The sequence below is a fragment of the Halichoeres trimaculatus genome, unplaced genomic scaffold (genome assembly GCF_033239565.1).
Source record: "Halichoeres trimaculatus isolate MK-OKI-2021-1 unplaced genomic scaffold, fHalTri1.1 fHalTri1_scaffold_2, whole genome shotgun sequence".
NCBI classification, from domain to species: domain Eukaryota; kingdom Metazoa; phylum Chordata; class Actinopteri; order Labriformes; family Labridae; genus Halichoeres; species Halichoeres trimaculatus.
This window is the reverse complement of record NW_027437180.1, coordinates 31,217,561-31,361,739: the sequence shown is the minus strand read 5'-3', so window position 1 is coordinate 31,361,739 and position 144,179 is coordinate 31,217,561. Positions and strand designations below refer to the sequence as shown.

Genomic DNA, 144,179 nt, shown 5'->3' with positions numbered 1-144,179 from the left:
ACCTAAATAACCCCAGTATGGACTGCATTGACAAGACCACCACTACATTTGCGTAGGCGGGAAAATGAGTCTCATTTCTAGGCTGGGTAACAATGGCACTCAGATGGGTTCACACACTGAGGCAGTGATATAGCTCTTCATTATCTATATATACTGTATATATAGTAGTACAGCAGGGGATGCACAGAAAATCCATTTAGAGAGGCACTTTAATATAGATGGCCATAGTCAAGTGCCTTTTTGGGTGGGCAATGCATCAGCTGAGAGATAGCACAGCTTTCTGTGTCCTAAAGAAAAGCTGACAGCGGCCGGCTTGATAGAAGTCACAGCCTCATGCGAGGGATGGATGACAATAACATCACTGTGTGTGTAGGTGGGAGGTGTGTGTGTAGGAGGGCTAACAACAGTGCCATTTGTCATGGCTGTGTGGTAATGGGTTAGTCACAGTGGCATCACAGATTTCACTCTAGCACCACCTATGACTTTCGTCAGATAAGGTGGATGACAAGTCAAAAAAAGATCAGCCTTCAAACATTAAAATGCATCCTGATGATCTGTCTTTTTGCTCTGGTTGGTGTTACACAGAGGGGAGGTTGGGATGAAGCTTAAATGGAGAATGTGGTATTTTAAGTGCTAGCCATGATTTGTATGGCAAAACATTTTCAAGCACTTCACCCAGCAACAAATTGAAATTAATGTTTAATATCTGAGTGGGCTTTCCTTTTCTGTGATTTTGAGTCAGATGACTAAAAACTGGTGTGTTCTATTCGTCTTGTCAAATTTGCTGCTGCTATAAATGAATAGTTTCATCTGGTGGTTTGATCTCTCTAGTTTTAGGAAGCAGCAGGATTGAGATGGGTTCTCCAGAGCACTTTTGACTGTTCAATTACGTGTCATGGAATCAACCAATCAGGGCCTAGAATGGCTAAGCTACGGTAAACCACAGATGTCATTAAAAATTTATTAGTCACCACCATAGACTGTGTATAGAGTGGACAGCGTGGTTACGCCATTCACCAATGTACAGTTTTGAGGCCAAAATACCCCCGTCACAGGCGCAGCCAATGGTAGCAGTTGTGCAGCCTGATTCTGCGCAGTAGATACTGTGAGGGATTCTGGGAGAATCTGAGTGGAGCCAGGTGACAAAAATAATAATACTTTTTTTCTTTCGAGAGTCCAATCACTTCTCACAATCCGACGTGAGAAACATTTCTACAAGGTGTATTAATTTTTTAAAGTTTCACCACAGCCCATCTGGAATGACTGGAGATTCTGATTTTTTGACCTATACTGCAGCCAGCCACCAGGTGGTGCAGTTTTCGTGGCCACCTCACTTCAAGCTGAGCAAGATGACATCCATTTTTTTTTTAACAGTCTAAAGTTAACTTATTACGAGTTTTTTATTTTCTTTTTTTAAATGTATACTGTCACTATATTTGCACATTTATTATGAGCATCCAGAGTTTCTCTACAGCCATGTTTCTGAACTTAACTTGCATACATAATTCAAATTCAGAGTTTTGTAGATGCTAAATGAGACTCTCGGCTTTGATGTCACACATGCATTTGGGCTATTTAAAACTAAATTTCCACAAACAAAAGAAAGTCCTTTCTTTTCTTTCTTTGGCATTAAACTAATGACTGCACTTAAGTATTGTTTGAGAAACAGCTTACCAGATATGCTTTCTTCCTTCTTCATTTCCTGGCCATATTTCCAGATTCAAGACTATTAGTGGCATTATAAAACAGGGCTTTGCTCTGTTACAAAAAAAAATACTCAAACACACATTTTAGAAAAAAGTTGGCTTTCCATCTGTTGTCAGTGGAGAGGCTCCAAGATGCCTCTCAACATTGGCATTCCAAACTGTCGCCAGGGCTCAGTTGATTCCACTGTTGAGGGATGCTTGGATTTGTAAATATTGGTTGAACTGTTCAATGTCAAAGGAGGAGCATTTGTTAATGGTTTTTATCATGCTGAAGTCTGTGTATCCAGCATCCAAAACCTCAAGAATGAGCCATGAAAATACCTGTCCTCCCACCGCTACTACCATAGGTGTGACATCCTAATGGTTTGGGATTTTGATGCTTAAGCTGAAGGTAATTTAAACAGACTACAAGACATGCAGGAACACACAAACACTGTCACTCCTCAGTTTGGCTGTGATGCATAAAAAACCTCATCAAATAATGGGAAGGGGGGGAAATGTCTTGGTGGTTAAATGAGCTTTCACAAGCGGTGAACGCCTAGTTTTACACACACTAATGCACACGCACGCAAGGGTGTGATAATATACTCTAACTAATCCCCTAACACAAATGCACACTCCGTAATACACACACAGTGACACTGCAGAGCAATCAGTGATGGTTCAGTCATAGCTCAGTCATGCACTCGTGCTTCCTCAGCCAGAGATGACTTTCAATTACTCTAACTCTTTGCTCCATTCTTTCTTCCCCCCCCTCCTCCCGTTTAAAATACCCATTCACTCTGTCCTTCCCTCTTTACTTCCTGACCTCTTGTATCCTCCTCAACCTCCTACCAAATCCCACCTCTTCATCGCCTCATCTCCTTTTCCCTATCTTTCAACTCCCTCTTCTCTAAATCCCCCTTTCCCTCTCCGTCACCTCAACCTGTCTCTGCCCTTCCCTGCTCTGCCAATCCTCGATTCCCTGTCCATCTCGCAGTGCTGCAAATTTGCATTTAAACACTGTGCCTATTCACTGTGTTACAACAACATCCCGCTCCCCCTGATCTAGTCTGAGCACAACAGCAAACATCCGCACCAAAAAGACCGCACGCGCACAGAAAATGTGCACGTACACACACACACGTGGAAACACAAAGTCGAGGGCAACACACAGATCAGCCTCGATTAAACGTGTAAACAGAGAGTGAAACATGGAGAAGTGTGTAATGATGACAGACTCGAAGCAATGAGGACACACACAAAGGCAAAATGACACATTTGCATTGAAACATGTGGCGTTTTGCTTCGAGTAGTCGGTAAACAGTGATGTGCATCTGAAAGAGATAGAGTGTCAGTGAGGTGTCAGCACGGCCCGGCCAACGCGTCACTCAAAGTAAACAACGGCCCTGAGCGCTTTAAGTGTGTGTGGAGTGTGTGAGAAAGCGTAGGGGCATGTGTATGTGTGTGTGTGTATGTCCCTGAGCTGTCCCCTCGGGATGGGACGCCAGTCAGCATCTAAGCAGAGGAGGAGAGCAAATGAAATATTGATCTGTGATAAGACATGAAGTACTGTGTCGGCGGCTCCTCTCTGTTTGTGTTTATGATCTGCTTCGAACACACAAATCCGGATAACTAATGTTCATGAGTCATAAACGAGCCGCTGACAAACAAATGCAACAGTGTGGAGAAGGTCTCATTTCTTGGTTTTTGTTGTATTTGTGAAAAGACTGAGGCAAAGTGGCTCATTAGACTATTGTTTGACAGGGAGAAGATGCGCATTTGCAAGTTAATACGACTCGCTTGTTAAGTAATATCAGTTGCCTCTTTTTTTGCATTAGACTCTGATGAAGCCTAAGTGGGATTTTCATATTTGAAGCCTGGAAATAGTGTTGAGGTAGTTGGGTTTCATTTTTGAATAAATGAAAAACAAACAAAAATGGAAACATCACTTTAAAATTGGTGGTTAGATGAAATGATTAGGTAGGTACACTGATGTTCCAGAGCCAGTAAATTCTATCAAAGAAAGTGTTGAGGCTTACTTTGAATTTAATGTTAACAGGTCTGTATAATATTACTTGGAATTCCAAAAATAGAGACAATAAATTTGACAAGCAGGATAGTTATTTTCTATATTACTACACTAACTTTGGGTTACAAGCACTAAACAAAAAAAAACATGCAAGGGGTGATGGAAAAACCATTGATAAAACATGGATGGAAAAAAAACTTCATGATGATATTGGATTAAACATCACAAACTCAACAAAGGTGTCAATTGGGGTGGTTTTAGTTTTAAGTTTTAGATTTCAATAAAAATATTCATTAGCTTCATGGAAAAATAGAATAGTGTAAAAGAAGTATAAAGTCCCATTTATGCTCAACGGTACATACGGATACAGATACAAACAGAGCCTTCTGTCTAGGGCTGGGGGATATATCGAATATACTCGATATATCGCTGGTTTTTGCATGTGAGATGTATCAAATGACAATCTCACAATAATCAAGTATAAACAGTGACCTAAATGTTTTCAGACGTCGGAACGTAAATCTCCTCTGTGATTCGCTTTTACTCCCTGCTGCTCTGCCTCTCACTGCGAGCACTGCACTCCCTCCGCCAATCCAGAAAATTCTCCTGCGCATGTGTGTTTTGGTATGAGGAGAGGAGAAAAGAAAGTCACTTATGCGCCTTATCAGTCGCGGGTTTTGGACGGACGGATACATTTTTGTATGTAAAGGGAGTTTAAATTGGCCTTAAAAAAGATTGATGACATCACAGAGTCTGTGTCCATGTATTATACAGTCTAAGGCAGAGCAGTCAAAACAGGCTTGAAAGAAAAAAATGAAACAGAAGAGGAGCTTCAGTAGAAAATCCTATCATTCATGCACTGACAAAGCTTTTATGTATTTCTTATGTACACATTTTATACATTTACAAGGCAGAGAAATTATTTCACAGTCTTCAGTAGTTCCCATTTAGTTGGTATGGAGTTGTGTGTCAGTCTAGGTCATCAGGATGATACACAGGTGTGGACAGGAATGTAAATTTCATATCATCTCCAGAAAGGAGTTGTAGTGTTCCTCAAGTAAAATACTGCATTGTTTATTTCCAGAAACCTGCAACTAAGTGTTTTGTGCCTTCAAAGACACAATTTGATCTGTAAGAAAAGCAGTAATGCATACTTGTAAATGATAAACTGTGCAGAATTCTGTAAAAGTTCACTTTCTGTTTACAGTTTTTTGTAAAAGAATAATAACCTTAAAACAATATTCTTTTCCATAAAAAAATAATCTTTCTCCCCACACCCAACTTGTCTGAACTCCACGACAAAGCCATCACAGGCAGAGCACGCACCATAACACTCAACCTCAGGCACCCCCATATTCATTCTACACACCGCTCCCATCTGGACTCAGACACAGGTCCACAGCCTAGAAGCGAGCATGTTTTAGCCAGAGCTTTGTCCCCTCTGCCATTGCTCTCCTGAACAAAGCATCAAAGTAACTGTTCTTTGTTGTGTACATGTGTATGACTACGACTATGTGTTTTGGTTGGTATGTGCATATGGTGGTAACTTGTTTGACATGTTTGTGTATTTTTCCTCTGTACAGACATCTATCTATGCTTTTGTCTTTGTTTTTAGTTTAAAAAAATGTTCATACAGAAAATCTCCACGTTTGGTAAACTCTCTTTGATTTACTGGTCCAGCCCACTTGAGATCAAATTGGCCTGTATTTGGCACCTGAACTAAAACGAGTTTGACATCCTTGGTCGATGGTTTATTTTATCTTTGAAGATACTACTGATGTCTTTGCGCAAATTAACTTCTAAGCCAATCAAAGGTTGTTGATGCATTTCAAGTTTTGGCTTCAAAGCTTCAAACTATTTGGGTAACAGAAACATTGCCACCCAGTTGCATTACTGCTAGAGCAGCTGGGATCATACGAACGACCAGTCTAAGACTTACCTGATACTGACCCGTTAATCTTCCTCAGTTACACAATTAAAATGAAACAGTTTGTATAAGAATTGTTCAAGACTACTACAAAGAAGTTAGAGCTTCAGACTTCAAGCTCTTAGCCTTGAAACGTACTGTCACCTGCCTCATGTTGACATTGAATTGAAATGTACATTGAAGCAAAAATGAAAAAAATATATATGTATATAAGTGAGAGTATTAAGTAGTGACTGATTTAAATGTCAGAACAGGAAAAAAGATTCAAAGCTGCATGGAGTCAGTTTGTTACAGGAAGAAGACAGAGAAAAAGTTGGGTAATAGCAGTACAGCACTTATCCATGGGAAGCACACGTGCATAAATGAAGGTATGTACACAGGATGATGGAGGATGAAATGGATGAATTAAAGAAACAGTTTATAAATAAGTTCACAGAAGCAGTAGAAAGTGAGATGGAGCTTTCAGCACTCTGTCTTTTCATCATCACTTCCTTAGGTTAAAGCTGTGCATCTTTGTGCGTGTGTGTGTGTGTGTGTGTGTGTGTGTGTGTGTGTGTATGTGTGTGTGTGTGTGTGTGTGTGTGTGTGTGTGTGTGTGTGTGTGTGTGTGTATCTGTGCAAGAGAGTGTGCATGTGTGTCTATATCCTTCTCCCTCAGCTAGCTCATCATCACTTTCAGAGGTTGAAGAGACATTTTGTGTGTGTGTGTGTGTGTGTGTGTGTGTGTGTGTGTGTGTGTGTGTGTGTGTGTGTGTGTGTGTGTGTGTGTGTGTGTGTGTGTGTGTGTGTGTGTGTGTGTGGTGACGCAGCTCTGCTCTATATTCATGTCTCGTGCTGATTGTGCTCTGAATGAATCTCTCGCTCCAGCCTGCTGGGTAGAGGAAGAGAAAGTGCAAGTGAGGGAAGGAGGAAAGGAGGGAAGGAGGGAGAAAAAAAAGAGAAAGAGAGATAGGGAGGAAGAAAACAGAGGACAGAAGAAGAGTTAAAGGGAAGGATGAAAGCAGAGTAGGAAGGGAGGATTAAAAGGGGTGCAGGAGGATTGGAAAAGTGCGTGTGCTGGGGATTTTTCTCCCCCCTCGATCAGGTGCAATGCGGAGGAGGTGTTAAGATCTGCTGAATTTGCTTACCCATAAGCCTTAGCAGGTCGCTGCGAATAGGTCACTGCCAGGAGCAGGAAGTGTAGATACTGAGAGTGAGAAATAAAACTTGCATTAGTTTTCTTAAAACCACTTCATCAGATTAAAGCCTATTGGGTGTCTGGAGCAATAGCAATTAGCAGCTTTAAAGCTCATAATTATGAGGACAGTCCAAACATCTCCCTCAAAGATTTAATAGCTGCAGGTCAGTGGATATGCATCCTATTTAATTCTCTGGAAACTTTTGATGCCTGTCATCAAACTTAATGCTATAGTTTCTTGAAGTGCACAAAACAACCCTACATATATATATAGAAAAAACATTAGTCACTGATGATGGGACAAAAAAAAAAGTTTATATCTTAATGGAAAAACTTTACGAAAAATGAAAAGTTGATTTGGTAAGGACTTGTACAGAAATGTACTCAAATTATAATAAACCATCATTGAGTACTTTCCTGATCACTTCTACAGGCGTGCCCAACAGGAGGTCGCCATAAGTGTTAGACCTAGATGAATTCACCATTCATGATAATTAGTTAATGAGTTTCTTGGACTCCGTCTTCTTGACCACTTTAATCAGGAGTAACTGGCCCCTACCAGGATCAAAGACCACTATTATTAAATGTTGGCCTTGAAAAACACCTCAGACCCCCATAACGCAAAAGGAGTGAAAATTCAAGTAGCAAATGTAGGTATATGAACAGAATTGACCCACGGTGTGAGGAGTTATCAAAGGTTGTCCAGTGGCGAACACTTTCTTTTGGTCTTTATCCCATAAAGAAAACCAAACATATGTTCAGTAGTTATTGGTGATGTATTTTGGCTCATCAGTGTCTCTTTGTCATGAAAAATGAGCAATCAAAAAACAAACTTCTTTGTTGTATTTCTGTTAACGACCTAACAATGTGCAGAGGTAATCATAAAGTAATGATTCAGTACTCTGTATCCACCCACTATGATGCATCACTTTAAATTCAGAGTCACAAAAAGAGTAAGTAATTGTAAGATAATGATAAATTAATGAGGGAGTAGCACTCAAAATGATGCAACACTTTTCTTAATGAGAGACAAAAGGGTGGCTAATGGAGAGGTAATGACGAAATAATGAGGGGCAACTCAGTAACTACTGGTTCTCAGTATTTAGTATCTCTGCACATAAGGCAAACACAAAGTAAGTCCAGTAGTGTCCCAAACTGAAATCTTTGTAATTAACTATGAGGGACACTTAGTAAGTGGCCTTTTTAAAGTTTCAGGAAACAGAACTGAAGGAAAACTTTTGCTGTTGATATTAAGAGGTGAAGTTTGTGCTGCATCACTTTAACAATCTAAGTAAGTTTCCAATTTATGGGTACTTGTGTTTACTTAAAGCAAGAGCGTGGAATAAAAGATTGGTTTGGTTTAGATCAGTTTAATGCTACCTTCACAGTGAAGAGCTCAGACCTCAGCATTGGAAAACAGTATGAACTTCTCATATCAACACGTCAGGGTGTAAAGTACAAAATAATCAACAGAAGTAAATAGGGCTGGGATGATATGCTTTCACATTTGAAATGATAAGATACCGATGCCCAGTACCTGGCAATCGATACCGGTACTAAATGGTACCAATTTTTGGCACTTTTTTGTGTTTTTGTGGTAAAAATAACAATTTGTTTAATCATAAAAAAATGATCTTTTTTCAATCAAACATATTTATTCTTCAATACATAAACTTGCAATGCTGTGTTCATGTCTTGTTTGGAAAATCGCCTACTCTTCCACCTGCTCAAAGTCACAAGGATGCAGTTAAGTATCAAAACATGGTAGGCCTACCTTTTGATTTTTCGTGAATCGGTTCCCGGTACTTTTGACAGAATTCAGCCGGTACCTATAAAAGTACCCAATTCAGTACCCATTCCCAATTCTTTTATGATTTTTGGGGTGCCGACTGGATTTAAACTGTAATTCTTCGATATTTACAATTTTCGTGATATATACTTTGCTTTCTGAACACCAGACAATGTGGAAAGTTAAATGATGATGAACGTTTACAGACTATATAAGGAGCTATATTTTCCCATAAAATGCACATCACATGAGTTAGAGAGAAACATTTCCCTCCTGCTGGAGAACAGTGGCAACTTTTTTTCCAATCAAGTTTAAAGACTGAAATGAAGAATTTAAATTAGAGAAAAATGATTTTTTGACAAAGAATCCCTATTTTGATATTGTCAAACAAAAAATCCTGATATTTCAATTTTTGTTTTTTACTCCCACCCCTAAAAGTGAAGTGATTTCCTTTTTGTGACATTGTAAAAAAGTGAAATAGGCATGTCTGTTAAAAAAGTATTTTGGATTTAAATTTTTTGGACTGCCTTTCTAAAAGAAAATGTCCACATTGACTTTGAAGTGAATCAGAGGCGGATCCTAAACCTGTATACAGGTGGAGAAGGTTGCAGCTCTACAGCACACCTGCAATCTTCTCACCCTGCCTTGTATATCACATTGTAAAGTGGTAAATTGAAAAAGAGTTTCACACAGCAACAGTTTTTTATACCTTAAGACCTGCCAGTTAATCCATCTCACACCTATATGAGCAAGCTTGAGTGCAGAAACAGAAAGTCTCACTCTGAAATAAGAAGTCTCTCAGACAATGAAGAAACCCAGAGCTTGTCCTAGTCTCACTGGGTGAAACGCAACCTTTGTGTACCACACATTGTGCTGTCTAGTTTGAATACTCTCTTCTCTAACAAGAAGCAGCCATGCACTACATCAGTCAGCTAAACAGCCAGATTCACACAGAGGATGGATTCGAATCCATTTCTACAGCAGCTGTATCTCATTGGTTCATTCATCAAAGCCTGCTTCCTGTCCTCCATCTCCCACCGGAACCAATTTGTTCATAACCCCTTGAATTCTAGCATCCTCGCACCCAATGTGAAGACAAGGACCGTTTCTTCCATAATTAGTCTGTACCAGACATTACTGCCACAGTGACAAAAACACAACCTTATCCAGGATGGTCTGTAATTTTGTTTCGCACCAAGGGAGGCACTGAAAGAAATGGAAGGCACCTGAAGGGAGGTGAGGGGAGATGATAAGGTACAAAAAAGTCAGAGAAAAGATTAAAATTTTGTTATAATTAGGTTGTGCAGTTAAGGGACCAAGGAGAATGACTGATGTGAAGAAAAAAGGAGAGAAAGATCAGGATGGGCTTGAATTCAAAAAGGAGAGGACTTTTTGTTCTCTCATGTTTTTCACAAGAAATCATATGCTGTCATGAGGAACAGGGAACAGACCTGTGTGTGAAAGGTTCATGTTCAAAACTGGAAAAAAAAGACAACAAAGAAATGCTTTTATGAAATAAAAGCATGTATGGATATCAACTTCAAAGCAAATAAGATTACTTTCCTGAAATGTTTTGACAGAACACATTTGGGAAGCGTATCCCTCTCATAGAGGAGGAAACTGTGAATGAAAAAATATTTTAAATCAGTAAATGAGGTAACAGTAAGAAAGACAAATTTTGGTGGATTATGTGGGCTCTTAAATTGTTCGAAGGATGAATGTGCTGTTTCAAGCCCCCTTAAATCTGACAATTAGACTTAACTCCTCACTCAAGATGTCATCTTTGAGTAAGTACATAATTATACCTTTGCATTTCAACGCATTGGGTGTAGAAAATATCCCACTCATCCTGTCAACTGTTATTAAATATCTTCTCTCTGCACTAAAAGCTTGTTGAGATTTCTAGCAGTGCATAAATATTAAAGTTCCCCTGTGTTACCCAAAAAACACCCTGAAGTTACCCTAAACTTACCCCAAGTGTTTTGACCATTCATATTTGTGTTATGTTTGATGGGTAGAAGTAAGAAAATAACTGTTCAAATTCTGTGCAAGCTTGTCTTTGTGTTATCCTTTACATGTGTTGTGCAATCAAAATGTGTGCCCTGATCAATGTGCTTCAGTTTGCTGAGGGCCTGGCTTTGGGGGCATGCGTAGACCGCAAAAACTTGACTAAATAGAGATCATCTGATCTACAGAGGGTTCACTGTTAACATCATCTGCCTGAACGCTGACATTAGATAGTGCCAACCCAGTTGTGCTGTCTTTCCTGGGGCCTGTACCCTCTATGCTGACTGCTGTGTTGCGCTTCAGTATCCAGCCAAAGTATCAGTCTTGCACATATGCTGTGGAGGACTATGGCTAGCTGGATCTGAAACGGAGCCTGAAAACAACAGATTAAGTTCACACCTTAAGTATAACTGAAACTTATTTGCCCCAGTGCCTTGGTGGAGCAGAGTCAGACCTATATCAGACTATAGTAAGAGGGGGTCCAAAGGAAAAAGTTTGCATTTCTATGTAGCAACTTTTCTTCACTGAAGGCTAATAAAAAAAATTTAAACAAAAAATAAAACATTACTAACACTAGCTACTTAGGTCAAAGTGTTTTGTCTTTTATTATTATTATTATTATTATTATTATTATTATTATTATTATTATTATTATTGTTGTTATTAATAATATTATTGTTATTATTATTATTATTATTAGTAGTAGTAGTAGTAGTAGTATTATTATTATTATTATTATTATTATTATTATTATTATTATTATAGTTATTGTTATTATTATTATAGTTATTATTCATTTATTTATTTTCAAGGCAAGGCAAGACAAGTTTATTTATATAGCACATTTCAGTGAGGCAATTAAAAGTGCTTTACAGACAGAACAAGTTGAAAGAAAACAATTAAAATTCAATTAAAAAGCAGATTAAAATTTAAAAGATACAATAAAACAATAAGATTAAACGAAAAAAAAATTAAAAAGATTTTGAAACAGATTTTAAGATAAGAGTGGCAGTGCAGAGTCAAAGAGAAGATACTAAAATGAATTGTTAAAATGCTATAATAAAAGGCAGGTGTAAAAAGGTGGGTCTTCAACCTGGATTTATATGATCTCAGAGTTGAGATGCTGCCTCCCCATGTTTGGTTCTGACTAACAGCAGACCTGATCCAGAAGACCTAAGTGGTCTTGATGGTTCATATGGGATCAAAAGATCATTGATATATTTTGGCCCTAATCCATTCAGAGCTTTGTAAACCAACAGGAATGTTTTAAACTCTATCCTCTGACAAACAGGAAGCCAGTGTAAAGACCTCAGAACTTGACTGATGTGATCCACTTTCTTGGTCTTTGTGAGGACTCGAGCAGCAGCGTTCTGAAAATATGCAGAGGGCCATTATGCCAATAAAAAAAACACCACGAAACAAAAATATTCCAGCAATGATTGTCTCAGCTCAGTGCTGCAATACAACTCTGCTTCTGCAAAAAAAACAAAAACTTTAATGCCAGTAGAAGCTGCTTTTAACCACCACTTCTCGTCTTTTACACAACTCTTTGATCCCAGGAACAGGAAAAACAACATGTTCAAATCACTTGTGGATTGACAAGTTGATGGAGGGAATGCTAACTGTCTTATATATGTTGACAGCAACTCAAAGAAACAACAGGAGAGCACACAGGCAGGTAGATCATCATGTACATGACAGGAAAAGAGAAAGTGAGACTTTCAGAAAGTACTGACATGTGCTATGCAGAGCGTTTGAGGACAGCGTCTGGTGAACAAACAAGCAGTGTGCTTTACAGGAGTGGAATGGAGCACTGAGGTAAGATCTCGCCCCTTCTGTGATTGCCACCTGCACTCAAAGAAGTACCACTTCCATGCACAATGACAGTAATGATAGGATAGTTGCGAGAAACATCTACCCTGTTATTAAAACTGGTACATTCTCTTTGTCATCAGCTTAAAGTGACGCAGGAAGAGGTCCACATGCACACAGCACAAGAACACATATGAGGACAGTAACATTCTGTAAGTGCAAGCAAAATGCATGCTGCAGCCTCATTACGCTTCTCTAAACATCAGTGAATAAAAGTCTAATAAGGAAAAAGGGTAGAAAAGGTTAATTACCACCCTTATTAATTTTGGATTAAATAGGCTGTAATGAAATCACAGAGCTGTGTTCAATAAACTGTTCAGTGTTGCACTCCAGACGAAGTATCCACCATCGCCTTCTGCTCTCACCCTGTCGCTGCTGTTGTATCTCTTTCAACAGAGCTTCTATTTTGTAATTTATTCCAAGGGAAATTGAAGGGTTATTGAAAGAGCGAAAGTTATGTGACCTGAAAGCTGCTAAGCCATTGGTTGACAAAGTTGTCTCATTCTTGCTTTGGGGATTTGAGCAACTTGTTAGCTTAGTGAGTCACAACGTGTGGGAGACGAAACAGAAAACGAAAAGTTTTGTGGAACGTTTTTTAAATGAGGCGCTCGGAGACAAGATGTGTTTGTTTGTGTCCTTGTATTTTGTGCGCCTCTTGTTTTTGTGTGTCAATTGGGATGACTGAGTTTGATTACAAGAAGTCTATTATCATGAATCCCATTTGGTGGAAAATGCCACCGAGACAGTGTGAAGATCAGTATTCAATGAGTATTTGCACAACATCATTAACATCCCATTTTGTCCAACAATGACAAAATGAGTGGGACCAAAATGTTAACGAGTTATGATTGGACCTTTTACCTTGACTTGTACATGAAGAGAGAATGGGAGAAGGACACGAGGAAATGAAATGTCCTTGTTGTTACAACAATGACTCAGCTATTTATAGCCAGTTGGTTTTCATAGAAAGAAAAATACAGAAGGGCTTTGTGCTACCATAAAATCCGGTCTGGGGGTATTAAACATTTCAATATACAATCAATTCAAATGAGGGGTAAATGGCTCACAGGGCTGCAGACTAATGAAGGTTAAGGAGGGAGGACATTCGATGCAGGGAATACAGACTATGATATTGGATGAGTCAATGAGTCAGCATCAGAATGAGATAGTATAGAGAGGGGTCATTAAACCTTTTCTACTCTTTTAACAAAATGTCTCATTCATCCATTTCTCAGTTTATGTTCTTGCACAAATTTTTGTTTTCTGCCTTTAAGAATTACTATGAATCTCGGTTAAAGGGATATGAGTGAGTAGGTTGGATTATCTGGTACATAGTGTAACCCCTTGGCTGTACAACAATGGGTCTCAAGACTAAAGCTGCATTTCCACCAAGCAGTCTGGGTCGGTTCAGTAAGGTTTGGCACGATTTGGTACAGTTAAGCATGATCCCGTTTGCGTTTCCACAGCAAACTGTACCCTCTCGTGGTAGGTGGTGCGTAAGCTGGATGCCGAAAGCCGCAGCTGTTAAACAATAGCGTGACGCCGTAGCAGCACCACACAGTTTACACCGCTAATAAATCCTAAGACGAAGAAAAACGCAACACAGTAAACAAAGAGCATAGATGGAAGACATGCAGCATTTCATCCTCTCTGTGATTGGCATGTAGCTCTTTGTTACAAAGGACAATCAAACTTTGTTTCAGAGAAGTCTGTGTGCCGCCAGGAGAAATGCAGCCGCTGTCAGGGTCAGTGACCATTCTTTTGGCCAATCAATGGTCTGCAGTGTGTTGCTCAAACCTTCTGAGAGCAGATCGGTTCAGTCTGGCACCCATACAAAAGCGTCCCAAAAAGTGGGACGGCTCGTCTTGGTTAGTGAAAACGGCACAAAATGCACGCTGTACCAAGACGAACTAAGCCAGTCTGCTTGGTGGAAACGCAGCTTAAGTCAGCATTGCTTGTTTATTATGAGGAGTAAAGCTGGACCTTGTTTAAAAACACCAGAGTGGCGTCCAAAAGGAAATCTCACGCTTTTGCCAGAATTGCATGTCGTATTTGTTCGAATTATGCAGGCAAAAAAATGTAAGGCATTTTAATATGTGTTTTATAGGGAACTCATTAAAATACTCTGACTTTCAAAATCTTGACTCTAGAGTGTTATTTGAAGACATAGCATGACTTTATTACCAACCACTGTGGAATTTTTCAAGGTTTTAATTGTTTTTTTTTAAGTGTCTGCAAAAGTGACCAGAAATATTTCCTTGCCCCATTAAGTAGACTTAGTTTTTTGCAGCTGGTGTGAGTTCAACTTGACACTACCTTGAATACTTTGGACTAGCTCTTTTTCAAAATCTTAAAATCCCGTTTGGCAATGACTGAGCTAAAAATCTTATTTTGTAACAACTTACAAAACTTTAATTACCAGAAAATGTAAAGCGCTTTATTCTTATTTCTTCTTCTTAGTTTTTGCCTTTTTCCCTTTCTGGGGTTGCAGTTACAAATCACTTGCTTACAATTCTGGTTCATGTTGATTCAGCACACTTTTACATCAGATGCCCTTTCTGACACAGCCCTGCCACATTAGGTAAAAATGCCCCTGTGCAAAAATGCAATACATTTTCACTTCATCATGTAACAACGTTGCATTTCGTAATAATCTGCCGCATTTTGTAATGAAATGGTCTTGCCCCGCCTTACCTCTCTGAGCTTCTTCACCCCTACTCACCCTCTCGGTCCCTCAGGTCGGCCTAGCTGCTCCTGCAGGTACCGAGGTCCAGGAAGAGGGGACAGGGCCTTCTCTAATGTTGCTCCCCAATTGTGGCACTGTCTTCTCCTGCACATTAGAGAGGCCCACTGTCCACTTTTAAATACCATCTTAAAACCCTTTTTTTTTTCTTTGGCTTTTAACCTTGGCAAGGCTTAGTTTCTTTGCCCGGTCTTGTTCCCTTTCATTTTCTTTTATTCCTTTTTGTCTGTTTTTATTTGCTTTTAGTTGTTTTTGCTATGTTTTCTTTTATGTGTTTGTTTTCCCTTATCTGTTTTTATCATTTTTATTCAATCTACCTGTACAGCACTTTGTTTACAGCAGTAGTTGCTTTTAAAAGTGCTGTATAAATACAGTTGGTATGGTATGGTATGGTAAAATTCTTGAACACAATATGTAATAAACTTTACCGTATTATAAGTTACAAGTTCTTACAATATTGCATCACTCATTACTAAATGAGGGTTCCGGAATGTAATGACTGTGTAATGTAAGTTTATTACATATTTGGTTCAACAATTTTATTGCAAAATGCGGCAGATTATTACGAAATGCGGCACTATTACATAATGTCGTGAAAATGTATAACATTATTACATATTGGGGCGTTTCTGCATAATGAAGTGTTACAGGCCCTCACAATTACACAGGCTTTGGACCAGCTTGTGACTGGTTACCACTTTATCCTTGCTTAATTATTAACAATGGCACTTCAGCTGTCAATGCAATCTAGGTCTGCAAATAAGCAAATGATGTTTATCTCAAGGTTCTTATAACTTGACTTTCCACGCGGCCAATTAAGTGTAGTTATAAGTAGAACCATATGTAAATACTATATGTCAATGTAAACTAGACAAACAGACGGGAGATTGTTTTAAAAAATGAGCATTACTATGAAAAGCTGACACCGTTAGGGTTAAAGATTAATTGATATAATTCAATGTTTATCTGTTAAGACAGTGTAGAGAAATATGAGGCACACTGTGCTGATTCATACTGTGTGTAATCCACACATTTATGGTACATTGTGAGGACATTTGTTAATTATTTTAATCCTCTGCTGCGTCACCAGAATCTGACAGTAATTGACCTTCTGTGCTTTATTTTACATCTGCAAGATATTCAGACAGAATCCAGGATTACAGAGTGAAAGATTTAGAGAATAATCATTTGAATGAGGATTTGTCCTTGGCTCCAGTAAAAGCATCATTGGTGTCAGCAGGAGTGTTTTCTTTTTGTGTACTTTTAGTTTGTGAATCTCATAAACAGTCACTCTGTTGCCTTTTGTCACAAATGCCACAGCGGCATATTGTTTACACATGTAAATTCAGCCAGTGAGAGGAACTGACTGTCAAGGCAACACTGCAGTAAAGCAAGTACAAAAGGATGCTTTCATACAAGTTTTTCCCAATTCCCAATTCCCAACATCCCAATTTATTTACCGGTATGTTTGCTATTTGACAGAGCAGCTTAAAAACGGTACATTTCCAGTATCATTCATGCATCACTGTATACTGGAAAAAAAAATAAAAAAACATCATATAACTTGGTTACCACAGTTACTCAACATTTTCACTTTTCCTTCTCCAGACTCCTGACTTGGAAAGAGACCTGCAGTGATTAATAGTGCCATGCTTAGCTGAGTACCCTAATTACAGTGACATGTACACCGAGCCAGAGATGACCCTTTTTTTTTTTTAAATGCCAATTAAACAATGTTGTGAGATTTGTTGTGTGATTTAATGGGATTCAAATGTGTTTCCAAGGGAAAGATCTGGAAGAAAGGCTTTTTGGTTTATGAATTGTATGAAAGAGTTTTTCAGACACTAATAAAGTTCACTTCAATTCAACATGTACTTTTAAAGTGACATGTTCAGGCTACTACAGGGTGTTGTGGGTCTAATGTGTAGCAGGTGGAGATTATCCAGCCTGATTTTTAATCAGTGTTTGTTTTTAAATTAAGTCTTAACCTAAAAATAAGCAGCGCCGCTTCATGTTTAATTTTTCACAGTTACATGAATATCATATGTTACATTTAGAATAACACTAGGTTTGCCTTATAGTTGTATTAAAGCTGAACACCTAGTAAACAAAGTGATTAAAACAGAGCAAAAGGTCACAGCAACAAATACAGCTGAGACCAAGACTGCTGGAAGGAACTTGTCTCGATGTAAACTGAATTTAGTCATTCAAGCTTGATTGTATTTGTACATGTTTTGTGAGATTGGAGATGCATTCAACAAGTTTGTTACACCTTAACAATACCCAGGTGGAGTCTTTGAGTTTCACCAAATGCAAATATAACTTCAGATTTAGTACAAAAAACTCCAGAGGGCTCCTTCAAAAGCAAAATCCACAAACACAATACTTGTCAGGAACTCATATTTACCTGAGTGTTCCTGCGAGAAAGAATCTTGTGTTCACTTTAGTTTTTTTTTTTTTTTTCCCTCGCTTGAGAAGGACGGAGCTTTTAAATTCTGCTTGATTACACTATGAACACTTTTATCTGATTTTCCCCTCTTAAGATGTTTCCCATTATGAATAAGAAGGTGATAACAGGGGCAATTTATTTATGACTTAATTACACTGACTCGATCTCAGCGACAGATTAAATTTGATTTTATTCATGGGTGTTTGTCCTTCATTTGATATTAAGAACATAGGGGAAAGGATATGAGAGATGTGAAGCATGGATATGGTTATGTCTAAAGAAGCACCACACAAATATGGAGCCAACGTTGTTGCTTCATCATTCTGAAATGTATAAACGGGTTTACAAATGCAACCCTAGATATGTTAAAAGGTCTATTTGTGCATATGCATACTTTAAATACACTCACTGGCCACTTTATTAGGCACACCTGTCCAACCGCTCATTAACTCTAATTTCTCACCAGCCAATCACATGGCAGCAACTAAATGCAGTTAGGCATGTAGACATGGTCAAGATGATCTGCTGCAGTTCGAACCAAGCATCAGAATGGGGAAGAAAGGTGATTTAAGTGACTTTGAACGTGGCATGGTTGTTGGTGCCAGACGGGCTGGTCTGAGTATTTCAGAAACTGCTGATCTACTGGGATTTTAACCCACAACCATCTCTAGGGTTTACAGAGAATGGTCCCAAAAAGAGAAAATATCCAGTGAGCAGCAGTTCTGTGGGCCAAAATGCCTTGTTGATGCCAGAGGTCAGAGGAGAATGGACAGACTGGTTCCAGCTGATAGAAAGACAACAGTAACTCAAATAACCACTGGTTACAACTGAGGTCTGCAGAAGAGCATCTCTGAACACACAACACGTCCAACCTTGAGGCAGATGGGCTACAACAGCAGAAGACCACACCGGGTGACCCTCCTCTCAACTGAGGCTACAATTCACACAGCAACACCAAAACTGGACAATAGAAGATTGGAAAAACGTTGCCTGGTCTGATGAGTCTGGATTTCTGCTCCACATTCAGATGGGTCAAATTTTGGCATCAACAACATGAAAGCATGGATCCATCGGTTAATGGATTGACGGTTAATGCTAGTGGTGGTAGTGTTATTGTGTGTGGGATATTTTCTTGGCTCACTTTGGGCCCCTTAGTACCAACTGAGCATGGTTTAAAGTCCACAGCCTACCTGAGTATTGTTGCTGACCATGTCCATCCCTTTAGGAGCACAGTGTACCCATCTTTTGATGGCTACTTCCAGCAGGATAATGCTCCATGTCATAAAGCTGGAATCATCTCAGACTGGTTTCTTAAACATGACACTGAGTTCACTGTACTCAAATGGCCTCCACAGTCCCCAGATCTCAATCCAATAGAGCTCCAATAGAGGAGATTCTCATCATGGATGTCCAGCCGACAAATCTGCAACAACTGCGTGATGCTATCATGTCAATATGGACCGAACTCTCTGAGGAATGTTTCTAGTACCTTGTTGAATCTACGCCACGAAGGATTAAGGCAGCTCTGAAGGCAAAAGGGGGGCCAACCAGATACTAGCAAGGTGTACCTAATAAAGTAGCCATTTAGTGTATGTTGTTCCACTTTTAACAGCTTTTCTTCGCCATGTCAAATTCATGCACTGTAGGAAGACTGTGAAGACCCTGATCCCTTGAAATCACATAACATGAAAATACCAAGTTAGTCCTCTCCTCTCCCCAGTCTCGTTGAAGTTGGTTGAAGACCAACCATAGCTCAATTTATGTAAACCCTGCAAGGAAATCAAAAAAATGAGGAGACGGTGAAACCGCTTAACTGGAGACAGGAGTTGGAAACAAGAAAGAGCTGTTACAACATATGATTATAACAAGCAGACGTTGTCATATGTAATTTGCATTATCTCAAATAAACCATATAAATAAACAAATAGTCCTAAAATTTGAGCAGAGAGGGAACATGAAGGCATTTGATTCACTGAGAAATAACACGAACACTTCACATATTCCTGATATGAGTCAAGTGATTCACCTGCTTTGTTAAGTGTAATTATTTCAATAGTTAAATGTGGTAGCGATACTAAAGCAGCCTTTCAAAAGTACTTATCTTTACTGAATTAGTCTTTTGGCTTTTGTTTAATAATGCTGGCAGAGATCCATGTTATTTTAATGCATCATTATTCATAGTACCTTGAAATGCACATCTAGCTTTGACTTATGAGGAGTTAAAACATATGTCTCCTTTTTTCCCCTATCCAATAAATGATCCCAGCCGCAATCCTCTGTGTCTGGTGGGATTTGTGATTCATTGCATATCTTATATTTGCTGATCTAAGTTCATATTTGCGCATTTGAGTTTAGCATCTGTGAATATAGCTATACATTTTCACCATATAAAAGGGGGCTGAACTTCCCTAAGTAGTCACTGACCTTTCTTGTTTCACCCTCCTGCTTAGATACCTGACGAGTGGGAGCCAATCAGATTCAGGCTGCTAATGATTAACTATATGACCAGTCTTCACATGTAAAACCTGCGCTATAGCTTCACATTTGGTCATAAATCTTGCTATTTCTCAAGTTAACTTTATAAGGAAATTTCCCCCTCAATTCTTATTCTGGTGTTAAAATCCCACATTGACTTGTGCATTCACAGTTTCCAAGGATAAAAAAGGCGTTAATGGAAGATCTTTTTTGGGGGATTGTGTTTTCTTATAGCATTTTGTCGCAGAGCTTTCAGGGCTTGTGGAGCCCCTCAGAGACTATTTACTCTCAAACCCTTCACCTAATCTTAAAAGAGTTTTTCGTAAGCATCTGCCAATTATTTTGTTTGCTTTTTTCTGCTTATTTCTGTCAATGTGTGCACGGAGGAAACATAGTTAAGATATCAGGACTGGAAAAAATTAATGACATTATTTTCATGCTGTTTGAAAAAACAACTTCCACCGACTTGAAAATTGCCTGTGCCTGCTAATCCATCACAATAAACAGCAAGACTTAATTTGATTTTGTTACAGTTGGTGTGTTATTGTTGCCTTATTGGGATTTTTCTTTCTCATTCATATTAATTCACACCTACGCTTTGCTCATTGTCAATCACCTGAACACCACAGGAAAGAACTGAAGTCTGCAGCAGAAAACAGTCCCTTAGAAATGTTATCGCTGCCTTTTTTACTTGAAGCATGAGGGTGAGGCGGGTGCTAAAGATTGTTTTGACCCCTTAAAATATACCTTTTTTAATACCATTAGGTGTTTATTAAAAAGGATGAACATAAGATTTGAGGTCATATGTTTTTCAAGAAGAAGAATGATTATGCATTTCTACAAGAGACCATAACAAAAACTCAACTGACCTAAACTTAGTGTTTTGTCAGCTTTAACATTTCCCTACTTTGCAGTTACCAAAAACTGTCAGTCAGTGTGTTTTGTGTGCTATATTCACATATTTTGCTCCAGTTGTTGCATAGAAGAGCTGAAAATGTTAATGTTTTTGATCTTCAGGGAGTATGGCCTTCATTAGAATAAAAATAAAAACAAAACACTGAGAGGCAAAATAAGTTTATGCTATATATGTGGGCAGGAGGTATTCCAAACAGAAAACATTGGCATACAGCATTTGAGTAAATTGCTGTATCAGACACTCACACTTACACTTGACAGATTTTCTACCTCCCACTAAAACATCCTTCCCTAAACATACCAAATTTCCATCCTTGACAACATTTTTCCAATACAAAAGGTTGATGACACCGCGGCTGACTCAGCCAGACGGTGGAAATCTTCATTGTGCTAATTAGAGCCTTTTCTGTCTGTTAAAGACTTTTATCTCTCACACATCTCCATGCCCATCTAATCTGGCCTTATCTGCAGGCTCCATCTCAAGGTGATTGCTGAGATAGTCTCTGCCGCTGACTTAAAAGGAACATTATTGTCTATGTGAGCAGAAACGGTATCTCATCCCCCCCTCCGTCAAACTTGTCCAAAGTCAGGCTTCACATAATTATTTGTGTGTGTAAGTGTGTCTCTGCGTATGGGTCTTTTGTATATAAGTGTGACTGTTTGTTTTGTTGTCACCACCCTGGGGGAAAATTGTCTGAATCGGTTCAAAATGTCATTTTGTCACTACAGGCAGGAGGAAAAAAACTGTCACACACATGGAGGCAGACACAATAAAGTTAAATAAAAACACAGCTGGCTCGTTCAAACCCCAGACAATTGGTTTTGTTGCAGGATAAACATTTTTTATTCAACGTCGGTACCAGCTGTGTTCAGGTCGATTTCATAGTGTTTATATACTTTCTGTTCACATTTGGTTTGTAACATTTGGAGCACCTCAGGGACTCAAACTCCTGCTCTCTGCTCAAGCAAACATTTCTCTGAAAAAGGCTCCAGATGACTTGGATGAGGTGGTTTGACTGTGTGTTGACTCTGCAGTGAGCATCCATTTTAGGCAGCTGAGCACATGAGACAAGCTCAAAAACAGGGGCCATGGGTTGGCTGTTTGCAGTTCTACAGTTAAAGGAACATACAACACAAGCAAGAATTTCGGCAGAAGGGGAAACCTTTGTTAGCTCGACAACGTGTTACAAAAATGTAGAGAAAATTAGATCCATCAAAAATTTGTGACATAAAACATGAACTCAGTTTGAACTTCCTCTCTCCTGCTCAACCAATACCGTAAATACTAGAAGAGCTGTGCCGATGAAAACGGAAGTGTCGCATTAAATTTAAAATCTTTTGTATTTCACTGATAAACGGTCCCCGACAGCTGTCTGCTAGTTGTTGAACCTTGCTTTAGGTCTATAGTTTGGGCGAAGCAGGGATCCTATTGGTCATATACTATCAGAACACTATACACTGTAGCACTTGATATATACAGTATGTATATACCTGCTTGAGTTCAAGACATTGAAGAAATGTTTCAGCTACTTTTATGCAGGGTGTTTTGGGCATTGGATGATACTATGAATTAGGGGTGTGCCATATCATACCATCTACGATAATACCGGTTTAATTTTTTTTTTATGATATAAATTTGTCATTTCACGATATTTACAGTGCACAGGTGCAATGACACTCCCTGCTGTGTACAAAATAATAATGGCAGAGTGAAAGTAGCACGGCAGCATCAAGTCCTCACATGAGGATTTAGTACCTAAAAGAGGAGCTACCTTAGTGATGTGGGGGTGGTTTGGCTTAACAAAGATCAGACATGCAGCAAAACACATTAAATGCAAATTGTGGAGGAGAACTGTTATTGCAAATTGTGGAGGAGAACTGTTATTGCAAGGGGTAGCAACACAACAAAGATGTTCCACCACCTAAAGGTGAAACACACGGCCAAATACAACCAGGTTATGAAGACACGTGAGGAGGACGTGAAGGCTACGTTATCATCAGTAGAGTTTTTTGCCTCTTTTTTTGACATGTGGTCCAGCCGAACATCTGAACCCGATATTAGCATAACCTCTAATTCAAACATAAAGCGTGAGTGCTGTGCAGTTCCCCCCATTTTAGGCGCTTACAAATTCATAATGGATGCGTCTCTAGAGCGCCACACAGCAGATAGCAGGGCAGCGCCATAGCAGCTGGATACCTGAGATCACAAGATCGCAGGAGAACCACATGTTTCTGCAGAAATCCCACCCATGACAATGCACTTTCATGGTAACTAGTTAACATGATAAGCTCATCTGGCCCTCCCCAAACTTCAGCATTCTTCATAGAAGAATGTGTTGTGTTGTATAGAATTATGAAGTTTTTCACCTGCAAGATTAACTTTTCCTCCTTAGGCTTTTCCTAACCCTAACCCAAAGCGTTAGATTTCCTCTGGATCTGACCGACTTAATATGTTTAAATTTCAAGCTTGTGTAGTAGAAGTAAATGATTGAAAAAGTGGCTGCCACACTGTGTTTGCAACAAAAATGTGGTTAATCAGAAGCAGCAACCACTAATAATAGGTTGTTCGTATACCGCCCACATCATCCTAAATATTGTTATCACAAATTTTCCTCAAAATATTGTGATATAATTTAGAGGCTATATTGCCCACCCCTACAATGAATAAAGTCAGTATGGAAATGACACGTTGGGAGTCATCCTAAGTTTGATAATGAATTAATGGAATACATATCTCATGTTAATTGTAAAGCAGTCATGTCTCTTGAGGTTTAATATTGCTTCAAGGGTTTTTTAAAGGGGAGACCTCTTGTGACCCCTCTTTCTGTGTCTTCGATCCCAGCCCCTACTTTAGGAATCACTTGCCCAATGTTCGATAGGCTTTGTTGTTGGTTACATAAGGGTCATATTCAGACCTCTTTCCTCTGTTTGACCAACCCTCTGAAGGTAGAGCAATGTGCAGATCTTACACTGCAAATATCTGAAATCCAATCAAGTGTTTTTGTTTTATTTTCAGTAGAAAATGTCTTTTTAGACTTAATATGAGCCAAGAGAGAAGTTACTTGTATTAAGACATTAATCTAGTTTTATGCAAATTTTTGAGCACATTTTTCTTATTCCATTGGCAGTTCTTTTTACTTGTTGCAAGCAATTCAGACCTCATTTTTGTCTTGAAATCACTTCAAACTAGACGCTTTTTCTCAGGTGATCGGTTAAAAGTGTCTCATATCAAATATAGCAAGACAATTTTTATCTAAAATGAGACAAAAACACACAATAAGATTTTAGTTTTTCGCAGTGTAGTATTAAGGCCTCCAACATGTCACAAACATATGAGGAGGTCCTTTGGTGATGACCTCATCATTTCAGCAAGTTTTGTGAGGATTTCATAATATTCTTGTAGGATGAGCAGTTTTGAGCAGTTTACAAACACATTCAGAGATTTCTACAATGTGAGCATGCAGTGGATCAAAAACCTACAAGTTTTAAATAGACATATGGCATTGAAAATATTAAAGAAAAAAAAAAGCTCAATACTCCCTCTTTAAGTTTAATTTAACACTTTAACAATACTGTTTTATTTGAAAATTTTACAAGTCATATCTTGTTTTATCCATCTTTATTTTAAATAAAATCATTTTCATTTCAGATCTTTAAAAAGAACCAAAGATGTTTGCCTGGAAGATACAGAGTTGATAAAAGTTGTAGACTAGAGAAAGTTTCCTGCCGAGATGCATCTGTTACATTTTTATGCTGTTGCTGCTTCGGTTTACAGTGTTGTTGATTTTGCATCTGTGGGCAAAGACACACAGACCGATCAGCCAAAGTTCTCACATTTGGCTTCGAGGTTGCCATTCCCCACACTCTGTTGGTGTGTGTTTATGATGCCTGAGCCCCATGTGCACTGAATACAGGGCATTGCATCAACACGGTACCATCTGTCTGTGTATGGACACATAAACACAGCATCTTGAGAGTGATCACTGGTAGACAGCTTCACCACTGGCTGCATCAATTGGTCGCATTAGTTTCTGAAGCAGGTGTTTGCATAAATTTGCATGTTCGTAAGATAAATGAACTTTTAAAGCTAATATGTGTCCACAACGTTCAATCAACAGTTTTCCTCTTCAGATAAGGGTGTCACTATACCAGGGTTGAAAAGATCTTTGTATAAGAAAGGAGTAAATAACTTCTGGAAAGCATCAAAGTAAATGATTTAAATCCAGGGTTTTGTTGAAGCAGACCTGATAGTGCACTGTGCACCTGTAAGCCTTGAATAGAAATGTGCATCAGCCGGGTTCCTGAATTTAAAGTATAATTATTTAGGCCTTGTAATAATTAAAAACTACTTGATTAAATGCCAGAATAATCAAAAGAACGCTAAATACCCCTTTACTTTCAGCTCTATATCACATCACGGTGCAATTTGCACAACTTTTGACCTTGTCAACAGAAATGACTTTTTTCCAAACAGTACACCTTGGTACTTTTTAACAGCAGTGCTGCAGATTTATTAAACCCTAGTAGGTAGACTAGACAAAGATGGCCTGCTCTGTTGGAATTGAATACTTTAATTTTAAAACTCCCTGAAGAAATGTCTCTTTGGCGGTATCTTGTGATATTACATGAAATGCTTCCCTGTGTAAGTGGTACATATTTTTTGTTTCTGACAATGAGGCAGTTCACGGCCGTACAGGCATATCTACATAAAGAAAATAGCTTTTCTCTCCAAAACACCACCTCGTTTATCCCTCTGAAAGCCTTTTAATGGTAACAGCGCCATAAAAAGTGTATACATGCCACCTTGATGCAAAAAAAACATTACAATCTCGTCATAGATGAATTTCTTTTGAGTGGAAAGAGACAAAAGGGGAGAGGTGTGCTTTCAAAAACCTGTCAAAAACCAGTTTTATGCAGTTCCACCAGAAGCTTTGGGGAGGGTATGATAGTGAAGTCAATAGTTAATACTAACAGGTAATGTATGTATTCTCCTGTGTATGGATGACTCAAAAGTACAGGTAGAATCTTTTTGTTCCGTTAAGAGGGAACACAAAGGTATTTTAACACCTTGTTATTACAGTCTGGTTTTGAGCACCCACTGGAAAAAGGTTGACCTGAAGTAAGTTATCACTCACAGTTAAACATTTATATCAAAAGCACAACTGAGCCTTTTAGTTACACACAACCCCACAGAAACAGATGTGAGAATCATTTCTCATAAGTCTTAGCTTGAAATGTGCAGAGTTAAATATTAATGAAGCATTTTCCTTTTCTCTCACCCTTTGATGTGACAGTTTCTTTTTTAAAATGTGCTTGCACAGTGAGCAGATGATGAACACATTTAAGGATGTGCTGGAGCAAGTACATACTGAAGGTAGGACTGTGTGCTTTGCAATTATTTCTGATGTTTTTCACACTTTCCAATTTTATAAAAAGGTAAGAAGTTAACTTAATTGCCTTTCTACAAAGTTTGGAACATTACAAAAGCTTATTAAAGGGGCAACTATTGGTGTTGTTGCTGCAGTAAATGCCACTGAAGTTTTTGTCATGACTTGTCATGTCAAGGTTAAGACATTGCCAAAGTATAAAAAGGCGAGGAAAGTCAGGTGGTTAAAAGTCAGTATAGTTTAGAAGTTTTCATGGTTGGATTTTTAAAGGTTAAAGAGGGGGTACTTTACTTTCATATATTTTTACATGGGTATAAAGTAACAATGCTAGATGTTCATACTAAAGCTGTGCAGATTTTCAAACTGCATACACATTTATATGATGCAGAAATTCCTGAATCTTTCCATAAACTGTTCAAAACAGTCCTTTCTAAAAACCAGTATGATATTTTCACAACACTTGCTGAAATGATGAGGTCATTACAAAAGGATCTCTCAACTGGAATGACACCTTGGAGGGGCGGACCTCAAACACCAAAGTCTTCTTGTAGCTCCACCCGCCAACAGGCCTCCAGAAGGCGGGCCAATCAGAGCGATGGGGGTTTGTGGAGTGAGGAGCCTTATGCCACGGCCACACCAAACGCGAACTTGCGAATTTATATGCGCGAATTGCCTGTAACGCGTCGCGTGAACACCCGAGTCTGGACGCTGGACTGTTTTGACAAGCTGGGGGGCGAACACGCGTTAGCGTGGCACTGCACATGCGGTGTAGAGAGCCTGTTCATTTAAAGACCGAAAGCTCAAAAGAGCATCTGAAGAACAATGAGCTGTGGTTTCAAAAGCATGACAGGAGAGTGTGTGAAAGCTTTGGAGAGCACAATCAATGCCTGCCGCGTCTCCCTGGTAATCAACCGGCCCTGCCTGGCTGTTCCCTGCGATCTCATCCTTGACCCCCCGAACTTCCGACCACCCGAACCCCCGACCACCCAAACCCCCAACCCATGTTCCCGGAGGTCTCCCTGGGAATAATGAAGGGGTTGAGGAAAGAGAGGACCGCAGAGAACTTCCATCTTTTCCCTGGCTCTGCCCCTGCCCCGCTCCTCCCTCCTCTCTATCAGGCTCAAAACTCCACTGAGGAAAACACAGTCGGACTCAGTGATGACCCGTGCAGGCAAATCCAGCTGAAAACGAATATTTACAGAACTTACCTTCAAGTTACAACTTACCTGTAGAGTACACACGTCGTATCGTATAACTCTGGATAATGACACACTGCAAAGATTATTTTCTCCTCCATCTCCAGGCGGGGTTTGAGTTGGGGCAGGTCACAGTCCCCCCCCCCAGGCGTCATCAAATCAATGACGTTGTGGGGGAATGTCATTGCTGGTTGGCTGCTGCGGCACAGCCTTCCCGTGAATTCGCATCGAAAGTTCAATATTTTCAACTCGAGCGAATTTGCGTCTGCCGCCCAAACGCGTGAATGCTCCAAATGCGCCAAACACCTCAAAAGCGCTGTCCGGGGCGAATTGACATCTAAACGCGTCTTTGCATTGACTTTGTATGTGATCTCACCGCAAATTCGCGTTTGGTGTGGCCGTACCATTAAAGGGACAGCAGCTAAAGAGAGGTGTTTTAGACAGAGAAAAAAACAACCAAAACACCACTGTGAGAAAATGAAGGGGTTTTTGAGCTGTAAAGCTACATCATTACCCCCTCTTTGAAGCTGCTTCTTAGTAAAAATTTAGCACAACTACTCTGGGTGAATTAAGAATTGTATCGTTTACAGCATTATTGTTGAAGCAGTTAGTTTAATCGTTTTCTTGTTATGGTCCGAAAAAATGGTAGACTAATATTTTGCTCATTACATAGCTGTCTCTGAGCCTTTATGTGCAATTGAATAAAGACATAATGAAATCTGGATATTAGTTTCATTGCATTCCCTAAACCAAGAAGAAAATTAAGCTACTGCAACCACCAAAGCTGGTCTAACAGAGTTTATTGATATCATATTCTGGTACAAAATTGCTCCTCTCTCTGGAAAATATGCGAAATTTGAATTTCAGAAGGCAGTCATTGCTGACCTCACTGCCTGTTGGATGATAGCGTTATGAATACACACACAGCAGGTTTAGGTTCCCCACTCTTCACTAACAGCCTTACTATCTGTGCTCTCATTCTTTAGAGATGCTGGCAGATCTGATGGCATATTTATTTTCTTTGAGGTTTATGCTTCATACTCCACAGCCTGTCGTCCTGCTTTACTGCTGCTGCAAACAACTGATGGTGTTCATGAAGGGGGCTTTTATGGTGGCTTTTCCATTTTCATGGTTTCTTGTGATGCTGTTGTTTTATGTGCTACTGAACAAAGGTATGGAAACTTCAGCTTTGTACAGATTCTTTTAGCAGAATATGACTGCAGTATGACTACAATGTCAGATCAGTTATCAGTACTCAAACCTATCAGCTGATTACTTGTTTTTTTTTTTTTTTACCTTTATAAAATGGACCCATTTCATAGTACTTTTTCAGCTCTCAAGAACAGTGACCTTCACTGCAAAGCCCTACACTGCTACCTGTAAGGATTCATGGCTGCCACCAGTCACTACTGCTGTGTAGCAGAAAAAAAATCTTTTCTCCTGTTGAGGATTTCAAACAATAGTGCAGTTCTATAAGACAATATAATGTTAGCAGAAGTTTCACTCTATTTTGCACATTAAAAGTCAGTGCCTCTCTGCTGCTTGGCTTGCAGCCCCAAAGGGCTCCTAGCCAAAGAAGGCTGTGAGCCAAGCTGCAACTGACATTAATGCAACTCTGGCTCAATTTGTCAGAAGGTGCTCTGTCTTTTTTAAGGATCGAATGTCTGTATTCATCCTCTTTTCTGAGACATTTCAAGCAACCTGAATAAAGGCGTTACCTTCAAAGCACGTGCCAGGTAACTAAAAATGGCAAAATCATAGAAGCTTCATAATCAAATGTTATATATGAAGAACATTTTCATCCTGGAAATATTACATGTTTTAAATCGGGATGGCCAATCTGCAGTTTGCAAGCCGCATGTGGCTCTTTGTTTTTCGGTGTGCGGCTCCTCGATCTATTTATTAAAATGTTTCTATATATACGTATATATTGTGTTGAGTAGTGGTGTGCCGATCGATCTAAAATACTGATATTTTGATGCCAGCGTTGGCATCAGTATTGATTAGTGCTTGGGTGTTGAGATTGATACTTAAGTTTCATTTTCTTTACGCGTTCTACACGCGTTCCTCTCAATAGCTCGTGTGTTTATAGCTATCAATCTATCTATCAATCTATCTATCTAATTATCTTGATTGATAGATAGATAGATAGATAGATAGATAGATAGATAGATAGATAGATAGATAGATAGATAGATAGATAGATAGATAGATAGATAGAACTTTGTCTCTTCTGCAGTAAAAACGGAAATTTGTCTTTGACACCTCTCCAAGGACAAACTTAAACACACAAGCAATACAAATCTTGCTTTGAAAATTAAAAATGTATTGATCTTCATTGTATTTCATTTCAATACCACGTGTGTGATGTGGCTCTTAATAGCACCACGGTAATTTTTGTGGCTTTTGGTCTCTGACTGGTTGGCCACCCCTGATTTAAATAGTAAATTAGCATTTACAGAGCAATTCTGTTCCATCTTCTTTCACAATGCTTTAACACCACTTGTCATTTACACTACATTCAGACTTGGCCCAGTCTCTGGGAAAAAGAGATCTCTGAACTTTGCGGGACCAACCTGAAAAAATAAAGGTTGAATAAATAAATAAATAAAATACTCACAGTAATGAGAGATGCTAGTGGGAGAAAATCTGACTTAACTATTTCCATTTAATGCATTCTTACACCACAGAGTGGCATGTTACAAAAAGAGTTGGGATTGAGCAACCAACTTCCTGATTTTAAACTTGTTTTACAGCACTACATGCTTCAGCCCCCTTCCAGCCTTCTGAAGTTGCTTTCTTACATCACAAGACGACATCTCAGATCATCTACAAAGAACAAAGTAAGGGTGACCCTCTTTTGATGTCCTAGCCCCCAGACAATGGAATTAACTCTGCCATGCTACTTAATCTGTTGACTGTTTGAAAAGAGTTCACCTCTCTTTTAAAGTTAGCTTTTACTAAATCATGCACTTTTTATCTCTTTTTATTTGACTGACTTGTAACCTTGGGCTTGAAAAGCGCCATAAAAATTAAGTCTATCCATTTTTGTATTTCTATTTCAAAAGCAAATTTTACCCCAAACTTCATCATCTTATTGATCAGAGGACTATTCAACCTCTCTGGAAGACTAGCTTTCATCTTCAAATGTATCACATTAAAATGCTGAGCTTTGGTTTTACACACTGAAACACCCATTACCATTAAACTCACATTCATGTACTAATGGTCATTATCGTTGTTTCACGGTACGTATCATTTGATAAGAGGAGACTGCAAATATGGGATTTTAATATGTATGTCAGTGAATAATTATCTGCTGTGTTGAGCTTAATGTATTCTTGCAGCGAGTAATGATGTCAGAGGCAGGATGGAAAAATATCAACTCTTTGCATATTTTCAAATCACAGAATAATGTATTCAACGTGACTTGGCCGACTGAAATTGACTCTTCGTTCTTTGGCTTTGATTTTCTCTGAAATTTTCCTCCTGCTTCATTTTTCCCTCCCCGCTCTCCTGTGACTCAGACAAACACACACAGGCACACACACATTGTCACACAGACAGAAGCACAGCAGGGGGGGCGAGACATTAAGTAACAACAATTCAGATGTGGCTCAGCATCTTCTTGAATAACTTGTCATTCCAACAAAACCGTCCAGAGAGGGGTGGAATTTGTGTCTCTAAATCTCCCCATCCCCAACGCCCAACTTCAGAAAAAAACATGCTTTGCAAGAACACAATGAATTATTTCAATTGGAAAATAATCACAATGCTAACTTGCATTGGCTACATCAAACCTATATTCATGAATTAAAGCTGTAATTATGAATTCAAACATGACAGCTAGTTTTGAACAGTCATAACATAATGAATAAAAATCATACAGAATTCTCTTTGAGTCCACATGAATCACCAGCTCGCCTACAGGCTTCTTGACTGACAGTTTAATGCAAATATAGCTAACATTTGCAAATTGAGAGAAAATCTAGTTTATTCCTAGATACTGTCTTTATACTTTTTTCAGTAATACCCTTTGACACAACCATTACTCACCACTGAACCATGATTCATTGCATGTGTCTGCCACAGCAGCCCACCACTTATCAGTCAAACTGCTCCTCCTTAAGTCTCATTGAACATTGAAATGTGCTGTGCAGCAGGCCTGCACCATATGAGAAAAAATATGATGTTATTTTGCCCAATATTTGGTTCCCCTTGCAAAATTCAAAAAATGATGTGAAAGAGAGCATATAAGCTATAACTCTAACCTACAGAATATAACCTATACACCTTATTCAATAAATAAAATAACCCCCAAAAATAATTACCACCAAATTTAATCTAAAAATCTTATATTGGATAGAGAATGCATAAACAGTAGGACACCATAATAGCTCCCCTAAAGTGAAGCCAAAACATTTGGCACTCTTTTCATTGACTGGCTGCAGCATGAGACATACAGCTCACCTTCTCCATGTTAACTGATGGAACACAGATTTAATTATACAACCCTTCAACTTATTGTTAGTTTTTGATGCATTAATTAAAACCTGGGTGTTATCTGAGATGTGTATCTTAAAGTAGACATTCAACGCAATAAAAGGGGGTATATTTCAGGGGTATAACAGTTAAATAGATTCTTACAGCATTTATTAACATGTTTACTGCCTGGTTCAAAAATGGCTAAGACCTGAGACTGACTTATGTATTTATCACACACTGTAAAGAGGTGAAATTTCAGATAATAAATATTCATTCATTCATTTTCTGAGCCACTTGTCCTGTTCAGGGTCGCAGGTGGCTGGATCCTATCCCAGCTGTCATTGGGCGGGAGGCAGGGTACACCCTGGACTGGTCACCAGTCAATCACAGGGTTGACACAGAGACAGACAACAATTCATGCACACACTCACACCTTGGGACAATTTAGAGTGCTCAATTAACCCGGTGAGCATGTTTTTGGATTGTGGGAGGAAGTCGGAGTATCCGGAGAGAACCCACGCATGCACGGGGAGAACATGCAAAACAAACAAAGAAAGGCCCACCAGCCAAGCTGGGAATCAAACTGGTGACCTTTGTACTGTGAGGCTGCTGAGCTGACCGTTGCGCCACCATGCAGCCCTAGATAATAAATAATATACATTTATATTTTTTAGTTATAAAACTTACATGTTTTGCCATGGCTGACTTGACTGGTGTAGTAGGTATCTGATAAGAGGCCTCTGCCACACCCTAACGGCTAAAATACACCAGATGCATCTGCAGTGCTTCTGCTTTTCCATTGTGGCAAACAGATCAAATAAGTTTAATTGAAATCAATCTGTCACTTACACGGGATTCGTTCTGTTGCGGTATGTCCACATGCTTTGTCCGTTGTGTTGCAGGTAACACGCAGCCATCCTATTTTTGACGGACACGGAGCTGTGATGCATAAATTCAGGGAAGATCAATCAAGACAGGAGGTCATGATGGGAAACTATCTAAAAACACCCACCGACTTTCAAAATAAAACAAACCGTGTCAAAATAAGCTCGTATTTAGCTTGACTATGATGACAAACGGAAATAATGGGCAAAGCCAGACCAGGAGTCAACAGGTTTGAGGCTCAGGAACTCCTCAGTCTGACTCCAGCTGTCTGTCCGTCATGCAGCTTGTTGAAATTGACAAACGCAGTCAAGACGCAGAGCAAGTCGCACTGCAGACAAATCCGGCATATTTGAGGCGTAACTCGAACAAGGCTAGGTTGAGTCCAGCATTTCTGTCCACGCTGGGCCTAAAAACTGTGCCAGGAACTGTTTAGTGACATCATGGAGACTATGCCCATATACAGCCTTTGGTTTTCCCCAAGATGCCAAGTAATTGTTAAAATTTAGTGAAAAGGCGCTGTAGAGCTGCTGAAAAGTCACATGTTTAAAGCATATTTGGTCTAAAAGCTATGTGCTGCACACTCTTAAACTTGAGTATTAGACTAATCTGGTTTAATTTGCATTTATACAAGATACTTAATTGTGCTTAGAGGGGCTGGATTATCGAAATGCCACAGAAAACAACATAAGAATACCACTTATATGAGGCTATGTGAAATTCTTAGAAGTTTTGAGCCTTCCCCACATGAAATGGATTTAATAACCAAAAACGTGCGTAGTGAAAGAAAAGTTATTTTTTCATTTTTGCAAGTGAATTTTAATAATACTTTTAGATTTTCATTTTTCAATAATGTGAGTGTCAGAAGGGGGATATAACTCACCCTGGACTGTAATGAATGTGCAATAGCAGTTCTAACAGATTAATGTTACAAACCATATACACGAATCTGAAAAAAAAAAAAAAAAAAAAAAAAAACAGCATGGCTACTTTCCTGATTCCACAAGAATCAATATGAAAATCTTTCATGGTAATAGAGACCAACTCTTAGTGGGGAAAGAAGTACAATTATTGAACAGACCTAAATGCACTTAACAACAAAAATGCAGAACTGTTGCAAAAAAATTAGGATAAACAACATCTGAACGTTGTTTTGTAGGGTCTGTCGTAGTATGTGAGACAAGCTATAATTAATACAAGACACCATTATTTAAACTGGATCTATTATCGGCTGAGAAGCTTAAATTCTGCTCATACTAATAACCAAAAAGAGCCGTAATTCATATAATTTATAACCACAGAGGATGAGGCAATAAAGTTGCAGCCATTAAATAGGGTTTTCAGAGATGAAATTAGTTTTCATGCAATTATGAGGCTTTACTAATTCTTGACACACAGGCACTGTGTGTGAAGAGGGAGGGGGAGTCACTGTGCATCAACACAAGGACACACACACACACACCTACAAATCTTTCACAGACACCTTATCACACACATTCATATCAGCACGCACATGTGCAAACACACTTCCTCTGGCATGACTGAGTGCTGCTGGTTGTTAGTACCTTGTCGTCACAGGAAAATGTTGTTAATTAAAAGTGGATGCGATGTTTATTAAGATTGCTAGCAAGACATCCTCCCACACTTCCACCACACCTTTTTCAAAACTTTATTAGCTCAATGCAATACTCACACTGCAGCAGACACACAATGTGCCTGCTTTCTTACCAGCTGGATGTCAGCACACTTCAACGCGACCTGGCAGAGGCGGGGTTCTGGGATGTATGAAATTGATCCTCTCATTACCACACTTGAAAAATGTGTGCTGTACGGTGGAAATGTACAGGAGTGTGTCTCTAAGCTGTACACAGACACAAGGGCTTGTGTGCTGAATATGTAAGTGTGAAGGCCCTTTGATTGAGGGTGTCAAAGGTGGCTGCCCACGCAGCAATTAGAGGTGCTGGGAGAGTGTGTAAGTGTGTACATATGTAATGTGATTGTGGTTTTCTCTGAAGGAGTTTTTAATAGAGGTGCTGAGACAGATGGCACACATTCATTACAGCATGATGGGTTAACACATCTCAAGCCTTGTGTCTGTCTGTCTCCTGTCTTTCATCTATCACACTGTGCTGTAGTGCTGGCTGACAAAAAGCTCAACGATCAACATATTCAGTTGAGATGTTAAATCGGAAAATGGTCGTACGGGATAGTATCATTTTCCCTGCTATAATCAAATTCTCTCCACAGATTCCAGAAAAAAAATCAAACCTTAGCTGTAGGTTTTATATCTGAACATATTGACTGCCATGGAGACGGATATCACTTGCACAAGAAAAGCTGTGTAGAATCTCAAAAGCAGTCCACAACCGTAATACCTCAATCCAGGGAGCTGAAATATTAAAACTACCATTCTTCCCATGAGAAAAAATAGGAAGAAAACTTATAAAAACTCCTGAAATATATGAGATTTTGTCCGTTTTCTACCAGCCAGCCCGCCCCTGTGCTCCAATTTCCTTTCAGAAGAGATTGAAAAGTCTCTTAGAGTCCTCCGTCTCATTTCTACGCCTGTCAAAGATCTCTGCTGTGGAAAAGAAGAAGAAGGGTGCTAAGTAGGGTGCGTATAGATCAAACACTTTATAATGTAGTCCAATGAAGCTAGGAACTCCAAACGCCATTACCCGCAATGACACGCTGCCAAATCACCATCAGAACCACCCTGTCAGCTTTTAAGGGAAATAGACTTCATTTTCACAGAAAAGAGGAGAGCTTTTGACAGTGAAGGGGGTGTTGTAAGAGAAAAGGAGAGCGGTGACGAATAAGTGATGAAGAAAAGCAGAGAGAGAAGAAGAGGTAGAGAAAAGGAGGAGGAGGAGGAGGAGGCGGCTCTAGATAAGATGAGAAGATGAGAAGTAATTACCTCTATTATAGGAAAGAGGAGGAGAGACGGGGAGGGGAATAGACAAGGTGCGGAGATATCCAAGACACACCATGCAGATATGAAAGGTCACCTGGGATGGCAAAGCAGCTGTGCTTGTCATGAAGACACACAGACACACACATTGAACACACACAATTACAGTGGACCCTCGATTACATCCTGGTATGGCCAAAAGTGGCACCACCCTTGAAACCTGATTGACAAACCCAGGAGGGTGGCGCATATCTTTTTTTTTGAACAAGTGTCTGCATCTGCCCACACTAGACAGCTGATTAAAGTATATTTCAACGCTCTATGTTGCTTTATTCTTGTGTCTACCTGTTTGGCATTGAAAGTAGTGAGATCTTTGGTTGGAATTAGTTGTGTTTTTTCAGGACGAAGACTCAGTTTCCCATGAGCACCATCACCCACTGTCGTAAAGATGTGACTCTTGCAATTTTTTTTTGGAAGCAAATTAATGGACAGTGGATTGCCTTTTTAACTGGTTCAAGGAAACTTTCCCCATGTTGCAAAGCGAGAAGGTAATGAATTTATTTGAAGTGACATAGCGCTATCTTTTTGAAACGTGACAACAATCAAACTGAAGGTAAGCACATGATCTGTGACGTGTTATGCTGGTGAATCCTAGTTATGTCCTTCCAGTGCTTATCTACCAACTCCAGCCTCACCAAGAAGAGCAAATGTAACCTAACTCTTCATTTTATTGATAGACTTTCAAGTTTGAACAGACCACTGCAGAATAACTGCTGCATGTGGGTTGGAATGAACATAGAGCTGAGAATCTCATTATAAATTGTGGATTAGGAAGAAGCAAATATATACAACTAAGGCTATTTTAAGATCATGAAGTCCTCTCTTTGCATTTGTTAAACAGTGCATACAGTCAGAGTCACAATTCCTCTTAGCTTTTCATAAGATTATGAAGACTAGTACAAGATGAGCAGTAATTGTAAGTTATGTGTCACATGTCAATTCCCAGCAGATCTGTCAGTGGTGGTGAGTGAGCTGCAAGCATAAAATTACAAGTGATTGATGACAGCATCAAACAGGTGTCAAAGGAATGGAAAGTAAGCTTGAAGAGAGCAGCAAGCAATTACTGAGTTGAAGGTCAGTTTGCTACACTGGAGAAGCTCTTTGATTCCACAGTCTCATATGAGCTGTTATCCTCGAGCACTGACGCAAGTGTACTCACTAGAGAAAAGTAGTAGGGATGCACTAATCCAACTTTTCTGGTTCGTATATGAATGATACTGATGCTGATACCTGGGCTTTGGTATCAACTGATACCGATACCAATTCCGATTCAATCTGATACCAGAGTTAAATAATAACCTGCATTCTACTGTGGGATAAGACTGGTAATGTTTTGGGTAAAAGGCAAAAAATTAGTATACTGAATAACTGAAGTTAATATTTATTTCAACTATGAAACATTGAAATGTTTACAATGAAAACTATTCTTCGTAATGTACACAAGTCCTTTTCAAATGTAAACTTTTATACCCTGTAGACTGGTAATGCAGCACAAAACAAAGCAAGTGCATCAGAGACATTTCAAATCAAGTAGCAAAGAGTGCTGGTAAAAAAAAAAAAAAAAAAAAAAAAAAAGGATAGAGCTGTTTGCCTGGATCAGCACCATGGATCTCTTCCCACTGATACTGATACACCGATAACATATACCGCCGATCAGTCATGGTGCATCCCTAAAATCTAGCTCATTTAAACAAAGTTGAAGTTGGTGTGGGCTGTGTAGATAGCTTAGTGCTGGCTTGATTTATTTTGTTTTGTCCATTATTCCTCTCTCTGAATCTTCTTTCCATGTTTTTTTGTATGGTACACAATAGCTTTGTTCTGTTGTCTTTATTTTTCACCGCCTGTCTCTGCAGCTGACCTATGTTTATGCACTCAAAAATAAAGGGTTAAATAAAAGTGTTAATGTAGTTTTCCTTGTGCATTTCGCAGCCTGCATGTGTCAGATGTAAGCCTGGTGTCACTGCCCTTGTTCACTAAGAGAAATTCAATTTTCTCTTCAAATGGAAAGCAAAAAGAATTGAAATGAGCATCAGCAGTGGAGGTTAAAGTTGCCTCTGACCCCTCCCTCCTATCGGTCTTGTATCTCTGATGCCTGAATGCTTAAGTGGCTAACCTGTCTTCACATCTGCCTTGCTTGTTCCGCCGCCCTCACTCCCTCTTTGACCCACGCTTTCACTCACAACATCCAGAGGAGATTTATCAGCATGTCTTTTCTGTTTTCTTATCTGACTTCATGTGTTTCCTGTTAAGATCTCCCGTGTTTCAATCCTGTCTCTTTTTATCTAATCATAAACATCACCTCTCTTACCCTTTGGTCGCTTCGCTCAAATAATTTGCATCAACCTTTCTGCTCTCTTATTACTTCCCCCTTCCACCCTCTTGCACACTCCTTCTCCTGTTTCCCATCGCATTACCCCTCATTTCATTCCTTCCTACATCTTTCCTTCCCTCTGTCCACTTCACCTCATCCCATCCTCTTAAATCCCCCATTTCCTTCTTAAATCTTCCCTTTCATCATTCATTTAGTCCCGCTCCAATCCCCCTTTTTCTCCTCTGCTTCTCCTCTCCCTCAGCTTCTCAAACTTTGCCCTCCTTTTCCTCTCTTCTTTATTTAGCCCTCCCCCTCTTTATCTTCAGTCGCTCATAGCCTCCTCACTTCCATGCCCTACTCTCAGCTCTCTCTAGGCTCCTTTCCTCCCTTTTCCTCCCTACCTCTCTCTTTCACCTGCCGCAGAGCTGCCAGTGAAGCTGTCTGCAAGATAAGCAGCCCCTGTGTAGAGCCATCAGGTTCCTGACAAGATTCGGCCCCACGTGTTCAGGCATGACCCACTAGCCGGGCTGCCATTGAACTTGTCAGAGAGAAACTGTCGGCTCTGGGCTCAAGATGGCTGCCAGTGAACAATGCAGGACTGGCAGAGTGGACCGTTTAAAGTATGAATTGTTGTTTGGACACGCTGGAGAGGTTTGACCTTGTCCACCTCGAGCATGCTGTCAAGGCTTGTAGACTGGATAATGTTGAGTAGGGGCAGACAGAGAAAGTCTTGGGCAGTTCTACAAAAGAAAAGCACTAGATCGTTGTGCTAACACGCTCACTTATACACACAGAGACATGAAAGAAAGAATTACACCCAGTGAAGGGATATGACAGATAACAGCAGACAAGCAGAGACACGGCAAGTCTTGGGCGCACTTAAAAAATAATCATGCATACGTTTTGTATTAGAAAAAGTCATCATCATTCTTACAGCGCACACATTCTCCCCTACACATCCGCTCCTGAATACCTAATCAGCCGCCCACTTACAATCAGACACACACACACAAACACACACACTCATCAGAGTCCCTGTGGGCCTGATGGCGCTGCGTTTGTCTTGTAGTACGGCCCGTGGCTCTTACCAATTAGCAGAGCAGAAGACAGAGATTTAAAACACGATGACACCATGATGTTTTTCTTCCCACGGGCCACCCCAGCCCCAAAAGCACGGATCACAAGTGATCAGATCACATCAAAGTGCCAACACAGGCCAGATGACACACATACACACACACACATATACTGTACTTACCTCTGCAAACGCACACATGCAGACGAACACGCACGCACATGCACACGTATTGAGGGACAGTTGATCCCACAAGCACTGCAGCTTTTTATCTGCTTGCAAACGGCTGAATATGAGTGATTATTAGATTCCCCAAACTCCATTTTTTTTTACTGATGAAAGGATTAAACAGGAGCATGGTTTTGCTTTATGAATCAAAAGTATCTTGGAAGGAAAACATTATATTTAACAAATGGAGGTGCTGGAAGGCCATGGCCAGAGGGATGGGATCTAAAGCAAACTTTAAAAATATGAGGGTGGATTTGATTAAATGAGTGACCAATGGACAAAAAACATTTGTGAATGAGAGGCGCACGCTAGTTCAGGCATGGGCATTCTTCTATTCACCTGACACAAAACTTCAAAACTTTTGGTCTCTTCCTCCGCTCTGCCATTGCTATAGCTTCCCTGCACCAATACTGAACTTAATCTTACAAACAGTGGGAGGAGCTATGAGTTTCCACACCTTTTTTTCATGATGATTACAAAATCACAAGAGCCTGGGGCCGAAATATTCAAAACACGTTGGCCTTTGCTGTTTGTGTTTCCCTGAAAGATGTCAAAAATAAAAAAAAAGTTATTTGAATTGAGACGTTAAAGTTAGGGTCTGCAGGTACTTTCATTACTTGTTAGTAAACACAACATTCAAACTGGGCTCCTCCTCCTTTGATTGGTGCCAGCGGCAGCGTGCACCCACTGTCTCCAACTGTGACTATGTGATCACACTCAGCAGCCTAGCAACCACCTGCAGCATCGCGTTTCTAAGTGGGAGAGACTCAAGAGCCGTGCACCTGACTTGGCATATTAGCACAAGCGAATCAATGTATTTGACACATACCAACTTGCAACTTTATCTATTTGGTGTTTTGTTTCACTTTGGTTGTGAAAAGTTGACATTTCATGTTTTTAAAGATGAAAATTCTGTAGACCCCACCTCTAATCTCTAGCCATTTTTGGTTTGTCAGTAAATGGTACTGTTCTTATTCAGTGACATTCAAAGTTAAGGTGTATGAATAATTAAACTAGAATGTTTTTTTTTTAATATTAAGGATGACGTTCACTAAGAATGGGTTGTGGCCACCACTATCCTCTTAGTTTTAATGTCTTAAGGTTGTTTTTTTTTTGTATTTGAATCAGGTTGTAACTTCTTGCTAACATCTTGTTTGAGTTATTATTTGTGTATCTGTCTATGTCTGCCTGTCTATGGGTGTATGTTGTTGGCTATTGCAGCTGTTGTCTGTGGTCGCCATCCAGGAACAACTCTGAGTTTGTTTATTGTGTTTTAGCTGCAGCACAAAAATGTGTTCTGCCTTGTTAATGTGTTTTTTGTTTTGTTTTGTTTCTTTTCCATTTTTTTCCTTGCAATGCTTTTTATTGTGTATTCTAGTGTGCTCCTAGTGTACTTATTCCAGTTTTTTCCTGCTGTACAGCACTTTGGCTCAAATTATAATAAATAAAGTTAAGTCAAATTCACAAAGCAAATTGTTGCAATAATATTCAAATGCAAAAATGCCCATTAAGTTCAGCAGTTCCGAGTAGTTTTCTCTAGTTTTGCACTTGACAGTTTTTTCAACTTATAGGATTTATACACAAAGCACTTTGTCATGCAGTACAGAGGGATTATCAGTCTACGTCATCATAAAGATGTGCACCCATCTTGCAGAAGCAGCGTTTAGCTCCATTTGTTAAGAAGAGTTAGCGTTTTTTAAACACTAAATTCAACCTGTTGTCTGCATAAAAAGGTACGGTTGTTCTGTGGTCAGTTTTTAGAAATGATACTTTACAACAGAGGCAACGTTTATCAAGTTTTGACTATTACAGAGCACCTGGTGTTTTGGAGTTAATAGCGACCATGCCAACTGGTGACTCTCAGCCCACAGTATCAGTGATTAACAGCTGAGAGTCACCAGTTAACAGGGTCACACTTTACACTGAAACACCAGCAACATCTGTGGGTAAATAATTACATGTGCCGTCTTTATCTGATTTGGTGCAGTCCTCGCAACATAGTTTTCTGGTTCTTTTATTGTGAACCAGGTCTCAGACTCAGCAGTCTTCGGCTTTTTTGGGGTTTGGGAGGGTTTCTGATGTATTGCCACACGTTTACGTCCTGGTATGTCACAGTCTGGTAAGTGTCCACTAATAAAGCAGTCATGAGCATGGAGTGACAGTTGTGTGTTTGAATTGCTCGCTGGGTACTCGTCATATTCCTCTGCCAAAAACATCTGCCCACCTAATATCTGTCCACTTGCTGATCTCTTCTATCCACTTACTGCTATTTCACAAACCTGGGAGCCGTTTACCATCTGAACAAGTGATGATGTTTAGTGTAAAATTGTGTTTTTTGGTGGTTAACCTTTCCACATAAGTTGACAAACCATTATACTCTGCAGTGCTTCTGCACCCAAGTTGCGCATCCGTTGTTGTTGATAATCAAATAATCCCTCTATAGCACAGGCCATTGGCAGGGGATGACCTCCGTGCTGATTTAACTCTAAATTCTTATCATGTCTCTTATTTTAAAGTAATATTATCAAATGTTATACTCAGATGTGTTAATTTGAGGATATTGAAAGGTCTAAGTGTTTTGATCACAGAACAGTTTGAGCCTAACAACACTTAAAACACTGTGATGCACTTACTATGTTGACTAATATTTCACATTAACTATGCGAGGCCGTTAGTGCCAGTGCTAGTGAATCAGGAGTTATTTAATATGAGGCTGATTTGAAAAGAAAGTGGCTTGTTTTGTGCCACGTGACTGCATAATGGCTAATCTAAACATATGCAAAAAGAAAAAAAACACTGACACACTGGCACCATTTGCTGTGCAGCGTAGTTTGAGAAACATTTAAAGCGTTGTTCCTGCCTTGTGAATGAAGCAATGTCTTTTTGGCTAATTAGCACAAGTTTCATGGGTGCAGAAGCTGAGCAACCCTTTGGTGTATCAGGCCCTGAGTGTTAACTTCAAGTTTAACATCGTATAGCACTCCAAAACAAATATCTAACAAACCAAAGAACAGAAATAAATCATAGATAGGTTCAGCTTGTAAAAGGCAAAAATGAAAACACTCTCCAGTGTATCTCTTGAAATTTGAATCAATGAGAGATCTGAGGTCAATGTCAGGCCTTTTCGCGATGAATTCACTAACTTGACTTGAAAAGATTGATTTGAAAATTTTTTTTTTTTGCAGATGATGTAGTTATTAATCTATTTTTCAAAATTAGAGCATCAGTTTTGATACAAGGCTGACTCCAGAGCTGAACTGAATCATTCACATCATGCCCACACTTATTATTATTATTTTACTGTTAGCTGAGCTTTACAAAAAAAATAACCTTGGCTGTTTCTTAAGTCTTTTGATAACCGAGGAAGCATTCTGTCATTGAAGAAATGACAAAACTGGAAATAAAAAATTCTGCACATTTTACTCTGCAATTCATTATCTCTTCAAACTGAGCCCAAAGATCGGCAAAGTTCACCTTGATCTGAAAAGCTTTTGTGTTTGGAAGCAGCCTGTTGGGTATGTACAATTGGACATATTAAATGTTTTTTGTCATTACATTCTCTAAAATAAGGACTGAACACGTATCTTTTTTTTGTTCCGTGAATGAGTAGTCACTACTGTACGTTGTATTTATTCATGAACACATAAACTCCCTGTACTCCCCTTATTTATGTATTCAGATTGCAGAAAACTGTAGAGATGACTAAAGCAGGAGCTCCCAAGATTCCCTTCTGCAGACTGTCCCAAAAGCTTTGTCAACAAATATGGGCTAGAAATCTATCACGAAGTCTGCCCTCACACTGAGGAAGAGCCTGCAGGAAGACTTCAGATTAAAAGAGCGAGCTCTTCTCACCGAGGTTCAAAGCATTTGATATAAATATGAGGGATGATTCTATTGGGAGTTGTTTCAGCTTTGAATTACTTTCAGTGTGTATGGCATTTAGTTTGTACTACTCCTCGACGCTCTGACTCCCTCAGTTTGTCTTTCGTGTGCTCACTCTTTGGTTTGTTTCTGTTATCTTCCTATAAATATGCGCCTTTGCATGATCTGTACGTCCTGTTTTGTTCTCAGCTGTTCTTTTCTGTTATCTCAGTAGGGATTCCCTGCTAGAATAAAGGCTAAAGGCTCACATTGCGTGCCAGACCTTGCAGAGAGCACCATATGTGATTGGTTCATATGTTAAAGGGGTCCAGTTGAACCTGTGTGTGTATATGTGTGTATGGTTCAGTTGCAGTTGAAGGCAAAGTGCCCTGAGGGGTCAGGGTGGAAGCACTCAGAGGAAGGATAAATAACTCCTATCTTCAGTCATTAACCCTCCGTTGTCTTTCTCTACCAATCTCACCACGCTACAGGAAGAGAGTCTTTGCATTCATTCATTTTTCATGCTTCTTGTGTAGTTTTCATCTGTGAAAAGGGTGCAGCCAAAGCTCTCTACTTCTCCTCCATCCCCCTCTAAAAATACGACACCCTTAATATCAGCCTCTACCTGCAACCCTCCATCAGCTCATCTCTTCCCTCGCTGCCTCAGAAGGGGCGTACGCAAGTGTGTGTTTAAGCCGTGCTTCTTTGTGTGAGTGTGTGTTCAGAGTGCGCTCTAGTGTGTGTCAGGGAAGGAAAAACAACTCATCTCCTTACTCATCTCCTCCAGGAACAAATGCTTCCTGAGTGAATTTTGCTTTCAGGGGCATAATCTCCCCCCTCCAACCATAGTGCTCCTTTCAGATACCAGAAACAAAACACACCCGTACACACTCAGACACACATATAAAATTTCTCTCTGAACATAAACATCCACACTGGCCCTCTGCTTGCCCTAGTTAGGAGAACACAATATTCACTTCAGCTCAACATGTAGAAGGAGGAGAAAACATTGGTGTCATGACAAGAATGACATTAGTGGAGCAGTCAAGTGGAAGGAGGGCAAGAAAGGCAAGGCATTAAGTATGTGTGTGTGTGCATGCGTGTGTGTATGTGTTTGGGTGGTGGTGGGGGAGCAGCAAGACATTTATGGTTGAGGGAGTTTACTGCAGTTCTCTTTCAACGGCGCTGACCATATGTGATCTGCTCGTGCGTGTATGTTTGTGTTTTTATTGTATCTGAGCTGCAAGCTTTCCTCTGAATGGACAGTATATCTAAATCAATTTATTGCAACTTATGAGATACTTCTCTGCTGCTTTCTGCTAGTTTGAAGATAGAAATAGAAGCAAACTGTGTTTAAAAAAAGGAAGATAATCTCTGAGATTTATTTACTTTGTTTTTTTGCAGGATATCTCTTGATAACAGAAGGGATCAACATCAGTTTGAAGAGATAAAATGAGTTTTCAGCTGGTTTGGAACAGATTGACTGTAACACTGATGTTTTTTTATTATCTACAAAAGCAAATAAGATCATTAAAGACAAGACTGAAACTGCTTTTTTCTGTTATTTTCTCATAACAAGTATTTTCTGTGTTTATTATATTCAACTAATTCACAAAAGAAGGATGATGTTTATTGTCCAACAATACTTCAATATGTACAGGACAAAAGTAATTAAAAAAAGATTCAGTCTTGTCCACAGGAGGAGCAAAAGTTAAAAAAACAGATATTCAAGATCACGTGCATCAGGCCAGGCACAGAAAAGACAGCTTTTAGATCTTAAAGAGGGAGTGTTGTGATTTCTTAGGCTTTACATTGTTGCTCCGGTACCTCTGCCATAGCTTTACATGATTTACAGCTCCAAAAAATGTCTATTTTTCTCGTAATGTTTTAGAAAACTAAACAGTCCCTTTCAGCTGTTGTGCTTTTAAGGCCCTGTTACACAACATTTCATCTGAAAATGCTGAAAACGCTGTAATAAGCATGCCAAGCCTGTAGTTGGCGCTGTAGCTATCTTGTTCAGAGTAGATCTTCACTAAAGTAGAGTTGGGCTGATCATCTGGTGTATTAGCGAATATTAAGTGCAGGAGTGGAGCAACAGATGCATATTTTGTTAAAAGACAGTCAACAGGTTGAGCAGCTCAAGCACAACACAGTAGTCCACGAGGATCGTAACAACACCCCTGTTGTAGTGTTGTATACGCCTGTGTGGAGCGGCCCGTGATGTCAGATTTTCCCCTGAAAATGTCGGCTTACTGTTTACATGGCAATGGTGTCAGCAGTGTTTCAGAAATTAACACTCTGGAGGCCGTTTTTACAAGTGTGTGTTTTAGGTCGGCTAAAACGCTGTTTCAATGTAAACGCAAGGCCGAAACGCAACAATACTTTGTGTTTCACCCTTAAACCGTTGTCGTGTAAACGGCCCCTTAAGCTCCCTGCTCCACAAACTCCCTTCCCTCTGATTGGCCAGCCCTCTGGAGGCTTGCTGGGGCCAGATCTTGGTGTTTTTAGGCAAGCCCCTCCTACATATCATAAACCAGTTAGGAAATCCTCATGCTATGACGTCATCATTTCATCAAGTCTACGGAAAATCTCATGCTTTTTCTTGAACAATCCATTTTGAAAAGTTTACACAAAGATTTGGGGATTTTTATAATATATGAATATGGAACGGTTTAAGATTCTGAACATTTTTAAAATCTGTTGAAAGTAATAAAAGAGTCTTAATCGATGAGTTTATCAAGTCCCTCTCACTAATACCCTTGGACTAATAAAGTCTTTGCTGTAATCTGAGAACAAATCAGATTTAAAGACTTAATACACAGGACTTAAGATGGACTCATGTCTAAGTCCTAGACTCAAGTATCACAACACTGCGTGGAAGGCACATTTAATGCTGAACAAACACGGGTTTTGGAGCAATTCATGCTGCAATCTAGACAATGCCTTTTTCAGAGAAGGCCATGTATTCAGCAAGATAATGTCAGACTAAACTCTGCATTTCTTATTGAATGGCTACGTAGTACAAAAATTTCCATGATACAATGCTCTGCCTGCAGGCCTGACTTGTCACCCATATAATAGACTAACCCAAAAATGAAAAATATTGAATTAAAGCCCCAGAACAGTTTAGCAGCTTTAGTCCTGGATCAGCCTACATCAGGCAAGAACGGGAAAACATTCAATATAACCTTTGAACATATTTTTCATTTCACTTCTTAAGATTAAACAATTTGCAAACCATAGACTTTTGTTTTTATTACCATTTTAAGAATAACTTATTTGGTATTGGGGTAGTGTTACCTGAAGTGGAAGGAAACCTCCCTGTTTTTAAATTTTTATTTTTTAAATGTGTTTTCTAAATTCATTTATTCATTTAAATTAAAAAATAAAGTGAAATTCCCTCATGTACCCAAATTTATTCATGGTATAATGTCACATGCATGGTTAATTTTTTGGGCTTGACTATGCATGTGCCTTGTATCTCTCAATACTTCACATCACACTTACCCGTTGGATAAAGATTTCGCTTTTTATACTGCAAATGAACATCTGTTGGGCTAAAATAAACAGACAAAAAATACATAAAACAATAAATTGCTGACCTGCCACAAGTTGCCAACAAGCTTACTGTTTCCCCATATTTTTTTTTATAAATCTTTTCCTTTACCTTTAAATTTGATAATGATGCAGAGAGCTGGTACACCAGGTTCACATATGCATCTGTCTGTTTTTCCACTCCTATTTTCAAGTACAGCTGCAGGCATTTGTGTGCTTGTGCTGAATATAAACAGTTTCCAACCAACAGCTCTATTTTGTGCTAATACTTTTATTTTTCCTGTGTGAGTGTTCGTGTTTATGGTTTATTGGATCCTGCAGAGCGTGTTTGGCCATATTGCCATTGAGCTGGGTAAGATGCCCCATAGGTCACACCTTGTCTCTTCTCGTCAGCTCATGCAGGTAACATCATGTAACATAACCCTGCTCTCACCATTACCCCATGGCCCGGGGTGTTGGCACAACTTCTGACCGGTGTGTGCAGCAGTGCACAAGCCGTCCTCCATCCTAATTGAATTATCAGAGTGCAAAAACAGGCATCAGACAAGATTCATGTCAGACTTGCCCATGAGCAGCCAGCCAGTCGGCTGGCTAGGCAGGCGAGCATTATCTGGTTATTCAAAGACGAGCACGTGTGTGCATGGATGAGTGTGAATTTGTGTACTGAGGGCAGATGTGTGTGCAAGTCCAAGGCTTTCTTTGCGCATGTATGTGAATGTCTGTGCCGTGAGGCCTCAGAGAGAGCACTCTAATTTCCGTCTCAAAGGAAAGTGTGATTGAACACAAACCCCTTGGCCAGCGGGTTGAAACAGTCACACGCTGCAACAACACAAGAGGAGATAAAAAAAAAAAAGAAAACTCTTTTTTTGTGCTTTATTTTCCCTCTTCCCTTCCTTTTTACTCCCCTCTCTCTGCTTTTCCTCTCTTTCATCTTTCCATTTTCCCCTCTTCTAATTAAATATCTTTTAGCCTTTTCTTCTATTTTCTCTTTTTTATTTCTGCCAATTTGCTGGTAGTGAAAAGTAATATGAGACCTTAAAGAGGTTTGGCAAATTTACTGTATTTTCAATTGCTCTCCCTCGAGAATTAAAGCTTCTGGGCATTCTTATGCATTTTGTGCATGTGTGGGTGTGTGTCTTGGTTTGTGTGTGTATGTGTGTGTGTGTTTCGTGGACCATCTGGCCACAGACAGACCTGACTATGGATACAATCACAACAGATTAGACTGAGGTGGAGGGGAAAGCTTCCCTTCTCTCCTTCATTTAACTCATCCCTTCTTGTCTCCCTCGCTTCATTTAACATGCTCCACTTTGTGTGTGCGCATGTTTGGCTGTTTGTGTGTGTGTGCCTGTGTGTAAGCTGTGCACACGATCCATGCGAGACTGCTTTCTGAAATGTCACTAAGTGTGATTATCTTCTATTGGTCAGTAATTGAGAACAAGTCACCTATTGGCTGCTAATGGGGCTCGTTTGGCTATGAGGCAGCGGTTGACATCGTGACTAACCTGCGGAATGTTAATCCCCGCTGGGTCGGCGTGCAGCTAACCCTGATGCTAACGAGTGTGAACACTCCGCTGATTAAAAAGATTAATAAGGCTAATGGGTGAAAAACAGCATCAGTTTAGGCTGAAGCACTTAGACAAACAGACATGAGGGGGACACACAAAAACAGGGAGGGAGAGAGCATGTGTGTGTGTGTGTGTGTGTGTGTGTGTGTGTGTGTGTGTGTGTGTGTGTGTGTGTGTGTGTGTGTGTGTGTGTGTGTGTGTGTGTGTGTGTTTTGGGCTCCCCTCATCTCTTCATCTGCTCAAGTCTGTTTGGCACTCATTCACCCTGAGTGGCTATGACCCCAGTTTTGGCATGCCGAGAGTAGTCTGTATGAGTGAATAAGTGTTTGTGTGTGTGTGGGTTGGTGGGTGGATGCTCCCATGCATTGTAACACCATGGGTCTATGACACTTTTTGTGTGTGATTGTATTTGTGTGTGTGTGTGTGTGGTCAAAATTGGCTCAGTGTGATAGGAGCAAAGTGGGAGTCACTCGGAGCACGATTTTGGGTAATTTGTCTCATGTGTGTTCAGCTCCACAGTGACGTAGCTGCTGCAGAGCCGTTTTGTCCTTCCCCAGACTACAAAGCAGGCGAGCCATAAGTACTGAATGAATCTTACTGGCAGACAGATTCCCTGTTGTTTAAATGTGTATTCACAAGATGAGGCTTGCAGTGCACTTGAAGAAAGATGAGAAAGCTCGACAAATTGACCTTGATGGGACGTTGTTTTGAGAAGAGCGGCTTTTGGTCCTTTACTTTATCTTTCCCTCTGGAGTAATGTTAGTCTTTGGCCTGTTTGTACATTTAAGAATCCTTGTTTGTACATTTAAGAATCCTTGTTTGTTTATTTCTGCTTCCTAAAGTACTTCCTTTTGCAGTTCATGCTCCTGACCTTGTCTACCAGACACACAGATCTTATCTTCAGCAGTGCTTTAAAGCAACATTGATCTCGAAATAAGACTCTTAAAGATACATTTGTAGAACAGGTTCAGATCCCCTGTTTTGCGTAATGTTACCTGGGGCTTAATGGATATGATCCCACATGTAATTGTTAACAGTATGCTTTGGGCAGAAACCCTGAAGGCATATTTCTTTGTTTCATTATCGCCATCATGAACAGGAACAGGAGCAGGGCATGTTATTGAGCTCTCTGAAACAGTTTTTCATCCAAGGCAATATGATTAACACTAACTTAACAGGAAAATTAGGAAAATCTGCTTTAAGTAGATTACGTCTTTGTTGTATCAATGCTTCTTGGCTTTAGATCTTTTAACACCTTGATGGTGGTTCTCGCAAATTTGCAACATACCCGATTAGTGACATCAGATCTTTGTATCCCACTAATACTAACTGGTCTTCTTGTTCATATATCAAGAAATAAATGAAACATACTTTGTCTCTAAGGGTGAACTTTTAAACTATACTTTAAATATATATATATATATATATGTATATATATATATATATATATATATATATATAGATAGATAGATAGATAGATAGATAGATAGATAGATAGATAGATAGATAGATAGATAGATAGATAGATAGATAGATAGATAGATAGATACCGATTTGGGCTGACACCAATTTTTATACTTTATTTTCATAGCTGACTGCATATTCCATGTTCCCATCTTATTTTATTGAAAATCATTGGACAATATCTGTGAAACAATAAAATCTTTATGTTTTAACCTAAACAACAAATAGTGTCCTGAGTTTTAGGTCTCAGAGCAAAAAGCAACAAAGGCTGGCTGTCAGACCTTCCTGATATACAAGATCAATTTTATATGTAACCTTATATGTAATCTTAATTTAGTATTTGTAAGAATACAAACTAAAATTAAAAATTAAAAATAAATTTGAATTAAATATAACTGTAAATTAACTCAGGCAGTAAGGGGTTAAAGTGGTGTCACATATGTAACGATTGTGCATTTGTGTGATGAGCAGCAGAGTTGAGAATGTGGGTTGTGCCCAGGAAGAATTTGCCAAATCTTTTCTGCCAGTGCCGAACAACTCATTCTACTGTCGTTTCTTGTTTTAAAGTTTTACCTTACTTTTTGTTCTACACTTATATGCCAATTTATAACCAGTGTGTGAGTTGACTTGACCAAGTGGCAACCTCCAGTCTGAGAATATGAGACAATGCGGGAGTGCTAAAATCTGCTGTTACTGGAGTGTTTGCTTGAGGCTGGCTCCAGAAGTAGCGGAAGTCACATACACACCAAGCCAAAAAAAAGCAATTTTCAAAGCGAAAAACAACCTATTTCCAGCCTGGTTCAAAAAACGTCTCCTGTCTGAGTCGCTAATTTTACTGCCGGCACCAGGGGGTGAAATTTTTTCTGCCGCGGCCGTTTAGAGGATATTAAGATTGCGAGCTCCCCCAATAAGCTGAAGGTCACATGAAGGCCGGCGCACTATGGCTGTAGGCGAAGCCCTTGCCACTACCAATATGGCCGCCATAGACGATGTGCTTCATTATCTGTTTCAGAAACAGACGGGTGACGTTAGCGCGACTACATCCATGTTTTATACAGTCTATGGACTCGACACACAATTTCTGAACTCATGAGTTATCTTATATCTGTTTTTTTTTACATTTATATGTACCTAATGATTAAAAATACCAGACTTACCAGCTAGACTTCCTCTTCTGGGTTGTTTAACATGTGAGTCAAACCTAAAGAGAGGCAAGAACAGAAATGGTGGTGAGAAATGACACTTTTGTTGGAAAACTTTGTTCTGATTCGCTGAACTTGTAATTAGTCATCTCGTTTTAGAAATTAAATGAGGCATCATAAAAAGACTGCTGATTAAGAAAAAAAAAAACACTATAAAAGTAAAAGTCCAACCAAATGTATTCAACCTCTTGTGTTGGATTAAAAAAAAGGCATGGTTTTAAGTAAAGAAACTTTCTGTTGATGAATCATGAACACCACTTGGGAGTGACCCCAGATGCATCAAACTCAAGCAGAATCTGCTTCACTTTGTGAGCAACAAATTTCATGCAAAGAACAACCTCCACCTCAAAGGGTTTAACTGAGGTGTGCATTAACAATGCATGGATCTGGCAAGGACAAAGAAGCCTTTCTTCGAGGAACAGACAGTAAAAAGGCTGTTTTCAAACAGCTTCAACAGACATATTGTTTGCAGCCCTTGATAACAAAAATGCAAGTACAAGGCAAAAAAGGGAGAAAAGTTGTTTGATTCAGCCAAGATGAGGCAGCTAGAAGATCAGTGAAGACATAAGTGCCTTGTTAACAACAGATTTGCCCACAAAGATTCACTTTATATTCCTTGAAGATGAATAGACCAAATGTGACATATGTTACCCAGCTGTGTGTTTAGCTAAGTTGCTGAAAGAAGATTTATAAAAAGAAAAAAACAAAACGTTTTTCTTTTGAGTGTTAACAGGCAAAGCTAGAGGTGAGGATACTTTAAATTTCCTTTTAATGAGAAAAAGCTCATCGGGTTAAGTCATGCAAGTGAGCGCACAGATGGCAGCTCCAACATTCAGTGAGATGGGAAGAAGCTAGCAGGTCACAAAAACTCTAACTATTCACAGCCAAAAAAATAATTGTTGCTTCAAAATTTTGTAAATATATGCACATGGGATTGGGTTTTGTGACTGATTTCTTTTAAGTGCATTAAAACAGAATAGATAGCATGACAGAGGAAGACATTATATAGCTATGATTATTAAATCAGGGATTATGGATGACAAATTTTAAAAAATTGTTGTGTTATTCACTGGTAATTGGCAGCTAGCTTCCGTCTTTCTTTTCAGGGATCCAAATATAGCCAATGGTTAAAGATAAAGGGTGACTAGACCATGACCCCCAATTAAGTGTTTTGCCTTTGTTCAGTCCAATTAGCAATTTGTAGGAAATCGGGAGCTGTTGAGAAAGTAAAGTAGACTGGCAGGAATACACTTTTTATTGCTAACATTATGAGTCTTGATGAGAGTAATAACTACCATTGATCATCTTTTCACTTATCATCACTAGGCACTTGTCATTAGCTGGGATGTTAGGCAGTATGTGAAATTTTTCCCTAAAGTTAATGCGATGGGAGCAGAACTGGGTAAGTATAGCAGCTAATCTCTACCAGATCCATGTTTGGTCGGTCTCCTGCTGAAAATGTTTAGTCTGGTTCGTATAGAAAGGTGTCAGTACTCAAAGTGCCTCACAATGAATTGCTTTGGAGCAGTAAAGGCTTAGACCATTAAGGGTGTCCAAGCTGTTGCTGAAAATGCCTACAACAGGTATGTAAGCATCAGAACTGGACCACAGAGCAAAGAAGAAGGTGGCCTGTAAGGTGTTGGTCTAACCTTCAAATTCCCCATATCTCATTTAATTGAGCCTGTATGGGATGTGCTGGACATCCAAGCCAAATTGTTGCAGAAGAAGAAGAAGAGAAAGAAAACAAACCCTATATCGTCTTGAAGTAGCAGATTTAACATTGCTCACAAGCTGTCTCACTTGTGGAGCATTCTTGAAAATTTCTTCCAGTAATCTCATATCAATCAAACATATTTAACCTGGCGAACACTGGTGGGAGTCTACAGTTATTACTATTCAGAGATAAGCGAGGGCATGAAGAAAGATATCTCTGGTGATATATAAAGAGGATACAGAAAAAAAATCATCTACTTCTGTTTGACTTACGAGACAACAAGCTGTAAGAGTCACGCTATTCTGTTCTACAAGGCTTCAATTACAAAAAAAAAGCAGGCTGTCTTTGTACATTCTGAAAGTATTTCCTATGCCTTGGTCAAATGTAGATTTCTTTTTTCCTTTAGTCAGAGCCACTATTACGGTGCCCTTGGAAGGCAACGGCAAGGATATCATAGTGGCTGCTTTTTTCATTGAAAAATCATACAAACAGTAGCCAAAGGATTAAGCTATTCATCATGCTTGGATAGTAGGATGTTTCACACAACTATGGTTGTATCCAGTTTAAATGGGCAAAAGAACAACCATTTGGAGGGTTTGATTGGCCATTAACACATCTGCAGCTGAGGGGTATTTTAACTGAAATGCTTTAGATAAAATCTATTGAATGTTTATGGCAAACTTTAACCAGGATGCTTATATCTTACTGAAACAGTTCACAGTTTTTTATCCTACTTTCCTTTCTCAAGAGGGAAAAAGAACTGAAGCAAACTTCAGTAATTGTGGGCATGTTTTGGTGTATTTTGCAAGACTGTGCAAGTGTGTGTGTGTATTGAATTAACTCAAATTAGTCACATCGAGATTCTAAGGCAAAAATAATTCAGACAGAAAGCATTAATCGGCTACCCTAAAACAGCACATGCTTGTCTTTCATGACTTAATTAGTAAGGGGAATGGTGGGTTAATTAAAATAAGTTCTTGGGTTGGTGACTAAAGGAAGAAACTAAAGAAATGAACCACAGGAGACTTCCAAAAAAGGCTTTCATCGTAAAGATTACATCACAAGGACTATTAGTGGGTGAAGAATTTTACTGATATACCACAAGATGAGATTTTTTTTCTTTCACATGTACTGGACACAACCTACAAAGACCATTTTATCCACAAAGGACGCCAGAGTTGACACAAAATGAAAGTTCCTATCTAGAGCTTTAATATATGCATTTATTGTTCTATCACCTGTTTAATGAAGAAAACAAGTTGTTATCTGCTCATCCACCAACTGGACCATCAACATAGCCTTTGTTGCTCTGTTATAGCCTAATGTATTAAGATAACATTACCAGACCTCCTTACTCATTTTCTCTTATCAAAGTAAACCTTTTTAGAAACTGGCGTTTAGTTTCTTTTTAGCAGAACAACTAATAACATTAAAAGAAATGTACTCCATTGAGGCAGTCTTGTTTCAGGGCCTCCATGTTTTAATGCTTTATACTACGTGATTTTTCTTACCTGAACATCATTTGGAAGACAATTCAAATGTCTACCGTGAGAAAAAGGACTGTTCTAATTTCAAAAGAAAAACTCTGTGATGTTGAAAGTATTGCTCTGCAAGCAGTGCTGGCTTATTGTATCTCTTCCGAGCCCTTAGAGTCAACACCTCTTTAAAAAAAAAAAAAAAAAAAAAAAAAAAACAGCAAAACTGAAACAACTAAAGCATCAGAAATTACAGGAGTGCTGGGTTGAATTGCAGTGAATTGTATAGGAGTGCAAATTATGATGTCTACTCTTGGTAATTAACATGTCATTCATCTCGGGGTATATTATTGTGTAAGTAAGTAGCATCCATCTCATAGGTCTTTTTGTGGATCCAGTATAGTATAGATAATGTTAAAGAGGTGAACTCTAACATTTCCTCAGCCAAATAAATGATCATATCACAATGCAGGACAAAGAGGGTTTTTACCAAGTACTCACGTTGCCATGATACAACTAACATCACTGAGGGTTATTTTTGCACAACTCCTAAATACGAATACTTTCCACCAATTATCAGCACTCAAATAATTAATCTGCAACAAAGACAAGAAAATAACACTGCTTCACTAAATAGAGATGAGCAGCATGAGTCTGTGGAACAGATGCACTTGAGAGGCAGCTTGTCCCCCTACGGCTTCATAAACAGCCACATCGCCATCTAGTGACACTGCAAGGAAACACACGCCTGAAAGCTGGGAGTTGAAGTTGCATTAGCTGCTGCTTTAGTGCAGAATAGTGCTGACCTTGTGCATGTCATTGGGTATATAAACATCCATCCGGATGTATTACACACAGGCAAGGTGTACAAACAAATGCACATGCAGCACACTCACATACACACATACTGCAGTCATTTACATGAAAGGGAGACAGTGCACAAAGACAGGGATGTCTTCCATAAATTCATACTTCTACAAAGACAAATACTTGAGTCATAGCTGAAGGGACAAAGGCCTCTAAAAACATCTGCTTCTAGCTAAATGATGGTTAGTTGTTTCATGCAAACTGCAGCTCTGTTACTTTAACAGTCATTAAACTATTTCTTTTCTTCCAGGTTTCTTACTGTTGTTGACCTTCCTTACTGTAACAATCAGACAAATTCATCTCGGTTTCACCTTCATTTGTCATAGCATCACTGACAAGTTTCCTTCATTCTTATTCTTACACAGCTCACCAATGTCAGACTACTTGTGCCTGTACAAAGGCTTTATGCAGACTGGCACTAGAAAAGAGCTCTCATGTGGTTGGCTCTATTGTTTGAGTGAATTACAAAGAAATGGAATTACAGACACTAGTGACCTTTCATGCTTTTAAATACAAACCCACAAGATTCATTTCTAATTATTAAAATGGACAAGTGCTTCATTTATCTGCATTTTTTAATGAATATTTTAATAAGGAAGTGATGTTCTTTTATCATTTTTTCTCCTTGTAAATTTTCTTTGTCTACAAGTTAATCCGTAATCGTTCGCCCAATTTGTCTGAGTGTCTCTCAACTGCAATTACAGGAAACTGCAGAGATGAAGGGAAGTTTCACAAAACAAAAAACACGATTATGAAGCCGGCTCTATACACTGTGAAGTTATTCTGTTAGTAATGATATGCAAGTGTCAAACAATTCTCACACTATCCTGCAGGTTTGTGTACAGCTTCCTGTGTTGTTGTAGTGGTGTAAGCAAATGCAAAACACACACACACACACACACACACACACACACACACACACACACACACACACACACACACACACACACACACACACACACACACACAAGGCTGCAATGGGTGACCAAGCAGTTGACGTTTCAGAAGTGGATGGAAACAGTTGTGGTTTTTTGCAGGCCCTTTGCCCCTCCCTCAATGCTGCAGTGAGGCTGAAAACAGCAAAGCTGAAAATGCTCTGGATAACATCTGCACCAACATGCGCAGCCACAGCTCAGTAAAAGTAAATATGCATGCACTTTGCAGAAACACACAGCCAGACAGGAAACAGTCGAACATAAACATCCAGAAATGAGCAGCTCTGAAAAGCTTACATTCAAGCCCACCTTGCATTTTTGTTGTGCCATTTTTTTCTTTCTACTGAAGCCCATCTTATTAAGCATCATCTAATAAATCTGTCAGCATCACCCTGATAAACAACATTTGTGTTAAAAACATTCCCTGATATGCAGCTCAATTCACATATCCTGCTTTGGTGTCTTCAACTGTTGTGGCCAGAGGCATTTTTTGCAGTTGCCCTTTCCCATCAGTCTGTCTGTCTTTAGATCTGTATCTCAGGATTTTTTTTTCATTTTGGCACAAATGTTACCTTGGATTTTAAGGAGAAACTGGCAAGAATTTGGTCGTCAAAGGTCAAGCTGCTGGCTGTAACTCCTGCAATCTTTGAGACATAATGGATGGTGTGATTGCATTGTTCTACCCCAAATGTTAAAGATCACATTGTTTCGACATCATGACGTCAAAGAGACAAACATGTCTGATGTTCCTGTTTGTTCTGCCGTCAGGACGTGAAGGATGCTCTGCTGAGAAAAGACACCCGAGATATTTCACCATCCAAACTGATTGTGGTGCAACCTCCCCTGCTTTATGTTTGTCTGCTTTTGATGTTTGTTTTTGATGCTGTGTATTATTTCAAGCATTTTCAGTACTTAAATAAATTCCCGCCTTCATCCCCAATCCTGGCTGCAGTAACACAGACAGACTGAACTCTAACTTGACAGGTGGGGAGCGGTGGAAGCATTCATCTGCAAGTTTGTAAACCTAGTGCAAATATATTCTGAATCATTTTATTAAAATTTTTCTGTGAGTCAAGTGAAAATATTCATTTCAGCTACCTTCTGATTCAGAAATCATTATGCGCATCTGATGCCTTTAATGCTGTGAGACCAGGTCCAAGCAAAATGACCTGCCTGACAGTAAATAAGATTTCAGGTGTACTGCTTTGGAATTGGCAGCTTTGGTCTAAAAAAAAAAAAAAAAAGGTTTTAAAACATTTCAATATGCCTGCATTTAAGGCTTGAACAGGAACACACTGACTTTGTGAATGCATATCCCCAGCTGTGCATTATGGAAACACACAGCTTCATTAAAGGAATTTGTCTTTGGAGTGTGGCCAATAGTGTCATCTGTGTGTCCCAGTTTTGTGAGGACTCTGTTTGGTCAGGGGATGTGTTTCAGTCAAAGCCAGTGATGTAGATCACCAGATCAGCATACACTCTGTGCTATACCATGGTGCTGCTGTGGTTTCACAAGAAGGCAGTGGGAGTATATTTATTCATATGATAGGGAACTAAAGACATTTGCATTACAAACATCTGTCTGTTAAGTAGGACTGCTGCGCCTTAATTGACTGTTTTTACAACTAAATTACATTGTAAGATATTTTCACTATGACTTTATGAGGTTGTTTTAGTTTCAGTGAAAGTTTGTTTTTCTAATCCAGGATGTGTTGACTGCTAAGATCAGTGTTTGAGTCATTTCTCGTCCAGCAAGAATCTGCCTTGGCAGCTTATTCTGCTGGTACTATTTCTGGTTTTGAGCTTCTGGTACCACCAGCTGCTGCCAATCAGGTGCAAAATGTGCTTCTCTCTGCCAATGTTTGGCATTAGCAGAGAAGATTTGGCAAATTTTTTAAGGATTCAGTTCTGCTGCTTATCCCACAAATGCATGTTTCTTACAAATGTGGCTCCATTTAAAAGCAAAATTAGACTTTCTAACAGTATAAGATTCATTGCCAAGAAGAATTGTTACAACAAAGAAATAATCTACTCAACACAAGTTGTCTTACTTTCTATGCTAAGTTTGCTTTTCAAACCAGGCTGTAAACTGGCATCTGGCTGTTTACTGGCATCAAAATGAGTTTAAAGTAAAGATAAAAATCAATCTGTCTATAAAACTATCTCTCCAGTCCTTTCTCTCTTGTTCCATGTCCTTCTTTCACATGGAGGCGGGCCATGTTGCAGCCATAGTTTCTATCTGAGTAGATGGTCTATGTCATTGTGGTATAGAAAGTTTCCATTTGTCATGCTGACCCAGAAACAACAGTTGAACGTGACCTTGTAAATTGTTAAATGAAACTTTAGCAGATTAAAAAAAGAATAAATATGCCTCCACCAAGGGGAGGGTTTGCTCTCATTCAGACACAACAAACCTCAAAGTCAGAGAACTACTGAAACGTGGTGACTATTGTTACAAAGTTATTATCAGCAGCTGCTCAATATTAGACCAAAAAGGTTAATTATAAAGATGTGTGACCATATATGCTCACAGGGATCACCTGTATTGTCTGCTGTTTAGAAGAGAGAAAAAGGAAAGCAGTAACAATCTTATCAGCTCATCAGACAGATAGCATCTGTGGTTTTATGTGTCGCGAGAAATCTTAGTTCGTGGAAACATTTATATTTCATCTTGAGGGAAGTAAAATCTAATTTTGTTGTTGTTGGACTTTTGTAAGCTGTGGGTCATAAATGTCAAGAATTTGTTGGGAGCTTGAAGCTTAAAGTGAGTGAAACACCACTGTGATAAACAACAATCAACTCAAAACTATTATCCTCTATCTTCTGAAGTAGCAGCACTCATTACAGTGACACCACATGACAACCTTTGGTATGACACCACATTAACAGGCTGTTGGTAGAGGTGCTGTTAGTGTCTCGTACTCTGCATCAGAATCTAAAAAAATGTTCAAAAAAAGAAAAGCACAAGACAAGTATTGCTGGCTAAACTGTAAATAACACCATCTCTTTTGATTGTTGCATAGTGGAAACATGAAAGTACAAATGTCACGTTGCATTTCACCCGTGAAAAAAAACACAAGATGTTCCACTTGACTGGCCAATCACAGCTTTGCTTCCTTCAATGGAAAATTGTGAGTGTGATATTTGTGAGACCCTTTTTTTCACTGTCTTTTATATCTCCGGCATCGTCACATATGGAGGGGCAGCTCATTTGTTTTGTCGTTCTTTCAGGTAATTTTCTTTATGAACAGTTTGGGTCATTATGTTGAAATGCTGATTCAGCATTTCAACATATTGTTATCCTACTTTATTATTCCAGGTTCTTCTTCTTCTTCTTATTCTTCCGTACGTTTTTTGGCTCTTTTCACAGCCTTCAAATTTTGTCCGATTTTCACCGTTCAACTTTTAAACTATTCAGCTTGTTTAGGACATGTGTGCTATATCTTTTCACTTTTCTAACTATTAAACTTTTTGATTTATTCAGCTTTTTCCAAAAAAATTTCTCTATGTTAAACAGATGGGAAATGTCAGCTCCTTCCTTTAAATCTCCTTCAACTTTAACAAGCTCTAACTTCAGCTTACTTCCACTTACAGACTTCAATTAAACTTTAAAATGTTCAGCTATCTTTCCACTCTTCAGGTTTTTATCTGCTCTTCAACAGCTTTTACTGTTTTTGAGATTTCACTCTTCAAGCAACATAAACTTTTCCCACTTTGCCCTAAATTTGAAGCTGCTAGACTGCGGAATGTTTTCAAATAGAGTGAGAGAGGCTGCTGCAGTAAGGTTGTGCTAATCTCGATCCAATTGTCATAACTTCCAAAATCTTCACAGCAGAAAAATAAAAAGTACATTAAATGGTTCACTGAAGGCTCCTGCTTCTTACAAAGGGAGTATTTTAGCAAAAAAATGTACAGTTTTGCCAAAAAACGCCTCAGTGTGAGAGAAACCGTCACATCCCTGTAATCTGAAGTAATGTTAAAATCTGACCAATATTTCTCATCAACTTCATTCCTAACTACTTTTATACATCACCCTCCTGCGGTCAGTTTTAATCCTATCATCTTGTAAAGCATATCATCTTGTTCATCAGAGTCTCCAGATTCTCACAATGTTTTTGTTTTTCTTCTAGCCCTTAGGGTTTCAGCATAAATGCAGTTTGTTCGGACCTATGTCTAGCCCAAAAATCCAGCTTAAGATCAGTGGATACAAAGGAGTTCCAAAGTTCAACTGCCATTTCACACTCATTATGACATCATGATGATCACCATGGTAACCACACAGCTGTGGATAATCACTGATTAGGTCTTTGAAGGACAGAGAAACACATATGTTTCTTTATAATGCCTAAACAGCCAACCCAAACTGTCTTACACGAACACATACAGCCAACCCAAACACACACAGACCAACACACACAGACCAACACACACACACACACACACACACACACACACACACACACACACACACACACACACACACACACACACACACACACACACACACACACACACACACACAAACATTTTACCATCCAAAACAGTGAAAAGGCAGCAGAAGATTCAAACATGACAACCTTTCATCACACACAGCTGTTTATACTGAGTAATCAAAACATCCAGGAACAAAGACACACATGTACTTCAGTTACTTATAATACCATACCTCCCCCTTTGACTTAATCTACATGCTCCACTATTTATACAGCTTTGTCCCACAACTTATAATTGACAAACTGCTACTTTTTCTTCTTCTTCCTTCCTTTCTTCTTACTAGTGCTGCATTAATCTCTGTACTGTTTTTCCCCTATTTCTTCTACTTCTTCTCTCCATTCCACATTTTCAGCTCTGGTTCACATCATAACCCCTTTTTTTAACTTTTAAATGATTAAACTTTATTTAAAACATTTTACCATCAAAAACAGAGACTGAAATAATCTTCTGATCCCCTGCAACTCCTTCAACTTCAACTGCTTCTACCTTTTGCAGACTTTGACTTGAAACTGTTCACACATTAAACTGCTCCTATTCTCTTCATCCAATTTACACACAAGTCATAGATTTCTGCTTTCTTCTACATTTTTGAGATTTCACTGTTTGGTTTCTCTCTTTTTATTTAATTATTTTAACTTTTGTAGGCTGATTTACATTTCCACTGTATCCACTTTCTTTATCCACTCATTGTATCAACCTCAAATTCCTTACCAAATTTCTTTCCTTTATTTTACATTTTCAGCTTTTTCCACTTCAATTTTAACTTTTCCAGCTTCAGCATTTCAACGCATTTGCTGCAAGGAAATGCAACTTCTCTAGTTTATTTAGTTTTTCTTTTTTTGCCTTCACAGAATAAGTCTACAAACATTTTGTTTTTGAGTGTTTTATATCAAACAGGAACCCTTCCCTGCTGTAACAGCACATGTCAAACTCATTCAATGCTTGTGTTTTCATTCCAGCGGTTATCTCCTTCAGCCCTAAGTGGGCCTGTGGATCAGTGTTGGTGGTGACAGCCCAACCAGGAGAAAACATCACTCTCTACTGCGACACCGCAAAATCAACTGGAGTTTTTATCGTGTGGTACAAGAACTGCACTCACATGAACCAGCCTCCTCTTGTCTTAACAGCAAAGGATTATTTTGTGAAAACTAAACAGGTTAATGAATGGGGCAAAAATGGAGATCCTCGTTTCCATTTTGTGAATAACCAGTCCTCTAACTCCTATGACCTGTTAATCCAGAATATCACTGAGTCAGATGAAGGTTTCTACTATTGTGGAACTGAAGAAACAAAAGTGGAGGGAAAGGAATGTGTTAATCACAAAATCATAAAGAGCTACGGCAATGTCACAACAAGGATCGTAATCAGTGAGTATTCTGTGTCTATATGTGACTGTACTTTACTAAGTTTATTCATTTCGACAACAATACATGAGTAAAGGTGCAATGTATTACTTACGTCCCCTTTTAGATTCAAAAATGATTTTTTGTGATGAATTGGGTCATTTTTTAAATGCTTCTGTATACTGCATGTGTATGTGTATGTCCAATAACTAACACAAACAATAAGTGGAAGACATATTCCTTTTTAAATTCATAAAAATAGCTTTTAAAAGATCAGATCACATAATTTTGTGATATAGAAAGCTGCATCGGTTTCATAGCAGTATTTGTTCACACCCAGCTAAGTGCTTTAACATTACAACTAAAAAATCAGAATCTGATTTGCTGTAAAGGAGAAAAGGCTTTATGTATTAGTTTTGATAAAGTTAAATATGTCACGTTCAAGCTGTACACTTTGCCTGTGTGTGTATTTGTGCATTGACTGTTTCTGTAGCATGTGATGGGAGAAAATCAACTCTACAATACACACGGGAGCGTTATTTGAGAGTTTGAAAAGTACCACTCACTTCACATTGCTGGGACACATTGCTGTTGTCACATGCAACAATCAGCGGATATAAGAAGAAAATGAGCTGTTTGGCATTGGTAAAAAAAAAAAAAAAAAAAAGACCAGGCACATTTTTATTGGACACAACCCACTCAGGTCTGCTGCTCATCCTACAACCAATCTTGCCTTACAAATGCAGCTCCACTGAAAAGGTATTTGGCTTTCTGGCAGTATAAGATTTAAAGCCAAGAAGCATTGTTACATTAAAGAATTAATTCACCAAAATCAAACTGTCTTACTTTTTGGGCTGTTTTTATGAGAAAAGTGGCCCTGAAATCAAGAATTATATGTATGATGATGTATGATGTACCCAGACAAAATAAGACAATGTCCAGCTGCACAGCAACACTCATCAACTGACATGAAACTTTGGCCTCCCTTTCTTTAATCTTGATAAAAGACTTAATTACCCACAGAATCTGCTAAATTGATCAGTGCACCAAAGCTGGGGTTTAGTAGTTCCAGAGGCTCGGAATACAACTGTTAAATTTACCTGCACCAGCATGAAAAGCTTTGTTTCTGACATCTTAGAACATTCATGCTGTATTTGTTTTTTGTTGAATCAATCTTACTGACACACCTTCTCTTGTGATGTAGATTCCAGTGACACTTGTGTTTGTGAGACTCCACCGGACCATGGTGTGTCCTTGAGTCTAATCCTCTCTCTATGTGCAGCTGCTGCTGTCGCCTCCTCTCTCCTCTCCTCTCTTGTGGTCTACTGTCTCTGTAGGAAAAAAGGTAAATTACACGTGTCATCTTTTTTTAACCTTTATTCACTAATGTCAGAAATATCCATTCTTTGAGTTTCAATCTGTGTAACATGCAGTACTAATGCTACATCTGTCCATGCAGCTAAAGAACACTCAGGTAGTCAGCAAGAACCTAACAATGGAGGTCATACAAGACTGAACCCGGTAGGTGTATCCTTAGATTATAACAGATCACAACAATATACTAGAATATAATCTCATATCTGAACATAATACATGTTTCTGTTTTATCAATTTTAAATTTTAGGATGAAGAAGTGTGTTATGCTTCAGTGACAATCCATCAGGCATCACAGAGATCAAAAAAGAAGAAGAGGAAAGTGCAGAGTTCTGACTTTAGCACCTATTCTGCCATCAATACATCTAGATAGGGCTGGGGGATAATAAAAAAAAAAAAAAGATATTATCACTTCAAGTGTACTTGTGGAAAGCTAAAGTTGGTAGATTCCTGTTTTTGTTTTTCTTCATTATATTATAGTTCATCTAATTTGAAGCAGAGATGTGTCAGGCCTCTTAAATGTGATGTCCTGAATGGCATAAAAGGGACATGTTCCTCATTGGATGTGGGAGCTAAATAAATAATTATAAACTGATACACATTCAACCATGACTATACCCTGTTATTTAGTGGACTGCATTTGGCACCACCCATGCGAACATTTCCCCAACTTGTCTGGTGCATGCCGAGGGTCCACTAACACTCGTTTATGAGAGTAGTTTCGCATTTTCAGTTTGTTTCAATGTTGAAAGTTGGAATTACTAGCGGAAAATGTTTGTGATTTCACCTGCATTATCTGGCATCAGCACAGCTTGGATCGTGACTTTGGCACTGGACTTATTGGTCTTCTTTGCGGACGGTGTCAGCTCTCCGCTCTGAGTTGAATAATGTCGCATCTCCACTCGAGGTCTCTCGTTTCGTCTGTTTTCATTGAGTTCCACGTGGAAACTTGCCAAACACTTTCCAGCAGCATGATTGGCTATGATTGCCATAGGTGATTGTACTCTTTTTTGTCTCTGTAATGTTGGTCGCAACTACAGTTCATGGTCCATTAGCGCCCCCATCTTACCTACCGATGAAGTGGTGTAACTGCAAGTCAAAATATATTAATTTTTTTTCTTTTCTTCTATCGAACATACATTATCAATGCATCACCCGGCGCTCCTTCTATGAGTAAATCTAATTTCATTATGCTGATATGTCTACATTTTTTTTTTAATCTGAGCATCTACAGCAACGACCAAAATTTCAAAATGTTCTGTATTAATAAAACATTTCATTGTTTTCCTAAGCTAACAAACCTTTTGTGAGTGCTTTTTCAATGAACTGAAACATACTAACAGAGAGTTTGCTTTTGTGTATTTGTTTCTTTGTGCCAGATAATTGAATGATTGAAAACTAATGAGCAGTAAAAACTTAAACTAAATAAATAAATACAAACTCCAGATAAGAACTTGTTTGTCTTGGGTTGATTACTCTTCAGCTTCAAATTCCTTTTTTGATTGAAATCGATCTATAACATTTCATTATGGTTGTTTGCGATGGCTGCCTGTCTGTATCAAGACTGCTCTCAGGCAATTTCCTGTTTTTATCTCAAGTTAACCATCAGCCCTCTCCACTCTCCAGTTTCATATAATATGAGAATCTGTTCTGTTGGAGTTGTTTCTGCACAAAAGAATGAAACCTTATAGACTGAAGTAGTTGAAAAGAAATAATACAAAGAGGTAACCTCATAGGCAGCCAAAGGTGTGATGTCAGAGCTTATTCTTGGCCTGACTAATGGACAGTTTCCAAGAAATTACAAGGAAATAAAGAACTCAGTTATGCCAGCCATACACACGTTTACCAACAACTTTTCAGTAGATTTTGCAACAGAAAAAAGCCAGATGTGACACTGGCAAACATATATAAATAACTGCCAAATTGCATTTCACTTAAACGGCTTCTGTAGTCAATATCACTAGTGAACAACAAGCATTCAAAGAGAGCATATCTCCTTTGCTCCAAGCGCTACTTCAATGTTGCCTCAAGTTTAAACTGAAAGTATGGTTAGTTGACCTTTATGTAACTACCATGGTTTCACTAGTGTAAAAAAAAAAAATCATTGCATTTCAATTGTACCTGGTGACAAAAAAAAAAACATTGCACAACCCAATCACGTGTTGCCTTTCTTCGCAAGGAAATGTCTGCATATGTGCATGTCAGTCAGTGTTTCTCAGCTTCTGGTTGTCTTCATGGACAGGCTGCTGTTTTTTGTTGCTGTTCTTTGGGGTAAATACAACTTGATCTGCTGTCCTTTAGGATTCTCTCATTTAAATGCATTTAACTGCTTTTGTTTACTGGTACTACAGGTGCTGCTTCGTACAGCCATGATGTGACTTTTGGATCAGTGTTGTACGCGAGAGCCGGAGACAACATCACTCTCCACTGTGACTGCCAAATGTCAACTGGAGTATTCATAGTGTGGTTCAGGAACTGCTCGCATGAAAACCAACCTTCTCTTATTTTGAGAGTAAAATTTAAGATGGACTTTCGCATCCCACTGAAAAAGTTTTTGAATCCTCTTCCTCGTATCCACTTTGTGAGGAACCTGTCCTCTGAATCCTATGATCTATTAATTGAGAACATCACTAGGCATGACGAGGGCCTCTACTACTGTGGAACTGAACGACAGAAGGTAGAAGAGAAAGATAAGCTTACTTTTGGATCCATTTACAGCTACGGAAACACCACAAGGATCACAATCGGTAAGTAGGCCAAGACATCACAAGAATTGAAAGACATTACTCTTTGTTTCAATGTAAAATGAAAAATAAACCTAAAAAAGTCAGTTTCTTGGTGTGCCAGCAGGTAATGGTGTCTTGCTGGTGCATGGCCTTGCATTGCAGCAAAAATCCTCAGTTTAGAGGGGTATAACAACTGATGAATCAATCCTTGTATCAGCTCCACCACCAACTCAGAAAGTTAGATTGTTAATCACTGACAAAGGGACGATCCACTGGAAAGATCCATTCAACTTTTAGGTATTTGTTCTGTGCTCATACTGGTAGATCTGTACACTTCTGCTTTGCAGAGCTAAAATATAGAGAAAAATAACTTTAAACTGCAGCTCAGTAGTTTGGAAATTTTTCACAACTCCGTGGCGAAATGTTTAAATTTAATCCCTCACTTATCCACTGATGAGGCTTAAAGTTAAACTTTAATTCCTGTTGGAGCTGGAGATTTACAGATTTCTGAACCCTTAAAACAACAATACAACTTTGCACCAATTAGTGCATCCTTAATGACAACCCTCTGAAGTTCTTAAAGCAGAAAACTGGCATATATATTATATGGCTGACCAGGCATTAAGAACAAGACCATAGATAACAAGAGCCAGATACGGTTTTGTGGAACATCTGGATTTCTAGAAGTCTGGGAATGTGGAACGACATATCTACATTTGATTGTACAAAAACATTTGATTGTATCATCAATCTCAGTGTTAATGGGTTCACATCTGTGTTTCAGTGTCCAGTGCCTCACGACCCAATCAAGCCCATGTGGACTGTAATGTGTGCTGGAATCTACTTTACTCTCTGTGTACAGCTTCTGCTGTTCTCTCCTCTGTCCTCTCGCTTCTACTGGCTTATCACTGCTGCCCGGTGAAAGGTAAATATTACTTGGGTTGTTTTTTTTTTTTGTTTTTTTTTTTACAAGTAGTAATTAGTTCAACAACTTCCAAAATTTTTAGGAGTATTGTGATTTTTGTGCTGTCAGATCTGAAAGACATATCATTTCTACAGGTAAACAAACTGAGGAGGAAGTCCTGGACTACCAACACCAAACAAGAGAGAACCAGGTGCTTGAAATTAAGACCTTACATTGCTGTCAATATCCCTTTTCTGTAATGACGAACCAAATTGTACTGTTATCTGAACATGTTCCTTGGTCTTCACAAAACATTGTTAACATCAGGATGAAGATGTGTGCTATGCTGCCCTGGACGTCCGTAACCCATCACAGAGACCAAGGAAGAAGAAAGCACAGAGTTCTGACTTCAGCACCTACTCTGCCATCAGAACCTCAAGGATGTGACAGATAGAATAGAATAGAATAGAATAGAATAGAATAGAATAGAATAGAATAGAATAGAATAGAATAGAATAGAACAGAACAGAATAGAATAGAATACAGCAGACTAATCTCTTTCAATGCCATTTTTAACATCTCCATACGGTGACTTGTGTGTTATTTGCTTCCTAATTATTATTTTGTATGCTTCATATTTTTAATGACAGAATGGCCCATGCATTGAAAAAATAAAGTTTGAAAGTCTGATTTTAAAGTACTAATTCATCATTTGAAAAACACCATTCAAACATAAAGAGTAAAAAGAATCTGTGAGTGTTTTAGGCTAAACTTCCTCAGCTGCAGTGGAAGAAAATGCTATGCTTTCACCTGTGATTGGTCCTGTGGCAGTAAAATGATTGAGGATGTTATTTCTGCACTAACCCACGGCAGGCTGCCCTGTCTCTGTCCGTCTGTCTCTGTTATCTTAGATAGGGGAGTCTGTTGTGACAAACCAGTAGTCATGTTTCTTTGGAATGACTGATTTTTGAGATAATAAGGGAGATAGAATTAAAAAAACAAGCTAATTTTCCTCTAGTACGTGTTGAAGTTTGATCAGCAGATGTCTGTCAACATGTGAACATATTTTTATAACTCTTTTCTGTGGTGAAAACATTAAATATTTTTGTAGCATCTCTTTGAGGTGTTGTACTTTATGGACGGTCCCTGAGCATTAAAGCCCCAGTCAGGTGCAGTCTGGATGTTCTCCTGCTCAGAGGACTGCTTGTACTGGTGAAAATCGAGCTCTGGCTTTGATCTATATATTTATGCTTGGGAAGAAATTTCATGCGGACACCGAAACAGTGAATATCTTTCTAACTTTTACAAATAAATTTCCCTAAATTTACTGACAAGGTATACAATATGCACTGTAGCTCTGCACTTTAGCTATTTTTAAGAATCAACTTTAACACACATTTAATATTTGGCTCATGTGCGAGTCTCATAACACCATCTCTGAACAATAGGTCTTTTACTCGTTTGTAGAGATCTTACTTGGTGTCAGGTGGTATGACATGTGTGCTGCCTTGGTGGTCTTGTGTGGTGTGAAAAGAGGAAGCTGCCTTCCAGTTAAGCACCTCAGTCGATTCTGAGAATATATTGTGTTTTTACCCACACTGTGCCAAAGAAATCAGCCAATTTTTGGCCAAACTTAGCATTTTCATTCATTCATGATTTAAAATCTATCAAACATGATGTTTGATTGTTATACAAAAGGTGTTTGCAGGCAGTTTCCTGTTTTTAAGGCAGCCTAAAACCCAAATACCCTCAACCACACATTCACAAGAATGATCCGTTAGCCTTACAGGAAACCCACAGTGACGAACAGACCCTCATGACAGAGGAGTTGCACACACAGACACACTGCTGCTGAGCAAAGGCCTGCTGAGCTGGACAAACTGTTAACTCACTTCTTGAAAGTATTGGTCAGACGTGCAGAGAGAAGATGTTGAAACGTGGTGAAACAAAACCTCAGTTTGACATGCAGCAGCTCAAGAACAACAGCCTGTGTTTATTTCTGCCATGACCGACCACATCCTACCTTTGTCAGATCAAATGAGGTCAGCTCTGGTTGCACTTCATGTGTATGTGATTTGTTGTCTGCTAACTGCAGGATATGGTTTACACATTCAGAATAGTACACTTAAGATAATCCTCTTCCTCTTCACCCACCAAAACATAGAATATCTATAGAAGAGTATACTCTTGTTAAAATCACATTATTGTGTGTTTACAACTGGTAGGTTGTTCATTGGAAAATGCTGAAAAAGGAGGAAAGCCTCATGTTGGAATCACTCAGTGGTAAGCCACATCAGCTCCTCAAGAAACTCTACTGACCCCCAGTGGAGCTGCTTTGTAGTGAACCAAATATCTCCTTCAATTTTGTCTGCAGGAAACAGTCAGCACAGTGGGTTACCCCACTATCCAGTTCACTCAAGAGTTACAAGAGAGTGTCCACAGCTGACCTGATGCAAAATTGTCCTACAAAGCGTCCACCATGCAGCTGACTCAAAAACCATTCGGAAAAATTAAAACCTTTGTCCTTACACAAAATACAGTGATATGAGGGGTGCCACAAACTTCACACAAACGAATTAAAAAGTGTCCCCGTGTGGACCTTCAGTAAAATATCTCAGAATGAAATCATCAAAAAAGGGTGATCCACTCTCCTGGAGGCTTAGCCAGACCAGGCTGGATATAAGATCCCTCCAGCACGCCTTGGGTCCACTGCGGGGCCTTCACTAATTGGATGTCCCTGGCGAACTGGTCAATTGGACTGGATTCTAAACTCAGCAAAAGTAGTGATTACAGCAGGCCAGTCTCAAAAATCAGCCTCAGAATGACCAGTACAGCTTTTTTTCCCCACAAGGATCATGATGACTGGAGAATCCCAAAAGCTCACCATGACTGAATACTGTGTTACAGCACAACTTGATTTGCAATTCATTTTATTCAATTATTTCATTTCTGCAAATAAAGCGGCATTTAGGGATATGGCTGTCACAGAAAAAACCTGCAAAATCCAAGAAAGGCTGATATGACTATTTGAGCACATGGAGTGGGATTGGGGGGTCCTAATGAATATAGTGGAAAGGGTCATTCTGGGTGTAAATAACAATGCTGACAATTAGGGATCAGTACCTTTCACATTTGAAAAGATACGGTACCGATGCCCAGTATCTGGCAATTGGTACTGGTACTCAACGGTACCAATTTTCTGTACCTTTTTTGTGTTTATGAGGTAAAAAATATCCATTTATTTAATTTTTTTTTTTTTCAGCTTAAAATAGTTATTCTTCAATATGTAATCTTGTAATGCTGTGTTTATGTCCAGGTTGGAAAATCGCCTTCTCTTCCACTCTCACAGTCTTAAGGATGCATAGGTACCTAAACATGGTACCTTTTGATTTTACATGAATTGGTACCAGATACTTTTGACAGTATTTGGTCGGAATCTATAAAAGTACCTAACTCGGGACCCATCCCTACTTACAACTACCCCTTGGACCAAAGTCAGTCACCGGGTAGCAGGGAGTGATCGCTAGGGAAGTGTGGACTGGCCAAGTCCCCGCATAATGAGCCATGCACTCTCACAGGCCCTAAAGTGTCAATAATCAGACAATTTTGAGAATTATAACTTCATGTATTCTGGTTCAAAAATCTGAATAAATCTCCTGTGATAAATGCAGGGTATCTATTGCAAGCCCCTGGGAAAGTATTCACATAATCAAGTCGTGGGAAAGTATTAGTTTTAATGTCACTGGAAAATCACAATGAAAGGGTTTTAAAGAAACGTGAAGCCTCAGTGCTTAGCTGAGCTCTATTATTTGACCACAAGAAGAATAAAAAGGCTATGTATGGATATAACAAGCTGGGCAGTTTAATATAAAAATCTGGGAATGGCTTAACAACAGTCGGAAAAAAACGAACAAAAACGAAACAACAGCAGTCCACCATACACCCTGGACTAGTCTCTGGTTAATCACAGAACTGATACATAACTTCTCACGCACACATTCACAACTACAGGCAACTTCAGAATCACCATTTAACCCGATGAGCATGTTTTTGGACTGAGTGAGGAGAGAACATGCAAACTCAACACAGAAAGGCTCATCTTGCCTAACCGGGGTCCAAACTAGTGACTTTTGTCTTGTGAGGTAACAGCACTAACCACTGTGCCACCACAGGAGGCACAAGAAGGGAGGAGGTGGGGTCACATCACTGGCCAATGACAGCTATGCTCCCTTTAATGGTAAAGTCTATATATTAGTGAGACCCCTTTTTCACTTTTTTAACATCTTTTTTCACATCTTCACTGATGGAGGGACTGCACACTTACTTGGTTATTCTTTCAGGTAATTGTTCTCAGATGGTAAAACACTTTGACTTCATTAAACGTCTCGAAGTCAAAGTCAAACTTTCCTGCTGTTACAGCACATTTCAAACTGATTCTATGTTTTCACTCCAGCAGTTATCTCCCTCAGCCATAACTGGGCCCATGGATCAGTGTTGGAGGTGACAGTCCAACCAGGAGAAAACATCACTGTCTTCTGCGACACCGCAAAATCAACTGGAGTTTACATCCTGTGGTACAAGAACTGCATTCACAAGAACCAGCCTCCTCTTGTCTTAACAGCAAAGGATTATTTTGTGAAAAAAACTGGAGATCCTCGTTTCCAGTTTGTGAAGAACCAGTCCTCTAACTCCTATGACCTGTTAATACAGAATGTTACTGAGTCAGATGAAGGTTTCTACTATTGTGGGACTGAAGAACCAAAAGTGGAGGAAACAGAGTACATTGGTTCCAAAGTTATAAGAAGCTTTGGCAATATCACAACAAGAATCGTAGTAAGTGAGTATCCTGTGTCTATGTGTGACTGTATTTTACTGAATTTAATTATTTCTATGAGTAATGGTGTGGGTTAAGACCTAACTAAGTACTTTGGCATTACAACGATAAAATCAGAACCACATCTTTGCTGTAATGACAAAAGACCAACACTGTTCAGTTGGCTCATATGTGCGCTCCTGGGGACTTACTTTTTCTGAAGTTTGCAAAATACCATACATTTTATTGCGATGGGTTACATTTTTGTCACAATAATTGCAGACACGAGAGGAGGAAATCAGAATTAGAATCAGAAAACTTTATTGAACCCAGAGGTGAAATTTCATTTCAGTTACATCTTTGTAAAAACAGATTCACATGCTCTGTTACCGAAATGTGATACCAAGTCATAATATCTGTACTGACATTAAACTTGAACATTGCTACTGAGAAACTAAACGTTTTTGAGCTCCATAAAAGTAAAGATGCAGCTATCAAAAAAAAACATTTAATTATCTTCATGATGAAAAGCCTAACAGGAGACAAAAGTCATTAAAAATATGTAATTGTGTTTCTTTTTGCAGAGTCAGAGTCAGAGTCAGAGTTGAAATCAGAGCCAGATAACAGCAGCAGAGAGGAGCCTGTCCATGTGCCTTGGATGATAATGTTCAGTCCAGCCATCACTGTCCTCTCCACCTCCATCTCCTTGATTTTGGTATTTCACCTTTGGGGAAAAATGGGTAACTCTTATTTCTCACTTTCTCACCTAAATTCTCTTTTTATTTTCTCTTACTCTTAATTGTGTTACAAAAATAACTTTTATTGCACTTATTTACAAGAAAATGTAACATTTCAGTAATTCAGTGCTACATGATAATAATGCTTCACTATTTTTAGACTCTGAAAGTCTCAAGAAAAGATCCAACAGCAAGGTCAGGCTGAATCCGAATCAGGTAACAGACTTAAGATATGTCTTCAACAGTTATAAAGATCTTATCTCATTCAAGTCTGGTTGTGTTTATCTCAATGATTCCACTTTGAATTAAAATTTTCACTCCCAGGATGAAGATTTGTGTCTGAGTGAAGTTGTGTTTCAGCCTCAGGATGAAGAAACGCATCAATAAACAGCTGATGGTGCCTATTATATCCACTTCAGCTATTAATTCTCACATGAAAGCCTCTGTAAGGAGTTTTTTACAGGTTATGAAGCAAACCAGACAATCAGCAACAAAAGCTCTTTACTGCAATTCTTAAAATGGTTAAGCTCTGCAAGATGATGTAATAAAATCTTATGGTTTGTTGTCACCCATTACCTGTGTGTGTTTATTTTGTAGTATTTTCTTTGAGGGTGTATTCACACCTGTGGCTCGTTTGCTTTGTTCTGATACAATTGTTGCAGTTGTCACCTGGTTCTTTTTTTTTTTCATAAAAGTCTCTTGCTGTTCAAAGTTGCATTCAAATTTTTCTCATTGGTCAGAAATTTGACTCAGTGGAGGAGTTTCTTTATCCTCAGGTCCTTAACCGCTTTTCGCGGGGAAGAACAGCCATGGAGCATCAGCAGCACCAGTGTTTACTGTGGCTGTTTTCCAAATTGCCTACTACCCCATGTGAATGCAGTATGCAGTAGGCACTGCACACTGCTTTTGCATGTAGTATGTTGTATGACTGTTCTGTTGGGTCTGTTCTGTAGTATGCTTCTCTGTTTTCGGAAAGCGGAGCTACAGGTGATGGATTCTTTTTGCCTGTATTATAAATGTACAAAACAAACTATGGGTAGATCTTGACATTTTAGTTATTTTGTTGATCATATCACAGCAGAATCGTCACATTTGATTTTAAACCTCATACCAAAAGTTATGTCATTATTAAAAATAAATCTGGAAGGGTCTGACTTTTTATTTGTACAGCTGATGAAAAACGCACTTTCATGGAATCCACATCTGGGTTAATAAAAGTGAATTAGTGTTTTATATGGGCTTTAATGAATTTGTAGAAGTAAACACCTCTTTCACAACTAGAAGTGTCAAGATTTACCGGTGTTTCTTTTGGATCACTTCACATATATATCATGAACTGTGTAACATAAGTGTTGTTATACTGTAGATATAAGGCAGAGTGCAGACTGATTCCAGAAGATGGTGGTAATTCACCAAAAGCTGCCACCAGCATTAGTGCTGTGCATTGTAGAAAACAGTGAGAAATTTTTCAGATTCAGTAGGACACAAGAGGATTTGGGGCATACTGCAGATTTTGCAATTTTTTGTATACTGACTACTACATAGTAAATTTTGACCATTACAGTAGGCATTGCTAGTACAATAGTGAGTTTGGAAAGAGCCTTTATCATCAAAACATGCATTATCCTCTCCCTCTACTGTTTTGACTGAAAGATTAGCAACCTAGTGCATTACTTTCCCCCATTACCACAGTGCGAACCACATTTATGAATAAGTTGTGCCGGTTGCTGAGGTGATTGTGTTCTCACAGCAAAGGAACCACTACAAGACTAGAGTGGAAGCTAGCCAAGTCTACCCTGTTTCGGTGATCTCGACCTGCTTGTTTTGTCTTGCATTCAAGTGTGATTGCCGTGTTCACATACACCCAAAGACACCAGACATTTTTTGGTGGGCGAGGGGGCCCTCACTGTTTTGGAACAGCTGCCCCAAACAAGCTAGGTGTGAATACACCCTGAGTGCACGCAGGTCTTCCTGTGTTTCCCTCTATTTTGACTGCTTCCTGTTATTTCACCCTTCACTTACACTCACTATTTTGAGTACATAAGTCCGTTCACATTGGCAGTATGGATAAACGCAATGCACTTTAATGTCTCAGCTGGTGCACTCAAACGTTCAGTGCGCGACACTGGACACTTCTCTCACTCAGTAGTTTCCATATAGGCTACAATCACAGTGTCTGGTAAGTGCAGAGCCACTGTGTTTGATTTGGGACAACAGATCCCTGTCAGGTTTCATTCACCTTTCCAATAAGTGTCGAGTGTACATAGTGTATTTTATTAAGTCTTTATGCCAGCAGCATCACTTCATCTTCATGTCTTAAACCCTGTGACCTCCTGTGGTTCTTTGTGTATTTTATATATCTATATATATTTTTTCATTAAGTTACTTTATAAATATATATATATATATATATATATATATATATATATATATATATATATATATATATATATATATATATATATATATATCAGCCTATATCATATATCAGCCTCATGTGGACACTTAAGGAACTACAGCTTTGGCACTTCTACATATTTAAAGATATAAATTTTATGGAGTATAACCAGCGTCTAAATGGTTTTTTTTTTTCAATATTTTTCGAAATGATCGCAAATCTAATTTGCATTAGAGATTAAATTTATAGCTTGGGTCCGTTGGTCTCTGACATTGGGTTCTAGAAAGTTTTATTTTGTTTAGCTGACCCAGAAACTAGTTATTCTCATTCAGGCAAAACAAACTTTAGAGTCACAGAGAACTACTACAATGTGAGGATCATTGTTACAAATTAAGATGTTTTATCAGCAGCTTCAAAATTTTAGCCTGTAAATGTTGATTTTAAAGGCATGTGGCTTTACACACACACAGAAATCATCTTTGTCGGACCATCAGCATGAACAGATACCCTCTGTGGTTTCATGTGTTGCAAAAACACGATTCAAATAAACATTTAAATATCATCCTGTTGGAAATGAAATAAGTTTAACAAAACAGCATTATACTTTTGTTGCTTTTGGCATTGTCATTAAAAAGTTAATGTATTTTCTGATGGAAGAAACCCAAGGAGATTAGATGCTTTGTATTTTTTCAGACCTTTTTTAAAGATGAGGAATTTGTTGGAATGCAAAGAACACAACTCAAATCTATTCTATATTTTTCAGTTGTGGTAGTCATTCCAGTGACATCAAATGACAACATTATCACATTTACATGCAGCTGCCCAACCCTCTTTTAAGTATGAAATGTGGTCGTATATCACTGTGAGAGTCTCCTACCCTTGCATCAGAATCTACAAAACACCTCCTCTTTTGACCGTTGGTTAGTGGGAGACATCAAAGTCCAAATGTCACGTTGCATTACACCCAAGAAAAAAAAAGAAAAGAAAACAGACTGAGAAAATGTTTCACATCACTGGCCAATCACAGCTATTCTTCCTTTAATGGTAAAGTCTGTGTGATATTTGTGAGACCCTTTTTTTTTCCACTGGCTTTTATATCGCAAACATCATCACTAATGGAGAGGCTGCACGCTTTCTTGGTTGTTCTTTCAGGTAATTATTCTCAGACAGTTATTTTACTTGATGCCTTCACAAAATAAGACAAGTAATTTTCCAACCTTTAGTTTTTGAGCGTTTCTTATCAAACGTGAACCTTTCCCTGGTGTAACAGCACATTTCAAACTGATTCTATGTTCTATGGGTTTGTGTTTGAGCAGTTATCTCCTTCAGCTCTAACTGGGCCTGTGGATCAGTGTTGGTGGTGACAGTCCAACCAGGAGAAAACATCACTCTCTACTGCGACATCCCAAGATCAACTGGAGTTTACATAGTGTGGTACAAGAACTGCACTCACAAGAACCAGCCTCCTCTTGTTCTAACAACAAGAGCTGGTGAATGGAAAAACAATGCAAATCCTCGTTTCCATTTTGTGAATAACCAGGCCTCTAACTCTTATGACCTGTTAATCCAGAACATAACTGAGTCAGATGAAGGTTTCTACTATTGTGGGACTGAAGAGCAAAGCGTGGAGGACAAGGAATGCATTAATTCCAAATTCATGAAGAGCTACGGCAATGTCACTACAAGGATCATAATCAGTGAGTATTCTGTGTCTGTGTGTGACTGTATTTCACTGAATTTAACCATTTCAAAAATGGTACATAAGTAAAGGTGCACTTTATTACAAATGTCACAGCTCAGATCAAAAATTGAATTGATGTCATGGATTGTATTATTATTATTATATTTTTAATCCTTTGTTTATATGAACTGTGTGTGGATGTCTTGTAATCAACACACTCAACCAAAAAAAAACTAACTAAATTCATTTTAAAAATTCATAAAATTCTTCAAAAATTAAAATCAGATTAACTTCTTTTTCATTATCTAAAAAAAGGCTTTCTGGAACCGTTCAAGTCACTCGGTTTGATTGACCTTTATGTGTCTATCAGTGCACTTGCTATACCTGTAGCACATGGTGAGAGAGTTTAGATGGTAAAAAAACAAAGACGTTGGTTCAAGGAGTAAATGTCTGGTTTCCAGACTGATGTATAACAAAGTTATATAATTCTTGTAACATGCAACGATCAGCGGCTAGTTTCGATATAAATGTAGACATGGAAAGGAGGGAGCAGACCGGTTAAAGAAAACTGCTCCACACAATGAATTAGCAACCCATTTATAGCCCTTTTTTGTAAAAAAAATAAATAAATATTAAAAAAAATTTCACATGCTTTCCCATGGACTTTTTAAGGGCTAAGAAGGGGCTAACGGAATGTGTGTGAAACAAGGCGGTTTCTGTGCCAGGGCCTCTCTCTTGGGGAATATGTATTATGAATTTTAAAAATAATGATAATCAATAAATTTAAGTTTCTTTATGTTTGACCTTTCATTTGAATTTGAAATATATTGATATTGAATATGAAATCAACCCTCTAGTTGGATCTGGTCACATTAAGGAGCAACATCTTACCACAGAATAGAATAGAATAGAATAGAATAGAATAGAATAGAATAGAATAGAATAGAATAGAATAGAATATATTTTATTTATTCCAGAGGGGAAATGCAGGATAACAACAATAATAGTAATAACAGCATATATATTTGAAAAGTGTGCCTTAAATCAAGAATTTTAAACTTTTAGCTTAAAATAAAATCTGGGAGTAAAGTTGTTTGAGACTAACTTTGTTAATACTCTCTCCTGAATATTTCAACAAGGTTGCACTTTCCAGAATAAGCCTACAAACTAAATACACACACTTTCTTTACATTTTTTATTATTATTCTTAAATCAAACATTTTTATATGCTGTATACACACAGTAGTTTTGTGCATTCAAATATCCTCGGACACTTTTTAAAATGCAATGATTTTGATTTGGCACATCGATAACAGGTAAGAGTGAAATTATCAACAGCTTGAATGTGCGTTAACTCTTTTGCGTTGCATGCATTGATGTGACGTGTCATTTTCTTTGATCCGGTTGCCTTGGCTGTCTCATCACTTTTCACACATCATTGTTATGCAGTACTGACTAATCATAATTAAGCATTAACACAGCAGGGTGATTAGAAAGAAGGGCTGTATGTGTGCACATTTCACACTGCTCTAGAGGTCGAGCCTAGTAGTTTCTAGTGACTTTTTTCTTTCTTTCTTTGTGTTGCTTCAACGCAGAAAACACATAAACAAATGCACTCACACACTCACACACACTTCAACACAAACACACACTGCAGTGGGTGAGGGGTTGACCCTTAAGAGATGGATGGAAACTGTTGTGGTTTCTGCTGGTATCTTTACCCTGCAACAAAGGTGTGGAGTTGTTTCAGCTTGGTACAAGAAAAAAGTAAAACTTCTTCAACACGGCTCAACCTGTTTACTGATATAAAAGCATGTAGGTAAGACAAAAAGGGGGCTACATTTTCTGTACGTGTGGCAGTATATAGCTTTAAACACATATTTCAAAGAAATTATTCAAGTACATATATTGCATTTAATGTTAGCATAAGTTTAAAGCAAAATCATTTGGAGATGATTCCCATCCCTGTTTTTGTTCGTACTCTGATCAGTTGTTTTTAATCCTCATTCATAAAAGCCAAAAAAGAGAGTATCCAGACTTGGGCTGAATTATCTGTCATTTATAACAAAGCAACATTAATACAATCAGGAGAGACTTCTTCATAGAGTGCTTTTAGAGTAAGGGTCTCATCATGACAATGGACCAAACGGACACAACCACAAAGGAAATGTGTCACTATAACAGCATCCCTACTTTTACTTCCTTTAATGTGAAGTCTTCACAGATGATTGTATCTGTGGGTAAGACCTGCATCACTTCCTTTTGACACTAATGGCTCGGTTATGTCTTTACTGGGTCATTCTCTTTGGTATGTTTATGACAAACACTTCAAAAAAGATTTTTAAAGCAGTCATTTCGATGCATTCCAAAAGGAACTCAGTTCCTGTTGTTTTGTTGGGCAGTTCTGTGACACTGATTTCATTTTAAACTCTTTCATCATTGTGTTTGTATTCTAGCTGTTGTTTCGTTGACTCATGACAGAAGAAAACGTTGCTCTGTACTGTGACTGTAAACTTTCCACTGGAACATGCATTGTGTGGTACAGAAACTGCTCTCATGTGAACCAGCCTTTTCTGCTCCTAAAACCTAAGTGTGGTTTGTTGTCAGAAAGGACAGACAACTTCCATCTTTTGACTACTTTCAAACATTTTCAATTCATTCTCTTGATCCAGAACATCACACAGTCTGAGGAGGGAGTTTACTTCTGTGGACTACGAATGATAGAGGATAGAGGTAGACACATTGTTTTGAGAGATATTTGCAGCTATGGAACAATGCAGCAAGGGTTATGGTAAAAACAGATTCTGGTCTGGCTTTTTGTTTTCATTTTAGTTTTAGACCAAAGAAAACAATGAATCTGGTTTGTCTGATCATTATACAATATCAGAGGAACCTTTCTCCATATTTAATGATCCTATTTTGTTATTGTTGTTGAATCTCATGCAGTGTCAAGTGATTTAAAAAACTTTTTTTTGTTTTTGTTTTTGTTTTGTTGTTAACTTCCTGTGTGTGTGTGTGTGTGTGTGTGTGTGTGTGTGTGTGTGTGTGTGTGTGTGTGTGTGTGTGTGTGTGTGTGTGTGTGTGTGTGTGTGTGTGTGTGTGTGTGTGTGTTGGGGGGGATTTCATGGTAATTATTATACAATGAACAGCTTAAGAAGCCAAATCCAAATTGATGCAAAACTCACTAGGAGACAAATGGATTAAGTTAAAAGGGATGATTTCTAAATAAGAAACCTCACAAGAATCTTGTGAAGTGTTTTTAGAGTTGTAATACTTTGTATACTATTTCAATAATTTTAATTCTAGGTTGTGTAACTTATGTCAAAGCAGCAGTGGTGAATAAAACACTCTGCATCAACTGCTATTATGTGTCGTAAATGCTATGATTTCATTTTTTCATTTTCAAATTTTACATCAAACACTTTTGCAATTATCTGGATGTGCTGTAGGATAATGATAACCAAACATCCTCAGTGCTATCATTAATCTAGTGCGTTCAATGAAACTTGAATGTAACAACAATGAAACAAAATGTTTTTGAGCTCCAGCAAGGTGGAGATTGATCCATTTGGTAAACATTTTGCTGTTTACATGATGAAAACCAAACATGAGACAAAGATTATTAAAAATCTGTGATTTTTTTTTTTTACTTTTGTAGAGTCAGAGTCAGGTAACAGTAGCAGTGAGGGGCCTGTTCATGTGCCCTGGATGATGATATTCAGTCCAGCCATCACTATCTTCTCCACCTTCATCTCCATAACTTTGGTATTTCACCTCTGGGAAAAAATGGGTAACTCTTATTTCTCACTTTCTCACCTATAATCTTGTCTTACCTCCCCATGTCTTAAAACATGTTACAAGAAATAACTTTTGTTGCACTTGTACATTATTTTATGATGATGTGTTGCAAAAGTGGTATTATTGTTATTAATATTATTATTATTATATTTTTAGAATCTGGAAGTCTCAAGAAAAGACTCAACATCAAGGTCAAGCTGAGTCAGAATCAGGTAAGATCAGGTCAGGAAGAAGTCTTGTCTCTTTAAACTCTAATTGTTTTCTGATTCCACTATGAAATAAAACATGTCAAATCATCTCCCAGGATGAAGACTTGTGTCTAACTGAAGTTGCGTTCTGGCCTCAGGATGAAGAAACACACCAATAAACAGCTGATGATACCAATCATCATATTCACTTCATTCATTTATTCTCATATTAAAGCCTCTGTAAGGAGTTTTTCACTGGTCCACATAGAAATTCTTATTGTGAGTAACCTTTGCAAAGTGATTTGATAAGCGTCAGGTTTTAGAAAAAAAATGTTCCCCTTTTATGAAGGTTTGTAGACTTTTGCATTTTTTTCGCTATTTAAAGTGGATAGATTTGTATTTGTCATGAGTGACTTGGACATTTTTTAACGCTTGTTTTCCTCCTTGTTGGCCAAAGTACCCGTTCATATTATGCATAGCTCTCAGATTTCTCTTTCACAATCCCATCTTCCTGATTAAAGTAGCAGCATGATATAGCTAATAATACCATAATTATTCTTAAATGATTTTTTTAACACAGTAAATAAGGGGTCCTTGTTTTAAATTTGTTGAATGTTGTTACATTCAAAGCATTTCTTGACTGGATTGTAAAAAATAATTGTAAAAAAAACTGTTTTACGCCTGAAAACACATTGTTCAATATCTAAATTTACAACTTTCCATAGCTCTCCTTATAATGAACTGGTTTTAACATGTTGTCATACCATTGTGTCTCATGTAATTATTGTTTTTCATTAAGAGGGGACCCTGCTTTGTTGTGACATGACCTTTCCTAATAAATGGTTGCAGGCACTTTCAATGTCTGTAAAAATTCTGTCAATTCATAATCTTAACAGAACTGTCTAGGCTAACTGTTATAAGTATTCCCCGTGAAGCTTGTTCTACACATTTGTGTCAAAGCTGTGCTACTAAAAGTCCAAATAATTACTTTCACCAACTCAAAAGCACAGGAACAAAAATAACTTTCTATGCAGATGATGCAACTCTCTTTTGACACCTTGAGAAATCCTCATGAGATATACTTTATCATTGTTTAAATCTTTTCTTCTTTTTCAAGTTTTGCAGATGAAAGCAACTTTATAAAATGCACTACCATAAAGACAATAATATTACTAAAAACTGGGGCAGGAAGATGTGAAAACCATGGGTGTCACAAATAAATCAATTTTACACTCTTAAAAAACGACCAAAGAAATTAATTACTAAATGAATCTGCATAGAGTTTGACACATATGTTCCACTGTCCCCCAACTTACGTAATAAAAAAACAACTTGAGGCAGTTTCTTAGAATTTGAAAAGCATGTGTGCTAAAACCTCCAGTGGTCTGAGCAACAGGAAACCCACCCTGACACAACGAGGTTTCCTTCACATTACTGACATGCAGGCAGACTGAAGCTGCAGACCGTTTTTTCCTCTGAAGGTGTTAAGGTGTTCTTCGCTTTATGTTAGCTTAGCTGTTTAAACTGTGACACTTTTCTCAGTGACTGGCTGCCGACTATGTGTCAATCCTTCAAGTCAAGGACAAATGAAGAAGGAGATTCTCTTTGGTCTAAAAAGCAAAAAACAGATTTTTAAAGCTTGGTTTTTTTTTTTAAGAAAAAAAAATCAACTATTGTGAAAGCTAAAATAGCAATCTTAAATTCAACTTTGGGTCAAACGTACACTGTCTTCTGTGGTGCCACATAGAAATGAGTGAGTACAAGAAAAGCTATCTGAAAAATGCTCCAATGTGGAAAAGCTGGAGAATGAAAAAGTACACTTGTGACGGAGAAGATCAAAACTCTAAGAAACTGATGCTGCTCTTTTCCAAATATTGATGATTTTATCTCAGCCACTGGGGAAAAACAAGGAAACTAACAGCAAGCAAGCTGAGAGAAATACGTTTTTAATGAGTTTCTGACTGGTCCTCCTTCCTCTTGTAGTCTGTTTATTTGATCATAAATAATCACTCCTTAAGTTTACCATTGTTTTTATTTCCTATACAGAGATATTTGCTGATTAATTATCAGATTTCAAAAACGCATGGAAATGCTACATATGTCATTTGTCTAAGACATGTCTTTATTTCTGTCATATTGTCATTCTTTTTACAGAGAAACAAATTTTACTGACAGAGAAATAATGTGTTTATTTTTCAGATAGGCAACTTTAATAAATGCAGATTAAAAAAAAAACATAAATAAGAAATAAGCTCATCAATGTCTCACTTTATCTCTGTAAACAACTACAGAAACAAAGATCCATGAAAAACAATAATACAAACATTTGGGGGATTAGAAAATACTTTTGCGAAGAAGAGATCAAACTTAAGTTAAAGGATGTTGATCTATTGCAGAAGAATGAGCAATTTTCAGAAATGTGTTCATAAAACATTTTTTTTACAAAAAAGACAGGCAACCTCGTGAAAATGACACTTCAAAACTTTGACTGCCGTCCAAATTAAAAAAAAATAAAAAGCAAGCAACTATAATGAAGCCAGCATGGGGAACAGGGTTTCAGAACACATTAATTTGTTGCCTGTCAAAGAAATTATCACCAGATATCAAAACACATTTGTCTAAATTTAATAAAACAAGATTTTATATTCCAAATCAACCCTGAGAAACAATTACCTGTCAAGACAAGCAACTATTAGCTGTAAAGTTGTGAGAAACATCAGCGCTGTAAATATTTTCAGAATCATTCAAACTCTTCAGCTCTTCTTAAACAATCTGTAACTGTTATTTTTGTTTTTACACCAACAAGGAAGTACTGCAGTAGAACCAATATTGTGAACTATTATTAAAGGTTGTATATAAATTCAGAGATAGGTTCCTCAATCTATTATTTGTCATATATTAATGTTACTGTTATCATAAACTTTGAAACAGTATCTTAATTGGAAAAATGATTACTGAACCCTATATACTATATACGTCATCATTTCCACGATGCCAGACTTCACTGCAGGAACACATCACTGTGGCAAGATGTCGACATTGCACTGGGGAGCCCAGTGATGTGTCAGATGTGAATGACTCATCTCTAAAAGCTGACTTTTGTGGGTCAGCAGAAAAACACTGGTACTAAGAAAAAGCCATTTGAAAGCTAGAGCATCTGTCTCTCCCTGAGCTCAGCCAGATAATTGAGACCAACAAAAAGAGCGAGAACTACCATCATAGGGAGCAAGTGGCAAGAAAGAAAAAATAGCCAAAGCTTCAAGAAATGTACACCATACCCCTATATAAGACTTTAACAGAAAAAGAAATCAGCTTTCCATACAAAAAATGTTGTGAAAAAACTATCAGACTCTCCACTCAACTTAATTTCTCAATCCACTGCAAATGGCCTAAAGCTAATTGCATGGTGCCTCCTTTACAATCTAAATGTTGCACAATCCAGGCACAAGGTAAGGCACAGAGCGCTAAAGCAGCTGTCTAAAGTCCATTGATCATCTCAAGCTGTGTTTTGGGAGTAGCATTCCTTCAGTCATCTTCAAAACTAGGCATGTCTCCAGGCCAACAAGTCGCAAGTCCTTTAAATGGTCACTGTTTAAAAGACAGGCCATTTAACTTCTCTCCTCCCAAAGAACCGCTGGGGTTTAGGCTCTTGGCCTGTGCAGGGCTCAAGTGGGATGCAGTGAGCGTGTCCTCATTCTCTGGCATCCAGCAGCAAAGTGCAGAGAGATGATGTCAAGAGACATGGGTAGAAAAAAGCTCTCTATCTCCAAAGCCTCAATTGAAGCCAACAGCTCCTAAATATCAGACATGGTACTGATAAGTAACGGAGGGGGTAGGAGCACTGCTGCCTGACCCAGGGTGAGCAACGAACAGAGGAACACAGGTTGTCAACAAGCCTATGTATGAGCCTCCATCTGTCTAAATAAAGCACCCTTTATATAGCGGGAAAAAATGAGCCAGACTTAGATCAGGTTTTTCTTGGCAAGTCTGCCTCAAGACAGCACTGTGGCACCAATGATCCGACCACACCTAATTCTAAGGCATAAATACCCCAGGGCACAGTCAAGTGCAGGGACATTTGCAATGTAAAAAGTGTAGGGTAGTCTGGTTCAATTCAATCCGATCAAAAAGAAGATGAGCCAACGATCAAAGTTTCTGAAGACCACTCTGAACCTTCTCTGGAGTTGAATCGTTTTTCTTTTTAAAAAGATTTTTTAGCTTCATGGATTTCTTGCTCTTTTCCTTTTCTTTATGCTTCTCCTCTCCACTCTCACTGGGAGATGCTGATGGGGCAGCAATCCTTGTAGCTGGTGGTGGTGGTGGTGGTTCTTCTGTGAGCAGCCTGCTCTGGGGCAGGTTGGGTGTTGAGGCAGAGAGGCCTGAAGGGATGGTGGCCATGGGACTGCAAGACTTCTCAAGGATTCCATCATAAACAAGCTGACTCAACGGGCCAACAGGGAAGAGGTCTGATGATGACTGCCAAGGCACCTGGGAGGTTATCATAAGGTCAGGCTGCCCGATGAGACCTGAGGTTGAACTTAAGTCAGACGCTCCCAAGTCCTCCCTCATCACATGTTGTCTTGGTATTTCAGCTGGACCATCGACTCTTTCCCGTATAACTTTTCCTGTGGGGATTTCTGTGGAGCTATCACTGTCAGTCCTTATCAGTCTTGGTAGCCTCCTTCTGAGAGAGCCAGCAGACATCTCAAGTTCATCTCGAAGTATCCTCCTACTTGATGATGGTTCCAAACCATATTCTTGCCTCTCTGCTGAAGGCGAGGTTTCCATAAGAGATTCAAATTTCTCTCTGTTTAACATCTTCAAGGAAGCAGGGTCTGTACCATACTCCTCCAGCTCTTCTCTGGATATCTTCCTCAGTGGTATTCTAGTCGTCTCAGTGACGTTGTCAAGTTGGCATTCAGCTCTGTTTCTTGTAAGTTTTCTGGTGCCTGTGTCAATGGACATTCCCCCTGATTCTCTTAAGCTCCGTCTGGATACTGAGTCGAATGGATAGTCGAAGTCCTCTCGTATCATCTTCCTGGAAACACTGTCAAATGAAGCCCCCATCATGTCTTTTGAAATCTTTCTTTGTGCAACATCAGCTTTTGCTTCCATTTCATTCCAAATCATTTTTCTCACGTCCATGGGTAAATCACTCCTTTCTCTGTGAACACCCCATGAGGTAGGATCCTTCAGTTCCCCCAACGAATCCCTCTCTACTTTTCTGGGTGCAAATTCTGCATCCAACTCGTTGGAGAAGCCTTTTCTGACCGAAACATTCAGAGGAGCTTCTCCTCTGTCCCTGGATATTTTCCTGGATGGAGCTTCCATCAAAGACTCATCTTGTGGCTTCTTAAAAGACAGTGATTCCAGAGAAGAATCCAACGCTTGGTCTTTCATCATCTTCCTGCCAGAAACATCTACAGTGGCTTCAAGCTCTTCCATGTAAATTTTGCGAATTGGAGATTCGACAACAGCCTCCGCCTCTTTTGCCAAAGTCTTTATAATTGAGTTGTCTGAAAGCAGCTCGGCTTCGTCATGGTAAAGCTTCTGTGAAGAACTTTCAACAGTTTGACCAGGGAACATCTTGCTCAGAGAAGGTGAAGTAATGTACTCTGTTTCTGAGAACCTCTCTTCAGAGTCTCTGTAAGAGAGAAAGGAGAGTTGAAAGGCACATTTAGAGAGAACAGATGAAACCACAGGGGTCTACCATGAGTGGTTTGGCATTTGTAAAAACAAAAGTTCTGTGGAGGTAGACATACTGTTTCTTTAAAGGCTTAAGGAACAGTCCTTGGTCCTCTTCGAGACAAGGATAAGGAGCTCTAATGGGGATGAGAAGGTCCGGATCAGGAGAGACCATGGCAGCCGATGGCTGAGTGATGACACCAGGGCGACGTGAGCGACATATGGTGGATCCCTGTGTTCTGGGAGAACGCTTCAGAGGTGGAACCGGAACTGGAGGAAGTCAAAAGATAAATCAGCCAAACTGCTCATGTTTAGCCCTTCCTTAACTGTACATTCCTGTTTGGATGAACACAGTTCAGCTTGTGGTCATCATTAAGGTCATGTCGCCACTTGTGCCATGCCATGACCGTGTTGAAGCCACAAGTTGATATGTGTTGGTTTAAGAATAACATTGCTCTTTAAATCACAATGCTTCTTGTTATTTTAACCTTGAAACCTCTTTATTTCTATGCAACTAAGAGCAGATGAAGGTGTGCCTTGATCTCCAGCTGTGTTTCAGTTTATACCTCCAACACTATTGTTCAAACACATCATGGACAAACCAAATCTGAACATCACTTTGCACCCTGTATACATCTAATTTATTTGTACTTGCCTGCCATCTGTGGTATCATTGGGGAAGTAGGATCTTCTAACAGATCCTCGATGGATCCATGGATGGAGCTGTGGCATGAACAAGGCTGCTGGAGCCCTCTGGGTAACCCATGAGTCGAGTCTGAGTAGAGCTGAGCCGTGAGGTGTGCTAGACCTGGGTTCCTAATGATGGGGAAGCCACAGAGACGCTCGATCTGCTGCCATCTGTGGAGGCGCTCACGCAGACACGCTGTTACCTCAGACAAGGCATTCCTTAAGGAGAGATAAAGAATATCCTGACACGTGTCGCACCTTTTCTGTGACACATATATTACACATATAGTTATGTTACTCACTTTGCCTCCAGGATCTTTTGGTCAACTTGGTCTAGAGATGAGCTGTGGGCTACATGGAGGGTCCCAAGCACAGAGCTCCTCTTTTTCTTAATCCTCTCTGCCTGCAAGAACAGACATGTGTCAGTTGACATGAACATATTGTCTGTAATTTAAAAGGAACTACAAAAACTACAAGAACTATGTGCCACAACATCTAAATATCACTCTATTGTGATTGTTGTGTGTCTTCTTGTTCACCAGTTACCTCTTCTTTGGCAGTAGCAAGTTGTAGTTCAGCACTCTGCTTCTTTACATTGTAGTACTGAACCTCGATCTCATGAGTCAGCTGCAGCCACTGCTGGAGAGCCTCTGACGCATTCCAGCTAGCATTCATATCCTTTTCCGCTTGCTTCAGAGCTCCAAGAACCTGAAAGAGTGTGCATTTATTGGTGTTTAAGATCAATGAGTCAACTCAAACAATTCCCTTTATTTCATTTAAACATTCAAATCTACAACAGAGAATATAAAAAATGTAGAGCAGCATTCTTCAATTTGTGATCTGATGTATAGTTTTGAGCGTCTACCTGCTCTAGCTCCTCCTCTGCGTATCGGAGGCGGCTGAGCTCACTGACAGCTCCTTGTCTCAGCTGGTGCAGGCGATGAGCCTCCTCCTGTGCCCCCATGATCTCATCCCTCATCTTCTCCTCCAGGTTCTGTTTCTCCTCTGCAACATTACGTTTCTCCTCCTGGGCTCGCTCCAGCCTGAGAAGACAACATATTTAAGGTGCAATCGAAAACAGAATACAGAAAGAGAGCGTCTCTAAATTCAGAATGCTCACTGTTCCTGCAGATCCATGAGGCTCTGTTCAGCCCTCTGCAGACTTTCCAAATCTTTCATCATCTTGGCAATGTGGATTTTACTGGCTTTGTTCTGGACCTGGGCAAACCAGCAGCCTCCAACTCCCATCACCACTGATACAATAAGCAGCAGGTCCTTCATGTAGTTATGAGGGGGGCCTACAGAGAAATGAAAAGTCATGTTTAGAGTCACTGTGGATAAATTACATTAAATTGGCAGCAGCAAAGCAAAATGTTGGAAAATTATCCCTTGTGTTGACTTAGGAAAGGGCTACCATTACAGATGGATTATGGGATACCATTTTCTACCAGCACCATCAAGTCAGAATTGTGTCCACACTTAGCAAAAAGAGTCAAACACAATCAGATTCTTTGAGTTGGTCTGCTGTATTCAGATGAGAGAGTACTCTTTGGGAAATTGTCTCTCATCTTTATGCAGACGATGTTGTTCTCTTTCCTCCTTCGAACTGTGACAACCCTGGGCACTGGTGTAAGGCAAGATTAAGCTGACTATGAGACTTAGCATCTCTAGTAACAAGACCCTCTGCATAATAACATAATGTTGGTCTTAAAATCTGGGGAGTGAGTTTGCTTCCTAAAAGCAAAAGTGCAATTTGCTGACACAAGCAGCCAAATGAGCCAACACTTGTCTAAGAGACATCGTAGAGAGGTCAGGCATTTGGCAAGAAGTTGCAAGAAGTTGCAAGTTGCACTTTGGATGCATGTCAGTGTTGATCCATTGGAAAATCTGGTGGATTACCGCAGTTATTTCATGTACTTGAAAGTAAATAAAAAGAGGCGGATAAGGTCTTGTTCTTACGCGTAGGCGGTCCAAATAGAACAACATCCAGAGCTTTGATGTTGAGCTTCTGCTTGTCCCTCTGGTCCTGGACCCTCAGATGTCCACTCAGGAATGAAGGCTCATTAGCCGCGATCCTGCACACAGACGTCATAGACAGCTCAGCCTGTTGCTACGACCCCTGACAACAACTGACTGGTTGTAATAGAGACCCACTTGGACGACAGCACATAAGAAAGTAAGCACTGAGTGAAACACAGAGAATCTAAGGGTTATTTCCCCAGTTCCTTCCAAAATTCGGGATAATATCCTAAGCATATGTGGAGATTTATTGATTTGGGAAAATTCTAAGAAGTCTTTCCCTCATGCATTGTGTCCAGTTAAATCCACTGTTACACAGTGAAAAAATAATGAAGTATGGCCCCATGTTATATCTTGTTTGGGGGATTCCCTATGCCACCACTGATTATCATTAAAGCATTATAGTTCTGTAAGTATCTCAACTTTATAGTCAGGAAGTATCAAAGTGGCCCCATCCTGGAGCTCAAATATGACATTTTACAATGCTCTGGTCAGACAATACAAAGTCCAGATTTCATCAAATATAGGAAATTCTTCAAGATATACAGGAAAAATACCTGGCTTTGAGGTATGCTGTATAGTAGAGTCTAGATCTACATTGTTGTTGATGTTGTATATTCTCACCTGGGAAGCGTGTTTCCATTGACCTTAAAGTCTTTGAAGTTCCTCTCGTACTGTGGCAACTCAACAAACTCCTTCAGCCAGCGGAGCACATCATCTTGAGTCCAGTTATGTACTGTGAAATTAGAGAAGGTGGAGGAGTTTAGCATGAAGGATCCTTTATCTAGACCTGTCTTTGGACACAAACACATTTTTGGCTCTTCTTCCAAGGCACACCAACAGAGGCAGAGAGTCATATTGTTTTCACACCAATGGAAACAAAATCATTCCGATGAATAAATTAGTAAAGTTAATGTATAGACAGGGGATGTGGATTCTTGTCGAGCAATGCAAAGGATTTAAATTGGAGCACAGGGGGTACAAATATATGGCACGCTTAACATCCTTCTTGCTTGTAAACAGGAGTAGAAAAGTCTGATTGTCAGTGAATTATATGTGACACAATGACCAATTGGCATGCAGATCCTCAATCATGAAAAGAAAAAAAATTGTGACCCACTTGAAAAAACATACATTTCACAGGATCTACCCAAACAAATGAATTTCCAAGAATTATAGTAGCAAGTAAGCCCCTACTAGCATAATGAGCTTCACTGTGCAATGTGGTCTAGCTCAAATTTGTTTGACAACAACAGACAAGATCAGTGTTACTTTTGCCGTCTAATACTCTACTACTCTTCTACTTCTACTCTCGCCTTTGAATAACCAATAATGGAGCGAGCTATTTGCACAAATTTAGCATGAAACATTCTGGTGTTCAAACGTGTGAATTAAGCAAGACTGCACCAGTTACAAGCAGTGAGACAGCAATGGGTGAAAATGTGGGATGGATAAATTGTGCAATGGCGCCAAAATCAGGATAAGGTTGTGATTGTGTCATTCTGCGATGTAGATTCAAAGTATAATGAAAATAATTTAGTTAAAACAAAAAAAAATTAAACTTTTCCTTTTCAACCAAAAAAGGAAAGGACAACAAAATTTACAGATTGAGGACAACATGTAAAAAAAGAAAAAAAAACGTAATTAAAAAAATATTATTATTGTTTACATTTAAAAGGACATCCATCTTTGCATATTTGGACACTGCTTAGTCCATCAGTACCTTCAGATGACTTCCAGCCCCTCCAGAGCTCTTCAACTGTGATGTGCTGGTCTTCTCTATGCAGATGGCTGTGTTTATTGGTCTGCTGCTGCTTCATGTCTTCAATTATAAACTATAAAGGGGCAAAGGGAAGAACGGAAAAAACAATCACCATTTCAACTGTAAATAGCAACTTTGGACTGAAGCACCTGACACAAGACTCAGTATTACAATCTTCCACTCTCACTTAGAGTGGGTGGGTGTTGCGATGTGTTACGTTTTGGGAATGTAACATTGGTAAAAGGAGTGGGTGTTGTAAGACTTCATTTATCTTGAATGCACTCAGTAGCCTGCATGTGTATTGCAAGCTTCGGTGTTTGCTAGTGTGTGTGTTTGTGTGTGTTGCTGCTGTCTTGGAATGTGTCCTTGGCTGTAAACCGAGGCTTCATATGATGACCAGAGGAATCTTGGGGCCATGTACTGATGAGCCCCAGCCTATCCCCTCATGTCTCTATGGTAACTGCAACCTGAGCCCTTGGATAGTGTGTCCCTGAACTACATTCAAGAGGAAGAAGGCATTCAAGAATTCTGAAATTAAAAGCTCCATGAACAAAATACTTCAAAGTATTTGTGACAAAAAAAACAAGAAATATTCAAAGGTATTTTATTTTAAACTGTTAAAAAGCTTTTCTTTTATGGCATTGTTAAAACTTAATACACACTCCTGTGCATTTTGACATTGATCGTTCATCATAAGTTCAAACAGATGTTGGGTTCACTTATACTGAAAATCCACTCTGACATAGATATAGTCGGCACGCATCTTAGTTGGGGGCAAGGCATCCACATGGGGTAAAACAATCCTTTTCCACACTCTGAAGTACTGCAAACACTTGGATTTTACACTCCAATGCACCAAACTGTCACAACAATATTGTGTCTATGCAGCAAACTAACAATCCAAATAGAGTAGGATGAAATTTTTGTCCATTTGTACAGACTAGGGATATTTTCAAGCACCTAAACATCACTGCTAATTATTTACCATTTATTGGAATAGCTACCCACTCGCCACTGCAAGTAAGAAAAGAAAAAGATCTGAGCTGGATATGATGTATTGATTTGATTGAAGTTTGTTGAAGGAGTCTCTGTGTTTTTCTCTAGGGCTAAATTTCACAGTGTTGCACCAGTATTATGTAGGGTTTTTAGTTATTTTGCAGCAAAAAAAAAACTGATTAGATAATACTCACATGAACTTTTGTGTTTTTATCTTTAAAGGATTATTAGAATATTGAAAAGTTATAATTTATCCATGCTACAGATATACAAGTGTTTGGATTTTGGATGCAAACTTGTCTTTCAGAGTTTGCAATTCACAGCCACATTGCTCTACTTAACTTTGAGCTTTGGTTTGATATAAACTTTAAATTCTTCTTATTATTATTATTTTTTTAAATTTATCATTATATATCATTCAGGATGGCTCATAGCAGCAGCAAACAACTCATGAAGTCTAAGTTCAGATAAACAAAACAGTAACAAACACTGGAAAAAGAAAGTTCAACCATCAGCTCCTCACTTTAATCATTAATTACTGACAGTTGGTTGATTATTGTTGATCAGTAAAAAATTAAAAATCCATGTTCCACTTTTGTAATATTGTGGACTTTATTTCACCATCAACATCCAATTAATTTCATGTTTTTTTTATGCCATACATGAAGAAAATTATGGTCACTCAGACTCACTCATATTTATTCCTAACCGTTATTGGCTAAACGTACAGTATGTCTCATCAGGCTCTCTGAGATGTTAGCTTACAGGCTAAAGAAAAAAAGCGGTGGAGTTCAGATAACATTAAGGAGATTCATATTCTTAAGTCTTGAAGGTCACCAGTGTTTCAGTATTCTGTTAGCACAAACCAATTTTTGTCACCGAGCCAAAGGCAAAGTTATACTGTTGCTATCCTTAGTATCACTAGACTCTTCTGCCAGCCAGGACACCTGTTGTTGTATTGCTTCTCCCTCTCAGTCTTATCCATGCAACACACAAACATGCTCAAGATGTGTCTCAGAGAAAAAGGGTAAATATTTCACAAGGAATGAGCTTTGTACCTCCACGCTCTCTTCCACCTCGATCTCTCCATCCTGGTCATCATCAATCTTCTGATGGATACTCCGCAAGGCCTCCAAGCTGAAGCGGTCAGCCTCACTCATACACGGGGGAGACACTACCATGCAAGGGTCTACATGGACAGAAAGAAAAGGATGTAGTACCAATCATAATCTTAGCCGCCCACACGATAGTATGGATGAACACAAATGCTGAAAAAAATGGCAATCCATATAAAAACAGAGAAACACACAACCAAAGGAAACCACAAACATCATATGTATTTTACATTACGAAGAACTGCACTAAACAGCAATTTATTTTCCATTGGGAGACTCTCAATTATAGGTATTACTCATGCTCACAGAGCTCATACTCAGTATAAATGTGCAATGACAGAGCACTCTTTGCTCTTGCCTATCAACAGTTTGCTCATGGATTGACAGTTGTTCCCTTTTTATCAACACTTCAACAACAAATCATCAATATCATAAGTCAAGAGCCCTATTCTCTCTTTCAAGAGGGGATATTTTGCTTCTCCAAATTTTAAACATGGATTCATAGTCACAATACCGGATGTCAATACTAAAAATGCAAATTTCCAAACATCTTCATAGACATGATGCAGAAATCTTTAATCTGCTTGTAACACTCCATACTAAAAATGGCACAAGGTCTTGACAAGACTTGCTGACTTGATGAGGTCATCATATAAGGATCACCAAACTGGTTCATGACACGCTACAGGAACGGGCCTCAAACACTAAGGTCTGTCCATAGGTTTCCTCCAACAAGCCTCTCTGGGGCTTGAGGGTTTATGGTACAGAGGACTGTGAATAGACATCACTTAAAACAAAGCACTTGAAAGGGAGGCTTGGCTAAGGTTTTCTTAAACTTCTGTTTGAGAAAATCAAGATTTATTTTAGCTGTAATTCATGAAAAGGGTACTAGAGGGATAGCATAAAGCTTAAAAAACACAAAGCCCCCTCTTAAAATACAAAGTTGCCTCCTGTCTGAATTGTTAAGTTTACTATTGGCACACACACACACACACACACACACACACACACACACACACACACACACACACACACACACACACACACACACACACACACACACACACACACACACAGGTACAGGGGGTGATTTTTTTTTCTAAATCAGCAGTTCAGAGAATATTAAGATCACAAGCTCGCCCAATCAGAGGCACAGCTTAGGTCACGTGACTGACAGGCACCCTATAGCTGTACACAAAGCCCTTGCCACAACTAATAAGGCCACAATTCCCGATTTGCTTCATTTTCTATTTCAGAAACAAACCGGTGATGTTGGGGAGACTACATCCATTTTTTATAGTCTATTCTTAAAGCTCACTGAAAATGCTTCAAAGCTTTTGAGAGAAACTTCCGTTTATGTCAAGGTTTTGAGTTAGGCTCCTTGTGGTAAGTATTAGTGGCTCTCATTTGGTGATCTATGTCCTGTAAATGTGTGTGTAGGGTTTTTCTTTGAAATAACTCCTATTAAACTTACTTTTAACAGTCAAACATGTTACTCACAGAGAACCTTTGCCATGGAAATTATGAAAATGAAAAGACTTTGGTCTTTCGTTGTATGCTGCCAATCCTCCTAACTGAAACCAACCTGGTGGCAGCCATAACAGGTTTTAAAGATAACTTTGTTGAAACAATCCATTGCCTTTTGTGTCTGATTTGTCTCTTTTGCTTTTACAAAGTCATCAGCATTAATTTCAGTCTGAATCATAATCTGCTCACTTTTGTAATGCTAATGAAAACGCACACTTGTCTGTGTCACATTTAAAGAATACAAGGGGAAAACTAACTGTATTAAAGGGGACAACCTTTTTATTTTGCAAAGCAATCTGAATTTTATCATGGGCAGCATCCTTTTTCAGTGTCAGTAAAATAGATTGTGTAATACATTCCAACTGACCTTATGAATAATTAACATATTCTAACCACCAACATCAGGGAAAGTTATACAGTTAACTTCTGTTTTTAATTTCTTTATCGCATCAGAACCCAATCTCCAACAGGTCTCTCGAATAATTTCCATTTCATTAATAGGGAGATGACAGTACCAAGACACGAGAAACATGTTTCCTCTATTTGATGCTCATATATAGCTTAAGTGTATTGTCATTTTACCTTTTAACATATTTCCAAAAACCTAAGCAGATTCTGATTTTCTCAACATTTTTTTTAATTAATTCCCTAATGCCAGCACATTTAAAGACCAGGTGTGAAGAGTCCACTTGATTGCATGCCTGTGAGAAAGAGATCATCACAGGAAAGCAACTGTTGTATTTAAGGCTTTGGATTGTCAGGTTATCAGGGACTAATTTGTGCCGGGATGACACACTTCTTCCTGTCATCTGTCACTCTGAGTCACTGCACGTTTTGACTGGGGAGGTCAAAGGTCTGCCAGTGACACCACTATCAAAGCAAGCCCTAGAGACACACATCCACTCAGTCACAGCGTAAAAGTAAAGCTGAGAAGAGCGACTTTTAGCACAAAATGAATAATCATGTCTGATGTAAAAAATGTTTACTTGTTTACCATATGGTGGCATTTATAGTTTCTCAAGTCCTCCAGTAATAAGTTGGTACAGGACTAAGAGTATCCATGTGTAAAATGATCCTGTGACTAAGGCCTCTCTGCTGCTGGAGCACTTAGTGTTTTTGGAGTTGTCTTTCTGGATGCAGAGGAAAACAGACTGAGCACCAGCAGCTAAAAGTGATAACAATAACAAGTTTTGTCAGATGTTTTATGAATAAGAGATTGAGAATGTGAGCTGTTAGCAACATAATAACAGACAACTAGATAGTGGTTGGAAATAACGAGAACTAACGAGAAGGTGGATTCTTTGGCATTTTTGAAAAAGGATGCTTTTTAGATTAGATATCAAAAGGAAATCATATTTATCAGCTTATCCAACTCCTGTAAACAATGGCATGTTGATGAAACTTGGATTTCTTATTTTCCTGCTAGATTTGGTGTCATATAGCAACAGTGTAAAATCCACCTGAACTATGTGAGTGTGTCCCTGTAAAATCTTCACATTTAACTTGAGTTTCACTCTTTCTATGAGTTGAAGTAGTTAAGCCACTTGGTGTTGAATATTGGGGTCAAATGCCAAAATTGTTCTTCTTTATCATTCAGTAGTCCTGTAACTGTTAGGAGACGGGTTCAGAGAAACCAAAACGTTTATCCTGAGGGAAAAGAGGGTTTGAGACCGGTTTTATTAAAAACTAAGTCCTTCTCATTAAAATCCCATCATGCATTTTTGATGAGCCATAAATGTGCCACACACACGATAAGAGCTGATGCATAACTTTTCATCCCGCTCTTTGCTTGGCTTGACGCCTCGTGCAGCCGCACACAGGCCTACCTGATGGGTCGTAAGCTGCGCCCCCTCCGGGGAAGCTGAAACCCTGGAGGTCTCCTGCGCCCTGCGCGGCCACTAATAGCGCAGCGGGGAAAACAAAGACCAGCAGAAGGGACAGAGGCAGCATCATGGATGGTTGATAATACCGTCGTCCAGAATTGACCGACTCTTCAAAACAGATCGAGTCAGAGCTTGTGCCGCACCAACCCCCGACCGGGAGGGGGGATCGGGGTCAGTCTGCGAAAAGTGTTAAGCGATCTCTGTTGCTATAATGGGTACAGCCAGAAGCGAGATGTGATACTGATGATTCACTTGAGAAATTATAGGCAAAGCGCTGGATAAGTACTGCCACTCCAAAATGCGGGAATAAGGCGCGCACAAACTTTAAAATAAAACTTAAGTTATATTTCACAAAGGTATCCAAACACGTGTGCACACGAGAAAAATGACCCTCCAAAGGTGATAATCCAGTAGAAAAAAAAGAAATTGATTGCAAAATTAAAGATCCGTGTCAGGCCAAATGAAGAAGATGAAATAAAACATCCCGAGGCTCATCCATAATTGATAAAATCCAGGAATACACGGTCTCAGCAGCTCGCAGGAAATGACTTGAAGGGTGCGTGAAAACACCCTAAATGAAGATCAGACAGAAAGGCATGGATTAGTACTGAGGACACAGACTGTTTGACTGTCCCTTGAGCCCGGTTGAATCCCGCTGTCTTTGCTTCTTCTCTCTTATAATACAAGCCACCTTGTCCTTAAGTGTGTCTCTCTGGTCACCACTTTCCCAACAGCCAGGGACGTCGAGGTGTGACGGTCTTATTGGGAACTGACTGCCCCTGCCCGTCGCTTTTTCTCTCGCAACAGGACTCCCCAACACGTCACTATGGCCCCTTACCCCTCTCCTTTACTCACTCAACATTTGTTATCACGGGAGGAAGCAAAAATCAAACCAATGACCTCTATAACTCAAGGTTTCTCCCTGGGATAAATAAAGTGTTTCTGATACTAATACGTAGTTGAAGGAGTCACTCGTTGCCCATCATGATGATGCAAGGGAGCAGAACAATCTGAAAAACTACATACCTCTATCCTTTCCGGTTACATGGCTGAAATAGTCCTATATTCTCTGACTCACTTCACTGTCATCTGCGTCCCCGGATCAATTAAAGTCTCTTAAATCTCACTGTGGGAAGTATTCATGCCAGAAATAGTGCGTCATATGTCACATCACAGCCAGGCTGTCTGGGCCTGACAGTTGTATCCTTGTTCACAGATCTTCAAACTATGCTGTGGGACCTAATTGTTTGTACACCTGTTCATTGGCTTTCCAGAGATGTCTATATGTGGCTTACAATTTCTTTAACGTGCTTCAACAGTAAATTTACAAAAGCAGAGTGGACCATCTTGAACTAAACTCATAATTAAAAATACCCGGCATGTGAGGGGACACAAACAGATCGTAGGACCGCATATGCATACATGCAAACAAATACACACACTCACACTGAGTGACAAAGTGTCGGATTTCATTCGAGCAATTTGGCTTCCAGTTTAAAAATAGAGGGGAAGATTTGACCTCTACCCTGTGGAGCATGCCCACATGGCAGGAATCCAAAAAGTTCTCAGCGGGATCTGAGTGAGTTGACAGCAAATGTGCATAAGAAATGCTCCAGATTTACTTCTAAAATGCTTATTTATACTGAAACAGAAAAATAAGACAGACAACACCAGTAGCAAAATACTTCTAAATTTACTTTTATTTATGACCTTTCTTAAGAAAACCCTCAGGGATTTATCTAAGAGCTTTACGCAGCACTGAAAAGACGTATGGGGTCAATATGACAGAAAAGAGCTGGACTTGCATTAGAGTAAGAGCAATAAAAACGCTTTAAAGCTGCCAGAATGACAGCATGATGAGGCGGATTTTGCTCAGAATCAACTTTCATCACATTGTCTGTTTGATAGTTTTAAGACCAAAATAATCCAAGTAAGGCACTGCTGAGAAAAGAGACTTAAAGTCAGCTGTTGAATGAGATTACACTCACCATTAAAGACAACACTTTTAGTCGGAATAAAAAAAAATAAAAAAAGACCTTTTGCAAAAGGTTGAGTCAAGATAAGATGCATCAAACTGATAAACACTGCATAAGAGAGTTTAAAAAATGGTGGAAAACAAACATGATACCCAAACATGGGAGGTGACAGGATTACCAATGTCTTGCTGCTTTGTCATGATTAAAAAAATGACTGTAAGTCTTTGTCATGATACTTCAGCAGGCTCAAAAGGCACAAATTATTCACACTGTTGTCATAAAAGCTTTAAACGCCACACACTGATGTCGAACAACATCATATACAGTGATTGAAAGGGAGCTTAGTGAAAACAGACACCGTTGTAAGAGGTTTAGACTGTCATTGCTGATTAGTTTGTGATGTCAGGTTGAATTTCGTGCTGGTGAATGACAAAAAGTGTACTCAAAATTTACACAAGTATTCACTAGGATGCACAGAAACTGTGTAGAAATAAGTTAAAATGGTTGGCAGTTTGAAAAAATAATGATTTCAACAGGACTCACTTGTTGCAACATGCAAAGAAAGGAAAGCTTTTCTTTTAACACAAAGAAAACTTAATCCACCCAAATGAGAGTAACTTAGTTTTGTCCTTCTTTGCTCCTTGATTTAGCAGAATTCAACACTATAGTAGTATTTTGAATTTGCAGTGTACAATGCAATGCAAATAAGAGGCTTAGTTTGTTTAGATTTCACAGAGGAGGCACTCAGTATGAAAAAGGCACAGACCGATAGTTAATAACATTTAACTACACACACACACACACACACAGTGTAAGATAAGCCATAACAGCTGGCGGTAAAGTCTTAATTCTCTGTTGCCTGATCAACTCCTTAAGTTGTTTTAAACATTCAAAGTACTTCGAACTGTTATAATGACTTTTAAGCAATCACAAATATGGTGATTGTTTCTGAAACACATCTGAGAAGTTTGACAGAAGAGGAGAGAAGCAGAGGAGCTGCAGTCAGGTGATTACGAGAAATACTAAAGGTTATATTAACCTATCTACCCTGTTGAAGCAACAACATTTGGTAACAAAAGTCAAACTACTGTATAGTATCATATAAAACATGAGAAAATGTACCATGGCAAAAGCTTATAAAATATAATAAGAATAAAATAATACAATAATATTCATTGGTCCATAAAGACTATGTTACTCTTAAAACACATCTTTCCCTTGCACACACAAAATGATAAATCAAGTTTTCAATAAAAAATGATTTCATTAGATAGAACAGTAAAACTGCTGTAACCACATTGGGACATGTAAAAAAGTTGTTCTCATTCAAGTCTGGTTGTTTTGACAGTGTGAAAGTAGGTTCTTCTTTTGACTTGTCCACAACCCGCCACAAGAGGGAGCTAAAGAGCGCTGTAAGTCAGATGCTTACTGAGGAAAAGTTTCAGTCTGTGTGCAATTCTTCACAAGTCTGTGAGCCTCTTTGGAAAGTCCATGCACACGTTTTCTCTCAATCATTCAAAGACAAAACACACACACACCAGCAAAAATGTATCACTACAACAGCACCGACACGGTCGACCCTCCTGACGACATGCCTGAGTCACTACTGCTGTAAGCTCCTTGGCCATCCCCTAGCCAACCCAAAGAGGATGATGGCGAGGATGATGATGCTGGTGATGATGAAGAGGTGCTATGTGAGCGCAGGATCGCCCCTGCTGCACTGCAGTGGGGTCGGGGTCCTGGTTCAGGGGTGTAAGTGAAGGTGAGGGCAGTGGAGTAGATAATTCCATCATTGCGGACGAGCGTAACGGGGACTTGAACCGCCTGTTTCACCAAACGCCAGCCCTCCCTGAAGGCAGAAATGTCCGGCACCACACACAGGACGCTCTCTCCACATCTACAAGAACGAACAGATGAGACAGGGTTTGAATATTTGCAGAAACACTCGTCTGCAACCAGTGATGACACTACTACTCACCTGTACATGGTGTCAGCCTCCACATCTCCAAACCAAACCCTGAGGTTAGGAGAAAAGTTCTGTCCTGTTAGCTCCAACATGGCCACGTCTCCTCCACCGTTTAACTAGACACAGACAGAGAATAAAAACATTTCAGCCTTTGATGGTCAAGCTTGGATAAACACATAAACAGAAAGTAGCTAAACTGATTCATCGTTCATTTTTGCCTTACAAGCATATTTTGAATAGAGCAGACTCGATTCATACCTGTAGACTTTCCACTACAGGGACAGGTGTAACTGGTTCAAGGACAGGGCCCATACCCTCATAAAAGGTGTATTCAGCCTTGTCAGTGCTAATGATCGTCCAAGACGCTCCGTCATTAACAATCTCCTTATTCATCTCTTTGGAGCACTGTGTGGCCTAGAATAAAAAAATCATCATTAATGTCACGGATAGGGGGGGAAAAGTCAGAATTCTGAAGAAAAAAGTCAGAGTTCTGAGATTGAATTCCAACCATAGTCCAGAGAGGGATAAAAAAAATCACAACCAAAGAAAAAAGTTTTTCATATTTTTGGAAATTTTAAGCAGAGACAAAGAGTTTTGTTCTCTCAAGGCTCTTGAATCCTCATTCTCCAGAGATAGATGGCCCTATTATTTCCTCACTGATTCAACATCACACACCAGATTATTGGTGTGCTGTGTAAGGACTATAGACTGTTCAAAAATAATTGGACATCATCGTGCTCAGCTCGAAGAGGTCGCCACAAGAACTGCTCCCCTGGTGGCTGGCTGCAGTATAGGTAAAAAAAACCCATCTTCCCAGCCATTCCAGATGATCTGTGGTCAAACTTTAAAAAATTAATACCCATCTTTGAAATGTTTCTCACATCCCATTGTTGTGGTGATTTGAAGATATTATTTGTCCGCCTTGTATTCAGATCCACTTTTCTCTGAAAATTTTTGTTTTCATTAGTTATCAGAGGTTGTTTGACGATGATTGGCAGCTGCCGTTCTTGTGTATTTTTTTGTGACTTGTGAAATATGTAGGGAGGGAGAGCCAAGAAGAGGTTAGACTCTCCAAAGAAAAAAAATATATTATTTTTGTGACTTTAGCTGAGCAAAGGCTGCACCTGTGACAGGGGTATTTTGACTTTAAAAACCGTACAATGGTAAATAGTGGAGCCCCGCTGTCACTCTATATACAGTCTATGGTAAGGACAGTTACAGCAGAACTACTGCAGCTGTTAATGCTATCCAAAAAGCTTTTAAAACACAGCGGACATTAATCTTTTTTATCATAACTACTCGGACTAACATCAACAACAACATGGTGTGTTTTTTTTTTCTTTTTCATTTTTATTTAAACTCTTTTCATTAGCTTTGTGAAACCAACAGCCTATCTCACATGGTTGGTGGTTATGGTTATTTAACTTGCACTGAGAGTACTCACACAGCTTTGAATCAGACACTCCGCCAGTTAAAATGTTATTACAGAATATTTACAACTACATAATAAAGAGTGGGATTTTTTTAAATAGATGTATTACTAAAGAAGTTGGAAAGACAATTTTAACCAAATTATCCAATAAACAGACTTTCAATTTTTAATATCAACTATGTCTCACTGTGTGATGTGAAACTAACACCTCCTTCGTTTAACATATTTTCTTCTTGTTTGTTCGGAAAAGGTGCAGAGACCCTGCTGAAGCATTATTGTTCACACTGTGACCTGTTGCCAAAAGGTGTGGCCTTGGATAACTGTCATATACAAAGTTGTCTTCACTCCTTTGCACCGAAGCATTTATCTTAAATATTTGACATCACAATCTGGCTCTTAATACCTCTTTTATAGTCACAGCGCCACCCTCTGGGAATAAAGGGTACTTTCTATTGTGTACAATGTCTAATGTGTGCAATATCTTTGTTTGGGATTTTCTTTCACGGGGCATTCATGTTTTGTTTTTGTTTTTTTTTGTTTTTACCTCAGAGAAACATTAAAACATTTCAACAGGTTGAATCTTATGGAAAAAGAAGTTACTTTTTTTTTTCCTTGAGGTCTGTAACTTCCAAACATATCAAAAAGGTAAAAAAGTTAAATGAGATTATATGTGAGAACCAGTTACACAAAGCAGAATTAAAACACATAAACAAACCCCTCCAGTCTATTTGTGGAAGTGACTACACACCTGAAACTGTATGATCCTCTCCTGTGAAAGACACAGATACATCCTGTCTGTATCCTTCAGATAGAAGCAACACTTGTGAAGCTGAGACACCGGGTCATCTGCGTCCATTATCGCAGCCTGCTTATCTACTTTGCGGATAACCTGAGGAATGGAGGAAAGCACTAAACATCAATACACATTCACAAGTTATTTACAGTTACAAACATCCTCAGCTGCAAATGTAAACAAAGACACATGCATACCAGTCTGGGCAGGGCCATGCCAGTAACAGAACACACCAGTTTGACCGTCTGACCATAATGAATATAACCGTCTCTAACAGCAAACTCCTCTCCTTCAGACTCCTCATCGTCCACTGAACAAAATGAAGCAGAGCACAGAAATAATGTTGGTGTCAAATCACTGGGAAACACATGAAAGGATGTAAAAATATTTACAGCAGGATGCTTATGCTTTTTGACGGACTAAAAATCTAATGTCAGCCAAAAAGTGGCAGATGAAGACCGTGGGACTCACACAGGTGAATGTAAAAGGCCCCCCACTGCTGGGAGCTGGCGAGAAAGTTCCCCCCCTCCACATGAAGATATCGTGTACTAACTGTCTGGGAGCGCAGGCGATTAAACAGCGCCACTTTGGTGCCTGATGCTATACACACTGTAAAGAGAGATAGACAGGGAGTGAGACAGAGAAGAACTTGAGCTTGTGTTCATGTGTGTTGACACCTCCTGCGACTCACAATCTGCATTTTTCAAGGACTGTTTCTTCTTAGAGGGCTTGGAGATAACCTTGATCCTCTTGCTAAGGAAGACTCCTATGTTGGCGCTGTTCCCATACAACATCTTCACAGACAGCATGAAGTGTTTCCTTTTATCAGAGTCACTGATATAGAGTGTCTTGGCTGTGCAGAAGTGCTAACACAAGGAGAAAGAGACAGGTTAGGTGGTTTTGTATGAGCATGTGTGTTCTTGTTTGTGCCCCTTTCGCTTCCTTTCTTGTACACTCATCTGGCAACATACAGTCTTTGTGGCATTAAATAAGAAACAGTGTTCTGCAGAGGCAGAGGATATGGTCAAAATGCAAAGCAAAGCACTTCATAATGTGGTTATGTCGCGTGGTTTTATCAGTAGAGAAGCAGAGCAAAAACAAGCACCTTGTTTATTGCACAGAAAGAGTGACGGGCACCTGCACAGTAAAGACTACCAACACCATCATACTCTGTTCTTCTGATGCTTACTTACCTTCCCCTCCAGATTGAGTTGCTGCATTTCCTGTTCACTGTTGCCAATCCCAATAAAAGCACATGGCTGTGCCTCCTGCTCTGTGCAGCCTTCCTTTTCCATACTTTCTAACTTCTTTTTCCAGCCATTGCCCATCAGATACACACACGGTGGGGGGCAGAAAAACCTGATTGATCCGACATATCATCAGTTAAATGAAAGATCATTAAAAATGTTAGAGTTATTTGCCATCAGATAGCCCAACACACACCTTTTCTCATTGCCATATGATTTCTGTGCAACTTTTGCATGGAGAATAAGAACTGTTTGATCGTCCTTCCCCTTTAAGTAACTCCTCATAGCTTCCCTGAAAGTGGAGGAAACAGTTAACACATTGACAACACAGTACAACCTGTTCCATTATTTAATACTTATTTTCAGTAGTTCTAATTGTTTGAAATGTAGTATACAGGATGAAGAAGAAGTATGTTTAGTTCATACCTTGTCAAACGCTGAGGCTGTGGTAGCTCACCAAACTTCCTGCAAAACAAAAACATCAAGGTGCAAGGTGTTTACACGTGGTTACAGTGCAGGGGAGATACAATCAGCCAGCCAAACCGAAAATGAGTATGAAACTGAGTCAAAGTGCATTATTTAAGGCATAATGTATATCATCGTCTGTTAGGAGACCAAAGATTTACTTTGTCCTGCTGTTGTTTAAGTCTGTTTCAAGCGGTTGTAAAGTTCGATGGCTTCCAAAGTGTCATTGCATTGCCTTAAGCACTTGGACAAGTCCGTCTGGGGCAATTCGCGATATGAAACCTCATTTTAACTATCATATGTTCGGAATAATGTTTAGAAATAACTAGAAATAGTCTTCCATGACTACTTGCCTATTCGACGTAGTTGAAACAACAAATTATTAATCGGGACACTGTCAGACTTGCTCAAACTTACCTATTTATCTAAGACAAATTATTTTAAATAACATTTTCATATAAAGTTTTTTAAAAACGAACTCCACAGCGAGCAGTGAATCCAACAGATAAGATTAAAGTATCTACGGAGAATAGTTTGAACAACTTATCCCACATTAAGCCACAAAGTAGCAGTGTATGTGTGTGGGGAAAAGGTGGAAAGCACCAGTGTCCTACCACATCAGAACTGCTGGTGCTTCTGTTATTACACAAGAAAACAAGATGTTACAAAGTTACATTTGTTTGAATTTCGAGACTTACCCCGTAACAACGGGCGCCATCTTCCAAATAACTCTCCCCCCTTCTAAAAAAAAAAAAAAAAAAAAGTCCAACAATCGCGAGATCCCTCCCCCTGTCCCCTCTGCAGAGCCTGCGGCACAACAGGAGAATCAGACTGGAAGGAAAAGCAGTTAGAGAAAGAGGGGGAGGTGTGACGGGGCGAAGGGGTGAGAAAAGGGGGAGGGAGTGGCGACGGGCAGAGGGCAGACGCCAAAACAACAGGCGTGGGAAAGTTACAAAGTCACGCGAGATCAGAAAAACTCTCATAATTGACTTGAATAGGGATTGGGTAGAGATATCGCGAGATGAGTGCTAACCCCTCACGGCTCTTTTTTTTTTTCGCCAGGCACCCACACTGTAACTCTATTCCCACGCCTTATTGAGCAATAAAGCAAACAGCACCTCGCCACACTGAAAAGCTGAAAACACAGTATGAGGGTAGATGTGTGTTCAGTGACTTACAACACTGGAAATACTTATATAAACATAAGTCTTCATTAAACAGGAAAATTTCCAGAAATTGAATGTCTTTTTGTGATAGCTTTTAGATAAATTAAACAAAAAGTGACAAAAGTAAACATCAGTGAGAAGTGAACTAAGTTTTATTACATATTTTTGAAATCTTAAAAAAGTATAAAAGTTTGACATTGGGTATTGTTGATTTTGACAGTACTAGGTGAAAGATATTTCTATATATGAATACTGATTGAGAGATCACATGATACTGAAAAATATGTAGATGAAAGTTATCTATACACAACTTGAAGTTGAAGAGAAAGAAATCTTCATGTGTAAGTAATTTCAACAATATTGTCAACAGAGTTACATGGTTAGATTGGATATTTTTCCAGTTTCAAATAAATGAAACTCTTGTGCATGGGTGATGGACAATAGAAGAGCTTATTTTTCAATAGTATAACACATTTAAGAAAATGTTTGAAAAAGTGAATTTCATCATATTTTTTTTGGCAAACACTTTCTGACAATAGTAACATAAAGAAGGAAATTTAAGAACACAATAGGGCCTTGTCTTTGAAAAAGCTGATCAAACAGTATCCATGCTCAAAATGCAGAATTAGATACCATCAGTGGGGTTTCAAAAGTCAGCTGACATGCCAACCTTCACTTCCCCTCAGCTTGCTACAGAAGTAACACACAGCATAATGATAACGTCCATCAGACCACTGGACACTTGCTGATGAAAATCATCATGCCTGCCAAGGAACTAATAATCTAGAAGTTTACTTGAATGTCATTTAACCTCAAGGTATTGTTTCCTGTTATAAAAAAATCACTTCCATCTACAAGTGTGGCAGTCTTTCTACAGAGTGCAAATCATTTACATTCTCTTCCTGTGCTTGATGAGTCAATCTCACCAATATCTCTACTTCAGCTTTCAGAGTAATACCACGTACATTGGATGGCAGCACTGATACTGCCAAAGGGAAGTACAGTAAACGAGGATCTGATGAATCACAACATCCTGCCACTGAATTCTGTGGTACAAGAAAAGGAACTAAAAACACGAGCATCAACACTGTCAGTCCCATATTGTCAGCATTCATAGTTCTCTTAAAGTCTTGGAAATGTTTTTCCTGAGTCAATTAGGGTATTTGGCAGGAGTGGTCTATCTGTAGGTCCCTATAAAGTCTTAATACTTTTGTGACTCTGTATCGTAGTGCTTGAAATATGTTTGTTCATGAAGAACCACCATTTTTTTTCAGAAAACAAGTTGGTCTCTTGTTTTAGGTGGTCCAAATAATTTCACTGATTAACTTCAGCATTTTTGATGTAAACAATGCCCGCTGGTGTTGTTGTTTCGGTCTCATCATTTCAAATTTTCCAGAAAATCCTCTTTCTGTAGAGCACGTAGGAGATGAGGACCCAACAAGAGGTAGCCACTAGATTCTGGGTTAGATGCTCAGCGTGGGATTGGTTGTTGACCATGCTCCAACGGAAAGGGAAGTACTCCTCGAACACCTCGTGACCCACGTACACAAGGATTGAGTTCATACCTGCAAGCAAGGGTCCAGATTATTAAAGGGATTTTCAGTTATGATCAAGATATTAAAAAGATGGAAGAATCTGTCAACTTGACAGATCAAATTGCTTCTATATAGATCCAGCCTCATAATACAGAACTATGCTCACCAGGGTAGTAGAATGGGGCCCCAGACCACCACTTCTTCACATCCACAGTGTAGTAGACAATTACTAGCAGCACAAATGCAAAGCAGGCCAGTGTTGTAACATATGACAGTGACCTAGAAGGAAAATAAACACATGCATGCATGAGTATTAAAGAAAGTAATCTTTTCAACTTTCTTCATGTTGGTTAAAATTGACTTCTGCATACTGCTGCACTGTTTTCACCTTCTTTAGCACTATTTTATTTTAATTTATTTTATTTCATTTTATTGTGTTGTATTTTTTGCTTTTTCATTTATTTTCAGTTGTCTTTTTTAATATCTTTTGCTGACCTTTCAATGTGTATTTGTATCTCTGTAAAGCACTTTGAATTGCCTTGCAGCCAAAACGTGCAATATAAATAAACTTGCCTAGCAGTCTTCTATGGATTACATTCATGGACTATATTTAACTGTCAAGTGTGACATTTAAGTGTCTCCACATTCCAATGCATTTCACATCATCTCTTTTATGTCATTTAGAGGAACACATTTTTCTGTCTCATTAATCATGTGATTGCTCATGTGACTGAGTTCACGTGAGTCTTTGAAGATGCAATGTTACTCTAGTATAATGTTTGACATATTTCAAAACAGTATGGAAACCCACAACAACCCAGATGTACCTGGAATAACTTGATACAAAAAGAAACATTCACACAAAGCCATCACAGGACAGTACACTACAACAGATGAAGGCTGAGAAAGTCTCAATTTTTTAAACCACCTTATCTGTGCAGTAACTCTCAAAAATAAAAATAAATTTAAAAAACTGCTGCACAAGCATAATAACCCTCTCGATTGATCAAAAGTTAATTTTACCATAGGTTCTTGTTGACAGGTATGAAGCCCTGGTCTGTTGAACACTTGGTCAGGACTGCTGATATGATTCCCTGTGAGTTAGAAAAGACTGCAATGAAATCTTCAGGGAGCTTATGTGTCACAAAGTAAAACATGCACTGAGAAAGAGAGAAACTTCAGCAACAATGATATAAGGAAGTAACAAACTATTCTTCACTTGTGCTTCAACTGTGAGGTAGACATACTTACTAATAAGAGACCCCATATGAGAAACCTTGACATTATACTTGTGTGGACATCTCTGTAGTGCAAGATTATTTTTCCAGCCTGAAGAGTTTTAAAAAGACAAGCAAAAGAATCAGCTTTTGTCCCGCTGGGCAGTATTATCATACAGATTCAAATCAGAAAAATGAGGAAAGCAGGAAGACAGAACCAGACAAATACACATTACAGACCTGTAATCCAAAGAAAGCCATGAGAATGGAGTTGATGCTGCCAAGAACACCTTCTGGATCATATGGCATGCGAGTCCCATAAATCACCTTAATGAAAAGAACACAGAGGGGGATTTAGTGAACATACCAGAGCTCTGACACAGGTTACTCTTCTATTTTATGCATGATTAAGGATGACAGTGAGAAACCTGATATGTGGGTTGAAGCTTGGTCTCCCATGTTATTAAAATACTGCTTTCTGTTGTTTGTATGTTTGAGCTGTTTTGCTTCACTAACCCGTGAAGAAGGAGTCTGGTAGATATGCTTTTCTCCAAATAGCCAACGGTCAATGTAACCAGCTGCTCCACCAGTGCAGTTAGCATAAAGACCCATATCCCCAATCCCTCCTGGACCCAAGTAGCCTCTGTTTACAAAAGCACAGGAGAGGTCAGTGATACCGGTGAAATAAGTAAAAATAGAATCATGGGGGATTCAATTATTTCTGATACAAAAACAACACATGCAAGCCAGGAAGAACAGAAAACACAACATTTCATACAAGATATCAAAGATTAGTTTATGCTGAAAACAATTCAAATATTATTTTGGACCAAACATAAAGCTCTTGTAAGGAATTTTTGGTTTGGACCAATTTTGGAACCATTTGTGGACATGGGGTCTTATCCCTTTTGTTTCACATGTGTAAGTAGTGTTTTCTGATGGAAAAGCTCATCCTGGTGTCTTTAAATGATGATACTGTACAGAAATTGTCTATCGTGTTGCTTATTATTTTGTTTGTTTATTTGTTTTGGGATTTTTTTTAGACCATGAAAAAGCACCAGAATTGAGTTCACTCTGTTTTAGGACCAGCTAAGATTCCTCACAGTAGCTTTCAGCTTTCTTTTTATACTTTTTAAAAGTTAAACATCTGAAATAGTAAACTGAATGCAGTTGGGTATTCAAACATGCATGTGAATTTTACTCTGCATCAAAGAAATGTAAACAGACTTTAGTAAAGGAAAGCTCAATATGAGGACTGAGCTGCCATTACTCACAAACAGAAGACTAAAAATGCACGCTCAGATATTTTTTTAAGAAGTGGATAAAACCTTCTTGCTAGCTAAGCATTTCCTGTTTAACATGGTTACGAAAATAAACATAGCATGCCCTGTTTGACTCACGTCGGGCACTCAGGTACTGGAAGGAGGAAAGTGAGGCATAACCACACTGTCTCCAAGAGGAGAACACACAACCACGCCGGCCAGTACAGCAAGATATCAAGTCCAGGGGCCCAACAAGCATCCTGGAAGACAAAAATGTTATCCAGACAAGCACTGAATTGAAAAAAACACTTAGTTAATGAGAAAATCAAATTTTAAAAAATTATTTCAGTGCGTTTTTTTTTCTTGTTTAGTTTGAGATTAATCTAGTGTGAGTATAAAGTGAAAGAATGAGGGTGAAAAAGTGCTGCTGTACCGTTGTAAGGATGTCAAGATGACCTCTTGCCACCAACAAGTCCAGGCAGGCTACGACTAAATATGACCAAGCCAGGCGCTGTAACACACCTGGAATCCGCAAGTTGTCCCAAGATACTGCGCAGAAGACAGGGATGGAGTTTTTCACAAGTAAGCATGCAGGTAAAACAAGCTGCTCTAAAAACTGGGGTTATCCATCATTGAAATTGCAAACAACACTATGGACAGCATCAAGGAAGGGAGTTTATACTCACATGTTCCGTGGCAGTAGTTTGGGTTGATGATGATGACACCAATGATGAAGAGTTGAATGCTCCTCCACAAAACTTTCTTGAGCAATGAGCAGCGGGTGGCACCTGAACGGAGCTGGGAGTTGATAGACAGGGCGATGGACGTCCCCATAATAAATACAAACCTAGTAGAGGAAGGAAAGTACCAAATAGTAGCATTGAGTGAAGCTTTGAAACTGCTCAATTAACTGATTTGCTTTTCAAAGAAGATAAGCGACAAGGTTTTTGAGTTCCAATTTGTTTACTTGTTTTCTTCTTAGAGACTAGAGAAGATTTCCAGTGAGTCCCTCTGCGAAAAAGGGAATTCAAAGCCCTTTGATCTTATCAAAACATGTTTCTTGACTGAAAGAACTGATGAATAACATAATCCTCAAACAATGAAAACACTAAAACTTCATGTTTGAACATTACAATAAGATGTAAGAACATTAATTGGCCAAATCAAATGAGGTTATATATCTTGAGCTTAATTGGAGAATTGTACAAATACAAATATACAATAAAATACAGTGAGAAATCGGTCACTCTATAGAAATTTACTCACCAAGGGAAGACCAGATCTGCTACAGTCAGCCCTGCAAAAATGGGAAACACGCTGACAATCAGTTACAACACTGTTGGCAGGTGACAAAAAAAGTATAAGTGACGGCGTATTTGAACAATGGTTAGAAAATCAAAGCAGAAGCTGTCTGTGCTCACCATTCCAGCTTTCATGTCGGAAAAACCAGTACCTCCCCCCTCCAAAGTTCACAAACACCATGATGACTAAGGAGATCCTGCGTGGAAATTAAAAAGAAAAAAAAGAAGTCAAAGGCACAGATCTCTAAGCAAAGGTATAGGTACATAGTTGTTTCAAATACTCAAGAGTTCGAAAATAACATAAATACAACTCTAAATAATCTGTTTTCTAAGAAAAACATGATGATTGAAAGGACCAGATCTGTGCTAATGTAATTAGCATATTTCTCTTTAATCAGCACTAATTCCAGTGTCTGCAGCCAAAGTGTCACACTGCAGCTGCAACCACATGATACTGTATGAAGACAGAATCCATTTTTTCAGATGCATAAAAGACACTGCAGCACAACATCAGTCACTTGATACAGATCATACCACTTAAATACAAGCCAATAACCAAGCCGCTCAGAAGTATCTTTCTCTGACCCGCTGTGTTTCAGGTGGTGAGCTGGGAGCTTACCCTCTGAATGTGTCCAAAGATCGCAGCCTCTTGCTCGGGCTTGGCGGTGGTGGGAGGATGTTGTCAGTCACTGGTGGTACTATCCTGCCTGGAGAGCCTAACTCCTGAATGAAGGAAATTTAAGATAATAAATGAAGTTGTAAAAACAGGAACAAGAACTATCTTGGCTACAAAATATCATTAAGTTTGTAGTTTGAGCAAAGTCTTTAATAAAAACTCACTGAGTTTATCAGCCTCTCTGTTTCCATGGAGCCACCAATGCGGAAGAGAATCCCCCTCACGACCTCAAGACTGTAAAAGAAGCAGACAGTTTAGAAGTTAATCTATAAGACACACACACACACACACACACACGCACGCACACACACACACACACACACACACACACACACACACACACACACACACACACACACACACACACACACACACACACACACACACACTCTGAAGTGACATTAAAGCTTCAGAATATTCAAAAAAAATATATATATATTAGAAGTGAGCAAAAGTACTTTACCCATATATTGTTCTTCCAATAGCAGACAACAAGGAGAGTCCAGCAAAGATAACAAACGCTATCAGGATTGCTAAATGAATGTAGGAGGGTATCATTTAAGTGTGGCACATGACGTCACATTCATTAATGCATCATGAAATACAAGCTTATGAATTTAGTAACATGACCAGGACTCACGTATGTAGCTGTTGACGGCCTCTGCATCAGTCACTACTGAGCAGTTGACCACTGATGAGTCGTTAAGATTTTTCACCCACAGCGAGTAGTTCCCATGCTCCCCAAAGTGGAATGGAACCCTGTGGATCAAAAGTCATAGTGATCGTTCTTTTATGTTTTTATTACAAAATTCGAGTTTACAGGGTCCAATGTCCTGTAGAAGTGTTGCAGCAATTCAGCTGTGAGTTACAACAAAGAAAAATCTTTTGAGACCTTCGAGAATAACATTAATTGAACCTTAATGTGTCAAAATGTCCATGAGGGCATTCCACTTTGGAAAATGGTACACTATATCGTGTTATAAACAGATTTGTAAATGTTAATTGTCATATTTACTGAAAATCTGGAAACAATTTACAAGAGGGTTTTGATGTAGTGCTGTTGTCATTTATAAAGACACAGTTTTACTGTGTTTCTGGAAATGAAAAATAAAATAAATTTCACTTACTTGCAAAGCTCAGTTTTGGCAGAAGTGCTGTTAAGCTGTAGTGTAATTTGATGCTGTGTGCCCACTACAAAGTCTGCTGAACTGGGCTGACCAGGCCTAGACCCTGCAGCTACAATCCCCAGCTTCTGGTACAAACACTAATGCAGAGAGAAACAAGTGTTCAGGGGTCATCTTTTCTTTATCATCACACCACAAGGATACCACATGGAAACAACAACAGAAGATCAAGTAAACTGAATATTTGTCTGAGTGTACCTGGTAGCAGCGCTCTGACACCCAGGAAACCACCACCTCTGTGTTGAGCTCATTGTGGACTGTCAGAAGTGCCTCATCCATCTTCAGGGCTATGTGCTTGTAATGTTGGATGCCAGCTGGAGGATGACACAGGAATACATTTTTTTTTATTCAAGAGTCGCCAAGTAAAGTCATTTTCCATTCAAACACATAGATAGGATGCTACACCTTACAATACAGGGCACCACACGTCACTCAACGATCGTGAACACTGCTAATGTGAACAAGCAAATTTCACAGAACATGTGTGATGCTAACAGCCGCATGTTTGGAAATTCAGTTCCGAAAAGCAATGTAAAGGGCTTCATATCTGAATGTTATAGCTGTGCAACCAGCCAGCGTATTGTGACTTACCCCAAACCTTTAGTTCTCTGTCTATGTATACGGACCAGATCAGCACTCCATACCATGTGCGTGGAAACGTCAGCTATACCCAAACTCTTTGCAAGCTACAGCCTCTAAGCTAACGTGCTGTCTTGAAGAGGAAAGCATGTGAGAGGGCTGAAGTTATGGCTGTTGAGACCCGTGGTCACATGCTGTAGTAATCCGTACATTACCCCCAGGAGGGAGGTTCAAATAACTGGAGCTCCCCCTTTAGCCAGTCGGCTGTTACTCTGGGTATTAGAGATGGAGCTGTGAGCTTCAAGTCACATATCGTGTTTGGATTCACTCTGTCGGTAATATTCACTTTTATTTCTAAAGGTGGGGATAAAAGTTGAAAAACTTTGCTGGTCGTTGTACTAAAAGCTAGAGCTAGCTTAGCAACAAATCACTTTCCTATCATCAGTTAGTCCTCAGTACAGTACTCACAGGTAGATCTTTCAGCCGTTAATGGTACCACACACAACGCCATAACCAAAACAACAGCTGCAAGAGACCACATATCATATTTCTCTGGTTGTTTCATATCCTTTTCCTTGGCCCGAACAGCTGACTCCGAGCCCCTTTTTAGCCTCCTTTTGGGCATAGAAAACACCACTTCAAGCGCTTCCTTGTTTTGGCACCGTAGGGGAAGCGATTAGGGTCAAAGTACAGGATCTCGAAAGCCGCACATTTGATGTTCTGCTTCGATCACCACTTTTTCTGTCAATCAAAATCTGACAAAGTATCACCAAGTATCTTCCATGAGGATACAGGGAAATGACTCATTTTATTTATTGTACTGTCTCGGTAAAACATAAATAAAAACAAACCAAACAAATAAATGTTTAATCCAAATGTATTAATTTTAAAAACGTCATTAGTGTACAAATTAAAAACATACCTGCAACAACAGGTATGTTAAATTCAAATCACAGGTAAAATAAAATAAAACAAAATAAAATAAAATAAAATAAATTGATTAATTAATCTAGCAAGTGAAAAGAATAGTTTCTTATTAAACTGACCTGCTCCCATCTTCCACAAATTACATCAGTAGTTTTCCTCCTAGCCCATCGACGCATGCGCGAGGTCTGTCAGTTTAAGGAGTCTCAATCGAAAACCGAGTGAGACAACGGCGCCTCCCTGGATTTCATCTACCACAATGGCAGATAAACAAAATGCTCAAAAGAGGTAGAGACATTGTTATTGGAGTTACAACGTTTAAATTCGAGGCTAAAAGTTACTTGGAAACAAAATGGTGTATTAGTAGACATAATTGAGAAATTAAAAATGTTAGAGAACGTTGGTGAAGTCGGCTAAGCCAACGAGCTAACAAATAACATCGACAAATATTTTTCAACTGTTTTATCTCAAACAATCTTTGTTCCTTTAAATTTATTTCAGTGTCAAGATAGCCGCTGGGGCCGTAGTTTGTGTAGAAAGTGAAATAAGAGGGGACGTCACCATCGGTAAGAGCTTTGGATCACTGACAGTACTAACTGCTGCTTTGGCAAACAGAGAGCTTATTCTCAGTTTGGACTTAAGTATGTTTGATGAACTTCGTTTATGACCAAATGTAAGTTTAACTGTTTTAATGATTCATTTTTTCAGGTCCAAGGACAGTTGTCCATCCGAAAGCACGGATCATTGCAGAAGCAGGACCCATTATAATCGGAGAAGGTAACCTGATCGAGGAGCAAGCTCTGATCATTAACGGGTTAGTAAAGATTTACTCCACCTTAAAGGAAGGCACATATAATTCATGCTACACTTAATCACCTGCTGTCTCTAACCCTCTTTTTTTCTAAAGTTACCCAGAGAACATCACACCAGATTCCGAGGTGGAACCTAAAACAATGACCATTGGCATGAACAATGTGTTTGAAGTTGGATGTGGTATCCTTTGCAGTCTTACTGATTTTGTTGACACTTCATAAATGTTAACTATAAAAACCATCAATCATCAATTTCCTCAACTGAAGCTTCAAGTATCACAAGCCCTGAAGATTGGGGATAACAACGTGATTGAATCAAAAGGTGGGATATTTGTAACTCACAGCTGCAAAGAGTGATGGAGCATTTAGGAGAAAAAAGACAGTAACTGTGACAAACATCTCCCATTTTTCTATCTAGCTGACGTTGGCAGGAATGTAATCCTCACTAGTGGATGTATTATTGGAGCCTTCTGTCAGGTCAACACCTGTGAAGTTATACCTGAAAATACAGTTATCTACGGCTCTGGATGTATGAGGCGGGTTCAGACAGAAAGACCTCAGGTGTGAATGGTTTGGAAACAGTGCACAACACTGTTTTACATAGCACTATACTTACATGTTGAAGCCTTCCTATAAAATAATCATATGTTTAGGATTTCTATAACTGAGCAGGATTTTCCAATTGAGTCCGAAGTTTTCAGGAAAATATTCTCATAGATTTTCAAATTTTTTCCTCTTTACAGCCTCAGACTCTTCAGCTTGACTTTCTGATGAAGATTCTACCGAACTACCACCATTTGAAGAAGACTGTCAAAGCAGGCCACAATGCAAGCTAAACTTAAGCTTTATGTGGGTAAAAATGCAAGTAAAGCCTGTTCTAAATGGAACTTGCTGGAGAGAAGCATGAATGTATATAATAGTTAAATATTTGCATAGCTTTGCATAACTTTTTCTCTTACTCCTTGATAAATATTTTCTACTCTAACTTCAACAGCTGCTCAAGCATTTCACCATTTTTTGCTGTGCTGATGGTTTTCTATGATTAATTAAATAACTTAAATAACCTATGGATGTACTCATTTATTATTGGAGCCATGGGTGATGATTTTATCAAGAGGTTGTATGAATGGCAGTATGAATGTGTTCCACGGTTTCTAAATGGAAAGAAAACTTCAGTGATTTAAATATTTTCAGTATCGGCTTCTCAACTGGGACATCCTAAATGAGTGCAATTCTGACACGAAGAGTTATTCCCACTTGAGAATATTTCAATTCAACTAAAGAGTAGCATCTTGTAACAGTGTCTTTATTAAAATAAAGTCAAAAAGTTTCAGGCTACAAAGAGAAAAGATTTAAATATTTTCAAATTTCACAGGCTGTTATGTCAGTGACATTTCATGTTGGATGAAATATCTGTGATCCACTGCACAACTCAAACCTGTCCTCTGTAGTCCCTTTTAAAGGGACTCAAGGCAGTCATCAGAAATAAATCCTTACACATACACCTCTTTTCAAAATACTGAATAAAATGAAGAAAATATTTACACACCATAACCATATTTTGCTGTAACAATACAGCTCCAGCCCCACGTTTGAGAACAGTCTTGTTAGGGCATTTAGTGTGTTTAATAGCCTTCCTCCACTGTTGTTCAGGTGTCACTGATCACTAAAAAGACTCCACAACACAGTTGCTGTTCACTCCATGTAATACAAGATCACTGATCACTGGAAGGAGTGCAAAGAAAGGAAAAGAAGCTAGTTGGTTTGACACAACAAACACTCATGAAAACGTCTTTGTATCTCAGTGTGCCCAGGGTTTGTCTGACAGCCATGTCTGATTTACAGATTTTACGCCCCCAAAGTGTGATGTCATTAAGGAAGAGAGTTATTTCTTCACGGGAACACCATCTGAATAGTCCTCCAGGACCCCTGCCAAATGGTTGTTGTGAGTCTTGAAGTGTCTCTTCCTTTGTCCACTTTGCTTCTTCCTCTTTTGAACTGGTAACTGTAGAGATAACAGGAACATAATCATAAGTGATTAGCCACTAGTATGCACTATAAAAGTCTATGTTTAGAATCGTTTTTAAAAAGAAGTCAAGAAAAGTATCGTAGGATTTACAAATAAAGAATGAAACTTAAGTAGAGGAGAGTTTAGGGGGGACCTACCACTTTCTTTGGTCCTGTTTCCTGCATGGAGGAGATACCTTGTTTCTTCAGGTACTCCTCAATCTTTTCTTCATCTATGGAATCAACTGGAATGCTCCTCCACAGTTTCTGGAATTCTACAGGTTTAAAGACATTTGACACATCAAACAGCTGTTCAGTCAAAAAAACAGACTGGAAGGAACGGAGACTTTTTCATTTTGTTTAGTTTAAAAAGTTAGTTTCAGTTGATTTTAATGTTAATTTGAAAAGCAGCAGCATTTCAAAAGAACATAAAAGATCTTGAATCATTGTTATCGGCTTGTTAAGTTCTGCCTACCTTCATCTACAGTAAACTGGCAGTGTTTGTCATTGTAGAAAAGGATCTTCTTCTTATCTGGTCTTGTCACAAAGATGATCTGATCTCCCAAAGCCTGTGAACACACGAGAGCTTATGTCTCTAATCTGTCAGTCACCACAGTTTTCACTCATCAAACAGTACACAGAGAGCGCACATGTGCTCTAGCATAAATCCAATTAAAGTGTGTTGCCTTAATGGCCTTGGCTGAGTTTGGCAGTCCCTCCTCCACGTCGTCCAGCAGCACCCCTCCCAGGCCCAGCTGGTCGTGTTTGTCCAGCAGCCTTAGCAAGGCCTTTTTGTCCTTCAGGTTGTACTTGGGCTTGAATCCATAAGTTCCATCACGGACCTCAATTTTGGGGTTGCTGACCAATGCCTGAGATTAATAGAAGATACAAAGAGGGATCATGTTTTCAGTCTCAAGTGAATAAGCTAACCAGCAAAAAGACACAGAAATGTGCTTCAATAATATCATGATACACAAGATATTCCCTTTTTTTCTCAGTTTTTCTAACTTTAAACCCTAATATAAAGAGTATATACACCTTTTATGTTGACCTGCATAAACAGACCTGCTTTGACTTATTTTAATTGTCTTAAATTCCAGGTTACCTGAATTTCTACTTCAAGAAGCCAAAGCTCCATGACAACAGTGTTATATTTCTCAGCAGCAAAGTATTGTCTGGGACAAAGTGATCCCTCATGGCAGCAGAATATTTAATCTAATAAGTGGCTCACTTCTCCTGTTTAATGTCACTCTGTTGACACAGTTGAAAATTCATCACAGACCTGCTGTTGGCAATTTAGATGGAAAATAGCAATAGAGAAAACTCACCTCAGTCATGAGCCACTGTTTCTGTTTCATACTGATGTCAAGAAGTTTAGTCTCATCCAGGATCTCCTCAAGAGTCAGAAAGTGAGTGTCACCATTCTGATGCCTGGTCTGAAAGTGAAACACAGAGTTAAGTGATTATACAATTCTTTTTGGAGCTAACTTAGTTACAGGCACCTCTGACGGTTTTAGCCAAATGTCTAAACTGATTTCACGCCTGACATCATACTGTCAGTATATTGTGCATAGTTAAAAGCTTAGCGTGTTCAACAGATGGCACAAAAAACGCACACATTAAAAGAAAATCTGTTAACTTGAGTGTGAGTCCTGCAGAGAGGAATGAGTCAGACATTTCAGTTGAGAGGGCTTGGCAGCCTCTCTGCAGAGCCACAGCATGATAATCAAGCTGTTAACTCACCAAAAGCAAATGTTACGCAGCGGACACGAGTGACTCGCTAGGCTGACACAATACACAACAACCCAATCTTTTAAAGAGCTTTGATAGGGATGAGGGATGGCTTATAATCGTGTAATTAAGTAGATGCTGTTGTGACAGCTTAAATCAATTTGGAGAGGAACAATCTCCATGAGACTGAGACAAACATTTGACTCAAACTGCGCTTATTTGCATAGTGGCAAAACATCAGAGTTATCCTCTCACCACTACATTTTAGGAGAGGTTTTGGTCTTTTAGGAATCAGAACGTGTCCAGATACTTACCTTCATGTAGTTGACTATCTTCGCAAGGCAGCCAAATTTGTACCCAGAGCTCGCTTTGATGTTGAAGTTTCCATTGCTGGACTCTGTAAAGAAAAAAAAAAATAAGAGTGAAATTATTTTTTTCTTTATTGTCAGTCAGCTTGATGGAAGCTAGAGGATTATGGCGAAAAATATTCAAGTTGATAAAACAATAGATATGGTTTGAACACAATCAAGTGACTGTGAAATCAACTTTTGAAAAAAAAAATAGCTCAAAATGTGTAAATTCGTGTTTCATAGACAATTTATTTGTTGTAACAATGCTTCTTTGCAATAAACATTGTTTATTTGTTTTTTAAGTGGCGCCACATTTGTAAGGAACATGTATTTGCAGAGCTGAGTGTGAGGGTGGTGCCCGTAAAAAAATTGCCAAATCTTCTCCGTCAATGCCCAACTGCTTATTCTGCTATTCATGTTGACTTTTGTTTTGAGCTTCTGGTGCAGTCCTGACAATCAGGTGCCTGATTGGAAGCACCTTCAGCTGTTTGGCATTGGGGGAGAAGATTTAGCACATTTTAAAGGGGAAATAAACAGGTTTCCCGCCAGCATGCCATTTATTGCCAAGATGCATTTTTTACATTGAAGAAATAATCTAACAAAAAACAAGTTTCCTTACTTTTTATGCTAAGCTGTAAACCCTCATTTATTAAATAGTATGACTTGTATTTGGTCTCAAGCAGACAGGAGTTAATAGTGTAAGTTGGATACTATCCAACAGCAAGTTAACACAGATTTAGTGTACTGATAAATATTCACAAGAAGAAGATGTGGGGTTGACTCAAAGCTATGATGACCGTTCCGATGCATTCATGTGAATAAAGAAGCATGGCACGTAGACTCATAAATCTCATTCATGCATTATTTATTCTTTTTGGAGGTCAAGAAAGAGAAGGAGAGCGGAAAAGTCTGAATCATTCTTTTACTTCACAGCCAAAACTTGCTGGATGGATCAGTTTATGGTCTGCTTTTATGTGTAAGATGTGTTGAGAATCAGAAAATAAAGAAAAAAATCTTTAATTTGCAACACAATAAATTATTCTCTAATTTGCAAAATAATGAGAAATGTAATTGGATTGATTAGAAGTATAGACAGCTGGTCCATGTCTTTGCTGGGAATCAATACCCCTCCTCCCATGGAGACCGTCTGAGGTCTGGTCTCTGCGCTCGCCAATCAAAGCTGAAAACAGACGCTGATTCATAAATGATTCATGTGGTGGGAGGGAGCTTCTGCTGCTGCTGGCTGCACTGAGGGCGGGACGGCGGACTTGTGACAGGCCGATGAGCGAATGGTGCAGAGGCAGGGCTAAGAGAAGAGAGCCAATGATGAAGAGAAGCCCCCTGCCGTTCGGCTGAGGCATGAAGCACTGCAAGGAGTGGCGGAGGGAAGCTGGGCGGGTGAGTGCACGACTGGCGGTTGAAAGAGGGTGCTGAGGAGGAAAACAGGTCGAGGAGGGAACACGGAGGAGGGAGAGGAAGACTGAGCAGCACCAAAAAGAGCAGAGTGCATCTGTTGACTTGCATCCTCTACAGACATATCTACAAGCAGGTGAGTGTGCATGTTTTTAAAACAGCATCATCATAATAATCATGTTTGACGGATCATAACAGCTCAGTAATAATTTAAGCTACAGGCTGTAAGCTGCTGCAGCTACGACTATAAGGGTTATATTATTACTAATCCTGCATTTCTGAGCTTATGGTGCATTTTAATCACAACTGATGATTTTCTTTCTGGATGAGGGAGTCCTTAAATAAACAATTCCATTTCTAAATACTATGCACTGAAAATGTTACTTTATATATCACCATTACACTAAGCGCAGTTCTGTAGGCGGCAGCTGAAATAAATAGGGCAAGACAGAAAATGCAGTGGATTAAATAAACATGGATGTCTGCCCGTACTTCTGAGCTTAAAATACCAGGCAGCAGAAACTCTATGCATATGTGTGTGTGTTTGATTCAGAGCTATCTGCAGCTCTCAGGACGGATCAATGAGGGTTGGTCATCTGTGAGGAGCCAGCCAGGAGCATCAGTGTATAAATGTGTGTAAAGGTCTGTGTGTGTGTGTATCATGAGGGGGAGATGCTGTGTAGCCAGGGATCTTTGGTCTTACAAAACCGTAAAGAGCCTGGGTGGGTCTCATTTAGGGTGGAATAACAGATGCTGCTGGGAGCCAATCTGTTGCCATCAGGAGGAAGCAGGGACACATGAGGTTGTCATGGCAGTGATTACAAGTGAAGTTGATATCACGAATACGAGACAAGAGGGGGAGCTGAAAATTAGGGCGGAAGGAGAAAACACAATTACAAGCTAACACAAGTTTAATTAGCTGTGTTTACGTGACTCCTTAATAGCAACTATTTTGTGAGAATGTTGGAAACTCTTTTCTTTAAATATGCAAACAGACCTCACATGAAATACAGGTTATTAATCGAGCATGGAAAACAAAACTGTAGTTTAATATATAAATTAAAAATATCTCAACCAAATCATCTGCTGCGAATCAACTTAACAAAAAAACCTGGCACATGCATTTTTACTGTAATGTTCCTCAGTATTAGTTTATTATTTTTTCCTCTTTCACATTATGAAAGATGTAGCGTACAGTACTGAGATGAAAAGGGAAAATCTGCAGCTCAGATTAAGTGGACCAAAAATGTCAGCCTGTAATCCCTAAAGATGAAATAAAGGCACACAACAAGGCTGATATTACCTTACAGTCAACATCACACAACAAGTATCAAATTATTTCTGCAAGAGCACTCTCACTCTGCCCCGCTACAGTTAGAACATCTTAGACTGAAGGGTGACCCCACAGAGAGGCACTTATGATGTCCCTCCACTCACTTCTGTGGATCACTCAAGTAATCTGGGTCAGCATCCCTGGCAGCAACTCTGTGTATGTGCATGAATGCATGTTCGCACACATGCATATGCGTGTGTCTCTGTGTGGTGGAGATTCAGAGATTCAGAGATTCTGGCACACTGCTCCCTGGAGATTTGAATTGGTTGGCTGAAAATGTGAAAAAACTGAGGAGAGACAAATGGACAACCAGTGTGTGCATTCCAAAACATCTTTCAACCGTGCCATTAAATTTCAGTTCATTCACTGGAACATTCTAAAAAGGGGTCGTGGCTGCAAAGCTGCAAACCAGGCACAAACAGCACATCTTACTTCACAACTTCTGAGTAGCTGCAAAGTAGACTCTGCTTTGCAGGGAGACTTTTAGACTGTTTCTGTTCTGAGCCGGGAGACACCAAGGTTATAATAGTTAACTAAAACGAAACTAAAAAGGAATACTAAAATTTAAAATACATTGCAGTTCACTCAAACCAATAAAAACTAGAAAAGAAAACAAAAACGACAAGTAAACTAAAACTGTATCTTGTGTTCTCAAAACTAACTGAAACTAACTAAAATGATAGACAAAATTTCCTTAGTTATAGTTTTTGACAATATTAATCGCCTTTAGGATTTAAATTAATCCGACACATTTTCCCAACCAATTTAAGACAGTTTTAGGCAGTTGTCAGTGCCACACAGCACCATCATAGTGGCATATAGGGACGAGCTTGTTTACTGCACTGACTGGCTGTGCGCTGTGCTGCAACGAAACATAGTGAAGCAATGAATCAGAGCATCTGTAATAGTTTAATTGTTACAGAGTCCAAGTTTTTATTATATTTGAGTCTGCCTTTATTGTTACAGAGTCCAAGTTTTTATTTATTGAAGCTCATATTATATTGTTTTTTTTTTTAATAAAATATGTTAATATCATTTTTATGTAATTTATGTCAACATAATTTTATATAATTTATACTTATATTTTTTATACTAAGTTTATATTATTTTCATGTGTTGAAGGCAGCAGCCAACAGTTCAGTATGAGCATTGACTGAGCAGTGAGCACTATGTTGGACTTGAAAATAAACAGCATGACAAAATATTTACTCTGACCTTTTTGAATCCTGCACCTGGTTAATAAGGTATGAAAAAACTAAAACTAAACTGAAACTAAACTAAAACTAAGCCTTGTTGCAAAAATCAAAACCAAATAAAAACTAGAATGCCTGCTCTAAAACGAAGTAAAACTAAACTGTAATGGAAAATAAAATGTCAAAACCAACTAAAACTAAACTATAATGACAAATCCTTAACTATTGTAACCTTGGGAGACACAGACGAGTTTCCCTTTTGCTGTCATAACAAACTGTTTTCTTACTTCATTTACAAACAAAAGCACTGAAGGCATTTAAGTGTAAGACCTGAAACCACAAATTTAAAACATTACTGTCAATAATGTAGAGCTATCATTACCACATTACAGTAAACTACCAACGAGAGGAATGCCTGGATTTATGAGGGGTAATGGCTGATGTCTGTGGTCTCTGGTGAGACATTAAGCTTGTCAAACGGCACATTAGCTGGATGAAGGTGAAAATGGAATCACAGGAACAAGACCTTGAAATAATATTCAACCTTTTGTCTTTGCTAAAATGTTGTTATTATAAAATCCTGGCACTGCTGTGAAAACAAATATTTTTCACACTCAAAAGCTAAAGATGTATAGACTATAGACTGATTCTTCTCAGTATTCAACAACTGCCTTCTAATTTGCCTTCTGCCTTCTAATGAGCCCAGAACCAAACACTGTCACCTTCCATTAATGACAGCATCTGTCTTCTGTTTTTCCGGCTTCAAACCAGATATCATGGCCAACATCACAACCACAACACAACCAAGTAATCTCCCATGGCACCCAGAGGCAGCCCCACTCTCCCATGTGTCCCTGCAGGTCCAAGAGGTCTACCCTTTCCATGACGGCTGGAATGTGGCCTGCTTCATCATCCTGCTGCTCTTCATCCTCACAGTCCTGTCTCTGGCGGCCTTAGCTGTGCTTTACGAGCTCCTGGACTGCGGCTGCTGTGCCAAAGGGAAGACGCATCAGCAGCTACAGGAGGAGGGGCCGGGAGGCTGCAGCAAGATCATGACCAGTATTTGTAAGGAGCCAGAATCCCACACTGAGGTGGTATAGTGGCAACGCAGATGGAGAGACATCTGGATTTAAATACTGAACTGGGCAATATCAAAACAAAGACCCTGATACCCTGAGAAAGACCTTGTGTTCAAAAAGGCACAAGTGCTTACATTTGGAAGGATGCAGAGGAGAAAGAAAAGATGAGGTCACAAAACATGACGTCACAAAACATGACGTCACAAAACATGACGTCACAAAACATGACGTGAAAAGGAAGGAAGTGGCTTTCACAGGTCTTCAGAAAAAGTAATTAGCTTCTCATTTCAGTTAAATGAAAATTTTCACATTTACATTTAACACACTGAACACACAGGGCAGACCCTCCTAGCCAAATTCCACACAAAGTTTACTGAAGTAGACTTTTGACAATAATACCAGAGATAGTAGTAATCTTCGCGCTTTAACAACACCTACCCTATGCATACGTCACACACACATGACCTGCTGGGTGCAAATAAGTTGAAAACGTTGTTTACAGACTGGAACTATTAAACAAACCTAAGGATTTGAGTATTCTGGTTTCAATAAAGCTTAGCTGGACGCCCTTTGTTGATTTGAATAAAGCCAGTGTTCCTCTGCTCTCTAGCTATAAACTATATCCCAGTGTTGTCAACATGTTTAGCATTGCAACATTATCTTATGTCTCATCGAGGCAAGTGACACTTGATAGCTGCACAGTGTTGTAATTTTCCATGTCATATCGAGCACAATGTTTGAGTACATATGCCTTACCACTAAATGCCTAATAAATTGTCACTGCAAATGTATGAGAGTGATTATTTCTGTTGTAAAAAAAATACATAAAGAATGGAAAAAAGCTTAAGATTAAAAAAAAAAAATCCCAAAAAACTAAATATGAGCACTGTGTACAAGCACTGTATTTCTGTAGACTGTTCCTTCTTTGTGAAGTTTGATAGATATTAGACAATAACAAAACGCAGATATGTTTATGGCTATAATGTAGACAAAGCTAACAACCATGTAACAAAGATACAAGCCCTGGTCTAAAAACATGCAGTGCATGTGGAAGTTCTAAAGAACTTTGAAACTTTGAAAATCTGCTTAAGAAGCACGAGGAATAGTTCACATTGCAAGTCGGAAAAGCAAAAATATACATTTTTACAGCCTGGTTCAAAATCCATACAAACCTATTATTGCTATATTGACACACACAATACAGGGTTTGAATTATTTTATATCTAGCTATTTACAAAGTTATCAAACTAACATATTTTTCCCACATAAAATCGGGACATCCATAATATGTGTATATCATTTTAGTCCCAGCCTTGTTTGTACTCATGAAAAGACAAAATATTAGAAGAACAAAGATGGATGAGAGTCTATTTAAAGCAACAGTCTGATTGTTATAACAGTTATATGACATTAGGGATGGGTACCTTTCACATTTGATACGATACGGTACCGATACCTGGTACCTGGCAATCAGTAGCGGTACTCAACAGTACCAATTTTTGGTCCTTTTTAGTGTTTAACTTTGCAATGATGTGTTCATGTCCAGCATGGAAAACAGCCTATTCTTCCATTCCCTCATAGTCACAAGGATGCATTTAGGTACCTTAACATGGTACCTTAAGATTTAACACGAACAGGTACTCGAAACTTTTGACAGAATTCGGTCGGTACCTATAAAAGTACCTGATTCAGTACCCACCCCTATCTGCCATACAGAAATAAATGACTGTAGGCCAAAAAGAATGAACACCCTTACTGAGTAGTTAAACAAGCTGAAGTTCTGGTGTGGTCATCGAAATCATGTTAATCAATAAGAACTAACTGTAAGTTCTATTAAACCTGGTGTTGAAAGAGGTCAGAAGCTCAAAGTCATACATATCCATTCATCATTCATTCATCCTCTACCACTTGCCTTGTTCAGGGTCACTATCCCAGCTGTCATCAGGCAAGAGGTGGGTACACCCTGGACTAGTTGCCTGTTAAATCACTGGGCTAACACACTGACAGACAACCTTTCATACGCACACTTAGACCTTCAGACAATATAGAATCACCTAGTAGCCTGATGAGCATGTTACTGGACTGTGGGGGGAGCTGGAGTACCTAGAAAGAACCCAAGCATGCCCCAGAAGAACATTCAAACTCCACACAGAAAGGCCCACCTTGCCCGGACCGAATCTGAACTGGTGACCTTCTTGCTGTGAGGCAACAGCACAAATCACTGGACCACTATGTAGCCCCTCATACAGATTAAACCATGAAAATTTTCTTCATTTACCTGCAATGTGTTTGGACCCCGAAGAGCTCTCCTTCTCAAGTTTGGGTTTCTTCTTCTTATGTGATCCAGAGTCAGATGTAGCCTGTCTCTTCTCTACTGCTGGAGTTGACAGAGCCCTCTTCTTGAAGAGCTCCCGCTCCCTCAGTAGAGCTGGATCCATCCTGCTGACAGACGACAAAAGTGATCCAAATCTGCAGGAGTGATTTACACAAAGTATTCCCATATCAGATGCTGATTCTAGGAATCAGATTTTGATTCATTCGATTAGAGAGATAATAAAAATGTGCTAGAAGTTTGCACAATGTGTTTTTGTGATGAATTCCTTTACAAGAGAAGTACATGTGTTTTTTAATGTTCCAAAGAAAGGGGTGTCGTGGTGGCCAGGTACTCCCAGGTAGCTGCATGCTCAGCCAGTTTGTTGGTCCAGTATTGTGAAGAACCGCTTACAGTGATATGTAACCGATTTCATAACCCTGCATTACAGTCGTGATAGACCCCAGCTAGCTGCTGCAGCTAGCAGCAACCATACCTGTTATTACTGAATGAGTGGTAGTCCTGTTAAAAGCATCAGCGCTGTTGCACCAAGTTAAACAAACGACAAGGACATGAACACCACATTCTACCGTTACTGTTTCGGACGTTAACATTAGCCGTGTTAAACAGCCAGGTTTCCTCTGGATGGTTAGTTGGCACTCTGAATAATTCACGCATACACACCAAAGCTAACATTCTCTGATCCGTTCACAGTTAATGACTCATTTAGATATTCTAAAAGAAGCACGTCAAAGTAAACAAAACGGTACATTCTGACACTTTGATTGTTAGTTAGCATTAGCTTACCGTTAAGCTCAACGTTATCTTATTGACCCTTACCTCGCAGTTTTTTTTCCTTCTCCTCAAAGAAAGCGAAGAGTCACTTGAAAACACCGAATAGATTATGAATGTTACCGTTGGCAAATACCCACATTAAGTTTAATTCCCACGGTATTCAAAGTTAACGTTAGCTTACTAACTTCATACACAACACATCTCCTTTTCCTCTCATGGTGCAGTTCCTGTTGTTCGACTACTCTGTTATCGACAGTCAAGCCTCGAGTGACGTCATTAAGCCTATGGGAAATATTTTTTTTTTTTGCAGTTTATTTAAAGGTGAAATCGTTTCTAATATTATCCGAAAAAGATTAAATGATACAAATTCTGTATTGTGCAACATGTGCTGTGATGATGCGGGTTAAATTAGTAGGATTTGTTCCAAGGCAAATGTCATTCCTTCCATTTGTATATCACTTCTTAAAACACATTATAACAAACCTGCCTAAATGTATTGTCTTCCCATTGCCTTCCTTTGCATTTTAATACAGTGCTACTTTTTGAATTGTACTCTTTACCTGATTTTTTATTAAATTTTCTTCTGAATTTAATTGTACTAAAATTACCATTATATTTGCCATTTTAACTATTGACTTTCAGTGTTATTATAACTTGTATCATCTTTTGTGTAGTTATCTTTATTTATTGAATTAAATAAAAAATAATCTTTTTTTTTTTTTTTTCTTTCCCACCATTTCTGTTTTCCCTCTTACTGACTTGTTCTGGATTATGGTCTCAGTTTATGTTGTTTGGTTCTTGTGCTTGTGATTTAACCATTGCAATGTTTGATTGTTTGTTGTTTGTTGTTTGTTGTTGTTGTTGTTGTTGTTGTTGTTGTTGTTGTTGTTGTGTTATTTATTTATTTATTTATTTATTTATTTATTTAATTTCTTTTGGTATGGGAATTCTGTTGTGAAACACTTTGTAAAAATATATATTTATGATTATCATTATTTTTATTTTCTTCCTTAATTTTTGTAGATAAGACTTTGTAGAAAGGAATTTGTGGAAAGTTCAATCTTCCAGGACATTCTAATATACTTCTATTTTTTTTATTCATTAAGAGAAAAAGGTTATCAAAAGAAGTTCTTTCCTGCTTGGCTGATGTGTACTATTTAGATTATTGTTACTGTCATCTTGTGCAGGATTATTTTTTTCATTTATTGGTTTGTTTCTTTATTTTATTTTAGTCATTGCAATCAGCATGTTGTAATTTTTCTCCACAAACTTAAATAAATATCAGTTGTCGACCAGTTGCAACTGACACACTGGCTCCCCTTAGTGGTTACATTATACTACTGCAAAAGACACGCTTGTTTATCGCTTTACCATCACCAGTTGCTTGCAGTTGAACACCTGACACCAGATGAGTACCAGTTATAGTCTAATGATGAATTTACTTTTCACTAGATATAACATTCTACAAGATGAGAGTATACAAAACTTAAGATATGTAACAGTAAAAATGAATCAGGGTCAAATTAAACCACCAATACATGACAAAAAAAATTTCAATTCCACTGAAGTATAGGCCGGTGCCCTTTTTTCCCTTTTTTTTTTTTTTTGTTTTTACCTTGATTTTCAATCCCTACACATGTATTTTGTATGTTCTAATCTGTCAATGTATGGTCTCTCCTTCCCACAGATTTGCCAGGCGTGTATTATTTTCAACATTTTTTAATTTTCAAAATTAACTCAAACTTTTAACATAAAAATTAAATACAAGTCTAATTTTTGAAAAAACAAAAAGCGAAAGAAAATGAGAGAAACAGTGAAAGATCAAAAAATTTACTGTTTATAAGAATCACAAGAGAAAAATTTCTTGTAACTGAAAAAATCCTGCAAAAAGCATCATTTATCTTCTCAAGGGAACAAAATCACTGGGATTTTAGTGCAACAGTTATGAGAAAAAAATATTTTTCATCATATGATATCGTATAAAAAAAGATAGATGTCTTTTTTTTTGGCAACCAAAACAAAACAAAAACCAGCCGCTCACACAATGGAAGGCTGCAGCTGCAGATGGTTGTTATGAAACTGAGTACATCATTTCATTAAACTGAACCCACACTTTGTCGGCTGAGGAAGGAAGGCAACAGCAGCACTGGGTAATCAGGTGAGAGAGGAGGCGTGATAAGGCTGCAGTTTAACCAAGTCACCACAGCAAATAGAGAGCTAAGCACCCAGGAGTAGCAGAGTGGAAGATAGAGATTAGAGCTGAACCTCGGCGCTCAGCTGAAACTGTAAGAGGGAAATAGAGGGCTTTTTTTCACAAATTAGTTTCTCAATTCCTGCACATGCATAAGCTTTCACGCATGGATTAATATGCACAGGATTAAAAACACTCAAGAATTATGCAGCAACTTGTTTCAGTCAAAAAGCTCTTTCGATATTAACATTAAGAATCATCATCCAGCATTCATTTTTTAGCAGGACTGGCTGAACATAATGTAAGAGTGTTTTCTTTATGAATTAAATTGCTTTGGGAGGCGAGGTGCATCAGACCGATGATTTATAGTACGTCTGACTCAGGGGTCAGAAACATTTGGGAGGCTGTTACATTGAAGTCCTTAAAACTTGGCTTTAAATTTTCATTATCGAAACATTTGATTGAGTTTGAGCTTTAAAAACACAGCCAGCACACTCCATCTGTGTGGGTGTTGGCATGATCTGATTGACTATGAACAAGCAACCCTCTGCAATCAAGCCATTCACATTCATGTTGATGTTTGTAAAAGCACCTGAATGTGCGTCTTTCCAGCCCTTATAACTTATAATTCAAGGAGAAGAAGAGCATACATTAGAAAAATCATATAAGAATAACCTTAATAACCTTAAATAACTGTAACTCCTGTAACTTCTGCAGAAAATAGTATTTTCATGAAGAACCTTTTAAGAACTAAGTTGGAAAAATGATTTTCGGGGCCTTCAAAGAAATGTGAAGGACTCTTTTATTACTGAATCAATTTGGTAATAGTATGACTCACTCAGTGAACCTGCCGAGCTGCACATCTAGAGAAACATAAATGACTCTGTTGATGTTTTGTGCTTTTGAGATGAGTACAAATTCCAACATGAATCAAATCAAACTGTGGTGAAAATCTAACAGCTTCAAAGTATTAACTCCATTCATATATCACACACAAAGACATGAGTCCTTGTAATATCCTACATCTCACAGGGGAAGAAAATACCCCAAATTCAAATGTTTTCCTTTCATTTATCCAAACTGCACACTGCCTGGTTGTTACTTGCTGATGCTTTTGTTGTCAGAGACATTAGGGTGCAACAGCTTCCTGGTTACTTTGTTGTTTTTAGTTTTTGATCTGTATTGCATTTTGTGTTTTTTCCAAACTCCACAAGATTTTATTTTACCTTTGTAGCATTTAAAATGAAGCGCTTCTTGCAGAAAATCATGTCTCAGTCTTTTCATTCACATTCAGTCTATTTGTTGCTGAGATTTTGACATATTGAGAAAAAAACACACACATAATGGCCACTGGTGTGTTTTTGTGAGTGGGTGAGTAAGTGGATCTTGGGGGGGGGGCTTATTTTCACAAACTTGTATTTGACCTACATTCAAAGAATTTTTGTGTCAAACTCTTAAGTGCAGGTATAGAATTTAAAACCCAGCATCATTTGAACTCTTAGATGCTGATGTAGATCACAGGACAAATTAGCATCTCCAAAACTTATAGTTAAATATTCAGCAGGCCAGTCAAAGAAGTGAGCACACATGAATGATTCAATACGTGCTAACCTAATTTAGGGCCTAATCCATAATGAATGAAGTACACTGTTGATGGAGGAAACGGACCAAAAGTGGAGAAGATTTAGACACCAGTAGAAGGCAAGCTTTGAGAAGTGACAAACACAAACTCAGCATTATCGCAAATGTAGTCACTCTCAAGAAGCAAAACCAGAGAAATCTGCAGAAAAACTGCAAGAGCCGGTCATTTATTAGCAAGTCTGTGTGAGTGTGGAGTTATGAGAGTGTGCTGTGTTGTACAGTAACAGAGGGAGGGAAAGAGAGGAGACAGCACTGTAATCGAGAGGTGAGGAGTAATATCAAAGAGAGGAGACGAGTGAAGTCCTGGAGCAGCAGCCAACCGGTGCAAATCCCTGCGGAGGAGAAATTCACAAAGTGACAGCTTTCAATTACAACAGTATGAGGAAGTGTGTGTGTGTGTGTGTGTGTGTGTGTGTGTGTGTGTGTGTGTGTGTGTGTGTGTGTGTGTCCGTGTGCATGTGCATGTGCGTGTGTGCGTGTGTGTGTGTATGTGTGTGTGTGTGTGTGTGTGTGTGTGTGTGTGTGTGTGTGTGTGTGTGTGTGTGTGTGTGTGTGTGTGTGTGTGTGTGTGTGTGCCTACCTACCAGCACTTCTGGGCTTCGCTGACAGGTTGATGTCACAGCCTCTGAACTGAAAGGTAGTTGCTCGTGTGCACACAAACTTTTTCTCTCTCCCACACTCATGTATTGTACAGTTTCTCTTTTGTTTCCTCCTTTTTATCTGTTTCACATTTTCCCATGCTGGAATCCCAGGAGTCTGGGGTTGAAATGCTGTTGGACCTAAAACCAAAGGCAAGAAGCCAGACACTACACACTGAACCTGGTACATTGTGTGTAGGTGTGTGTGTGATCTGTGCCTATGAGTGTATGAGGGTTAGCTATGGATATAGATTGTGTTTTAGCGGCTTGTTCTTAGATGAAATGAAGCCAACAAAACACTTCACTTTTACAGCTTTCCATAAAGTTTGGGACCTGGCTGCGGAGACTTTGCCCTCGCTCAGCCTCAGGAGTATCTGTGAGGTCAGACTGATGGTGGGTGGTGAAGCCCAGCTCACAGTGGGTGCTCTGCTTCATCTGAAAGGTGTTGCGCACGGGCTATGGAGGTCAGGGCTCTGTGCAAGTTGTTTCTGAAAATCAAATTTTCATGGTACTGGCTGTGTGCAGGGGGGCATTGACATGTTGGTTCAGGAAGGACCTTCTTTTCTCAAACTGTGGGCACAAAATTGAAAGATCAGCTGTGTCAAGAATATCTCTATATGGTGTGGCATTAAAAAGTGCCCTGACTGGAACTAAAGCAAGAGACCTGTAAACAGCCCCAGACAAAATGTCCTTCCATCCATTACCTGTTCCTCATTCTGACTCACTGGGGGCTGGAGCAGATCAATGAAATCATTGGGTGAAAGGTGGAGTGCAGGTCGCTTGTTGGTCACAGGGGTGATTCAGAGAGACACACAAATTGCAGTCACGTTTCAAGGCAGAATAGACCTAAGAATCAACAAAACATGGGATTCAAGCCAAGAATCTTCTTGTATACCCACTGTATACCCACTTACTATGAGCCGCACAGTTTCCACTCTGGTACAATATTCCAATAAGCTTGTTTCATGTGATGTTCACATCAGGAAAAAAAGCCACGAAAAAGACTTAGTTTTCTTATTTCTCAAAAAAAAAAATAAAAAAAAAAATTTTTTACATTACTTCAGGTACTTATTGAAGAGATTACTTATATAATCTCTGAAGGGTGCCTCACTGTCTGAGCAGCTGTTGTACACTTATGTCTACTTTCCCCTTAAAAAGTTTGCACTTGACCTAATTTTTTGTTCATTGCTTGAAGTAGTCCCCAATAGAAATCTTTGATAGCAGCAAAAATCACATTTCTGATTATAAAACTTATGGCAGCACACCTGTTTTTTTACTGGAAGCTGGCATCAATGCGGTCTTCTTCTTTATAAACTTAGCACAAAAAGTAAGGGAGTTTGTTATAAGTTTGTTGTACCAAAGCTTCTTGAAAGTAGATTTTAAACCACTGGAAAATATGCTCCCCTGTAGATGGAGCCACAGTTGCAAAACTGTCTCTGCCAATGCCAAACAGCTCATAGAGCGTTTGGACTGACGTCACTATTTGAGCAGTTACCCGGATGTGCGGCTGCGTTGGAGGTACACGAACATAAATATTGAACGGACGGAGATAGAAGTGCGCGGTAAAATATGATTTTAAGATGTCTTATCCGATAACAAGTGTGGAAAAACGCACGGAGCACAGTAAAACAGTTTTTGAAGGACTCAGCCAGAAAGATTTTTAGAAAACTTTCGCCTAGTAAGTGGGAGCTCCCCGGGAGAGACCCATGCTGTACGAGGAGTTAGCGTCTTTATCATCTACCCAAAGGTATGAACACAAAGATGTTACTACTGTTATTTTCATGGAAGAGGGGGTCCACGGAATAAATGATGTTTTTTTGGAGCTCACTTTAAAAAAGCTCCTGAAAGACACTGAGTTTTTCTTATGTACTATTGTACTATTTATTGCTGTGAATACCTCTCAATCAAAGTTATACTCTATCAAAATGTGTTGACTTTTAGTAAAGTAGGATTTTCAGAGGTTATGGGCAGAGAACATGACCTACCTGACAGGAAATGCTGTGAACAGACTTGAATGTTGAGATTAATGACAGATTACTGCCTTTGAAATCCAAATGGAGCTTATAGCTAACCGCAATGTTCTCTGTTCTTTGGGCAATTGTTCGCACCCCTCACCCCGATCTGTGATCAATTTTGGTTGTCAAAAGCCTGTGAAATGTATTTTCTCTGTCTGACCATTTAGTGCAGCAAAAAACGTGGCAGTAGTTTACCATTTTTGTGCCAATAATCCTATATACCTGCAAGCTCAGTGCTGTTCTATTGTGAGAGTGCCTCCAACATGGTCGAGTTGTTTACGTAACGTGAAAACATTATTCTGCTTTTAAGTCTTGTCTGGTGTTTTCGTGCTTAGTTTATGATAGAAGTAAGAAAAAAGTTTTAAAAGGTGTCACAGTAACCAGAAAAGTCCTCCACCCCATTTATCCCCCAACTTCCCCAAAAAATACAGATATGTATACATCATGACACTGAGATCTTACACTATGCTGTCCGCCGACTTTGTAAAAACATCATAAACCTTAAAAAAATACATCCCATTTTAGAATTAGCCTTTAAATACCAAATGCCTTAAACACCAGAATAAGATTTGAATAGAGGCGTATTTTTGGAGTACAACTTCTCATTTAGCATGACCACAAGGTGGCAGTAGAACAGCAGTATTTTCTGCTGCAGCCTGATGAGTGACTCATCCAACCCCAGGAGCTGCAGCCTCTCAGACAGACAGAGAAGATAAAAACAACCAAACCTGCTGTATTGACCTCAGTCTCTGGGCTGTAGCTCATCCACTAACCTTTTTCTGCGAGAAAAAACACTCTGTGGCTGCACAAGCATCAAGATTTCCTGGTTAAATACAAACAGAGAAGATCATGGGATGCAGCATCTTCAATAGAGGAGACATAGAGGTCTGACATGCTGTCACGCTCTAAACCAGGCCAGCAGTCTGCAGCTTTGTTCAGACCTTTTTCCAACATGCCCTTTTCTTAAACCTTGCATCAAAGAAATCAATGATCTGATTTTGACTCAGTGGTTGTAAAGTGCTCTGGCCAAGCCAAGCAATCCTTTTCTAAATCTGACAATTTAAAAGAAGGAAGAGGCGCCTCTTAAGGATTTTGAACAAGCTCTCTTGCTGTGAGGTGGCTGGTGAGGCATCGTTATGTAAGACAGACACTCAAGGATGAGGCAGAGTTTTGTTGCTGAGGCGTTTTTTTAACTGTTCTGTACTTTGTAGCAGAAATAATTTCTCAGAATGAGTGTTGTTGCCTCTGAATGTGAGACAGCAAATGGAATTAATGGACAACTGCACTCGTTATGTAGCCGCTGAACGGGGATTTTCATGAATTTACAGCCAGGGTTAAAGGGCTCTTCTTCCTCTAACCACAGATTTCCTTTGAAACACACACACACACACACACACACACACACACACACACACACACACACACACCATAATTTATTTGAAGGTTTTCAATGACTCTATTAACTCCATTAATTCACTGATGTCAGCTCATATCTGTGTATGCACAACTTTGGGATCTTCTCTGCAATGTGTGTGTGTGTGTGTGTGTGTGTGTGTGTGTGTGTGTGTGTGTGTGTGTGTGTGTGTGTGTGTGTGTGTGTGTGTGTGTGTGAGCGCTGTTTGGGAGCGTGGGTGGCCCCAAAGCTCTACAGGACAGCCAGGTGAAACGAGTGTGTGCTGTCCAAACCCTGCGGGGGCAAAGATAATCTGAGTTCCTGATGTTAATCTGAGTATTGAGCTTCTGAATGGGGGGGCTCTGCTGACACCTGATGGTGTGGAGGTCAAAGCTTTGTATGTGAGTGTGTGTGTGTGTGTGTGTGTATGTGTGAGTGATACTCCTCGTGCCCTTTTCAAATGTCACACAAGGGCCAACTCCTTCGGTGCGAGCTCAAAACGTGGAAATGTGTGTGTGCATGTGGAGCAATAATCTGCAGTATTAAAGCCTTCAAACGCAACATTTCTTCTGATGCTCTGTGTGTGTGTGTGTGTGCTGAGAGGAAAGTGCAGTTGTTTGTGCATGCTCTGTTTTGATGCGACTCCTTCTTGTGCATCCCATTCTCTATTCTCTTATTGCATCTTTAATAATAGTCATCCACAGCATACTGCAGCTCACAAACAAAGTCTTCAAAACAACATCTGCTTGCCACAAAATCCCAAAATCAATTTTCAGTTATTTTTCCAAGTGTTTTTTAGTTAGTTCTTAATTTATATTCATGAACGAACCTCCAGAAGTCTGAAAAAAAGAAAGCAAAGTGACATCCTAACAAGTAATGAGTCATGTTACAGTTAACTTGATTTTTATTGGTATTGTGGGGAAGAAGTTCCCCTGCCATGAAATAATTTGTTCTAAATGTATAAAACATTGTGAATCCAACATGAGCACTCTTCACACATCTCCATTTGTGTTTTCACTCAAATGTATTCCTCACCCATGTGATTAATGTGGGTGAAGACAAAAACGAGAGCTCCGTGGTGCTGGATCCCGGCTAGCAGTGTCCGCCTACAGTCTGTCAACAGACGGTCCTTTCTCTGCTCCTTACGGCAGAGGAAAAAAAAAAGAAACAATTAGCGGAGCCTTTAGTGTTTCCTGGAGAATAGTTGACCATCATTGCCAAAGGGAGATGGGAAATATATGCGTCAAGTGTTGCTTTATGATGCTAATGTTTGTTTTTTTCACAGGGACTGTTAAGCGGCCCATCATTTTTGCCAGTTGGTAGTGTGCAGAACACAAGACATTGAATAACTGCAAACAGCCAATGTTTGATGTTTTCCTTTTCTGCTATTTTCACTGCCTGTACCTCATTTTCTCTTTCTCCTCCTGCTTCTGGATCCCACTTTACAAAGAGCTTTGTTTGTGTAACAAACACTGATTAAGCTTTCCAAAATTACAGCTATAGTGCAGGATTGATTTTTCTTTTCACCTGCAACAATAGAGTATAGTTTTCACTAGATTTGAGTCTGAATTATAGAAAGATTTTTGTTGCACAGCAGATCAAACCGCATGTCTCACACGGAAAAGCACCTGAGGTGTGTTTACCAGTTTGTTTTGAAACAGAACAAAAAGCAATTTCAATGTGCCCAATGCTTCTAGATAACATTAGTGCATCCTGATAAAAAGGTGCATTTTACAGCAATGAAAGTCCAGTTCAGCGGGGGGCTGAAAATAGTGGTGGTAGAAATGGCAGGGGGCATCACAAACAAAGCCAAAGTGCAGTGTATGTTACAGCATCTTTGACAATCAGAGCACCACGGGTTGGTTGACTCATAGGCAAAGCTCGTAATGATCCCATTTGAATTCTCACAAACTGCAAGATATTGTCATCATTAATGTAACAAAACTCGCTCAGTGCGACTACCTCATTACTATTAAAGGCTATACATTCTTGTGGTGGAGATAAAAGAGATAAAAATTGCTTTAAAAGTGATGTTGCATGATTAAAGGAGGATGGTGGGTTGGCAGAACGCCTCCAAAGAATATGTTTTATTTGACTCCAAACTTTCTTCAAGTTTCTGAACTGTCAAATGTTGGCTGCTGAAATTTGTTTTTCTCTTACTGTCAAGGAGTCCCTTTAAAAAGAAGTCACCAACAAATGTATCCAGCTTGTGTATCAAGTCAAAGCCTGATGTGCTGTATCTTCTTTCTGTATGCTATACAGACCTCCATACACTTTTTTTCACCGTGGACATTTTGACATGTCACATTGGAAAGGCACAGGTATAAATAATAAAAATGAATGATGGCTGAATTCAATTTAGCTGCTTCTGTTCCAGGCTCCTGGTATTGTGCATGCCGGCCTGCTGTCACCCTGTCATGGCTCACTGAGACAGATGAATACAAAAAAGCCATTATTGTTATTAGAAACACCTGTGCATTTCCTACATTACAAATCAAAATGTCTGCTGTCAAAAAGGCCTGTTGTGAGGCAAATGTATTAAAAGCACACTATTAAGTGACTCTGTTGACACATTTCATCACTACAGAAAGAGGCTCAGCGGTTTAATTTGACTCAAGTTTTTCCACAAAAATGCTCCCAAACAAACAAGTGGTGTCTAACAGAACTTTAGCAGGTCACAAAATGTTCATTCAGAACATGTTTGGAGCTTATTCTCTCCCAGTTTGCTTATTTGTGTTTTGGTTGTCTGTGAAATTCCCATTGTGCCATTCTGGTCTCAACTTTCAGTTTTATTTTGCGAGCATCTGTCTCCCCCTCTTTCAGTTTCAATCTAATCTCCCGCCTGTGTGATCACCTGACCCCTTCCTAATGTGTTTCACCTGTATCTTGTTAACTGCACTATTCCCAGTGTGTCCACTCACCAGTTGCCAGATCAACCCACTTTACTGTGGTTATCCAGCACTCTGTAGAATTGGCTCCCCCATTTTTGACCTTCTTCTGATTCCCGTTTTTTTAGCCTCCTAGTTACGACCTTTTTTTCTGAATAAAGACTTTGATTTTTGGATCGTGACAACTTGTGCTGCGTCTCAGTCCTTCCCCTGTCTGTGCCAATTTGATTACTGTTTAGAATTCCAACCGGATGAAATGACAAATCTGCTGTCAATGAGGGGGAGATTGTTAAAGGATAAGTTAGGTTGATACAGCTTTTACAATGTTTATAGAATGAAGTAGAACAAAATACTCACCCAGAAGGCTTTCCTGATCCAAGCAGTGCTTCGGGAGATATTTAGATAAAAAATGGTGCAGCGGACGTCTGTATAATGGGATCCATCGGGGCATAGACAGTGCCGCAAGTGCCCTCAAAGAAAGGAGGAAGTGGAGTCAGCTCTCCAGAGCGTACTGCGCATGTGCAGAGTAAACAAAGTCTTTGTCAGTTCAGAGGTCATTACAGCCACACTGAGTCCGGAGTGACACAGACTGCAGCAGAGGACTAACCCAGAGCGGTCCACGATGGAATATTGGTGAAAAACATGAGTTTTTGGATGATTAATGCAGTTTTAGGAGCTGTATATGCCCTGATGGATCCTATTACACAGACGTCCGCTGCACGATTTTGGATCTAAATATCTCCCGAAGCACTGCTTGGATCAGGAAAGCCTTCTGGGTGAGTATTTTGTTCTACTTCATTCTATAAACAATGTAAAAGCTGTATAAACCGAACTTATCCTTTAAGTCAGGTTAACTCAACCGAATAACTAATTATTCACAAGCAATACCTCAATATGGTGGCATGGCTCAGGGATAGACTTATTATCGGCCAGGCCAATTAGCGGGGCCAGTATTTGGCATTTTGAAGCATATCGGCATCAGCCTTTTTTTTTCAATCTGACCACCGATAAATAAATTTAAAATTGTGTTGTTGCGGCTCTGCCGCTCCGCTGTCTGCAGTCACTACTCAGTTCCCAGAACTGTCCCACCCACAGTACCATCTGATTGGTTACAAGAAGAGCCATGGCTTCGGATAGAGCCAATCTGCAGGGCAGTTATTACAGTGTTTGCAGTTACAGTGAATTTTTGGAAAACAGCCTGCGAGCTGTTTAATAAACTCATGCTTAAAAGTATTTGAATAAAGTTAAGAGTTGGAGTTTGTATTGTTCAAAATTTTGACACCAATATTTGCACTTTGATTGGAAATTAATATCGGCTTCAAATATCGATTATCAGCCCAGAAAAATCTATATCGGTCTATCTCTAGTATGGCTCTGATATGGGATCTCCCTGCCCTTCCATGTGCCTACGTGGTGGGGAGAGCACATCTCATCCCTATGTCATATCAATATGGCTGGGGGAGCCGCAGGAAAGACCCTAACGCCTCAAATACAACAGATACATGTGCAGCCCACTCACAGACAGCTGGAGTCGTGAGACTAAGGAGTTACAGTGTTTCCCACTCCAGTGACAAGCCTCTCTTCATTACCTGTTGACTCCTGGCCTGGCTCCTCTCATTAAGTCTGTTTGTTGTAGTAGTCAAGCTGAACAACAAGTTACATCATGGAGAACATGCCCATGATTTATGCAGCCTGTGGATTTGAAGAATAAAAAAAGTTGGTTCTTGAGTAGGCAAACACCAACTTCCCACTGTGCTCATAGCTAACTCATACACAAATGAGTGGGCTGGTGGCAGTTGTTTTTTTCATATCAAAAGGTAAGAGAGCAGGTGAAATCAAGGTGAAATGAAGCACATTTGATGATTGCACTCAGATGTCTGCCTATGGAGCATTCTGAGAAGGAAATTATGCCTTTCATCACACCAGGCTGAAAATTTTATTGTGTCGGTTTGGTTTTTCAATTTGGGGGCCCAAGTGAGTTTACTCACTTTTGGTGTCCACTTCAAATGGGTTCAAGGAAACTGTGTGCAGCGATGGCAAACACCTAACATGACTGTCTACTCTTAACGGAAGCTTTTGTAACCTTTACAAAAGGCACCCCTCTCTCTCAGGTATCAAAGTCCAGTGCTTTGAACTTCCATCTTTCAACCTCCTTCATCTCTGGGATACATGGTTGTTAGCTGTACTGACTGGGCTTTGAGCCGAGTGCCACGGATGAGGAGACACAGAAACAGACACCGATACAATTTTGATCATGCCCCTTTCATGTGTTTATGAAGAAATGTATAAAGAAAGACAAGGTCTTCAAGTGTAAGGTATTCCAAAAGGAATTATCACTGAGCGATCCATTGCTTTATTCTTACTACATAAAAAATTCCTATCACCATTTAGAAAAACTGACCAGGAAAGCACAGTTTCACTACAGTGACTCAACTTGTGTGTTTTCATCAACAGTATTTGAGTTCTGGGCCATCTCTCTGCGTTCTTCTCTGTTTCAGCGTTTGCTCCAGGTCAGATCAATGTGGCTTTCCCACTCCTCTAACTGGGCACTCGTAACAGATGTCGTGAGAACCATAAGGGTCAGTGTGTGTGTGTGTGTGTGTGTGTGTGTGTGTGTGTGTGTGTGTGTGTGTGTGTGTGTTTGTGTGTGTGTGTGTGTGTGTGTGTGTGTGTGTGTGTACGTTTTATTTCTTGGGAATTTCCCTAATATCAAGTTGCACATTGCTTTCTCAGGCTCTTTCAGATTTATTCATCCCCTTTCAAGTTCATCTCGATCAACATGGGAAAACAATTGAAAAATGAAGTCCGAAAACATCATATTTACTTTTTTGTCTTCCTCCCCAAAAAATGTCAGGGTAGGCTGTTCAAGTTAACAGTCACTGGTAAAGTCTTGAACTAAAGGTGGAAGCTCTTTTAAAAAAAAGAGGAAAAAAAAAGAAAAGAAAAAAAAATAATATATATATATTTTTTGGTAACATTATATTTAACCAAGTAACCCTCAGAAATAAGCCTCACATAAATCGAGGGTTTTCAAAGTGTAAGACAGTGAGCCTCCCTTCAGAGAACATGAAGTCATTGGGACCTCTCCTTTTTTAATAAAACAAATACTACTTCTAATTAATGAATGATCCAATTTGGTTTTAACCTCAAAACATACAAGTGTTTATTTTAAACGTTCTGTTTTGATACAATCTCCCAAATTTCAGTTGAAATGGGTAAGAATTAGATGAATTTAGGTTTGTTCATTATTATGACTACATGAACTTCTAACATAAAAATAAAATTAGATGATAGTTCTTGAGTCAAAAGAGAAAGCATGGCCTTTATGGCAACAAATAATAAAAGATCAATCAAAATGCAGTAATTAAAAAATTGTTCAATTACAGATCAATCATACACGGAGCTGTTTTTAGCATTTACAAAACTTGTGGTTAAAGAGACTGTTTAGAACAGCTTTTCAAACGCAAATAGATTACAAATACACAGTAAACAAGGTACACACTGGTCTAAGAAAAAAACAACTTTGAATATCGGTTGTTATCTCTTTGCGAAATACGTGGGGTCTAGCGGGGTCTGAGACCCCTATGAGACACGCTAAAAGGCTCAACGGCAATGTTTCCACAGGTCTCCTAAGATGTACATTTGACCATACATTGTTTAGCTGAGTTCATATGTTCACTTATATGTGTTTTTGTGGACACATGCCCCTGAGGGATCCATCAGTGTCCTGTTTGGTTGCAGAGCAGAGCAGTTGTTGCGTTGTCCTGTAGCTGTGTGCATGGTCGCGTGTTGGCAACTCTACTCCGCTCTCTACATAGTGCATGGCAAAATTCCGCCCGATGCACACACAGACTCACAAACACATGCGCGCATACATAGAGAGAAGCACTCTGTATGGCGGACAGTGTAAGGAAAATAATCATGAAACCATGGCGCGCTTATACTTTTTGCACTCAGTGCTAGCTCCGAATTTTTTTTGAATATTATTATTTTGTGCATTTGTTTTTTGTTCCTCTTCTTGCGCCTCCCCTGGTACTCTTTGGCACCCCCCAGGGGAGGCATGCCACACACTTTGAAAACCACTGACATAAATCATACTGAAGCTCTAATTTTGAGATGGCATAAACAGCAAGTGTAGAACAGTCTACTCCTTTACAGACCCTAAAACTCTGGACTGAATTTCAACAGTTTGCATTATGAATATGTGGTTGCAGAGTATAGGATATATAGGATGTACAAAGCAAAAATAGAGAAATGCTCCTCACAGCTGTTAAGTCATGGGGAATATTTTCAACCTTTGAGATATTCAAAAACAGATTTGTCTATTCAAAACAGATCTACTTAGTGTTTGTTTTCTAGGCATCGATTGGCTCTCTGTTTTTTTTGCCTATTGTCCTCTTGCTTAAAATCATATCCTCTTGTTATTTTTTTTTTTAATCACAAAGACTTTTTTTCTTTCAGAATCATACTTCTTGCCTGCTTAAAGTCTTAAGACTCTTACTTTAGTTGTTTACACAAACATCTTAGTATAATGTCTGCTACTTCGGTTTAGATGGGGTCATTAATTTACCATCTATGTGTGGTTTTTATTCGCTGCATGTTTTTATCAAAGCTTTGATAAAGACAGGTTCCTACTGTGATAAATCAAAGTGAGAACCTCAAACATAGAGATAAAATCAGATTTAAAAAATCCTTTTTATGAGGCAAAATAAGTAGTTCAGTGATAACTAGTATCTAGTAATTCTTACTTTATATACAAAACTGAAACCTGTGATGTTGAGATCAACTGCAGAGTGTTGTAAAAACTTTCGTGACTGTTGTTACATGATGACAGCAGTAGTGCTCTGGCCTTTAGAGGCTAAGTGTGTTGGATCTAGCTCTCCTACCTTTTGGCTTAGATTTGATAGTCATTATGAGGAGATGATTGCCTCAGTCCAGCATTCCTCCCTCTTCCCACACTCCTCTTCATCCCTCTTTATTGGAGCTTCCGCAGCACGTTGAGCACATGCAGCCGCAGATCCTTCAGAAGCCTCTGCAATAACTCATCCACTGCTGAGTATATTTGCTCTGTGTGTGTGTGTGTGTGTGTGTGTGTGTGTGTGTGTGTGTGTGTGTGTGTGTGTGTGTGTGTGTGTGTGAGCTTGCATCCACACACAAACACTTCTCAGTGAAAACAGACGAACACAAGCATAGACAGACACATAAACATGCACCAGCACATTTACATGAACAAAGTTTTGCACACGGTTTAAAAATTGTTGCTCAGTGAGTCTCAGCTATTACCAAGAAGTTTGGGGTGTATTTGCTCCCTGTGCGAGCGAAGGCTCTCTCCAAGTACTCCAGCTTCCCCATATCGTCCAAAATCATGATCATCAGGTTGATTTGTTGCTTTCAACTGCCCTGGATCTCATCTGATGACGGGCTCCAGCACCTTGCAATGCCAAATAGGAAAAGATGATGGATGGATGGATGTTCCTTGAGGGTGTCTCAAGCCCCGTTTCCACCAAGCAGTCCGGTTTAGGTCAGTACGGTCTGGTTCAGTTAAGTTTGGTCCTGTTTGCGTTTCCACAGCCAACCGTGCCCCCTCGTGGTAGGCGGCGTGTAAGCCGGATGCCCACAGCTGCTTCAGTAACATAACAGTGTGACGCCATAGCAACGCAACATAGTGTTCCCCGCTAATAAATCCAACAAAGAAAAAAAACGTGACACAGTAAACAAACAGCAATGATGGAAGACATCCAGCATTTCGTCTTCGTTTTGATTGGCATGTGGCTCTTTGACACAAAGTGCAATCAAGCTTTATTTCAGAGAAGACTGTGTGCCCCCAGGAAAAATGCAGCTGCCCGTTGCACGGTAAGTGACGATTCTTTCGACCACTCAACGGTCAGCAATGTTGTTGTCTGTCCCAGGATTAGTCAGTGGAAACAACGTAAAGTGCATGCCATGCCGAGATGAACTGAACTGAACCACTTGGTGGAAATGGGGTTTTACATTTTGGAGTGTGTACATTTAAAAAAGTATTTTTAGAACTCTATCTAGATAGGTAGATAGATAGATAGAAAGATAGATAGATCGATAGATTTCTTTTTTGGTATAGTGATGCCAGTTAGAAAAATGTTTTTAGTGTTTTTCTGTATTAGAATAGATCGAATAAACATATTCTAAAGAAATTTTCGCAAAGATCCCATTTCCCATTTGGTTATAGATATTTCTTTTGGATTTGTTGCCTTGAGGCAAAACTGTACCATAATGGTTAGTAATGAAAAGAGTTATTCATTTATATTTCAAC

At 39.1% G+C, this 144,179-nt stretch overlaps 8 protein-coding genes across 12 annotated transcripts; 4 read left to right on the top strand and 4 right to left on the bottom strand.

Annotated features, from left to right (window-relative positions):
• Positions 1–65,697: 65,697 nt before the first annotated feature.
• On the top strand, positions 65,698–67,608 carry LOC141800980 (uncharacterized). Its single transcript, XM_074683862.1, has 5 exons — positions 65,698–65,729; positions 65,810–66,205; positions 66,969–67,109; positions 67,244–67,299; positions 67,416–67,608. The coding sequence occupies exons 2-5, from the start codon at positions 65,899–65,901 to the stop codon at positions 67,533–67,535; spliced, it is 624 nt and encodes a 207-aa protein (XP_074539963.1). The 5' UTR covers positions 65,698–65,729; positions 65,810–65,898; the 3' UTR covers positions 67,536–67,608.
• An 8,506-nt stretch (positions 67,609–76,114) lies between these two features.
• On the top strand, positions 76,115–81,224 carry LOC141804245 (uncharacterized). Its single transcript, XM_074688585.1, has 5 exons — positions 76,115–76,188; positions 76,353–76,733; positions 80,376–80,507; positions 80,672–80,727; positions 80,820–81,224. The coding sequence occupies exons 1-5, from the start codon at positions 76,152–76,154 to the stop codon at positions 80,880–80,882; spliced, it is 669 nt and encodes a 222-aa protein (XP_074544686.1). The 5' UTR covers positions 76,115–76,151; the 3' UTR covers positions 80,883–81,224.
• Positions 81,225–84,849: 3,625 nt separating this feature from the next.
• On the bottom strand, positions 84,850–96,444 carry stim2a (tromal interaction molecule 2a). The gene is made up of 12 exons (XM_074682795.1): positions 96,342–96,444; positions 92,911–93,041; positions 90,818–90,929; positions 89,719–89,830; positions 89,035–89,150; positions 88,196–88,373; positions 87,941–88,118; positions 87,622–87,783; positions 87,378–87,478; positions 87,044–87,294; positions 86,466–86,658; positions 84,850–86,347 (listed from the first exon to the last, which is right to left on the bottom strand). Exons 1-12 carry the CDS (start codon positions 96,442–96,444, stop codon positions 84,850–84,852), a joined length of 3,135 nt encoding a protein of 1,044 aa, XP_074538896.1.
• Positions 96,445–98,152: 1,708 nt separating this feature from the next.
• On the bottom strand, positions 98,153–104,987 carry rbpja (recombination signal binding protein for immunoglobulin kappa J region a). The gene is made up of 11 exons (XM_074692776.1): positions 104,955–104,987; positions 104,218–104,256; positions 103,988–104,083; positions 103,738–103,903; positions 103,236–103,410; positions 103,016–103,153; positions 102,742–102,854; positions 102,500–102,640; positions 100,578–100,733; positions 100,332–100,435; positions 98,153–100,250 (listed from the first exon to the last, which is right to left on the bottom strand). The coding sequence occupies exons 1-11, from the start codon at positions 104,972–104,974 to the stop codon at positions 99,908–99,910; spliced, it is 1,491 nt and encodes a 496-aa protein (XP_074548877.1). The 5' UTR covers positions 104,975–104,987; the 3' UTR covers positions 98,153–99,907.
• A 637-nt stretch (positions 104,988–105,624) lies between these two features.
• On the bottom strand, positions 105,625–114,325 carry hgsnat (heparan-alpha-glucosaminide N-acetyltransferase). Of its 3 annotated transcripts, none has more exons than XM_074663056.1 (18): positions 114,223–114,325; positions 112,796–112,911; positions 112,541–112,677; positions 112,054–112,172; positions 111,877–111,946; positions 111,578–111,647; positions 111,357–111,460; positions 110,858–110,934; positions 110,703–110,733; positions 110,123–110,283; positions 109,870–109,985; positions 109,575–109,696; positions 108,691–108,817; positions 108,415–108,501; positions 108,209–108,286; positions 107,981–108,051; positions 107,124–107,236; positions 105,625–106,987 (listed from the first exon to the last, which is right to left on the bottom strand). In XM_074663056.1, the coding sequence occupies exons 1-18, from the start codon at positions 114,230–114,232 to the stop codon at positions 106,806–106,808; spliced, it is 1,791 nt and encodes a 596-aa protein (XP_074519157.1). In that variant the 5' UTR covers positions 114,233–114,325; the 3' UTR covers positions 105,625–106,805. The 3 variants fall into 3 exon arrangements, with proteins under 3 accessions (XP_074519157.1, XP_074519147.1, XP_074519165.1); XM_074663046.1 differs by lacking the exon at positions 114,223–114,325 and adding an exon at positions 113,645–113,848; XM_074663064.1 differs by lacking the exon at positions 114,223–114,325 and adding an exon at positions 113,189–113,362.
• On the top strand, positions 114,258–115,976 carry LOC141785012 (dynactin subunit 6-like). Its single transcript, XM_074663077.1, has 7 exons — positions 114,258–114,388; positions 114,602–114,666; positions 114,809–114,914; positions 115,008–115,093; positions 115,187–115,234; positions 115,331–115,473; positions 115,656–115,976. Exons 1-7 carry the CDS (start codon positions 114,360–114,362, stop codon positions 115,746–115,748), a joined length of 570 nt encoding a protein of 189 aa, XP_074519178.1. The 5' UTR covers positions 114,258–114,359; the 3' UTR covers positions 115,749–115,976.
• Positions 115,977–116,217: 241 nt separating this feature from the next.
• On the bottom strand, positions 116,218–127,389 carry gtf2e2 (general transcription factor IIE, polypeptide 2, beta). 3 transcript variants are annotated; one of them, XM_074699128.1, is made up of 8 exons: positions 127,170–127,389; positions 126,297–126,487; positions 118,965–119,047; positions 118,248–118,355; positions 117,606–117,788; positions 117,395–117,488; positions 117,079–117,194; positions 116,218–116,917 (listed from the first exon to the last, which is right to left on the bottom strand). In XM_074699128.1, the coding sequence occupies exons 2-8, from the start codon at positions 126,454–126,456 to the stop codon at positions 116,798–116,800; spliced, it is 864 nt and encodes a 287-aa protein (XP_074555229.1). In that variant the 5' UTR covers positions 126,457–126,487; positions 127,170–127,389; the 3' UTR covers positions 116,218–116,797. The 3 variants fall into 3 exon arrangements, with proteins under 3 accessions (XP_074555229.1, XP_074555221.1, XP_074555212.1); XM_074699120.1 differs by having other exon boundaries at positions 116,219–116,917; positions 126,297–126,460; positions 127,170–127,388; XM_074699111.1 differs by having other exon boundaries at positions 116,219–116,917; positions 126,297–126,457; positions 127,170–127,388.
• Positions 120,346–124,809, top strand: smim18 (small integral membrane protein 18). Its single transcript, XM_074699139.1, has 2 exons — positions 120,346–120,549; positions 123,711–124,809. Exon 2 carries the CDS (start codon positions 123,716–123,718, stop codon positions 124,037–124,039), a length of 324 nt encoding a protein of 107 aa, XP_074555240.1. The 5' UTR covers positions 120,346–120,549; positions 123,711–123,715; the 3' UTR covers positions 124,040–124,809.
• Positions 127,390–144,179: the final 16,790 nt, after the last annotated feature.

Coding starts and splice junctions, on each gene's coding strand:
- LOC141800980 (XM_074683862.1), top strand. CDS start 65,899: ATGTCAACTGGAGTATTCATAGTGTGGTTCAGGAACTGCTCGCATGAA. Junction 66,206..66,968: donor CACCACAAGGATCACAATCG/GTAAGTAGGCCA, acceptor TCTGTGTTTCAG/TGTCCAGTGCCTCACGACCC. Junction 67,110..67,243: donor TCACTGCTGCCCGGTGAAAG/GTAAATATTACT, acceptor TCATTTCTACAG/GTAAACAAACTGAGGAGGAA.
- LOC141804245 (XM_074688585.1), top strand. CDS start 76,152: ATGGAGAGGCTGCACGCTTTCTTGGTTGTTCTTTCAG. Junction 76,734..80,375: donor CACTACAAGGATCATAATCA/GTGAGTATTCTG, acceptor TTACTTTTGTAG/AGTCAGAGTCAGGTAACAGT. Junction 80,508..80,671: donor TCACCTCTGGGAAAAAATGG/GTAACTCTTATT, acceptor TTATATTTTTAG/AATCTGGAAGTCTCAAGAAA.
- stim2a (XM_074682795.1), bottom strand. CDS start 96,444: ATGCTGCCTCTGTCCCTTCTGCTGGTCTTTGTTTTCCCCGCTGCGCTA. Junction 87,784..87,940: donor CAGAGGAGGAGCTAGAGCAG/GTAGACGCTCAA, acceptor ACACTCTTTCAG/GTTCTTGGAGCTCTGAAGCA. Junction 86,659..87,043: donor AATGATACCACAGATGGCAG/GCAAGTACAAAT, acceptor GACTTCCTCCAG/TTCCGGTTCCACCTCTGAAG.
- rbpja (XM_074692776.1), bottom strand. CDS start 104,974: ATGGCGCCCGTTGTTACGGG. Junction 102,641..102,741: donor GCATGGCCCTGCCCAGACTG/GTATGCATGTGT, acceptor TCCATTCCTCAG/GTTATCCGCAAAGTAGATAA. Junction 100,734..102,499: donor AGAGGATCATACAGTTTCAG/GTGTGTAGTCAC, acceptor TTTTTATTCTAG/GCCACACAGTGCTCCAAAGA.
- hgsnat (XM_074663046.1), bottom strand. CDS start 113,801: ATGCCCAAAAGGAGGCTAAAAAGGGGCTCGGAGTCAGCTGTTCGGGCC. Junction 110,734..110,857: donor CCGACATGAAAGCTGGAATG/GTGAGCACAGAC, acceptor CCATTTTTGCAG/GGCTGACTGTAGCAGATCTG. Junction 108,502..108,690: donor ACCAGACTCCTTCTTCACGG/GTTAGTGAAGCA, acceptor CTTTTCATTAAG/GTGATTTATGGGACTCGCAT.
- LOC141785012 (XM_074663077.1), top strand. CDS start 114,360: ATGGCAGATAAACAAAATGCTCAAAAGAG. Junction 114,915..115,007: donor CAAGCTCTGATCATTAACGG/GTTAGTAAAGAT, acceptor TTTTTTCTAAAG/TTACCCAGAGAACATCACAC. Junction 115,474..115,655: donor TTCAGACAGAAAGACCTCAG/GTGTGAATGGTT, acceptor TCCTCTTTACAG/CCTCAGACTCTTCAGCTTGA.
- smim18 (XM_074699139.1), top strand. CDS start 123,716: ATGGCCAACATCACAACCACAACACAACCAAGTAATCTCCCATGGCAC.
- gtf2e2 (XM_074699128.1), bottom strand. CDS start 126,456: ATGGATCCAGCTCTACTGAGGGAGCGGGAGCTCTTCAAGAAGAGGGCT. Junction 119,048..126,296: donor GGGGTCCAAACACATTGCAG/GTAAATGAAGAA, acceptor TTTTCTTTACAG/AGTCCAGCAATGGAAACTTC. Junction 118,356..118,964: donor AGATAGTCAACTACATGAAG/GTAAGTATCTGG, acceptor TTTCACTTTCAG/ACCAGGCATCAGAATGGTGA.